This window comes from Crinia signifera, chromosome 1 (assembly GCF_055691185.1).
Source record: "Crinia signifera chromosome 1, ASM5569118v1, whole genome shotgun sequence".
Classification (NCBI taxonomy): Eukaryota; Metazoa; Chordata; class Amphibia; order Anura; family Myobatrachidae; genus Crinia; species Crinia signifera.
The window spans coordinates 135,460,473-135,604,651 of NC_139217.1; positions in this window are offsets into that span (position 1 = coordinate 135,460,473).

A 144,179-nucleotide genomic window follows, 5' to 3' on the forward strand; every position below is an offset into this window, starting at 1 on the left:
ATTGAAACTTCAGGCCTGGTATGGGAGCACAGGACATGCATGTAATGCAGTGGTTCTTAACCTCGGTCCCCCCAACAGTGCACGTTTTCCAGGTAATCTCACAGACTCACAGTTGACATAATTGGACCTGTGATCTTTTAAAATGTGATAGTGAATAGTGAGTGCACCTAAGTCCCTGCCAGGTGACCTGGAATATGTGCACTGTTGGGGGGTCCTGAGGAACGAGGTTGGGAACCAGTGATGTAAAGGGATTTGTAGACAAATTGTTATATATTGCAATTACAAAATAACTCACTGTATTACACTATTCACAGTAATGATAAATAGAAAGAACTATGTATTTGCCATCATCTGATTATATGAATATACTGTACAGACATTTCTACACTACAATTTTTTACACAATTGATATAGATAGCTTCTGACAACATCAACAGCATCATGTTGATGGGAGAATTTCAACATATCTGTATAGCTGTAATGTTATTCAAATCATTTTAAATGTGTTAGGGTTTTAAGTTTAAAGCTGAACATAGGCATTGTGTTTAAAATGATAAATACTAAAATGCTTTACTGTATAGAACATTAACACTTTGAGGGCCAAGTGAACTTGTCAAAATAGGTTTGGAAATTGCCAAGCAACTATTTTTATTCATCATAATCACTTGTAAAGTGTACCTTATATAGGAAATATAGGGTGAAATTTAACCCCTTGAGTGGTTGGTTTTGCTGGGGCAGATGAATCCTACCAGGGCAAAACCCACCACAGAGCTGTGGGCCACCCCCCCCCTCCTGTCGTTCCCTCTACCCCCTCATCTTTGCTCTGGCGATCATATGCCAGAGCTCCTGGGCCCTGCCACTGCCCCAGCCACCGATCATAACAGGTGCCAGGCTCAGGGATGTTCAGGGCTGCTCAGGAGGTCTCAGGCACCCGGAATCCCAAGTCCCCCGAGCCGCGATGAACATCCACAAGCCTGCTTACAAGAATGAATTGCGGTGGGGGCAAGGGAGCTCTGGCGTACAATCGCTGGAAGCGGAGAGGTGAGAGCAGAGTGGCCACTGAGGGGGTGCCCGGACAGGTGGTGCGCCAGTGGTGCACAGCTGCAGGCACCACTGGCATACACCTTCATACTAATGGTATGCCCGTAAATTTTCCAGGACAGGCCGCTGCGTCAGTGCAGCTGAGCCTGGAAAATTTCAGATCATACCACCCAAAATGTTAATAGGATGAGAGATTCAGAAAGTGAGAGATTTGGTAAGAAACCTCCAGGTTTTTAAAGCGGCAATCATTTACACTTTACACATTTCACCCATAATCTTTTTTTATACCATATTTTTTATATAACACATGTAACCGATGCTGGCATTTTAATCTGATATTTTGCACATCTCTCACAGACATGACACTCAAAGGGATAAAAAAGTGAGCAATTTCCCTTAACATAATACTGTTAACATTTTGAATGCCCATAACATTACTGTCAACACGCCATACACTGTATATCTTCTTTGTTGAAGAATGTACCGGTATTTACTTCTCTACAGTATTATTTCAAACCCTTGTAGAAACTAATCCAAGGCACATTTAAACTGTTTTGCCAGTGAAGAGCCTTGTAACATCACAATAGTAATGTTACATTTACTTTTTATTATATTTGTATCCCTCAATAAACAACAACTTCTCATAATGTTTGTCAGCTGATACACTTTTTTACAGACAACCTACTGGTTGATCTTGATTACTTTGTTGATGACATGGATCTTGTTGAATTAAACTTTGGTATCAACTACAGGACATTGAAAGTAACCTACAGTAACATTATAATAATAATAGCATTAACAACAATAGACAGCCCTCCCCTAGGTTACAAATTAAAAAAACTTCCTTAACAATTACAGCATCTAAAATAACATCTTATACAGCATAAATAAGATATACAACCTTGAGGGATGTCAAAATACAACTGTTTTTCATCTCTATTGAGAAAGGCAAAGATTTCTGATCCAATCAAGAAATTAAAGATGACAGTTCACAAACTGATAGTCATTCTTTGTTTTTTCATTTTACCATTGTCTAACAATTTATATGAAATGTAGCCAGAAGTCAGGCATTGTAGTTTTGTTCTGAAGCCTTCAGCAGTGTTTGATTTAATTAGAATAAATGAGGAAAATACTATTTTTATTAGTCCTGTTTCCAGCTTTATTTTTTTTTTGTGAAAACATGGTTGTACATCAATTGAATTAACCTACAAATAATGGCAATGCAAACATGTATATATTGTATGCTAGTGGTAATCATGAGGTTGAAAACATAGTGATAAGGATCACATACATTGGATGAAGATGAAATATTGTTCTTTATTTTGTAGCAGGTACACAGCTTGCTAGGTATTCAACATAAACAAGAAGGGTTACAGCATTGCAGCATACAGGTGTCAAAGCATAGTACAAACTCTTCAAAAAGCTCCAGTAGTCCCTACTGTAGCCCACACCAAGCAGCTATTTCGCTATCAAGAGCACACTCCACCCCCCTTAGCTTCAACCACCCTGGTGAAGATACTGTATCACATTTTCTGGTGAGCTCTCTGGCTCACCCACCTGTTGTTGTGGAAAGGGCATCTGCAGTGAGGTGCTGTTTCCCCAGACAATGCCACACCTCAAACTTAAACAGCTTAAAGGCCAAAAACAAATGGTTCACATGATCATCCACCTCTTTGTGTTAATCCTTTGCAAGGGAGCATGGTCCGTGACCAACAAAAATTCTTGTTCCAATAAATAATATTTTAAGGACTCAACTGCCCACTTTACAAACACTCCTGCTCTACAGTTGAATACTTGCACTCGCTGGGCAGTAATTTCACCTCCTAGCGCCAACTAATAAACGGGTAGCAGGTTCCACCAACCTGGCTTACCCATTTTCACTGCACCATGACCCAGGTACTTCTTGTGATCAAACTTGCCAGGTTGATTTCATGGTCACTAGACCAGGGTTAACACTTTACCACTGAGCTTCTCTAGGGCTATCACAACAAAAAACAGAGTTTATAGCGGCAGCGGAAACGGTGTAAATGAGATCATACATCTAGATTTTGGTTGTGGGTTGCTACATTTAAATAATGACAATATGTTTTTCTTGATACTTGATATCTGCCACAAATTAGTGCTCATTTACCATAATTGCATCAAATCAAACAATTGTTTTGTACTGTTTAACTTTCACTACTCTAGCTAAAGTGTATTAAAAGTAGAAAATGGATAAATACATTTGCTAATAAGTTGCTGTTGTTCAGTGCAAATTTTGTACCTACAGTAAATGCCATGTTAGGAAATGAGTATGATTAAATCACACGGTATGCACATTACACAGTCTGTTATTCTGAAGAATGACATTATTAATCTGTAATGATCAATTAGCAACTTGTTAATTTAAGAGTAACATTTACATTGACTGCTATTTTTAGTTGACTAGTAATATGATATTGTTAGAAAATGTATCACATAATCTTAATTTTTCATTAATTTGGGAACCTTCTAAAAGTAATTACTCCAATACCAGTTAGTGGTATAATGAAGGCATTAAAATTGCTGTACATGAGAGGAGCAAACTGATACTCTGCAATTTAATATGGGATTTTACCTGACACTCAGCTCAATTATTTTCCTATTGATTTATGCCTTATACTGATTAAACCTTGTATCCTTGGATCATCCAAACAAGAATATTTTTTTCACATTTTATTTAAAAAAGTTATGACAATTACAATACACTCTGAGTAGTTTTATATAGTTTATGAAACATATAAACTATATATGTATATAAACATTATATATATATATATATATATATATATATATATATATATATATATATATATATATATATATATATAATGGTCTGATAATTCTGCTGCTCTGTATAGGAAAGGGCAGAGCAGACTTTATCTGCTGAGGAGACTGAGGTCCTTTGGAGTGCAGGGAGCGCTCCTGAAGACCTTCTTTGACTGTGTAATGGCATCGGCCATATTCTATGACGTGGTCTGTGGGGCAACAGTGTTTCAACAGTCGACAATAAGAGACTAAACAGGCTACTAAGGAAGGCCAGTTCTGACCTAGGAATGCCTTTGGATTCAGTAGAGATAGTGGGTGAGAGGAGAATGATTAGCAAGATAACATCCTTATTGGATAATGCTTCACACCCGCTCAAAAAAAAAAATAACAGATGTGTAGCACTTTCAGTGATAGGTTGCTTCACCCTCGATGCTCAATGGAGAGAAATCGCAGATCTTTCCTTCCGGCTGCAATTAGAATGTACAACTGCCATGGTCTGTAGAAGACCTACATGTTCTTAGATTCTAGATTTATATTGTTTGGACTTCTTATCTTATCATGTGTGTTCTTATTATTATGCTATTACTCTTATATGTACTTGAACCTTGCTGTAACAATTGCAGCTTTCTCCAAGACGAATAAAGGAATTCTATCTATATCCTTATATTTGACTTGTTGGATGTCATTTTTACGTTAGACACATAATATAATACTTCTGTTTTACCAAAGTCTGTTATTATATTATAATTTGACTGACCTAAATACTCCTACCCTGACTTAATTACAAAACTGCTCTTTGTAGTTCTTAGTGGAGCTAGCAGAGAATAGCAAACAGTGGGAAAATCTGTGTCCAATATCTTTAGGTTAATCATTAGTGTGCTATAGTGATTCTATACTGTTAAGGCTATTAAGACCAGGCCGAGAAATCTTCCCAGTTTGGATGTGCTTGACATCCCCCTTTGGTCCGATGTATGGTTCGATGTGCATTGGACCAGAGTTGGAGGTCTGACCTGTTACCTGTCTGACCTCTGACTCAGCACCCCTCCTGGTGTCAGGGAATGGGGTTGCATGTGATACATCACATGTGAAAGGACTGCATGCAATGTATCTCACGCATTCTTGCCACCCAGGAAGGTCCTGGGCAGCTCCTGGAGGGTGGCGGTGATGGGGGGGGGGGGGGGGGGTGTTGGTTGGCTGTACACTGCTTTGATACATTGCAGTAATGTATGGCCAGCTTTACTGGTTAATATCTTGAAAAGCCACATCTGAACCAATGGTTAGGTCTACTAGGCAGTCAGAAGGTCAAAACCATATGGTGGACCAGCAATATATTGATATAGACAAATATCAGCACAAGAAAATAGTGGACACAGCAATGGTCGACACTTGAAATGTTAAAATGACTTTGGGGGGGATTTTTTCTTAATTTACCATCCACGTGGATTCCAATTGGGAACAGTAAAATGGGCTGAGCTCAGCGGTAGTAGAGAAATGTACCTTATCTGAAGCATGGTGAGTGAAGCAAGCCATGCAAGTCCACACAATGAAAAGACAACATGTTTGTTGAAATGCATTGGCAGAGAGATTCTGACTCATTTGTGTGTGTCCTTTTGAATTACACTGTCACAGAGGACTCTAGAGAGTGGCCACATCCCTGCTGATCAGGTGATATGCCTTGTACCATCATCAAGACAGCACTATCTATTGTAGTAGTCTTTTTTTTTTTTTTTTTAATAAATAGTTTTCATTTCACTGAGATGGCAATTCTTTATTTGCATTCCCAAATCCCCATCATTGAGGAAAGAGCAAAAACGGTGGCCTCTCAGTGTGAATTATCTATTGGCATCATAAAGAAACTGCTATGTGTCTGTTCCCATTGTTAGCTGTGTGAGTACAGTACAATTGATCCAATGAGATATCATACAGTGATAGCAATCTATCCCAGTTATTATGGGGGTTATTCTGGTTGATGCGGGAAGACCGCGTTCGCACGGTCCGGAGGTTTTTTCAACTGCGCATGCTTACCATTCGCTATGCGCATGTGTGGCGTCAGCACACCGTTAACAAATGGACTGTCCCGAGCAAAAAATCCTATCCGCAATCGCACGGTGACAGTGGACATGATGTGGGCATTTTTAGGGGAGAGGCCAGAAAAAACTGATCAAAACTGGGCGTATACCTGGGCATACACGGGGGTGTGCACTCAAACTGTACGGAGGAACAACCGCCTCGCTCGGCGAGCGCACCATGCATTTTTGTCCATAAACAGTAGGACGCCAAAGAGTGCTCAATACCACTCTTAGAATTTCCGCCTGAGTGCGGATGCCCTCGTCTGCTAATTAACGCCAATTACAATTAAATGGCATACACCTGACTGCAATATTAAGCAATGCTGCAGCCTATTATGTGAAATGCCTCATGTCAGTACCTGCAAGCCAGAGACAGTCCTGAAATACTTTGGAAAGTTCTCTTTCTACACTTCTCACCATTTAAAGGTTGGTTTATCTTTATGTAGTATTAATCCAATTAAACATGTTTCAATATGTACATGTATTTATTTTGTATACATCTACACCCTTAATGCAAGTGTGTTTCCCATATTTTGAAAACAGGATCCACAAACATGCAAGTCACATTACTTATTTTCACACATCTATCACATCTAACACCAACATTGTGTTTTTGGGTCACCTTTTCTACTTGCAATGTTTGCTCATGGACACGCTGAGTCTCTGAGCGAAAAAGGCTGAGATCCGTCATGGTGGCATACGCTCATATGTACGCCAGATGTCGGTGGAAAAGGCTAAGATCCGTCCGAGCATGGTGGTGTATGCTCATGGGAACGCCACTCCCCATTGTCGGTTGCTGACTCCGTCCATGCACGGCTGTGCTGTGGGCGGACTCATGCTCTCCCAAAAGAATGCGAACGTGGTCCTCCCACATCAACCAGAATAAGGCCCTTTGTCACATGGTGACATATTGGCTAGATAAGGAAACCTTTATATATACAGCAATACTATTCTGATTGTGAGTGGTGTACACACCATATTCCCGTTTGGAGAGGGCTTTGTCACCTTCCCTTAAAGCTCACCTACAGTACTGTATGTCCAGTATCTTTCATACCCTGCCTGTGGACACAAGCAGGAATTATCTTGAAAAAGTGTGCTTGACGCATGAAATGCGTTGATCCCTGTTGCCCGAGAGGAGAGACGATCCTGACTGCCTTACTCCGCTACCCAGATTAAGCCCAGCGACACTTTCATCCAGCAGCGCTGAGACGCGCCGCAGCAGTGAAAGTGATGGAGTGGAGATAGATGCAGCTTCTACAATCACCGCCGCCAGCTCCTAAACACTGCACGCAGAGCCTGGATAGAGGTAGGGATAGTGTCAGGACACCCCATGGACTTCTCAAATACTCCTATAAAGGAGCATAAACATACACTTAACAAGTTTTTTTTCTTACAGGTGCTTTTTGCCTTTTTTATCTCTTGCTTTCTTTTCTATTTAAAATCTTCTTTTCTCTGACATTTTTTCTTTTTAGCGCTCATTCTCCAAAATTGCATGTTACTATACCCATTGAGCTGCTCTTTCATAATTTAGCGTGAGTGAACCCTCCCAATTCCATTTCCATGTTGACCATTTGCTTGTGGCTTGTGTCATCATTTTGTTTTCTATTTCAATCTTGCACATTTCGACATACAGTATTGACTGTCGACCCTTTATACCAGGCATTCCCAACCACAGTCCTCAAGGCACACCAACAGTGCAGGTTTTAGTGATATCCAGGCTTCAGCACAGGTGGTTTAATCAGAATCACTGAGGTACCAATTAATTCACCTGTGCTCAAGCCTGGATATCACTAAAACCTGCACTGTTGGTGTGCCTTGAGGACCGTCGTTGGGAATGCCTGCTTTATACAATAACCTGATCCAATGGAAGCTACTGTCAGGGGCAAACACAGGATTTTCAGAAGGGGGTTTCCAGAGGGGCGGAGCAAAGCACCGAGATGGACACTTAGGTGACCCAGTATATGCCGGGGCAGTTAAAGTATTATAGATAGACCAAATGTATATAAATAATAATAATAAAAAATAATATATATATATATATATAGATATATATATACATACATACATACATACATACATACATACATACATACATACATAAATACATATACATACAGTGGCGTCAACAGCAATGTAGACCTCTGGGCATAGCAATGTATCGGGGCACCTACTGATCCACCAGCGGTAGGGGTGGGGGAAGCTTTGATGTCCCGCAGGTGGTAGGGGGTATTATATCAACCACTCAGCATGTAGGGCCTGGATCAGTAATTTCCACTAATTACCCCTTTACTGTAAAGATGGTGGGAGAAGGGGGCATTGGGCTGAATGAAGGGGCTCTGATACATAAATTCCAGGGTGGTAGAGGATGTTTAATATGCAGAGGAGGGGTGTATAGTGGAATGGGCTTATTATTCATATTTTCTGGTGGGAGGACAGCTTGCTTGACTGCAGATATCTCCAGTTCCCAGAAATAGATTTTAATGGAATTGAAAACTAGAGAATCCCACCTACCAAATGATATTGGGGACTAGGGGATCAGAGTTCAGGAGGCAGAACAATCTGCCAACAAGTATATAAAACTACATACCAGGTGTGTGGAGCTGGAGCAGTAACCAGCTGCTGGAAGGCTGATATCTCTGGTTCTGGGAATAGTAGAGACAAGCTACTAGTGTCTAAGTCCGACAGAACCTGAAATATCTGACTGGGAAGAGCAATTAATAGGCTTGGATGGGGACCACTGCTTTGAAATCAGATATCTCCGGTTCCCAAAGGCCGATTTTTAAAATTCTTGTACCCATGGAAAGAGGGGACCCTCAGCTTTCAGCCTAGGGCCATTTGACTCCTGGAGGTTTTCTGGGTACTCAGAAACCCCCCTGCGTGCCCTACTGACTGTACTTGTTGCTAAATGGATCCATGTCAAGTACTTATTGCAAATTATCATATACATATTAAGTATTTGAAACATAATTAACATTTACTTTAAATTCATACAATATTTGGGAGTTATGTATCATACTATAATACAGATGGAGCACCCCTGGTTCTTGGCCGGGGATCGCCAGCATGCTTGCACTGGTGATCGTCGGTGCAGAGGCGCTCCATCTGACTGGAACGCACGTGCGTCGTGTCTCCACTTCAGGAAGATAGGGGGGCGACGAGGGGCACCGGGGGAGGCGGCGGGCGGCAGTGGTGAAAGCACTGTAACCTCGGGGCACGTGCGAGTGTCTCGTGCGCGAGCGCCCCTGGCGAGAGTCGGCCGCTGCAAGAAAGAGGCCGGCTCCATCTGTAATTATATATATAGTATAACCCTATTTTGAGTAACTTGTGTGTTTGTGTGAGGATTTACATGCTCTATACTTAATCATGATTTTTAAATACTGTCTGTTTTGGGCAAGATAATATCCTCATGAGCATCAATGGTCTTTTACTTTTTTGGGGTTGGTCAAGCACTGAAAGGGATGGAGAAGTATCAAGTAGAGAAGTTGCCCACAGCAACCAATAAGCCTTATAGAAAATGTATCTACATACATGTAAGTATAAGTGAATGGTGTTTGTTTGTGTGTGTGTATGGATGTTCCACGATAACTCTCGAATGCTTTAACTAATCATCTTCAAACTTTGCACACTACCTTATCATCTTAAGGTGTCCTAAGTTCAAACATGGGTTTAATCAGACCCATTCTTAAGGTTGCTGTCATAAGGGTTCATGCTATTGCTGTGCTGCTGTGGCAGCTTCTGCTCTCTACTCCCGCTGCCCGGTCTCTGCAGCAGGGGAGTGGGAGCGAGAGAGACCCAGGCCCCTCCATCAGACCCGTGCCTAGGTAAAATGTATCTCGACACCACTGAATACAATACAATAAACAGACTCCTTAGAGTGGACCCTTAACCCCTTGAGTGGTGGGTTTTCCTGGTGCAGGACAAACCTACCAGGGCAGGGTTTTCCTGCCCCAGAAATACTTACTACTCATCCCTGAGGCTGCTGCTGCCATCTTTGGCTGTTTGCATCCTCTTGGGGGGCTCAGGCGCTCAACTGGTCATCTCTTCCTGTGTTTGGATGCCTTTACACACAAAAAAGCTGAGTGTGATCCTGATCACTTGCAAGCAGCCCTGATCCTCCCTGAGTGGCAACTGGTAGGATTTGGGATGGGGCGGTGACGGGAATGATCTACAATGGGGGTTGGGGGGGGGAATCAGTGACAGTCAGGATGGTGGTGTGCCAGTGGTTCACCACTGGAGGCACCACTGGTGCACCCTTTCTTTATAGTGTCATGCCCGGAAATTTCTCAGGAGAGCCTGAGAAATTTCCAGGCATACGACCAAAGGTTTTTAAGGGTCCATAAATGAAAAACATTTTCACTTAACAAAACTTTTGAGAATTGTGTAAGCATAAACTGGCCTTAAGACTTGTCAAGTATATTTTATAACAAGATAGTTACCTGTAGATGCTAATTGCTTGCTGTGTATAAATGGCCAGCTATTAACCATACTACACCAGCATATATCTCTTTACTTATCACAAAATATCTCCCATCTCGACCACTCCGCTCTGCACAAGATCTGTGTCTCTCTTCTGAACGGATCACTAGCTCCCATTCACTATTGCAAGACTTTCATCGGGCTGCTCCCATCCTATGGAATGCCCTTCCACGCACAATAAGACTCTCCAATAGCCTTCAAACTTTCAAGCGTTCCCTGAAAACTTACTTCTTCAGGCATGCCTATCATATTTAAGTTCTAAACGCATAACCCTCTGAGGCACTTATATATTATATAGCTTCCCTTCTGGACTTGTAACTTGTTGGGACTGCTATGCTTTTACTGGTGCCTGTTCTTGTGTTTCCCTCCTATATCCCTATAGATTGTAAGCTTGCAGCAGGGCCCTCCTACCACCAAGTCTGTCTGTTGTTATCCAGTTTGTTTTATCACTGTCTACTATTGTAAAGCGCAACGGAATCTGCTGCACTATATAAGAAACTGTAAATAAATAAATATTTCAGTTTGTACATGAGTTTGCTACTTTGGTAGTTTCACAGCGGCCGATATATCGGATGTGATATCGGCCAATATATCAGATGCAATATTGGCCGGTATATCGATGCGATCTGAAGCGATTTTTGACCTGTTCATTTCATATAGTGTGGCCAGCGTAGCGAGCCACCGAGCCCAAAGCGTGGCAAGCGTAGCCACATTATATAACATCAGCTCCATGCGTAGTGGATAGTGGGGTTATGAACAGGTCAAAAATCGGTTCGGAACGCATCGATATATCCGCTGATATCACATCGTATATCGGCCAATTTCGCATCCGATATATCGGGTGCCGTGAAACTACACAAGTACCGCTACTTTACATCCAGAGATACTTTAACCACCGAACCAAAGTTTGGTCATCTCGGGTTCTAGGTAAACTAAATTAAAATCCTTATTGGTCTTGTTAAATAACACACATATGAGTGCACACCTTAAACCTGTAGGACATGGATACTAATTTAATAAAGTACTGCATAGTTCCTTCTACATGTACATTATGAAGGACATGACTACACGATGATGTCAAACTATGGACCCAGATCGTAACCCAGAACATATATAACAGAGATCATTAGGCACATCTCTGTGAGAACATACTAACGCCATACAGTATATAATCAATTCAGAATATGGCAACCAATTAAAATGTTTCAATGCAATTGATCCACAATGGAAATAAAGTGCATAATTGTAAAAAAATAAAAAATACTATATAAACCAATTTTGCTTGTATTGTATTACAGATACTGTATGTTTTGTGAATACTAATATGTAATTGTAGGAATACTAATGTGTGAATGAGACTTTAGCTTCTCCACCACAAACTCTGACTCAGAGCATCACATTTCAGTTTAAATTAATGTAATTTCAGTGAGCGGCACACTTTTTTTTAAAGCTGTGAAACACAGTGCCAGATCCTAATATAAGAAATATGATATAAAGTCCTGGAAATGCAACATCTGTGATGGATAGTTGATGATTAATTAAAGATCGTATGTAGAGCCCTTATCTAATAGTATTGAATGATTCATTTTGAATTAAAAACTCTTTAAATAAAAGCTTAAATGTAATAACTGTAAGTGATATACTCAGTGACACAGACTCAGTGGCTCTCACACCAAACCACTGACATAATTCTTACTTTATTATAACAACAGGTAATAGCTCTAAGGTAGATCTTGCCAAAATTTCAGGAGAGAGTTAAATTTGGAATCAAACCATTTCATCAACTATGAGGTGTTCAAATATATAAACTATATATAAACTACTTGTATGTGTCAGTCACTGGGGAGATACAGGAGGCTGTGCACCTTTTGCAACTCTTGGTGCTGGATACAACAGATCCCAACCAACCTAATTGCTGCACTCCTGTGAAGGGTGCTGAATACTATACATCCTAATCTATTGTACATGTCGGCATTACTCTTGTGAATGTGCTGTGTTCCTATGACCTCTGTTTTTTCTGTTATAAACCGTACTCCTTCCTAAGTGCCTAACTCTAATCTTTCCCTGCAGCCTAACCCTAACTCCTCTGCTAGTGCCTAAACCTAATTATCCCCATGGCCTAGTGCTAACCCACTCTGCATTCATAGGGCTGTTTCACATGCTCCAGCTGACACCGGGTGGGGAAACCCTGAAAGGCAAAAAGCCGTGCCGTACACAGTAGTTAACAAGTTACAGTATTGTGTCCAATCATACGGGTCGGTCATCCAGGTAGCAGCAGGATGTTAGCACTGGAAAGGATGGCTGCCAGGCTGTGGCCATCCCAGTCATTGTGAATTTATGTGTACGGCATGGCTTCTTGGCCATGTGGAGTTTCACCGTCCAGCGTCAGCCGGAGCATGTAAAACACCCCTTATAATTGGGATGCTGGCATTGGCATCCCCATCAAGGCATGGCATCCAGCTGCAGTTGTCTTTCTGCAAGTCAGAATGCATCCCTTTTGAAGCACATCAGTCTCTTACAGACATAATTTTGGTAAAAGCTTTTATACAGAGCTCTGGATTCTAAACTTAAAAGCAGTGAGTGGTACACATGTTATACAAGTTCTTATACACAGTGTCAGGAAACGCAGTGAGCAACACACTTACTGGGACAATCTCTAACACAGAGCACCTGGATTTACTAATGTTACAGTGAGTGGTAATCTGTAGATAAAGATACTGACTGAGCGAACTAAATATTATTCCAGGTAAAAAATCCAATATAGAATGCATGACTCAAATGTTATGACAGTAAGCTACATAACTACATTAATAGCACTGACAATATAAGTATGTGCAGTCCTTAAAAAACAGAAATAAAAAAGAGAAAAGTACTGTACTGTCTCAAAATTCTATGTTTAAGTCTGGGGCCCAGACCTTCACCACTGCAACTACAGTGTCAATATTTTGAGAACATTTTGAGAAAGTTGCAAGGGAGGCTCTACACTTGTTATAGGCTGCTCAAGGAGACAATGTTGCAACTAATGGTGCATCAATGGTGGAGTGATCAGATCTACCAGTTCAGATGCTCAGAAACACAAAGTGGATGTCACAGGGTTAGCTTAGTCTGTCTGTACACAAGAGGAATGCTCAAGCTGACAAGTATGTACGGATGGTTTAAGCAACCGGACTCGCTACGAAGATTCTGGATCTGGAAATGGTGAGAATGTGTATAGTCAGAATGTTATGAATATTGACAAAGAATTTTAGCGTTAGGTTGCGGTTGTGGTTAGGTTAAGTTACAAGTCAATGGAAAAACGCATGGTCAACATGCCAACTGACAACATTCACAATGCATGCATTCTGGGGTCTACTTTATAGGGCGTTTGTATTATACTGTCGATAATCTTACCATTATAGTGTAATATGGAATTTATGGTAGTTATACCTAATACATGGTACTATGAATTATATGGAGACATTCAATTCATATGTTAATATATTATTCTGTAAAATACATTATTCATAACATGTAACAGTTTTCACAAAACATTGTTTACAAATAATATAAACATATACATTTTAAGATATGGTACTAATAATTGGTACTAGAGAAAGTGTGCTGTACAGTAGTAGTGATGTGCTATTAATTGGAGGAAAGAGCTATGTACAGGTGGTGGAGAATAGTAATTAGAACCATTGGAAGTGATTGAAATGCACAGAAATGACATATCTCATCACATTTTCTAGAAGTGTTTCATTTGTCTGAAAACTAATAGTCTATATTTATTTTCTTTGGCACTGCCATAATAAAGGATTCTTTTACTAGCGCAATGTGTCTATAGTGTTAAGTCATTCTAATTAACATAACTGCCACAAAGTGTTATTGGTATTTCTTTTATTCTAAAAACACAGCAAGAAGTTATTTATTTATCACTTCAATGTGAAATTACATAGTCAAAATATATCTATTTTCTTTAGAGTTTCAATGCATGACACAATGACAATATACAAAATATTAGTGACAAGAAGTAAATGAAAATACAGCCATTGTATTATTGTATTAAACGTGTGCATTTTACAGTTGCAGGGAAGACACAATCATAGGCACTTTTTGGCTAGCCACACCCCTAATTTCGGGTGTGCACCTTTGTCCCTCTTCACTCAGCCTGGAAGTTGGGAGGTACGATAATGTCATCATGTTCTGAATGTCCACAATCAGTATATGGGCATTAACAGAATGCTGATATGTCTATGTTGACATTCACAATGTTGACACAGCTACAGTATATGAAGTAGGCTTTTCCAGAATGTTGACATTGTACACGCAAACACTAACTCTATCTCTAACCCTAACTGTTGACATACCGGTGTTGACCTTCTGAATGTCAACAAATATTTTTATTTTTACCTATTTAAAAGCAAAAGCTCAGAAAGGCTATTCTGGCCATTTAGCTCAATTAAACCTTTTGAGTGATAAGGGGATTAGTCAAATTAGGTGTGAAAATTATTATTATTTATTAACCCTTTGAGTGCCAACGTTGGTGTGAGAGATCCTTAAAATATCCGTTAAAAATGCCAGCGCCGCTCACAGCGACATTTTGGGTGCACTACTTATCTAAGCTTCAATTAATTGACTTGGCTGTACTTGTATTTATACTAAAAGAACAGTCGCTGTGATCAATGCTGGCATTTTTAGCATAATATGTGTACGTGGGGTGGCGGGCTGGGGGACTCGCCCAGCATTTCATGGGCATTCCCATGAAAATTCCAGGCGTTCCCATGCAAATCACCTGGTGACGCGGGTGCATGGGACTTCTTTGTGTGCATTGTAGCGACACCCCGGCCGTTCAGCCGGCATGCCCCCAACTATTTGCAGATTTTCCCCGCAGCGCTGTGAATGGATGATTTGCATATACATTCATTTGCAGCATTGCGTGTTTGCTCGCTAATCTAAGTCACTCCCTGATTAGCGGTACCCTGCTCCGTGAACAGGGTGAGCAGCTGACATCCTGTGACATCAGCTGCCCGCCCACGGAAGGCTGGTAGCCTCAACCATTCGCATGGGGACGCCCAGCATTTTCCTGGGTGCACCCTGCATTTTCGTGGGCACTCCCAGACAAAGCAGGCCGTTCATAAGTGAACACCCCCTACCTGGCTCCTGAATGCCCCCCCCCCCTCATGCTGTGAGCGCCACGGAGACGATGCAAGTTTCCGAGGTTGCCCGCAGTAAAGGCCTACAAATGCGTATAAGCGATTATGTGCATGCGTAGGCAGAAAATATTGGTCATGCTGCGAATTCCCAATGTAGCGTACCGACCAGAATCCGAGCCTGTATGCTGATATATTTGTTCCTTTTGAACTGACATAGCCGAGTAATGTAGTTTTGTTTTATGAAGGGAAATGTCCTTATCTCAAAAAAATATATTTTTTACTACTGTAAATGAATCAGATGTTGAATACTCTTACAGAACTGGCAACAGGACAAATTGCAGGGGGGATACATGCTTTGCACCTGGACTTGAATCTTTCTTTTTGCAGGACATCACCTGTGTTGAATTGCCTTGTATAATTAGTTCACCACAGGGAACGACAAACATTAATTTAGAGGTTTGGCAAAATACACATAATTTAACATTTACTGGAATGTTTTTTTGTGCAGGATGCTCAGTAATGTGTAAGAATTTAGAAGACACATTTTAGTGAAGGTAAAAATCTAAGTATCTAATAGTTTGCAATCACTGATGTGCCAAGGTTTACATCAAATACCACCTCTTCATTGGTGGAATGACTATGATGATGATAGTCATATGATGTCTCTACTTCTGTATGCTACTATATGTTTTTTTTAGTAATATCCACTATTATTCTATGTTATGTCTAACCCTGAAATATACTATTGTGTATTTTCAATAGTAGGTTATATACGGTTGACAAAGGCAAGAGAGCTCACCACCATAGCTTAAGGTCATTGTATACTTTGCCCTGTTTAATTTTATTTTTATATTATTTGTTGTAATATCCGGTATTTGGGGAGGGGAGTTAGTTTATATATGGTTGGGTATGGGAAGAATATAATACAAGCTTCTCAATTTCTGGAATGTATGGTTTTCGGGAATAATTTGGATAACATATATTTGGATAAGGGATACTCAACCTGTATTTGCAAAAAAAACAATCTCAATAAACATGATTGAATTTAGAAAAAAAAAAACTTTCCAGTTTGGCAAGGCGCAATATCCTGCTGAAGAAGACTACATCCTTGAGAGAATACTATTACTATGAACATACCTGGACAGCAACAATTTTTAAGTACAGTACAGAACATCATCCAAATCATCACACCTACAGTACTTAACCAACTTGTTTTCAAGTAGGTCCAGCTGCCAGTTTTCACTATTGAAATTATGCAAACATACAGTATCTGGCTGTCTACATTGTGCAACAGAAAAATGTGCCAGGCAAACTTTTTCATTAATCAAAGATCCAGTCATAATGGTAATCTGACACTTTAGGCATTTTCAATGGTGGATAGACCAGCTTGCAGATACGCATGCCTATGCACATCAGTACTCAGTGCATTGTGTTGTGACACATTGCCCTATCACACAAAAAAATCAGTAAATTGTAGCCTTAATTGACCTTTCACATTGATAAGTCTTGGCTACACACCTTGTTGGAAGGTTGCATTTTTCCCTACTCAAACCATTTTCAGTAGATACATTCGATACAGGGGTGTGAAGGTGTAATGTACAATTATTAAAACAAACATATTATTGTAATAAATGTACTAACACCCGGCCACTGCGTCTTCGGCAGGCAGAGTATCTCCACTTTTGTGTGGTGATACCCTATAGACGCCTATGGGCTTCTTATCACCTCCCGCCACAACCCTCCGCTTCCCGCCACCTCCTGGACTCCCATCGCAGATGCCGACCCCCCTCCCCCTGGCTTACCTTCCTCCAGGTCCGTCTCCGCTCTAGGGAGACCAGCAGGGATCAGGGGATCTGAGGGCAGCTGGGGGTGGGGCTGCGGGCAGGGCAGCCGAGAGGAATGCGAGGAAAATTTGAGGGCGTGATCATCTTGAAAAAGGACCTTGATAGGTCCAAAATGCATCGGTGACTGTGGAGGTAAGTAAACCAGCATTGCAGACCCTCTCTGTCCTTTTTTTACATCCAGGGACACCCACATTTGCTCCAGACACGGGAGAGGTGGAGGTGGTGCAGAGGTGACATATTGCTTGGTTTGCCTTTTTTTTTACTTTTTTATTTTTTTTACTGCTTTGTATGCTAAAAGGACTGTTGTAGAATAAAAACCCATTGATCTTTACTGCCTGTGACTGGTTCTGGATATTCATCTACCAATCAGAACGTGGTGACGCAAAAGATACCTTTTGATGCACATAGGGCATTGCCCAAAGGTGAGCATACATTTAAGGGGACGGGGAGCCCTTGGTGACATATACCCATATAGAGCGTGATGAGATTGGTGATCCATAAAGATACCTTTACAGGCATATAGGGCCTGTTATACAGGTCAGTAAGATAGTGAACCAGTGTTTCTACATTGTGTCTGTTTATGAATCATCCACTCATCAGTGTATTTATTTATTTATTGCTTGAACAAGCAAAATCACCAGTGGAGAAAGATCACTACAAAGAAGATTGCGATACATCTTTATTATAGAGACAGCGCATCATTGTCCACCACTGTATTGTTCTATGTAGATTGGAGGTGGGGTTGGTATCCCAAGGTGGGACACATTGCTGCAGTCAGGTTGGCGCAGACATACCTTCACGGAAATTATTCCTGTTGCCTTTGCTAGAATTTACTATTTAAATATCTTGATTACATACATGATTAAAATTAGGGACATAAATGCAAATAGTATATAGAATCTAAGATATAAAAGTTTATCTATATACCCCTCCTTTTACAAAGTTCAAGGCTGCCAATAGATCCAAGAAGTGATAATAGACATTGATTACTAATGCAGTAGATAATATTCCTCCAGTTTATAATTAGAGTTGCCTCCTCAAATATTGTATATTAATTTTAATACTTCACATCTATTTTAAGTTCTATACGAAATGATTGAAATTCTTACATGATTCACTATACTATATGCATTGCTACCCAAGGTTTGAAAGAATGCATCTATTTACCCCCTTTCCCTACCCTTTCCACCATGTGTGAGTCTTAAGCCCCGTACACACGGGGGAGATATATTGCTCAGCAATATATTGCTAGCAATATATTGCTGAGCAATATATTGCTCAGTTTCTCCTTTTCATCAGCGACCAGAGATGGTCGCTGATGAAAGGAAACATCTGCCGGGGGAGCAGCAGAGGTAACCAGCGATCATAAGGGGTCTAAAACGAGGGCGCGCACCCGGCAATTTATCGCGGGTGCGCACTCCAATTGCTGGCAATATGGTCACCAGCGACCATATTTCCTGTGATTTCGGCCCCTATCGCCCCTGTGTGTACACAGCTTAAGTGTAGGTTTGTTTGTCTTAGTCTTTTTCCTACTATAATTGTATATCTGTTTAAATTGTAATATGTAAATATCTCCTACAAGTATCTAAAGCAATAATGTCTAATTCATAATACCACAACTTTTTGAGTGTCAGTTTCACGTATGAAAAAATTGTATTACACCATGTCTATACTTGTGTAAGACTGCATTGAAAATGAATAAAGTAAAAACCTGTAAGCTAGGTATTCGTTTTTCAATCTTATTACAGGTCGAGTATCCCGTATCCGAATATCCGTTATCCAAATTATTCCGAAATACGGACATTCCAGAAAGTGAAAATTTTTTTTTTTTTTTGCTAAAAACTCACTGGGGACATTTGTAACAGCATCACTGGGGACATGATATGTAACTGGCACTATATATGTGCAAGACAATGATTGATTGGCATTTAAATTCAGTGCTGAGATAGTACACACATTTTGTTTCACGTTTTGAAACCTTGTTTTTTGAACAATTAAAATATATTTGTGTGTATTTTATATAGTAATAAAATATATTTGTGTGTATATTATGTGTTTATACAGCATAAATGCAAGATACTTCAAAATACATCATTGATATATTAAAATATTCCAAAATACGGAATAATCCGTTATCCAAAATTCTCCTGGTCCTGAGCATTTTGGATAAGGGATACTCAACCTGTACTATGTATAATGCAGTTTTTCTTTAGATATGACTTCTCTGATTGGTCATTTTATATAGCCTTCTTTTATTATGAATATTGTCTGTATACAATTTTACTGCTAAAATCAGATTGCATATGAACATTCTAGAAAAAAATATGATGATTATCTGTAAGTAATGCTATCAGAACTATGAATGTGTAGCTATATGATCTGGCAAACCTAGTTAAAGGTATGTATCCTAGGGGATGTTAAACTTGATTTAGCAAGCAAATGTAAGATTTACACTACAGAATTGTTGTGTCCTTTCATAGGATGACACTAAATTTGTATTCAAGCCCTGTATATTAAATGTAGAAGTAATAATAAATGAAAGATGCAAAGACAATATATCCTAAATAAGATAATTTTCCTTATATTAGATCTTACACATTAATTAGCTTTATAGCCTGTGTTTCAAATTATTTCAAGGTCATCCTGTGTTATTTTCTGCAGCTTTCATTAAAATTGTCACATGGAAAATGATAGGCTCATACTTTGTATGCATATATTATCAATGGACAATGAAATGGATTATTTAATAAAATGAAATACTCTGAGTAATGAGAATTGGATTGTCGTTTTCCTGAAATGGAACAATGGTTATTTCAACAAGGATACACTGTATGTTTATTACCTTTATGATACATTTGCACTATGCATAGGAAGAATAGTTTCCCATAAGTTTCTTATAACACTATGTTCACATTTGGGTAATATAACAAAAGTGTGTTTATTATCAAGCCACGTTTTTTGGTTGTTTCATTTTCAGTTCATAAACTGTGAAATTTAAAAAATCTATAAATAAAGCTATGTAGTTATCAAATCAGCATGTCAAATTAACAACAATAGATCCAAAAATGTAGATTCTTTTTAGATAGATGATTGCACTAATTCTGCATTGTTGGTCACTATGCCATTTACTTTAATGATTGCCTGTAAATTACTTTTTTTTTATATATATATCCCATGACCATAATTCATTGCCCAAACCTTGGACCTCTCATCCTTATCTGACAGATTTTTTTTTTTCTTCATAGATATGTGTGTGTATGTGTGTGGCACACTTACATGTAAACAAGACTTTTATCTAGCTTTTTTATTGGGCCTATTTGTTATCTTAATTATATGAGGACACAAGGATCCTGATAAGTATGTATCTCACTGCTAGTCACCTAATATGGGGACCTAAATTCACCATGCAATATTGAATTGCTCTGGCACAGAGACAGCTGATCCAAAAATCCCCACAAACCTTTGCACAGCTACTTTAGCTACTGCAGAGTCTAACTTAGCTGTGCTACTTTGCATGCACGCAAATTCCATCAGAAAGAGCCTAGTGGTGGAGTAGAAATCCAAATGGATTCCTCTTCATGACTGTGACTGCTTTCCTATGGGAAATAGGTAAGCAGTGTACTGACACTTAATTTATACAAAAGTAAGTTAAAGTTACATTTTTATTAGGGATGTGCAGGTTCTGATTTACTCTGATTTAAAAGCAGGATCTTATTGGCTATCAACTATCAACAACTGTCATGTGATTTGGGATAGCCAATAATATCCTGCTTTGAAATCAGAGTAGATCAGAGTAAATCAGAACCTGCCCATCTCTAATTTTTATCTACTTTTGTGAATATTGAGTAATGATGAATGGACTACCAATTCTTCAAGTCTTCTCTGAACTCTTTATGCAATCTTAGCAAATTTATGAAGCTCCCGGTTTTCCTCTTTAGTACACAGCTGGTCTATTTTTAATTTGAATTTTATTCTTCAAATTCTTCAAATCTTTTTCCTAATATGTGGCTAAGGCTGTTTCTAACATTATTTTATTGCAAGATTGAAACTATATCATGTGAACAGATTCATTATTTCAAGAACGTACAAACAACTTGTAGGTGACAAACGCAGACATATGTCTTAGTGTGAAGTTTTAACTTTTAATTACATTTCTTACTTATTTGATGCATCATCAGGTTAAAAGTGAAACAGCATATGCTATGCACTACACAAGAGTTTCAATATATAAGAACCCTGATTCACACTTATTGCTATGTTGTAAAAGAGAAGTATCTTGTCAGTGTTAATGACTACTGAAAACTGTCTCCAAAAATCAGAGACATTATATTGTGGTATTCTATTTTGTAACTGTGATATATGCAGCAGTGTCACAGAAAAAAGCTTATAAAGTATTGCTGGACCATGAAAGTGGCACATTTGTAAGACTATTTATTGATTTTGCTTTAATTATTTTATTTATTTCATATTAATTTACTTTACTTTGTTATTTGTCATATTTGACAAATATATTTGGATACATATTGATACATAGGTACAGTACAAGGAACTGAAAGTTACTTACTAAAGGTCTAATTTAGAATTAGAAATAAATATAGCTAGAAGGTACAGTATTTATCCATGTTAGAATCATCTTGCACTGGAGGTGAACATTTTTGTGGTTTAGTGCAAGTGACATGTCATTACTGAACTGTAAGGGGGAAATTTACCAAGAATGTGAATTTTTGTATTCGTATTCTTAATACGGATGCATACTGACCCATCGGTCATGGGGTTCGGGTGTCCTTGGGTCCGGGTGTCCTGGTATCTGGGGTCCAGGGATCCTGGGGTCCAAAGAAATCCTTTTAGGGACCTGTGGAAGGAAAATATTCTTACCAAGGTCCTCCGGCGTAGATCGGTCCTCTTGGTTCCGCCGGAGACCAGGGATATAAACAAAAAATAATAACCCACAAAAGCCGATACCAGCTGACTGAATGGGAGAACTCCCCCGAATGATTCTATTGGCCCCCTAGTTGCCAATCAGAAGCCGAATTTCTATTTGCCACCTAGCCGACACCAGTGGCTCTCCCATTCAACCTGCTTTTGCGGGTTATTTTTTTCAAGATCCCTAGACTTCAGTGAAATCAAGAGGACCTATCTACGCCAGAGGACCTTGGTAAGAATAATTTCCTTCCACAGGTCCCCATAAGATTTTCTTTGGACCCCAGGACCCTAGACCCCGGACCCTAGGACAACAGGACCCCAGGACACCTGGACCACAGGAAACCCGGACTGATGGATGGGCACCTACCTACGGGCTCCAGATAGGAAAGTATCAGTATGTATGGGCTATGTATGTATTTTTTTTTTTTTTTATTTCTTTTTATTTTCCAATTGCGATTACAAAAATTACAAACTTACATTAAAATAACATACAAACATTCAACATTACACTACATATAGACATCTTGGTATGTAAGACAGCAAATCATACTGCCTAATATTGCTGGATTTTCAATCCATCGTACAATAGCATACTTCTTAACAAATGATAGCCTTTTTATGCACCGATGGTACCGTAATAATGCATATTCATTCAAGCAGCTTTCCCCCTCCCCCATTCTGATTGGAATTTATCACAATAACCCAAGGATTTATTTATAACCCATGTCTCCCATCAAAAGAGAAGCGGCACATCGCAATACTCCACTTTCAGGAGTCTCACCCGAGCTTAATACTAGCACTGGGGGATTATTGAAGGAAGATGAGTCTCATCCACCATGTAATACCTTAATAACCATTTAATCAAGTGGGTAAAAAGAAGAACGGGAGAAAAAAAAAAAAAGCAGTGGATGCACATCGACAATGGTTCTATACAAACACTGTCTCAACCAAGTGTTACATCTGTGATTAGTGATACTGTATGTGTACGTCCAAATAATTTTAATCCTCTTTTCCTCTCCTTTCCTATTACTATTAGTGACCATTTAAATTTAACAAGTGATATCAACCTAAGTCCTAATTTCCCAAAAAAAAATATATATATATATATAAACAAATAAATACACATCAACCGTGACTCAAGTGTTACTTATATGCTGTCTCAACCAACGGTTCCATATTTTTTCAAATTTATCTTGTGTGTTCCGAAAAATGTGAATACATTTTTCGTGCTCAACTGTGTAATCCACCAGTGCTAGCCATTCCATATATTCCGGACCTTTATCGGCCAACCAGGATCTGGCAATCAATACCTTGGCTGAGGCACATACATTATTAATAAAGATCTTATCTTCCTTATTCAAATCCCTCATACTTATTACATTTAACAGACATCCCCTATTCGAAAGGCAGTTCCTAGTAATTCCCAACTTCACCAGAAATTCTATAACCTTTTCCCAGAATTCTTTTACTTTGGGACAGTCCCATAATAAATGAAAAAATGAACCAATTGCCATCCGGCATTTAGGACAAGTATCCGTAGTTCTCGCCCCGAACTTCATCAATCTCGTCATGGATAAATATAATCTATGAAGGAGGAATAACTGAACCTGCTGGGTCCTAATTGAGTTAGTTGCTTTGGAGACTGATGAAATGGCTCTCACCCATTCATCAGGCTGTATTGGCCCTAAATTCTCCTCCCATTTTTCCCGCAAAGCCACAAGGTTGTCCCCCGTTGCTGCGGACAGATAGTTATAAAGTCTTGATATCATTTTACTGTTTTTATCAGATTTCAATATTTTTTTTATTGGGGACTCTCCGAATAGGGGTATATTTCCCTTAAAAAAGGAGTTTAGGGCATTTCGAAGCTGAATATATCTAAAAATGTACTTTGCCGGAATTGCATACTCGAGTTGCAGTTGCTCAAAGGACTTTAATCTGCCTCCCTCATAGAGCTGGCTTAGAGTATTTATTCCATAGGGCTCCCAGAACTTGACGGATTGTGTGTATTTAATCCCCTTTAGAATTCTTGGATCGTTCAGGGGGTGCTCCTCATCCAAAGTTTGAAAGCCAACCCTTTTATTTGATTTCACCCAAATTTTAACAGCCTGTTTTATTATATCGGGGTCACCCCTACTGGACTGTCCCCTCACTAACTTCTGCAGAGGCGTAATTCCATTTTCTCGTTCTAAAATAGTATTTTGTATCCTAATACTCTCTGCTGATGGTCTCACCCAATCAGCTAGGGAGGCCAATTGGCTTGCCAAATAATATAGCTGCAGGTTCGGTAATGCAAGACCACCCTCTTCTTTCTTTTTAAATAGAACCTGAAGTTGGATTTTAGCTCGCGAATTATGCCAGATAAAAGAGGCGATCATGCTGTTAATCTTCCTAAAAAATGAGTCAGGAATATATTTTGGGGCATGCTGAAGTTGATATAAAAATTTTGGTAGTACAATCATTTTTATGAGGTTCACTCTACCGGAAACTGATAAGGGTAACTTCCTCCATACTTTAAATTTGTCTGTCAAATAAATTAATAGGGGATCTAGATTCAGTTTTTTAAAGTCTCCTGGGTTGTGGGATATCCACACTCCCAAATACTTAAAGGTGTGAGCCCATTTCAACGGAGTGTCCACCAGCATAGAACCTGTATCCTGAGGCCTAATTGCGAATATAATTGACTTACTCCAGTTCACCCTGAACCCGGAGTAATCCCCAAATTTTGTGATCTCTTTCATAGCCAGGGGGGCAGCTTTTTGCCCATCTGCTAAAAAAATCAGGAGATCATCCGCGTACAGGGTGACTACATCAGAGACGGAACCCCTATTGAACCCCAATATCTCCGAGTGTTGACGCAATATGCAAGCCAGCGGCTCTATTGAAAGCGCAAACAAAGCCAGGGATAGGGGACACCCCTGTCTCGTCCCTCTATATAGGGGGAAGAATTGAGAGACATTCCCATTTATGGCCACCCTCGCCGTGGGCTTATTATACAGCAGTTTTACCCACTTAATGAATCTTGGCCCTATACCCATTGCAGCCAACACCTCCCAGAGGTAGTGCCACTCGACCGCGTCAAACGCCTTGACCGCGTCGAGGGACATCACCACCGGGAGGGGATGAGCCAAGTGCGAAGTCTGTACTTGCAAGAGCATCTTCCGAATATTTGATGAAGTTGATTTACCAGGCATGAAGCCTGTTTGATCGGGGTGAATTAATTTCCCAATATATTTATACAGTCTAGTTGCAAAGACTTTCGCAAGGATTTTAGCTTCCGTAGCTATAAGAGAAATGGGGTGATAGGAGTCTAACTGCACTGGATCTTTTTGTGCCTTCAAGAGAACCACTATTTTTGCTTCCATCATAGATAAAGGAAGTTTATCCTCATTAAAACTACTGTTAAATGTTTCCAGAAGTAGTGGGGCCAAAAATTCAGCGTGCTTTTTAAAGATCTCAGCAGGAATGCCATCGATCCCAGGAGCTTTCCCATTGGGTAACGAGGCAATTGCTGCTTTAATTTCCGTCAAGTTCAAAGGAGCCTCAAGCTCAAGCATGTCCTCTAAGGCCAGTTTCGGTATTGCGATTTTTTGCAAAAAGTCGCGGATGTCACTTTGATTATACCTAGCCCTAGACTCATATAGTTCAGCAAAATATTCTCTAAATATCTCTAACATCTCTTTATTATCACTAACCACGATCCCACTTTTATCAGTTATCCTTGCAATAACATTAGGGGGATTATCAGATTGGGCTATTTTAGCTAGTAATTTTCCCGCTCTATCAGGCGTAGCATACCTGATCTGGGAACTATGTAAGGACATCTTTGCATTCTCTTCCTTCACACAATTAATCCAATTCTCTTGTGCCTCTAACCATTTTTTTTTTAAGTCCTCACTACCCCTATCAAGATAGCACCTCTCAAGATTCTCACATTCCTGTTCAAGGGCCGCAACTTTTTCTCTACTAATTCTTCTAACTTCAGCCACACCTTTCTTAAGACTACCCCTCATGTAGGCTTTAAAACAATCCCACACCATCCCAGTTTGGGCCGTTCCTCTATTCATTTCCCAATACTCCTTCCACTGAGCCTCAAGGTTAGCTAGTCTATCCAGTTTATCCAACCATCTTGTATCAAATTTCCAAAATGAGTTTCCCCCCGTTCTCTGATCAGTTAACTCTAAGAGTACTGGAGAATGGTCGGAGATCCCCCTGTTTTTATAGGATACATTTACCACATTGGGAAGAAGAGTATCCGAGATTAACACCATGTCAATTCTAGAGAAGCTTTGGAAAGAGGCCGAGAAGCAAGAGAATTGCGTTTCAGTGGGGTTTCTGGCCCTCCAAGGATCCACCCATCCCAGATTTTTAATAAATTCCCCAAAACCTCTATTGTATCGATTACCCCCTGTAGCTGACCTATTCCACCTGTCAGCTTGCACATCAATAATATTGTTATAATCTCCAATACAGATCACAGGAATATCTGGGGAGTCGGCAGAGAATTCAATTGCTGTTTTCAAAATCTCATACGAGAAAGGTGGAGGAATATATATGGCCATTAACAATACATGATAAGAATGAATCCTGCAGTCTAAAAAAATATAACGCCCCTGAGGATCAATCTTCTTTCGGTTGCATTCAAATGGAAGAGATCTCCTAATTAAGATTGATACACCTCTAGAGCTGTTTGTAAAGGGGGCATGATATACCCAACCGGTCCAAGGTTTTTTAAGGCTCAATAGAGAGGAACCGGCAAGATGTGTTTCAATTAAGCAGGTAATGTCCGCATTATACTGTTTTACTTGTCGCATTACTAAGGACCTTTTTGTTTTATTATTCATACCCCTCACGTTCCAAGACATAATTACAACCATTCTTAATCGATTAATTTATAATTTCTCTCCGGATCGAATGCAACTTCTGGAAGAAACTTGTGATCCAACCAATATAAATACTTAGGCTTATAAAAAGGAAGGAACATTCTGGGAGCTAATTTAATATTACTGCAAGATCCAACACATATTACCATAAACGGCCACATTAAGCCAGCTAATGTTGATTTACACTCGAGACATTGTGGGCACGTATTGTCCCCATATAGATAGTTACCGTAGATCTGAACTGGGGTAAGGGGATAAGCTGCTGATCGACATACCAAGCATTTGACAATGAAAAAGACAAAACAACACAATACCAAAAACACAACCCCAATCCCACCCGCATCCCCTCCCCCCACCCTGTATACCTCTATTACCCTGGCATACTTCTGTCCCATCCCCCTATCCTCTGATAACCCCCAGGAGCTTCGAATTTTGGCACACCATCAGGCGGTGAGCTCCCTGAACTGCAATCAAAATCTAATGCTCACAAACATTTTAAACATTATTTTGACCCATTTGTTTAGGGCCTGGTGCCCATTTATCAAGCCAGTCCGCGGCTTCATTCGCTGACTGAAAAAAAAACTGTACCAGTGTCTGAAACAATTCTCAGTTTTGCCGGGAACACCATGGAGTATTTGACCCCTTTCTCCCGGAGTCTCTTTTTAATTTCTAAGAATTTAGCTCGCTCTTTCTGAACTTCCAAAGCAAAGTCCGGGAACAACGAAATTCTATTCCCATTATGCTCCAACGGGCCCTTTGTTCTTGCTAAGCGAAGCACCGCATCACGATCCTGGAAATGCAGAAATTTAATGATCACCGTCCGGGGGGGGGGGGGGGGGGCTCCGGGGGGGGAGGCTTAGCTGGTACTCTGTGGGCTCTCTCAATGGTAAAAAATCTAGAAAAAGATTCTAGGCCCAGTTTGTCCTTTAACCATTTCTCCAAGAATGGAACTGCCTCAACCCCCTCTTCCCTCTCCGGTAGCCCGACCAGGCGGACATTGTTCCTGCGGAGTCTCCCTTCCATATCGGATATTTTATCCTTTAAGAACTGCATTTGGGCTGATAATGCATTAACTTTCCCCAGTAATGACCTATTACAGTCCTCCACATTTGAAATGCGCTGCTCAGCCTCCTTAATTTGGCATTTGACTTCTTGTATATCTTTTTTGAGCCCGCCTATATCTTGCTGGATGCTGACAATTTTTTCCGAAAGCCTTTGCTCACAGCCATGGATGGCGTCTAGAAGTTGTTGGAGTGTGATTTCAGGGAGTTGCTGGGTAGGACCCTTTGTGGGGGAACTTTTGGGAGTTGATTGGGGAGTCTGCCCACTGGCATTGGTCTGGGAGCGTGCAAACCTCTCCAAGCGGGCCGCAGCTGCAGTGTTGCCACTTTTGCCCATGTCGACTAATATTACTGTCTCTGACTGATGACCCCCAGGAGATATTCAGACCGGGCAAGTTGGTGAATATAAATTCTCTTATGCTCAAGGCACACTGCACTGTGCGGTATATAACTTCGCAGCTATTCTGCCAGCAGGGTGAGGAAAAGAGAAAAGAGAAGGAGAGAGGGTCTTAGTTCATCAGCAATTGCTAAGCAGATATAATTCATCCAAACACAGGGCAATAGGATAGTCCAGACCTAACAGCGCCACTTGGTCCATCAATAGCCTCACTGCTGCCAGCACAGTCACATAGGGCACACGCCAGAGCCACACAGCATCAGATGGCGTACCATAGCACACTCAGCCCAAGTTTTAGACATAAGACGTATCTCTCACCACTCCGTAGCAATCTCTCCATGTACCTCTGCTCCACTTTCTCTTTTGCCTCAGTCCCGCGGGAGAGGCGATCAAAGGCCTTTCTTCCCCGCTCTCCTGCCACTCTCACCCGTCCGGACAGCTCAGCAGTGCAACGCCACCGCCACCTAGACACCGCTGAACACTCCAGCGTCACTTCGCGCCTCTTGATGACGCGCACACTCCAGACTCCCGCGAGATCACGCTCCTCCGCCAGGCATCCCCGCTCAGCCTGCAATCCCGGGCCGACCGCTGGACTGATCAAAGAGGCAGACGGGAGAGAGCGCCACCCAGGTACAAACTCCTGGAGCTCAAAAAAGGGACACAGGTCTCGACTTTCACCGGCCTCTAATGCTACACGGATGTTTCGCTCAGGGAGCTCTCCCCACACTCGCTCACTCCCGCCTTGCCGTGGCCACGCCCCCTGGGCTATGTATGTATTAAAGTTTTATTTTTCATTTGTGTGCCAGTGTGTTTATTTAACTATTTATATTACTGTGGAACTACAAGTTCCAGTAGGCCCTTTAATGCCCCAAATTCTTGGACTTGTAGTTCTCCAAGTCCCAGCATGCGGGGGAGGCTTACTTGGACTCATAGTTCCACAGTATTAGACAATAGTTTTAATTTCTACTTTTTACTACTTTCATCAGCCCGTTACCCAATGCCCAGGAGTACTGGAGACAGCCCCAGGCTTCAGCCTGGGCAGGGACATTCTGGAGGGGAGGACCCCTTCATGGGGGGGGTCCCCACTCCCCCAGGACCTGCCCAGGCTGACCAGTCATGGGGTAATGCTTTGGCTAGGGGGACTTGTATAAAAAGTCTCCCCCTGCTGCGGCATTACCCTGCTGTCTGGTTGGGCCTGGTGCTGGTTCTTAAATACGGAGGACCCTTAGTCATTTTGTCCACCATATTTTGAGAACCAGGACCAGCCCTTGAGCCTGGTGCTGGTTGTAAAAAATACAGGGAACCCCTACTCGGTTTGTTCCCTGATTTTTTGCATTCAGGACCGGCTCTGTGAGCCTCAGTCTGGTTACGGCCGCGAGGGGGGACCCTACGCCTTTTTTTTAATGTATTTATTTTTTAACCCTTTTTACACTGAAGGCTGTACTGATCTGACTGAACCGTGCAGGCTGCTGCCAAATACGCCAGGGAAATGAAGTGTATTTTCCTGGCCGGCAATTATCGGCCATTTATCGCTAATTAGCGGCCATATTTTAATACGGCCGCTTAGTAAATTAGGAATCACCAATCTTTTGTATGGTGATTCCTGTCTTATTCTATCGATGGTGTATCCATTCATATTTGTAAATACAAATACGAATATGCCATCAATACGAATACGAATGTGTAAAAAAGATAGGTGTATTTCTGGATATGAATACACCTATTTTTCCCAATTTCCTTTAGTAAATGTTCCCCTAAATATCTAGGAAAAAAATACGTCAGAGGTTATGCACCCTAGCCTATAGACTGTACCTACTTGTGGCAAAATAAAGGGGATCTATATTTGTATACCAAGAACCTCTTGTTGCACAGCAAAACCAAAACACTTGCTGAGGTGTGTCTGGATCCACTAGGGGCAGCATCAACACTACAGACACAGACATTTAGGATTGCAATATGGTAAGTTGATAGCAGCAGGAGCAGTAGAGCTAACTGGCTTGCCACTGTGTCAGACTTGGACAAGAAGTGCCAACCCTAGGAATTCAGTGGTATAGGCCCGTGATTAGGGGTTCGGCCAGTGTACAGAGGAATGTGACCAGCTACCACATAGCTTTGGCTAACCCTTAGTTATTACATGGGCTTTGCCCCTTGCTAAATATGTATATGGTAAACACAGCTGGTGAATACCTGATAATGTACCAGATTAATAACAGCAATGCACTGTAGAAAATCCACCATAGTCCCATGCGTCCCCTTCTGGTGGTTGGTGAGGGCTGTCAGTTGGCAATAGGACTGCCAGACCACCGCTGAATGACTGCGCTCCATCTGTATTCCAAGATTGGACAGAGAACATGTGTTAGATATTTGTATAAATCATACATTTAACAATGGTGTTGCTCATGTCATGATTTGCAATTCTTTAGGTGAGGAGATACTGGAAATGTAGTTTAAACAACTATGCAAAAGATCCCATAGCACAGTATTTTAGTACGTCACGCAATACTCAAAATATTTCAAAGGGGCTCTTCATGCAAAAAGATAACAACCTTAAATACACATCTAATCTGTATAAATTATTTGAAAATAAAAGCATAAAGTTACAAATAATGACACGACCTCCTCAATCCCAATGAGCAACTGTGGAATGAAGTAGACTTAAAAGTTTGTGTAATGGCTCCAACAAAATATGAAAACTACACAAGGCCTAGATAGGCTTAACCTTTGAAGCTGTAGAAAATTTCTTGTTTTGATTCTAATGCCTAAATTATGTGAGGCAGTGATATAGGGCAGTATTCAATGACAATTTTGACGATGTGCAGTGAATCCTGTTTAGGATTCGCTGCACATTCGCCACTGCCCGCCACGTTCCGGAGCCTCGCCGGCTCCAGTATTCAACGAGTCAGGGGCTCGCTGCCCCTGACCGGCGAATTTAACTCCTGCGGCGATGCCGCAGGGAGCCTGAGGACGGCGGCAGGCAGGGAGATGGAAGTCTCCCTGCCTGCCCCAGAACGTTTGTGGGGGGGAGGTGGGCTCCCCGGGAGCCAGGCAGCACAGGCTGCCCCCCCGGGATAGCCAACAGGGGACCGGGTATTCACTTTGATCATGCATATGTAATGATCGGGTGCAGTGAATATATGAATATCTAATGAGCGGCTCGGCTCCCGGCCCCCTGCTGGCTGCTGTGTAAAAAAAAAAATATATATATATTTTTTTTTTAAATTAAATATATATTCATGTGCTTACAGCACATGAATAAAAATAGCATGGCCCTCCTCAGAATAAAAATCCTGATTTTTTGACACCAAATGTAAAAAACAAAACACTTTATTTTAAAAGTTCACATTCCACTTCACCATAAAAAGATAGCGATTGCTACTCGGTGAATCATGGCGATAAAAACCTTGAAATGTATTCGCCATCTGGTCATTGAATAGGGTGATTCACCGTTTTAGTCAAAAAATTGCCGTACAGCACGAAAATAGCACAAAATCGCCATAAAACATGGCGAATCAGCCTTATTGAATATTGCCCATAGTATAGTATATGAGAGGACACACTGATGAAAGCCATCTGACATTTATGTTATACTATAACATTTAAAATATTTTTTTTATAATGTTCAGTTAAAATTTCATGTGAAATTTTATTATGCATAAATATTTTCATTATTTCACTACATTATGTATTTAATTTCCAATCATTTCCCTTGGCCAAAGATTTTTGCATGCAGTATGTGTCCTGATGTTTTATCAGTGGGCCACTGCTATTTCATTATTTATTTATATAAGTATTTTCTGTTATATACTATATTGTCATGTTGCTTTTGTGTTTTTTTAAAATAAATCTGACAGTAATTGTTAATTTCACAAAACTAAGAGATCATTTCCCTGCATGCACAATAAAACAGACAGACATATGCATTTCTTGTATAATATGGCTTATGAAAATATAAATGTTAATAATATTCTAACATTGCATTGACTGTATATTGAATCATTTTAATTTGTTCCACTGTAATTGCTGGAAGATACTGTTGGATTGACATCATAGCTATGTAGACTTACTATGTGCTGACAAAGCAAATGGTTATTGAATGCATCTTCCATCATTGCCACTGATTTTGGTGAACAATTATGAAAAATCTGAAAGACATTTTGGATTTTGTCTTACTTTTTTTTTTAAATGTTTCTATTGAGAAAAGAGAATGGTACATAAAACAAACATAGTCATTGAACATACGTTAGGCAAATGCATGGCAGGGCAGCAAAGTTACATAGGCAGCCAGAAACAATAAAATTAAATCTCTTGGTACAGCAGAGTATACAACACATATCATTATGAAAATATATATAGAGGCAACCCTAATATGAAAGCTTAAGTAGTCGCTGTAAGCAAGTGTTGCAGAGGCGTATTCAAAGTGGGGGGTGTCCCAGTTCTAGTGTAGTAATATTATACCAAGTAGAAAGCTTAACAAACCTGCTAAAACTGTCTTTTTCAAGATCAGTAAGGGAAAGAACATATGGCATCTAGACTTTAAAAAATACCGATACCTTTGATTCTATGTCAACTGGGCATTCAATCAATTCAAGTCCATCTGAAATAGAAACTGAATTTGTGGGAGAATAAGTTGCATAGGTAGTGTATCAGTATGAATCCATTTTGAAAGTATGGTTTTTTAGCAACTGCTGCAACCTTAGCTAATAGTTAGGGGGTAAATATTCCAAAATACCCAAGAATCTGTTACAGTGAAAGGAATGCGCAATTGTCTTACATTTTGATGTCTGTTTTTGTAAAAATGAAAGTACTCAAGCAAAAAAAGTTCTCCTGATTTCTAACATTTTGGACTTATGTTTAGCAGGGCACATGTGCAAGGAATATAGATACTGTAATATGTAGCCCAGAGCTATCTTCAATGTCAAAATTAGTTAAGTTATGTGTTGTATTTTGACCATTAGGTGGTACATATGGGTCATAAACTTTTGCCTTTCTGCATTCAATAAATCTACTAAGTGATATATACTTAATTAATATGTATATATCACCCAGTGTGTACTCAGCTTAACAGGAAATTTAACATAACTCCTAGCCATTCATCTATTATCCCAATTCTCCATTGCCTAGATTTCCTTCCAGGTAAGAATCACATCTGATTTTTCTGCATGGAGAGACATCTCCTCTCAGATAGACACCTATCCAACTTCAAGGCTGTATTGTATGAGATGACAAGGCTTGATCTCTCTTTTATACATCTTACCATGAAGTCTTCTGCTCCACATGATTCCCATGAAAGTGATACTGCTGAATTATCCTGTATTTGTGTGAGAATTAAGGAGAATACCTATACATGACTGTACGTATATTATTGTGTGCATTCTGCTACTACTGCACTGAGAGGAGTGGGCCTGGCTGAAGGTAGCTGCGTGCAGGCCTCCTCTCTTTAAACTCCCTGAGTAGTTGAGTAAAATTTATCCCAGCACTCTAGATAGATGCTGCAGAGGAAGTGCCAATAAGGGCATCTTTGTCCACATATGAAGCCATTAGTCTTATAACATGTTTACTCAATATCTCTGTTCCATACAACCCTAAATATTATCTACTACCTTTACATTTCCTTATGTCTGCTAGGTACCAAAATAAATTAATGTGTAATATAGCTACTGTCATGACTTGCTAAAGAATGGTAACAATCTGCTCCCCCATTAATGTAGTATTTTTTAACCCAAATATGGTATATTATCATATGAAGTACATGATCAGTATTATTAATCATTATTCTGAATGAGTTGTCAAAATTTGGTGCCCTTGGTTAGGCACTCAAAATTCCCCTTCCCCTTTTACCTTGCAAATGCCATCTATATAAAGTAATTTGGTTCTATACCTAGGACCAACCCTGAGGTTCTGATCTGTTCCTTCATTTTTCCTTATATCCTTATTTTCTATTCCTTTCCTTTCTCTTACCTTCTTCAGTTTCTCTCTCCTATATGACCTCACCATTTGTCGTATATATTTTGTTTTCTTTATATTGCAAGTAATAACTGGTACCTAGTTTATCTATGATTTGTATTGTGTTTTTTCAATTGCCTGATGTTTACTGTGATCTACTTAATAATTACGTTGTATGTTGTAGAAAAGGAAGGTTTCCAGAGATAGACTGTGGAAACATTTAGCTTGCTTAGGACCACTATTTTCTAAAGGAGAAAGAACCTGATAGTAAAGAGGGATTCCTTCAGATACTGTATCTCAGTTATAGCATTACAGTGTGCATGAATGCGGTTTTTCTTTTTCATGAACACAAACACTGCTGGTAGGGAATGGATTAATGACTTTGTATTGCCTTTAAATGTTGCTATTCACACATATTTCTAATTCACAGAATGATGGTCATTTTGTCTAAAATTCTGAATATGCAGATGTTAATGACAGTTGTTAGACTTTAGAATCTTGATACCTTAACTCTTTTTTTAAGGTAAGTTCCCAATTTCAACACCCCATTAACTACCACCCACCTTGGGAATACAAAGTATTTGGCAGCATGATATGACAGCCTTGATTGGACCATGAATGGCATCTAGGACCTATGATTTCAATCTGGATGTCTAATTCAAACATTTGAATTTGCTATAGAAATTTTTGGGTGGTGCTGAATACTAGGCGCTCCCCCTTGTTTGGGGAAAAAAAAATTGGTAATGAAACTTCAATCCAACTTCCCTTTTTATCTTGTTGTGAACTTGCCGATGTCGAATGTTCAGATTTCGCGGTACATGGAAAAAAGATATTGCAAAATGTGAAGAACAGTTTTAAATTTTGGGCAGAGCGGTACTTGGCGGTCAACTGTTCTTTATAAATAGTTTATGGCGTACCGAACTCACACATTCAAAAGATTATGGAACACACATCTAGGTTTCTTTAAGATATCTGACAATGGCGTACCAGTACTCACGATTGGTGAAGAAGTGTGACACTCATCAAGGTTTCTTTTTCCTTAGAATGCTTTTTATTAATGGGTAAAATAAAACTTTAAAATTGAATTGAGGCTTTGAAAGGCAGCAGGTGGAATGAGGTCCAAACGAAAATTACAGTGGGGTCAAATCCGGATATCGCCCAGAGCAAAGATCGCAGGATCAACACTGCACCCAATACCTCTCTCTCCAAAGTTTAAACACACTGGGTCTGCATCAACATGTTTCGGGAGGTGTACTCCCTTCCTCAGGATACCAGACCAGTGTGTGAAATAGCCTTTTTATTCTATGTTTAACTTCCGCTTCCGGGTGACTTGACCCGGAAGTCTAAGGTCCTTTTTTTTATTTTGTTAAAAAACCTTTAACCTCCTCTAAAAGTTATAATGGGGGATTCTTTATGTTCTTTTATTAGTCCCCACTGTCCCCGCTCTTCTGAGTAGTCTCCTTTATAAGTTACATTGGTGTTCAGCGATGTTCATATGCGCCGTATACCGGAAGTGTTCCTGCCGCTCCCGGAAGTCAGATTGACGAAAAAAACGGATGTTCAGGTTCACTGTTCTTTAATGTATTGAGCCTTGCGGCTTCAGTGGGGGCGGAAGTAGCCGCAAGCTCTTTCTATGGCCGGATGCATCTGCTGAAATCAGCGTTTATTCATCTTTGCTGTTTTTTATATAGAGACTTCTGTAGATTGATCTAAATGAAAGAAATGGGTGAAAGGACGTGGCAAATAATAAAATGAGAAAAGAAGAATAGATAGAATAAAATGATAAATAATAAATAATAATAAAAATAAAAATAAAAATAAAATAAAAATAAATAATAATAATAAAAATAAAATATAAAAATAAAATAAAAGAAAAAGAAAAATAAAGAATAAAAATAAAAAAATAATAAAAATAAAAATAAAAGATAAGAATAAACATAAATAAAAAAATAAAAAATATATAAACATAAATAAATAAAAAAATGAAATATAAAAATAAAATGAAAGCAATAATAAGAATAAAATAAACTATAAAAAATAACATAAAAATAGAAAAAACATATCAAAATTGGATGAGAAAAAAAATGAATATATATGGTGAGAAAAATGGAAACGTGATTTGGAGGGTTGACTAAGTTTTACAGCGTTTTTAGAGGAACCACTTGATTTCGAAGTCCTGGTTGAGGTCGGTTGGTGCTAACGTTTTTAATTTGTATATAAGTTTCATCTCTGTCTTTGCTAGATTTCTTTCCGTGTTTCGGTCTTTCCATGTGTTTGAGATCTTCTTTATTCCCACTAATCTTTTTATTTGATTGACAGAGCAATTATGTTTATTTCTGAAGTGATTGGACAGGTTATGTGTTGTAAGACCTTTCTTTACATTCCTAAGATGTTCTGCTATTCTAACTTTGAGGGCACGAGATGTTCTTCCAATGTAGCAGAGTCCACAATTACATTCTACCAGGTAGATAACATTAGTTGTCTCACATGTTATGAATTTGTCTATCTTCATCGTTGTCTGGTTCACTGTAATTTCTGTAGTTTTTAATATATCCGTTTGAATTTGTCTGCACCCTATGCACATTCCACATCTGTGGAAGCCCTTTGTTCGAATAGTGGTTCTTCTTTCCTCTGGTAGGGCACTTTTCACCAGGTGGTCTTTTAAGTTTTTTGACTTCCTGTACACGAATCTGGGTTTAGAAGGGTTTATGGTTTTCAAAAGAGGATCCTGCTGTAATAAATGCCAGTTTTTCCTGAAAATGTGTTCAACCTGTTTGTGATGTCGATCGAATTTAGTAAAAAATGCAAATTGGAAGTCGATATTGTTTTTTTCTTTTAGTGTTTTGAATGATCGTCCTTCTCTCTTGTTTGTTGATTTCTTCAATTATTAAATTGAGAGTTGCTTCTTTGTAGCCCTTCAACATGAAGTCTTCTTTCATTTTCTTTACTTGAATTTGGTACACATTATCATCGCTACAATTTCGTTTGAGTCGAAGGAACTGACTTTTTGGAACTCCTTTCAGCCAGGGGTCGTGATGTTGGCTGTCTGTAGGTATGAAGGTATTAACGTCGGTGGGTTTATCTATTTTGGGGCTCTTTTTGGGAGATCCTTTATGGTGCAGATCAGGCAGATCCTCCACAATAAGTGCCACGTTACTCTACTACCAATATATCCATAGTTGAATTTGCTGTCTATTATTGATAATCCTTAGCTGAGGATTTATTTTGCAAAATATTATATCTGTATAGCTAGTGCAGAAGTTTTATTTTTGATTGACAATGGGACACCCTGCCTCTCTTTCATTTTTAAGGTTGTACAATTGGGATGGATGAAGTACCCTATGGTTATAGTAATAGTTGTTCATTAATTGAATTAATGATATTGGAAAAGACAAATGGACAAACTATAAATTACTTCTCTTAATTTGTTTATCTGGGGAATATAGCCCAAATCATATCCTTAATTCCCTCTACATGTCTGTCATACATGCATTTGTATCAGATGCTTAGACTACTGCAATGGCCTCTAACTGTGTCTCTAGCTGCCAGGCTATTAACCAACCAGCCTCCTTCCAGCCAGCCACATGACACTCTTTTCCCCGGCAGCCTGTAAGATTGGCTTACTGACTTTCAAACCCCTACATGATCAGGGAACAAGGTACTTCTAGCAGCTTCTGATTCCTTTCTACACCACTAAATTAGTTGCAAATTTATCTGAGGGTTTAACATTCTGCTTTTTGGTTCTGACTATATTTAACACTCTTCCCCACACCATTTCAGAAGCCTCCACTTAAAAATACTTAGAAAAACTCTACCCCTCTCTAATCTACAGAGGTATCCCCACATAGACCAAAGTTACATTAAGCATCAATGCTATTCATAGATAGTACTTCCTATCCTAGAGATGACCTAACTACATATTTCTTACTAACTCAAAGCAAAATCTGGTCATATCTGTCTTATACCATGTATGTTCTTCAAATCATCCATATTGGCACTATTGGATTTCCATATTATCCATATTATCCTGGATATCACTAAAACCTGCACTGTTGGTGTGCCTTGAGGACTGTGGTTGGGAAAGCCTGTTGTACACTATATAAGACGATTTTGTTTGCTCTGATATGATGGTCTCACATATAGCCCAACAAAGTCTTGGCCCGGGCCTTTTCTTTTAATAAAAAGAAAACCATCTACACAGCTGATACTATGCTGTCCCTTCTATACCATACTAGTTTTGAACTCGATAAAATATCCTTATATCACGTTCTCGTGTCATTCAAGGATAACAGATTATTGAATATTATATTCTACAACACGAATTGTGAGACCAACCGACTCATTATCTGATTTTTCTCTCGATATATCAATGCTATATTATTGACATAATAACATCATGTCGCCAACAAGACAACCCAGTTTAAAATCTCCCCATGTAATTATACTTTACAATGTCTTTGCATCTTTTATTGTACATTAGCCTCCTCCCAAGGTGTATTAACCAATGTTTCATTCATCATTGTATGTTTCATATACTTTATTGAAATTCAATAAAAAGTTTGCAAAAATAATACTTCAAAAACAGACTGAAAGCAAACCTATTTACTAAAATTTCAAGCATTGCACTAATTTCCACTGTTAAGCTTGCTTTGTATTTTTTGTTGTAAATCACTTTTTGTCCTTAAAGCAGAAAAGTGCTATATAACTAAAAACAATATTATTATTATTATTATTATTATTATTATTATTATTATTATTATTACTATTATTATTATTGGTACTTATGTAATATCTGGGCTCCCGTTTTTCTTATGAGACCGCATCCCCTCGCCACGCTTCGGGCACGGTGGCTCGCTGCGCTCGCCACACTATATAAAATCATGCGTAGTTGGATAGTAGGGGTATGAAAAAATGAGGTGCATTTAACATGGGAGCCCAGATAATACATAAGTACCTTATTATTATAACTATTATTATCCTAATCATCATTATTACCAAAACCTAAGGACCTATAGAAAAAAGCACAGATATTTTAAAAAAAAATTCTGAATTTCTCCATCTCATACTTTTGCCCTAAGGGTGCTGTGAAAATAATTTCTGATATTCTAGGGAGCCATGACTCAAACATGTTGGTAGTCAAAATCTCCAGGGCACCCTAGAAAATGATCCTAATATATGTAAAAATATCAAGTGCCCCCCTCACAAATTATCTCCTAATACATTTTCAATTTTACCAAGCAGCAGGCTACAATATAAAAATGTGAATCTGATGTCTATGGTTTATGAACTTTAAGTTGTTCATGGGTACATTACAGTATTTTGAGTGAGGACAAATTTGTATTAAAAATGGGCAAAACCATGTGCACTGCATGTGAGGCAAATGTAATATGTGCAGAGAGAGTTAGAGAGCTAGATTTGGAAAAGAATGTACTGTTGCGGGTCACTACATATCAAACTAAAAATGTACTTTTATTAACTATATAATTATTTAATTATTAAATGTTCATTTTTTGTTTGATATGAGGTGCACCCCAAGAGGACATTCTTTTCTTCTTTAGTGCCTTTAATTATTTATTGTCCAGTGGTAGCACACCGCGAAGTGTTAACACCATCACCAATATATAATATATTAATAAAGGGGTTTACAGTATGTGACCATTACCTATGTGATTGACAGACTTAAACCAGTACATAGTTAGATTTGGGTGAGTTATTTTGTTTCTGTGCATGGTAAATTTTGCCAGCTTTATTTTTGCCCTGCAATTTAGATTTTAGATTCAACACAACCCAGCAATCAAACTCTCTCTGCTACATTAGGCCCACCTGTAGTGCACATTGTTTTGCCCATGTTGAGAACAAATTGTCCTGCCATCAAGTCTGAATTAGGCCCATTGTTGCTGAGCCCTTAACCAATTTGCTGGCACTCCCGAGAATTTTCTGGGATATGTGCCAGTGCCCAGTCTGACAAACCCAGAAAATCATCGGGAGTGCCACTGTCTGCGCTCCCTCTTGCCATGCAGCATCACTGATCTGAGCGCTGAGATGCTGCCTGTATCCTGCTACTCGGTCCTGACTCCTTCCCCCCGGCTGTATGCAGCATGACCTTGCTAAAGTCACACTGCACACAGCCTGGTTGCCAGGGACAAGGCAGTGGCAGTGGCAGTTTTTTTTTAGGGAGCGCTCCCCCAAAAAACTTGCCTGGTGGGGAGCCCTTCCTAAAAGAAATTAAACTGAAGGGGTTAAACAGCGTGTACCCACAGGTGAGTGCCAACTCTGGTTATTTGGAAATCTTGTGATTGTTAGATTTTTCTTATAATAATTTTCACAAAGTTTTTTAATATTCTTTTATTACTATATAGTATTTATATGACTTCCCAAAATTCGGGACACATAGAAAATAATGTATATTTTTGAATTGGAATATTAACAAATAACATTAAATATGATTTCATCTTTTGTCTAAGCCATATTTGATCTGTAAAATTAAATATAGTTAATGAGCTTTCCTATGTACAATAAAAATGGGAATGGTGCACCCAACTTAGCGCTCCCCTTGTGAGGACTCCACAGTGTTATAAATGAAGAGATAATACTTCCTTCTAAATCAATCTGGTATGGTTTTTCTTTTCCTCAAATTGATCCCTGCTGGCAATCTCAGTAGGTTGGTTCCCAGCGTATATGTGAGAAAAAACGAATAAAAACACAAATTGTATGTCTGCTGGTGCTTTTCCTTTGTATATTATGCTGTGAGGCAAATGGACGCGTACCTCTATTACATAAATTCTAGCTTAGTCATACACATAAAGGTATCTTTTTTAAGAATGGGTGGTGTACCCGTACTCACGGTGTGATGGTGGGTTCTACTCGCATCAAGGTATCTTTCCCAGTCTTGTGTCCAAAAAACGTATTTATTGATAAAAAACCATACAGTATAAAACCTAGTGCAGGAGCAGGGTTCTGAGGTGACTGACAACCAGGTTGTCAGCCACCTCAGAACCCTGCTCCTGAAAATATGCTCCTGTAAATTTATACAAAACTGTCAAATATTTTTTCTCAGTACCCACTTTTTGTTTCACAATGGGCACAGAGTATTTTTATTGTTTTCTGACCTTACTGCAGGCTGTTTTCAGTATGCTTGTTTTATATATTTTGTACATTGCAGGATTTCTGTTAACTCTCTGGTGGACTGGCTTTGCTCATATTTTGAAAGTCAGCAAAGAAAGTTTGTGTATACATAGAAGTGCAGAGAAAGTGCTGTTTCTGAATCAATATAGTTTTACTTTGTTTTCTACGAGTCATTCAGTTTTCTCCAGCACTGGCCTGAATCCTTTATATTTCTGAATGTTAAATGACAATTCATGTGCCCTAGAGTATACACAGACTTAGCAGAATGCGAAATTCTGCAAATGAACAAACAAATGAATTTGATGACATTTTTTTGGGTTATTTGATATTTACACGTGGAAACTAAACAGTGATATATTGTTTTAAATGATTTCAGACATAACTTTAACAAGTAACTTTGTTAAAATTAAGAATCTTTTTATTCTATATTAAAATAAGGATACTACATACAGTATAATATACTGTAATTGTAAGGGTTTTGTCTGTACATATATTTTTCTTTGATAAATAAACTTATATGGATTGTTTGTGAACTATGGATACAAAAAAGTTTTCTGAATTTTTAGGTTTTTGTTTGTCTCCAGCATCATGCAAAAATTATGGGATGAATTTGGATAGTGTTCTCACTATTGTAAAGTTAAGTGACATAGAAAGAAACGGAGATGAACTCAGGGCCGGTGCAAGCCTCCCTCTCGCCCCAGGCAAATACGCACATCATCCGCCCACCGCCCGATGCACCACCACACCCCCCCCCCCGAACGCGCTTCGCACTCCGGGGGGGGGGGGGCGTGTGTGCGGGCAATACTGCTGCCACAGCCCCAGCGTCGAGGGAGGGGAGGGCAGCGCTGATTCACAGGCAGGATGGGGGGGGGGGAGAGGGAAGCCCTCTGTCTTACCTGCTTCCGCTCCCAGCTTTCTATGGTACCTCTCCTCGGCGGCTCATTACCGCCCTCTAGTGGCCGGCGCCATAGGCAAATGCCTAGTTCTGCCTAGTGGTGGCGAAGGCCCTGGATGTATTATCTCAATGGGACATTAGAGAGAGAAAAGAAATCAAGAAAAATACAGACCATGTTAAAAGTCGCCATGTAGTGCTCCGGTGACACAGCTCGTGGTTGTTGCCTGGGGACCAGGATGCTGTGTCTCTTCCGGGTTCAGCAGCTGGGGGAATTCATCCAGCATCTGACAGGGTAGATGCTGCAGCATCGGGGAGCCGCTGATCGCTTAGCAATGAGAACGCTTTTTACTTTGGTTATACTGCACTCTGTCTTATTCTCATATTCATATATATATATATATATATATATATATATATATATATATATATGAGAATAGGATTGGAAGGCGCTTCATAGTACAATATTGCTTTTATTAAAAGGAATCAATCGCTTTAAGCATAAAAATTGCAACTCGTACCCTGCTTTTCAGCAGTGTGGGCTAGAATACCACATGATATTACAAATTACTGCATCCACCATCAGTGTCTCCGGGTGCGGTGCTCAGGTGCTGCTGCCACCTCTGTGTCTGACAGACACGCTGGAAAAGCTGGCAAGTGTTTCTCACTCTCCGCACTCCTGACAGGTGACCAGTCAAAGTATGCATCTGGTAAGGCGTATTTATAAGTAAAATAATAATAAATAGTGCCTGTTAATTTTGGACTGTGTCGGAGTACACATTAAGGACTGAAACCAAAGCTGCTGCAGGTTTCCATATGGTATGCTTTATGCTAGCGCACCTCTAATCCTTCTGGTTCATATATATATATATATATATATATATATATATATGTTTGTAAAAAAAATATATATATATATGCTTTATATATATGCTTTGCAGCAATGCCATTTGTACATGCTGACTTTTATATATACTTGTCTGGCAGTTTAGTGATTGCTGCCTCTTGCCTTATTTACATATGTTGTGATAGTCATTGTATTGTTGTCATTTAGGGTAAGCTTACATTGGCATCAGTGGCATAAGTTATGGTGTCATCTAAGTACCGGTAGGCATATTAAGCCTTATGAGAACATGGCTATTATAGGCATGAAGACCTGCTGGTGACCTCTGTAAGTATTACACCTGAGTGTAATGAGTCCACTGTCCAGAAGACGGTTGCCAAGTAACACATTTCCAAAACATCCAACCCTTCAAGCCTGCTTCACCTAGTTTAATCAGATACTCCCTCTCTGGATCATAGCAGACCCTTTTATCATCTTGTATTTATATAAAAATACTTCTATTTGACAACACCAAGCCTTATAAATTATTGAAAAACCTCCAAGTTCGTCTGGCATCTGGCACAGATACCGAACTTGGAGGCTATTATATGTGGCTGGTGATGTTTATAAGGTTAACTGGATTTCTTTATTGCTGAGAATCAGGTGAATTTTTTTGGGGGGGGGGGGGGGGGGGGGGGCAAGTGGAATGGGCCTAGATTTGGATAAATGTCAGCAGCTAATAGAAGTGGGAGAGAGAAAGGAATGTTTATTATGGTGATAGGTTGTCAATATCATTGTCAATGTATAAAGATAAAGACAAGTAAAAAGTTTTTAAGTGGAGTGGATAGTTGCAGTCGCAATTTGTAAAGAGGGGTGAGTTGCAAGAAGAGTGAATGATGGAATTGCTTTGCAGAGAAGCACTGAGCTCATGGGTTTGATTACCACCATGGCTCTAACTGTGCAGAGTTTCTATATTCTCCCAGTATTTGCGTGAGTTTAGTCTGGGTACTCCGGTTTCCTCCCACACTCCAAAAATATACTGGTAGGTTATTTGTCTCCCAACAAATAACCCTAGAATGTCTGTGTGTGTGTTTACTTGTGGTGGGGAATATAGATTGTAAGCTCCACTGGTTCAAATATTCTCTCTAAATTGCTGTGGAATATGTGTGCATTATATAAGAAACTGTTAATAAATAAATTAAATGCTATCAAGCAAAGCCATTTGTGACACATGATGCATTTGAAATTAAATTACTTTTATTTAGGCTTAGAGCGTAATGAATTTGCAATTGTTAAAGTTAAAAAATCAAACAGCTTTGTACCAATGTTGTATAGCTTTTCATATTCAAATTGTTGGTGTTATAAACAATTTGTGTATGTGACACATTCAATAGCACAGCTGAGCCTATATTGCATCTAAAGCAATACTATGGCTAAATAATACAGGATACCATTGAGGCAATTATTTAGCTGATAAAAGGTGATATACACAAACACCAGCCTTGAATTAACTATTCATTGCTGAATAAAAACACAAGAATTTACAATTGCAAGCAACAATTGTTTTTTCATATGCACAAATTGGATGCGTACTGTTCTCAGAATGTGTGAGAATTACAGGCTGAAAGATATCAACATACAGTACGCTTAAATAATCTGATAAATTTGCATGAGGGTGAAAGGCAGGTTGATACTTTGGTAGTTCCTTAACTGCGAAGTTGATTGGTTATATGTCTTTATCACGGTGCACTTGAATATTTCGATTTTTTTCGCAATAGGCTTTTGACACAGGAGCATTCAAAAATGTTTGTGGCCAATATAGTGTTTAGTACAACTTGGTTAGAACTAGGGATGTGCACCGGCCACTTTTCGCGTTTTTGGATTTGGGGTTTTGAGTTCTGATTACCTTCAGGTTTTGAGTTCTTATGGGTTTTGCCAAAACACCCCCTAAACATTTTGTGTTTTGGGTTCTGATTTTTTTAAACAGCATAAAAACTACTAAAATTGCAGAATTATTGTGTTTTTTTTATCCTAAGATATTATTAACCTCAATAACATTAATTTCCACTCATTACCAGTCTATTCTGAACACCTCACACCTCACATTATTGTTTTTAGGGCAAAAGGTTGCACTGAGGTAGCTGTATAACTACAGTATGCTAAGCCACACAAGTGTGCGGCACAAACATGTGGCTCATCCAGTGGTGTAGTTAGGTGCCACGGCGCCCAGAGCAAGGGCATGTTTTGCACCCCCCAATTTGTAGTAGGTGAGGCTCTTGTGCAGTGAAAAGTGGGCACGGACCAACATTATACCACACACCGTAATGCCCATTGCACAATTTAGTGAACTTTGTAATTCCAATTACACATAAGCCCACACATGATGCCCATTGCATACTATATAACACTCCGCAATGCCCATTACATACTATATAACACTCCGCAATGCCCATGACATACTATATAACACTCTGCAATGCCCATGACATACTATATAACACTCTGCAATGCCCATGACATACTATATAACACTCTGCAATGCCCATGACATACTATATAACACTCTGCAATGCCCATGACATACTATGTAACACTACGCAATGCCCATGACATACTATATAACACTCCGCAATGCCCATAACATACTATATAACAGTCTGCAATCCCCAATGACATACTTTATAACACTCTGCAATGCCCATTACATACTATATAACACACCATAATGCCCATTACACATTTGACACAAAAGTGCCACTTACCTACATGCTCAATGCCAGGGGCTTCATGCTCAATGCCAAGGGGCTTCAGACTCGATGCCAAGGGGCTTCAGGCTCGATGCCAAGGGGCTTCATGCTTGATGCCAAGGGGGACTGAATTTGCTTATTGCCAAAGGGGACAGAACTGTGCAGTGGCCCGCTCCCGGCTCCCCGCCGATATTTTCAATTCAATTCAATGCACTGCCAGTAGTGTGCAGCAGGGAGGGAGGGTGGGAGCGGTAGTGTGCAGCAGGGATGGAGGGTTCTAGCGGTAGTGTGCAGCAGGTAGTGTTCACATTTCACTCACAGCTCTCCTTTACTCCAACACTCAGTGACCATCTTCGTCTGCATACTCATCTCCATCATTGGCCTCAAGCCTCTAGTTGTATGTTGATTGAGTCCTCACTACTTACATTTAAGCTGAAATGTGTATTGAACTGTGGTGCTCTTTATTTGTACTGTATTTTTGTTATTTATTCAATGTTATGCCAAGTTTTGTCTCCCTGTATTGTTCCTTTGTACGGCGCTGTGAAACACTTGTGGCGCCTTATAAATAAAATTATAATAATAATAATAATAATAAAATAAAGTGGGTGCTGTAGGGTGCAGCAGGGTGGGTGGGTGCAGTAGGGTGCAGCAGGGTGATGGCAGTAGGGTGCAGGAGGGTGGGTGCAGTAGGGTGCAGCAGGGTGAGAAGGTGGGTGCAGTAGGGTGAAGCAGGGTGGGTACAGTAGTGTGCAGCAGGGTGGGTGCAGCATTGCAGTTGGGTGCAGCAGGGTGGATGGGTGCAGTAGTGTGCAGCAGGGTGGGGGCAGTAGGGTGCAGTAGGGTGCAGTAGGGTGCATCATGGTGGGAGGGTGATGGCAGTAGGGTGCGGGAGGGTGGGTGCAGCAGGGTGGGAGGGTGGGTGAAGTAGGGTGAAGCAGGGTGGGTGCAGTAGTGTGAAGCAGAGTGGGTGCAGCAGGGTGGGTGCAGCAGGATGGGCTGCAGTAGTGTGCAGTAGGGTGGGTTGCAGTAGTGTGCAGCTGGGTGGGTGCAGTAGGGTGGGAGGGTGGGTGCAGTAGGGAGGGAGTACACCTACTTAGCCAGCCAGCCGCCAGTTAGCTCACCTCCCACCTCCCCCCTGCCAGTGTGAATCCTGTCCTGTCCTGTTCCGTGCCCCCACCCCCCCCCCCCCCGCTCCCGGCTCCCTGCTTTGTCTGGGAGTGAGACTTGCTGCTATGTAAAATTCATATCTCCCTCTGGACCGCTAGCCAATAGACGCTCGTGGTCCGGCATCCACCAGTTGATTGGCTGCTGGACCGCAAGCACCCATTGGCTAGCGGTCCAGCGCGAGACGTGAATTTTACATAGCAGCACGTCTCTCTCCGGACCCGGACACAGTGGCAGGGGAGCAGGGGAATGTGTGAGCAGGGAGCGGGAGAGCGACCTGGCAGCTGGCGGTACTGGGGCCGGCACAGCTCCAGTGCCATGCTATCTTCAGGGGCCCAGAGCATGTGCTTCACTGGCTCCGCCCTCGCTACACCTCTGGGCTCATCTAGGAGTGGCACTGCAGTGGTAAACAGGGTGGCAGTTTGAAAGACTAGGCCCTAAAAAGACCCCTATCTGGCTTGATCGTGTTTACCACCAGCCGAGGATCAGTGGGCGATTGGTGCAGCCCTGAGTTGGTCTGCGAGTGTGCTGTGCTGTGTATCTGTCTTTATCAGTTTAATATCTAATAAGTTCACTATCTGGTAGATCGTGTTGTTTACCACCAGCTGAGGAGCATTGGGTGATACGGCAGCCTTCTGCAGGCAGTGGTAGAAACACTCCTGTCACTTAGGCCGTCTTCAGACGCCATCTGATTGTGTGATGCAGGGTGAGAGTGGCAGCCACAGACTCCTGGACTAATATAGGGAATATCCTTATCTGTATTACAGTGTCTATGAATGTGACACAGTCATGTATGTGTTATCTGTGCTTAAGGTACACCTGTAACACCCTATCTAAGGCATTAGATGCAGCAGAAGAGAGGTGTTATATGTACAGCAGTAGAACGGAATGGAACCCACTGACCAGAAATAACCAGGCGACGACCAGCAGAGGAGCAGTGGGCGATTGGAGCAGCAATGCAATAGCTGCAAAGTAGTGGAACCTTCTGACCACAGGTGGCAACCAGCCAAGGAGCAGAGGGCAGTTGGTGAAGCACTGAGTTGGTCTGTGAGTGTTCTGTGCTGTGTATCTGTTTTTTTCAGTTTAATATCTAATAATACCACTATCTGGCTTGATCATGTTGTTTACCACCAGCCGAGGAGCAGTGTTCAATTCAGAAGCATTCTGCAGGCAGTGGCAGAAACACTCCTGTCATTTAGGCCATCTTCGGACTGCATCTGGTTGTGTGATGCAGGGTGAGAATGGCATCGACGGACTCCCAGAATAATGCAGGATGAGAGCGGCAGTGGCAGACTCCTGGAATAATGGAGGGTAAGAGCGGCAATGGCAGACTCCCGAAATAATGCAGGGTGAGAACTGCAGTGACAGACTACCAGAATAATGCTGGGTGAGAGCTGCAGTGGCAGACTACCAGAATAATGCAGGGTGAGAGCGGCAGTGGCACACTCCCAGAATAATTCAGGGTGAGATCTGCAATGGCAGACTCCCAGAATAATGCAGGGTGAGAGCTGCAGTGGCAGACTCCCGGAATAATGCAGGGTTAGAGCGGCAGTGGTGGACTCCCGAAATAATGCAGGGTGAGAGCGGCAGTGGAAAACTCCCGAAAAAATGCAGGGTGAGAGCTGCGGTGGCAGACTACCAGAATAATGCATGGTGAGAGCAGGTATCGCCTGCCAAGTGAAGTGGTATCTAGATGGGATATTTTACCGGGGACACAATACCTCCATCAACCGTCTAACTCCCACTCCACTGATGGCGGACACCGGACGCACGTCTAACACCAACAAAGCTGTCAAGGCTATCCGCTTTGCCATAGGATAACTGCTGTCGTATTTCGTCCTCATGGCAAACGACTGTTGGACAGTCAATTGCTTAGTGAAAGACGTAGCGGTCTTACGACTTCCCCTCTGGGATGATGACCGACTCCCAGCAGCGGCAGTAGTAGGCGTAGCGCTGCAGGATCCTCCAGAGGAGTCAGTAATGCTGGCGCAATGGCCTGCAGGACTCCCCCCGATCTGGATCAAGGAGGAATTTGACGAGGAGGGAGTTGGTGGTGTGCTTTTCAGGCGCTTGGCTCCAACAGGAGGACCAATGGATTTAGGTGTCACTGGACTGATAGCCACAGTTCCTGAACTAAACACTGATTTATGAAGGGTCTTCACGTGACGTATTTAGGAGGATGTGCCTAGGTGGGCAAGATCCTTACCCCTGCTTATTGGAGGGGTAAGCTACATATGTTGTCCGGATTCAGATAAAAAAAATTCCAGACCGTAGAGGTGGATTTATTGGTCCTCTGCCCAGGCAGGACAATGGGCTTTTTCATCCCATAGACAACAACTCCCCCCCCCCTGGTGCCTCATTCCCCCCTGGTGCCTCATTTAAGCAAACCACATCAGCATCCTCCTTGTCAACTTCCTCCTCAGCACCAGCTACATCAATATCCTCCTCCTGGTGTACAACATTACCTTCATTATTTAAATCTGGAACTAAACTGTGGGTGGTCCTTCCAGCATATGCAGAGGTCATACTGCAAATGGTGGAAGGAGCCACATCTTCACGTACAATGATGGGAAGGTCCGGCATCACAACCACCGACACCCTTGGACTCTCCTTGGGGATTTGTGCTATGTCTTTAGAAGGCAGAGTTGTTTGCTGTGTTTTTGTCAGTGTCAGCTTAACACTCTTAAATTTACTATAGGGCAGGGGGGAGGAGGAGGACTTTGATCGTCATGTGAAGCTAAACCACTAGTCATGCACTTAGGCCATGGCCTTAGCCATTCCTTGCAACTCCGTATCATAAATGGCATATTGGCAAGTTTACGTTTCTCTTCCTAAAATTTACATTTACTTTTTCGAATCCTTATACCGAACTTTGTGTTCAATTTTACATGCCCTCTGCTTTGACACTGGGCATCGGCCTTGGCAGACGACATTGATGGCATTTCATCGTCTATGTCATCATGACAATTGGCAGCAACTTCAGAACTACGAGAAAGCGGCTCTTCATCACTCCCTATTTTTTTATCCTCCATATTTTGGATCTCCATTATTTTTGTGAAGTTATGCCACAGGACAGCACCACTAGTAGGTAGGCCCGAGCCGACTGGAATTAAATACTGCGATAGGTACTGGTAGCCAGTGACAACAGCAAACTGGAATTATACACTGCGATAGGTACGGGTAGCCAGTGACAACAGCCGACTGGAATGATAAAATACTGCGTTAGGTACTTGTCCCCAGGGGCAACAGCAAACTGGAATTATATACTGCTAGAGGTATGGGTAGCCAGTGACAACAGCCAACTGGAATTATAAAATACTGCGTTAGGTACTGGTAGCCACTAGCCAGTGGCAACAGCAGACTGAAATGATAAAATACTGCGTTAGGTACTGGTCGCCAGGGGCAACAGCACACTGGAATTATATACTGCAATAGGTACTGGTAGCCAGTGGCAACAGCAGAGAGCAGACTGGAATTATATATACTGCATGCAATAGGTATTAGGTACTGGTTAGCAGGTCACCAGCAGACTGGAAGTCTGCAGTAGGTAGTTAAGTAGGTAGGTGGTGCTGGCAGCAGCCACTAGGCAGTGCAGGGCAGGCACTAGCAGCACCAGTGGACTATACAGGAGTAGAGGCAGGCCCCAGCACAAAGGACTAGGAGAGACAGTACACAGCAGTTGTCCTTGTAATGGTTATAGAAGCAGCGCTAATTTCATCAAATATTGACACAATTACAAGGGATTGACACAAACAAAAGTGGCACATTTATTAAGAATTCATAAAAATTACAAATTTAGCATCAATTAAAAGGTAAACGTCCTCATTTAAATGGGCTTCCTCATTTAAGGAGTCCTCATTTAAATGGGCTTTGAAAATATGGCACCTTTGGTGCAAACGTCCTCACTATGATGCGGTTGTGCACTGATGGTAAAGGGCCGCTGGTGTTGACCTTTACAGATACCCTCTACTTGGTAATCCATCTCTGGCATGTACTCTGGCAACCACTGATACATGGAAAAACCTCTAAGGCGGCTAAAAACTGGCAAAATCTCATCTTGACTCAAGCAAATCCAAGGACGACATCTGCCCTTTCAGGAAGCCCCTCCAGTCCATTTCCCTCCAGTGGCCCTTTACCATCAGTGAACAACCGCATCCTAGTGAGGACGTCTGGACCAAAGGTGGAAAACCCGCTTCAAAAATCCTTGGTGAGATACAATAAACTCTGCAAAAGCATTTGCCATATTTTCAAAGCCCATTTAAATGAGGACTCCTACAGCCAGTGAGGCCAATTACAAATCCAGAGAGGGTATCAATTTTAATTGATATGTATTTACATGTTTAGCTTTTAATTGTTGCTCATTTTTCATTTTTATTCATTCTTAATAAATGTGCCACTTTTGTTTAGTCAATCCCTTGTAATTGTGTCAATATTTGATGAAATTAGCGCTGCTTCTATATTTGTGTTTTGTTGTATAAGTTCCAGTGGTCTACTATAGCCACAATTAAGCAGCTCCTTGTCATTAGAGAAGCAGCCCATAACACGCGCCTAGTTCACCACAACGTTGGTCATTTCTGTTTTTGCGTCCTTGCAATGGTGATGATGATCCCACTGAGCATAGAGGAGAGAGGCCCCAGCAGAGACAGTATACAGAAAAGCAGCAGCAGCAGAACACCCTTTCCTACCCTACTCCGAGACTGGAGTGAAGATGGCGGCGTGGGGTTGCAGAATTTAAAGGTTCCGTGATCTCGTGAGAATCTGATGACGGGCAATGATGTTTTGCCCGCGCCCGGATCTGAGTCAGACAGGAACTTCTGAGCGCCGCTTGGATCCGGGCTCAGATTCATACCATTCGTGCGGGCTCGGATCTGGGGAATCCGAGCCTGCACTTCTCTAGTTAGAACACTGCTTGATCCTAAGGGCAATCGTCTTTATCTCAGATCATTGCTGCTACTGTAATCATTTTGGCTATACAAGCATACCAGATTTTCTGTATATTCAATGTTACTATAAAATCATTTATACCCTGCACATAATGATTATAATATACTGAAAATGATCTCTTGTCAGTTTGGGGCTCCATTTTTCCAATTTATAATACATGTACCGTATCATTTTGGAGACATTACTGCTTACATAGTTTCACATTTCAATATGAATACATCCTAATATTAATACCTGCTTGTTTGTGATACTTTAGAACAGGTATGGGGAACCTTCGGTCCTCCAGCTGTTGTTGAACTACATATTCCAGCATGCACTGCAACATTTTAGCATGGACAAATAGCAAAACTGTAGCAAGGCATGCTGAGATATGTAGTTAAACAACAGATGAAGGTTCTTCTTTAGAAAGACTAGTTTGTGCACATGTTCTCTGGGAGACTTATATTGGAAAGAAGATATCTAGTGTAGCAATTTATGAAATTCATAATCAAGACTTATTTTTTTATTAAATAAGAAAGTAGGATCTGTGCAAATTAAGAAAATATACTAGAGATGTGCCGGTTTGGTTTTACCAGGACTTACTTGGATCTTAAAGCATGATCTTATTGGCTATCCAAAACAGATGACAGCCAATTGCCAGTCCAAAAAAAAAATCTTGCAATAATTTGGTGAAAAGAACCAAGTAAATCCGAACCTGCAGATATCCAGAATGTTTTTGTCTAATTGATACTTCCTGTCTGGTGGGGTATATAAAGTCACCATGTACACAGCTTTATCAATCACCTGTGATAAAGCTGCCAATAAGGCAGGAAAAAGCGTCAGGTGCCTTATTATCTGCCCAAAGATTGCACCTTGAACCAGCTCGGACATTCACAAAATTGTGGGAGGACATTTTATTTACAAGGTGGACATTCTCTTTTAGAGGAATTGTAATTTATCAGTAAACTGATTGCTGATAATCCACAAGGAATTGTGCTCCGGACTACATCATTTCAGTGGGATACACATCTTCTTCCAGCAATATGGCGACCAGTTTGGTAAATGTTTAAACCTCCAGAAACTATCCCCTTTTACTTCCATACTTACCACGAATATGTATGACATATTCACAATATACGGGCAATATATTTATTGTCTGTATCAATTGCCATTTGTTTTTATATTATTATATTATTAATTTATAATGTATTTATATGTTTTTAATAATACATTTCTTATAATTTATTCAATTTGATTAAGTGCTGCTTTGTACTGTATGTGTATTCCACATTTGCCTATTACAAATGTCTATAATATACCTTTAAAAAAATCTGCTAGTTTCATTAAGTACCATGCGATGGAAGAAAAACATTGGGTGAGCAATAGCTGCATTTGAATGGGAACTTTCCACTGTGTAACTTTCCAATACTGCAAATAACAGCAACTCTGGACTTCTTTGCCAAATAATCCCCCAACCAATCCATGCCAGTAGTATGGTTTCCTTTGCAGCTGCATCCAGTGCCAATACAAGTTTGTGACACCTGACAATTATTATTTGACCCAGTGGTATTCTTCTCACTATGGTACAGACTGAATCAAATGGTAAAAAAATGAACTATGTGATCCAGAGCAAATTTTCAGACTTGAAGCCAGATTCATGTAAGTAAAAGAAGGAAATAACGATACATTCAGGTAAAACGTTTTATTCTAGTTTAAAAAATGGCCCATTTTAGCCAATCGTACAAATTTAGTAAAATTGCAGAATAACTTTAATATGTTAGGTTGGGGGAATTATTCCCGGTTTGGATTGTTGCAATTGCATCTCATCGTACGGTACAAAAAGTATGTGCTGCACATACTTTTTGTACTAGCTGTTCATCACATCGCATCGCATTGCATGCACACTGCATGCACAAGGCATGCGATGCGATGTGTACTATTTAAGTCCCGAACGGATCCGTTAAACGGACCGTGTATGGGCAGCTTAACAGGAATAAACTGTGTGCTTAACCCTTTCTTGCATGACTTATAATAATCTAATTCAGGATTTTCAAAAAATGTTTTAAATTTGTCTACAAGGCATACAGTATAAAAACACAATAACTTTTTATTTAAACTATGAAACTAAAGTTATACAGATGTCTACCTGATTGGACATCACGCATCTGCAACATAAAAAAAAACTGATGACTCTTATTCTCATAGCTTTACAATTATACACATGTTTTTTAGAAGTGATTGAGTTTCCCTTTACCATACTGTAAAAGAGAAGAAAGACCCACAGAAACAACTGTGAAGACCATGACCTCTTTATGTAAATAAGTCATTGCAAGGTGCATAGTAAGGGCTGGCTTAAGGAAGGTCAGTTACAATATTAAAACAAATCTCATTTTGTATTTTCTAATCATTGAGCAAAGTTCTCACAATCCTTCAACTAGCCTACGTTCTCTGTGCATGGAACAGAAAAATGCCTTGCTTCTACATCTGATATATCTGATCCGGTGAGTAAAACTCACTTGTCTTTTTTTAAATAAATATTCTCATTAAAACGATCATATTGCTAATAATGTAACTGTAATGTGAAAGCCTCAATTGTACTTTGAAGTGTTTGTAGAGCAATGTAGTTTTTTGTTTGCAAAGAAGAAATAATTGATGCATGTGTAACTGGTTTCTGGATAAACATCATCATTTTCATTAGTAAAGAGTGCTGCCATTAAATTGGTAATGTTTTGAGACCATGATCTCATATCAAAAGATGCGGTACAATACATGCTAATATAGGTTATACGGATTTATGAAATTAGCATAAAAATATTACCATTGTTCATAGATCTGTAATTATGCTTTCATTCATTTTATTATTTGATGTTCTAGCTTGTTTTTTTAATAAAAAAAAAAATAACCATCACCTTTAAAATCACATAGGATAAAAAAGAGTGGAACAGAGCGACCACTGGTGTCCAAAACTATAAAAGTTAGCCAATACTTTGTGAATAAAATATTGACATCAATTCATTGAAAACCATATGGAATCCCCCAAAAATCTAAGAATCTAATATGGTATAAATATACTGTACTATAATAGCACAGATGATATATCTTTAAAAGAGGTACGTAGAGCAGTCTGAGAACTCACACATACACACTCACAGATTTTTTTCTTGCTTTCAATCATTATTAGAGATATTACCCACAGAATGTTTACCAACTTCGATTCTGTTATCCAAGTGACTATTTCATCCTTCCTACCAGCACAGCCTCAGTGTACAAGACATTATCTGACAGATTTTTTTTTCAAACAGCTTTTGATAATTGAAACAGGAAATCTGCTAATGGCCATTTGGATGGAACAATTTCACTTTTGGAAAGTTACAAAAAAACCTGTTAATCTCATCCTATTCGTCAGTGTCTTTAAATTGTTTGACAGTTTTCATAACCTATTATAACATAAAATTTCATTTCTGGTATATTTCAGCAGATACTGTATTGCAAACTTATGACAAAAAGTCAAATGCAATAGATCTTCTAGGCACTGTCTCTGTTTATAGATCATTATTTTTGTACTGATGATATAGATTTTTTATGATAATGTTGATTGTTGAAAGATACTTATTTTTTATTATTTTTTGTATTTAAATATATTTGAAGTAAGAACGATTAATGCTTTGAAAAATGTGAGTGTTACACTTGTGAAGAGTTTTATAGCACTCCATATTTTAATTTAATTGCTAAAGTTTTGTGCATGGCAACATTTTCATTGAACTTTATTTTCTTAACTGTAAATAACGTGTTATTTCTGCTTAACGGACAAGTGATTGATTTTTGATTTTGGCTGCTTTCAAACTTGCATTTCAGATTTCATCTCCTCAACATTATGTTTCCAGTTTCACTAAACTTTATTGTACAGTATTCTGACATCTGTTAGTGAAGTTTCTTCCAGAGATTTCCTGTATAACAAACATCAACAGTCTCAAACACTCTTTTTATTTCCCAGGGTTCTGGACTAGGTATCAACATGTATTATGTTGAAAGCCAATAGGTCAACCACTGTTGGTCAATGTGTATTAGTTCGACATGGACAATAGGTCAACATGGTAATGGTCAACACAAGAATGACATGAATTTTTTTAGTTTTTTCTTTTCATTTTGCAAACTTTTTCATACCTTAACATTCATGTGGACTACAATTGGGAATGGTAAAGTGTTCAGAGCACAGAAGTAGCAGAGAAAAGCACAGAAGAATGGCGAGCACAGTGGTATAGTAATTTGGGGTCTTCTTGCAAAATATGGTGCCCATACATGCTGGAATAATTGCATGCATTTTGGTCCCGATCGCATCACATGCAATTTGCGTGCAATATGAAGCGATCGGAACCTAGTTCAAAAAGTATGTGCAGCACATACTTCATGAACTGTGCAATAGGATGCCCACAGGAGCATGCATCCCATTGCACAGCAAAAACGGACTGTGTACCTTAAGAGTATAGATAAAAGAAAAAGCACACAGGGATGTACAGATCACATACAGAATGAAAAAACAAACTTTGAAACAAAGGACAATAGTAAATATGAAAAGAAAAATGTATTCAGAAATGCTACAGATAATAGTTAGGATACAGTACTGAAAAAAGGTATGTCATAAGTATGTTGTGTGGTGGTCATATGTTGTATATCAGGCCTACACATGAGTATTTTTAAAGAAAAAAAACTCACAACCATAGCTCCATAAATTGCAGCCCTTCAAAAATACATTCCAGAAATTCAAAAATGTTTGTTAAGTCCTCTATGTACAGATGCATGTGTATGAGTGGATGGAGCAAAGAGCAGGAAACAGAGGGGCAGGAGGAAGCTGCCAAGTATCTGTAAAGGTAGAGAAAGGCATTATTTGAGCCTATATAGGCTTTTAGCAGTCATCGCTACACACCGCCATTGGACCCTAATGGTTAGCTGTGGCACCAGCCGATACCAGCACCGGTCTATTTGAAGGACCCACTGGGATTATCCTTTTGAGAGAAGGGTAGCCCCCTTAACAGGATTGGAGAGCAGGTCTGTGCTCTGTAATTGCTTTGGAGGAGTACCCTCTATGGGCTGGTGGGGACTGTGTTGGGTGCCGGACGGGGTTCCGACAGTTGGGATCCCAACAGGCATTTACCCGATGTCGGGATGCTGACTGTCAAAACACTGACAGCCGGGTTCCCAACGGCCGTTGGCTATTTTCGACTCATAGGGGTAGTGAGCCACCGTGCCAGTCGGGATAATGACTGTCGGGATCCCGACTGTCGGACCCATGTACCACACCCACTGTGTTATATATGAGCAGGACTGCTTCAGTTCAAATGGATGACTAATAATGACCCATTATATTTAAATACAGCCTCAATCCACAACCATTGTAATGTTTTATTAGATTTAAATGCAGCCTCAATCTACAGCTATCTGGACATTTAAAGTATATCTTTTTTCATAATTATACAGCTTTGGACATTGAAGTGTTATTTTATCATTGCCCATTTATGTTCATATGGACATTAAATGATTTATTATACTGTATGCCTCAGGACAGCCTCATAGATAGAGGATATATTAGAAATAGTATGGGCAGTACGGATGGTGTAATGGTTAGCATTACTGCCTCACAGCACTGAGGTCATGGGTTCAATTTCCACCATGGCTCTAACTGTGCGGAGTTTGTATATTCTCCCCGTACTTGCGTGAGTTTCCTCCGGGTCCACCGGTTTCCTCCCACAATCCAAAAATATACTGGTAAGTTAATTGGCTCCTAACAATATTAACCCTAGAATGTCTGTGTGTACGTGTACATGTGGTAGGGAATATAGATTGTAAGCTCCACTGGGGCAGGGACTGATGTGAATGTTCAACTAGTCTCTATAAAGTCAGTATTTTCCCTGCACACAAACAAAATAACTCACCCAAATCTAACTCTCTCTGCACATATTACATTTGTCCCACCTGCAATGCAACATGGTTTTGCCCATTATGAGAACAAATTTGTCCTGCAAACAGGCCCATTGTATTATACTGTAGAATGCATATTTGAAAGTTATTCCATATAAACCAACAATATTGGATATGCTTTATATGTGTATTATGTTACATTCATACCTACTAACATCAACACTACATAATAGGGGTAATTTGATTCACTTGCAAAGGCAAATTCCTTCTCAAATGGACAAAACCATGTGCACTGCAGGTGGGGTAGATGGTACTTGAGCAGAGAGAATTAGATTTGGGTAGGGTTTTACTTCAAAGTGAGATCTATATTGCAGTGTAAAAATAAAGCAGTCAATATTTTCCCTGCACAGAAACAAAATAACTCACCCAAATCGAATTCTCTCTGCACATGTTACATCTGCCCCCCTGCAGTGCACATGGCTTTGTTCATTTGTGAAGGAATTTACCTTTGCTAGTGGATCAGAATAAGAGCCAATGTACAGTACATGATTGCATCAGTCTCTACAGAAATGCTGTTATACATATTACTATTGTATGCCTTATTGGGATAACTCCATAGAGTTTCCATGATAGATAAAACTATTCAGTAAACAAAAAATTCTCTGTCATCTCTATAAGCACAACATTACAAAAAAAATATACAATATTGTATGTATTTACAAAATCCAATATTAGTTTCATCTTCTCTCTTAAAAATGCAAGATTTTTTGAGCGAAGAAATTAATCATTATCGTGACTTTAAATGCAGATTTGGCAAAAGACAAATTATATTATGGGTTTCCAACTTTATCGTTTACTTTCATTATTCTTACATACCGTGAAAGATTCAGAACTACAATAATATTTATTTTCACCAGGATACGGTAGTGACTTTATAATGCAGCTTCACAAACCACTAGTTTACTGGAGGCTTCCATGTCATTTCCTGTTTGTAACACTTGTGGCCTTTCTATCATGTCTTGGTATCAGATAAATCTACACAGTTTATTCATGAATTTAGGGCAGCAGTCAACAATCTTTCTCCAGGCAATTGACAGAGGTGATGTGAGTGTTGATAATAATTTACAGCTACATATGTTTTCCAAGTCAGCATTCAGAGTGGCATCAGTTCAAACTGGCATTCTTTTACAGCCTGCAGTGCTGTCTGCCATCCTAGGAACCAGCATCAATTCCAGAGAAAATGTCAATCTTCTATAGTGTAACTCTACAGTGATAAAACTTTGTGTTCGACAAATTGAATACTGTTTAAACAGTACTACACTATACATTGGATATCCTGACTATATTGCTAGAGTACTTGTGTGTGGTTATTTATAGAGTAAACATGTATATAGAATGTGCAAATTATGCTTTTGATGTCTTGTTGTGTATTTCTACTAGACTATAAAAGCCATTATATTTGAAAATAAAATTTTAATGAGCAAATACGAGTAAATGTGAAGTAATTTAAAGGATTTGTAAACATTAAAAGCACATTGAGAAAACTTACACAATTTCGCAAATGTATTTTTTGACCTTACCACAAATGGGATCATACTGTACTTGTTTCATGTAGCATAAAATCAGCAAATGGAATGTAGACATTAGATCATTGAAACCCAACTAAATAGGCAACTTTAAGTCCTTTTATATATTGATTTTCTTTCTTTTACATTTATTTAACTTTATTTCTGGCAGCTTTAGAAATTCAGAGAAATATTTTTATTATGGAAATCATGTCATTTTCTACAGCACATTATTGTTATTAATCTGGCACATTATTATGCATGTACTAAGAGTATTCCAGTATTATTTTTTCAATGGTCTCAGTCTATGCAATCTCTAATTGTTAGACAAACCAATGTTGAGGGTGATCACACCCCTTCTAAAGACTGGGCACACCCCTAAACATGTGCACCTACCATTGCACTCCCCCGGTGTGTCTGTTATACCCCTGTTCAACACTGATTTGCTATATACTCTGCATACAATTTTATATTGCAGCTCAAAGCTGTTTCTTACATGTTATATGTGTAAGTTAATGTGGCTTCTGATTGGAATCTTTTAAGCATGTCTTCTAAAAGGTAACGCTTTGCTCTTGCACATACAGTGCCTCATAGCTTAATCTATTCCAGTCACCCAAGTGCTACATTTTAAAACTAGCACAGTTCTAAATGCATGAAAGATGAACATTATTATGTGTGCCTATATTATTATTTGACATCGGCAGTCAGAGAAACTATAAGTAAGGAAGGTTGCAGTTTAAGAGAAAATTGTTTTTTTTATATGTAGTTAAACACAATATAAATACTCGCAGAGCAGTGCAAATCTTTATTTTGTGTTAAAAAAGTTGAAGTTTTTAACTATTTTTGAATGCACCAAATTATTCTTTATTTTTTATTTGAAATTACTGTATTTTAATTGTAATTTAGAAGAACTCTCGATTTGATATTTATAGACAGCATTAATTATACAGTAGAAAGATATAGATTAGTACGTGCACTAGATATATGAGTGCAGAAATAGTTTGTGTTCTGTATTCAAATTAAAAAAAGGTACTTATATGTTAGTTGGGCACCCATTAAACTATTTGCTTAGTTTTCCGCGTCACGGGCGCTCTTCACACCATCATAAGGGGCTGCGCCCCCTTAATTTATAAATGTTTGTATTGTGAGAAATATGGTTAGAATTGTATGAAAGATATTGCAACTTGAGTTATAGGGGAAATGTGTTAAATAGAGAGCATATGATTTGGAAGGGGGTGTGTATTCTTCTGTTTAATTAAAAAGCGGTTACAGAGTAAGATGTACATTGATAGTGTGGATGGTACAATGACATTTGTGGGTGTGGGGGGGTGTTTGTGTGCATGTTGTTTAGGTGTGTGTGTGCAATAGTATAGTAGGGTGTTTTTGAGTCAGCGGCTCCCCACTGGCGGAGGTCACGACACAGGAAAACAGGAGGCTGGGTAGTTATAGGGGTGTCTGGGCATAAGGGGGACTAAAGAGGAGGGTGGGGGACACTGTGCAGCTTCTGCCAGTGGGTGAGGGTCCAGCGTAGCAGCACAAGAGTACAGGACGGTGGCCCTGGGTCAGTGTCCCCTACTACTGGGTGGGAGTTAGGGAGCATGAGAGCAGGAGGCTGAGATATGAGGCATGATCGGGGTATGTGGGCAACACAGTGTCATTGACTCCCCAGTGGTGGAAGTTACGGTTCAGGAGAGCAGGAAGCTGGGTAGTGATAGGGGTGCGTGGGCATATGGAGGACTAAAGAGGAGGGTGGGGGACACTGTGCAGCTTCTGCCAGTTGGTGAGGGTCCAGCGTGGCAGCACAGGAGTACAGGCTGGTGCCCCTGAGTCAGTATCTCCTCCTACTGGGTGGGAGTTAGGGTGCATGAGAGCAGGAGGCTGGGTGGTAAATCATGATAGGGGAATGTGGGCAACACAGGGTGAGCGGGTCCCCACTGGCAGAAAGTTACGGGGCAGGAGAACAGGAGGCAGGGCAGTGATAGAGGTGTGTGGGCATGAGTGGTAGTAAAGGTTTTTGGCTGTTGCAGAGTAGGGTTGGGCATTGGTGCAGACAATGGTTGGCATTGATGGTGATTTTGCACCCTGCCATCGATAGTAGTAACATATTACTTGGATAACCATCGATTGTTGTAGCTATCAATGGTCACCAATTATATCTGACTGAATGGGCCGTTGGTCAATCAGAACTCAGTGGCGGGACTTCCGGCTATGGGGGGGCGGAGCTATGCTCCCTGTCCCGGCACCTTAAAAATTTTTGAAACTTGATCGGTTCTCCTTTGCCATTGATGTAGGAAAACCATCTGGTCCTCCCACATCGATGGCAAAAGTATTCAACATTGGCCATAAACCATTGATGATTTAAAATCGTTGATGGTCAATGAGCATCCCTAGAATTGGAGGAGGGTGGGGGACAGAATTCGGCTCCCGGCAGTGGGTGAGCATCTCCTCCCACTGGGAGGGGGTGAGGGTGTATAATAGTGGTATGTGGGCATTATAATACATTGATAAAAGTTGTGGCGCTGGTGGAGAGGACCATGGGGACACTTCTGGCAGTGGGGGAACCTGCAGCGTGGCAGCCAGGGACGGATTTCCCACCTAGGGGTGGCACCTGCTTGTGGCAGTACAGGATACCCCATTCTCACTGGGGTATGGGAAATGCGGGAGCAGGGTCGCGGGGGTCCGCTGGGGGATTGCCGGAAGGGGGTCATGGGGGTCTGCAAATTGCGGGAGGGGGGATGTGCGGGGATCCGCGATTAGCAGGAGGGGGCGGGGCTCTGAAAATCCCGGGAGGGGGCGTGGGGGGCTTAAATTGCGGAGAGGGGGGTCCGCAAATTGCGGGAGGGGGTTTGTGGGGGGCAGTGAATTGTGGGAGGGGGGTCGCAGGGGTCCACGAATTGGGGGGGGTAGAATCGTGGGAGGGGGGTCGCGGGGGCGCAAATTGCAGGAGGGGTTGTGCTGTAAATCGTGGGAGGGCGTCCGCAAATAGCGGGAGGGGGGCGCGACCAATTGCGGGAGGGGCGAATTGTGGGAGGCCCACGAATCGTGGGAGAGGGGTCCCGGGGGTCCGCAAATCGCGGGAGGGGGGCCGCGAATCACGAGAGGGGGGTGCGGGGTTGCCTTGAATCACGGGGGGCCCGTGATTCACGGGAGGGGTGGTCACAGGGGCTGCAAATCGTGGGGGGGTCACAAGGGGGTGCCATAAATCACGGGAGGGGGGGTCGCGAATTGCAGGAGGGTGTCTGCAAATTGCGGGAGGGGGGTGCCACGAATCGCAGGAGGGGGGGTCACGGGGGATACCACGAATCGCGGGAGATGGGGTCGTGGAGGGCCCGTGAATCGTGGGTGGGGGGTTCACGGGGGTCCCGCGAATTGCGGGAGGGGGGGTCTCGTGGGTCCGGGGGGGTGTTTGCTGGCAGAGTGGGGGGGGCTGCGGGCAGACCTGCCACTCACCTGGTGGCTGTGGAGTAATGGTGGATGGTGGGTGTGTACTGTAGCCCTGGCTGGGTGGGGGAGGTGATGTCAAGGGGGTGGGGTATTGTAGAACACTGGTCTTTTCCTTAGGGGGGGCAGGTTTGTGTATCCCGCTGGGCGGGAACGTTATATACACAGGGGATGAGTGACAGATCTGGCTAAATATATAAGAGATGACTACACACTGCCATTGGCAAAATAGTTAAATGCATACTCTGGTTGTTAAATGCCAGTTTACAAACTTCAGATGAATAAGTGTACTGCATACATTTAAGTAAACACGTTTCCTGGCTTAATGTTAACTTTGCAGGGCCAAAGTAAATAATAGCATGCAAATCTTACTCTGCATAACTGGTTTACAAACAAAAACTACTCACACAGTCTTTTTTATCTTAAATCCTTCCAGTATGCTCCAGTGGTTTGTAGACCTTTGTGACATTTGGACTATGGTTTGCCATATCTTGCATGGCAACTGTTGATAGCCTGGGAATTAGATCTTGCCAGCAATCAAAGGGACAACAAACCTACACATCAGTAATCATATTTACAATGTTTAGCATCTGGTAAACTCATTTAATCTCCTCTGGCTTTGCCAGTCTACGGATTTATCTCTGGCCAAAAACACAACAGGATAATGAAGTAAGTAACAAAACAGGGAGCAGAGAGTGAGAATATAAAGTTATAAAGGTATAATATAATGATTGAGAATAAATAATACTAAAGTATATGTACAGGTACAGAAGCAGTGTTTATTTTTCAAATAAACTAGTTATTTTACGTACAGTATACTTTATATATTATTTACTAAAAATTGCAGTTTTTTTAAAACATATTGTTCAAACAAAAAGAAAACAATTTTTTCCATGCTGTAAATACTGATTCTGAGATGGATGATTGTTTTTCTTACTGCGTGTGCTTCCAATTGTGTCCATACAGAGTCACAGTTGTCAGGTGCACAATTGTTATGTTTGATAATGTTGTATCAGTAAAGCCCCGTACACACGGGGGAGATATATTGCTCAGCCATATATTGCTAGCAATATATGGCTGAGAAATATATTGCTCAGTTTCTCCTTTTCATCAGCAACCAGAGATGGTCGCTGATGAAAGGGAACCTCTGCTGGCGGTGCCGCAGAATGGGGCTTAAAACGGGAGCGCGCACCTGGCGATTTATCGCCGGGGCACACTCCCATCACTGGCAATATGGTCGCCAGCGACCATATTCCCAGTGAATTCAGCCCCTATTGTCCCCGTGTGTACACAGCTTTACTCTATGAAGGTGCTCTCCAAAGAGTGGGGAGTACCCCCCTATAGTTGCCAATACATAGTGAGGAGAAAGGAAAATACTGTCATGTTTTTGTGGGGGCCACTCTTAAGTAGAAAAAGTAAAGCTTAATGTTTATTATATTATGTAAAAATATATATATTAAATGGTTGATCAATCCCTAGGACAAACCAGACATACATACAACATAACATATAAAATATTGTGGTATGCCTTATGGCAGATATTTATGCAAATCATTTTGGTATATCTAGCAAATCTGTTTAAAGACGAGCCTGTGAAATATTATGCTCAAAGATATTTTCAAATCAATTATTTTCAATGTTTAAAAAAGCGATCCACTGTAATAAGTCCCTATATGATCACAGCTGCTATTGTATCTTTATATATAGTATGCACCAGCTGTTGTCTAGGGGGAGCAATCATAAGCTACCAATATTTTAGTACATAGGTGTCACTCATGGTAAGTATGAATACACTAGTGAGTTTACAGATTCAAAATAATAGGTGGACGTAAAAAAAGAGTAGGTAGCAATATTGAAATAATTCTAGTCTGCCTGATTAACAGGTATATCACAATTATATTATTAGTTTCAGCCACCCTAGGAAGTGTTGTAGGTAGAGCCCACAGCTACGTAACCTGCAACCTGCAGCTGCTTGCTGTTTGGCTCTCCGGCAGCTGATCCAGCAAGTGAGCAGAAATATATAGGTTAGCTGTACTATGGGAATGAAATGACAAAATAGGTATCTGCTGACTCCGCTGTTAAAGGGGAAAATCCTGTTAGCACAATGGCCAGTTTAGGATATCAGCCTCTGGCCACGGGGTCGAGTGTATCATTAATGAGAAAACATAACGGCCTTAATACTGCTTTCTCCTATGTGCTTGTGGTATTGATAGGAAATGAGTGGGAGGGTTTGCAGGCAGATGTTGAGAATGAGTATAGTTAGGAGGTATGGGCTTGGGATGCCATATAATATACCCCCAAAAAATAGAAATACCATAAGGGATGTATGCCACTGTACCTGAAGTATTGTGCAAATGGATGTCCAGGGTCATGCTGCCACAGTATAGGTCTGGTTGCTCATGAGTACACCGCCTAGTGATGGATGTTTCCCCACTGTGCACAGCAAAGAGTCAGATGGCCATTCCAGTGAAGGCTTCTTCAGTGTACTGACAGGGGTTTCTAGATCTGCCAGTAAATATAAGGAGACAGCTAATCATAGGTGGCCATGCTGGAGGTGTGTGTTCGGCCATTCAGTGAGGATTTCACAAATGTAACTAATGAATAATTTATCACTGATAGGTTGCAAGTGGTCATGTGGTGGTTGCCCGGATGTCATAGGTTGAAAAGGGTCATGTGATGGACGTATGGTATCACTTATGTATATGGTTGTACAGAAGGCAATTATGTGTGCCAATTTTGTTATTTGACAGCGGCAGTCAGAAAAAATATTAGTAAGGAAGGTTGCAGTAGGAAAGAACATTATTTTTTATATGTAGTTATTTATTTATTTATTTACAGATTCTTGTATAGTGCAGCATATTCCTTTGCGCTTTACAATTGGAAATAAAGTTAAACACAATATAAATACTCACACTGCAGAGCAGTGCGAATCTTTGTATTGTGTTAACCCTTTGAATGCCAACTAATTAAAAAATAGGTGTGAAATTTGGCAAGCAAAATTTTTTATTCATTGTAATGACCTGTAATGTTTAACATATTTTTTTAATTCAACATTCTTTTTTCAAATGTATTTAACAAATGTGAGCGATGCCGGGGTTTTTAACGGCTGTTTTTGAACATCTCTCACAGAGAGGTTGGCACTCAAAGAGTTAAACTACATATAAAAAATAAGTCACACATAATATGGCCCCCTTGCATCATGGTGAATTTTGGCAGGCAATTTAACCTGATAGTCAAATTCACCTAGAAGGTTAGCCAAAATTGCATGGTTTTAAACATGCAACCAATCCTGATATGCAGCCCCGCTAAGTCAGACTCGCCTAGCAAAATAGACTGTGCAGGCAAGGCAATTTTGACTAGATCACAGACTATCCTAAAGAATATAGACAAAATTGCAAGTGCATCTAGAGAATTCTCAAGAGTGCCACTGAAATGGTTAAATGCCGCCCGTCGCTCGCACAGCCACCTGACCCCCCCTCATTTGGTGAGTTCCCTGCAAGGCTGCGAATGGATGTTTTGCATAAACATCCATTTGCAGTCTTGGGTGTGGGGGCCAAATCATTTGATGGTCGCCAACCATTGAATGATTTGGAAGGTACACACAAAACTAAGCTGGTGTCTTAGCTTGTGTTTCCTGTACGGGAAGAGGGTGGGCAGCTGACATCTGGTGATGTCAGCTGCCCTCCCCTGGCAGCCGCGTCAATGCCTACTTTCCAAGTAAAACCCTGGGCATTCCCATGAGCACAGCACATCGCCGCCCCACAACTCCCTACCCGCACAGGTGGGTAAGCACAAGATGGCGAACTAGCTTTTTTCCATGCCCGCTCACATCCAGCAAATGCACATGTGCAGAAATGTGCTCCCCGTGTGAACGTGTGGGGGAGCATAGCAACCAGAATAATCTCCTATTTTAAATAGACTTTATACAAAAAGTGTTTAGTATCACAAAAAATATGATTCTGTTGAGATCACATGATTTTTTTAACTGTGCATCCACATATGTGGATAAATCTTATGTTATAGACCCTATGCCTGATATAATTGGACATGAAGGCAGACAGATTTTAAAAACATGTGTGCACTTTTGGTAAATGTTAATAACTTGGTGTCACAGGGTACTGGTTAAAAACAATTCCATTGTCTCTGGATAGAACAGTGAATTTAAGAGCTTGCTAAGGGGGAAATTTACTAAGATGTGTATTCTACTTCACATGTGATGTTGCCAATCAGATCCTGTCTACTATCTTCTATAGGGTGCTAAATAAATAACAAGTATATTCTGATTGGTTTCCCATAGCAACATCACATGTGAAGTACAATACACATCTTATACCCCTTTCAGACAGAAAAGTCTGAAAATCCCGGCAAATACACGGCATTTCAAATGCCGTGTCAATTTGCCGGGAGCAGCCTGATCCCCCTTCACACAGAAGAACAAATTACCGGGTTGAAAATTTCTACCTGGTAATTTGCTGAATAACACGGGTATTTCTTCTGTGTGAAAGGGTCAACACGGGTCATAAATCCCGTGTCCTCGACCCTGGTCAATTCCCGGGTCGGAGACACGGGATTTACGACACGGGTGTGCCCTTTCACACAGAAAAAGGACCCGTGTATTTAATAAAATTCCCGGGTGGAACTGCTTCACCCGGGTATTTCATTTTCTATGTGAAAGGGGTATGAAAGGGGTATTAGTAAATTTTCCCATAAGTTCCTTGTAAAAGGATGCTCTGTGGTTGGAGGACTACTTCATAAAGAATGTATTATCATTTAATTGCCTCTAGCCCACAACAAGGTAATATTGTGTCTATTAGAGCTAATCTATGTTTGTTGGATAGATTGTCACCATTATTTATCTAAGTTTACTTTAGGATATATAATGGCTCTGTACAATGGGGCAGCCACTCTCGAGGAAATAGGTATTGGCTTGTGATAGGAAGAGCAATGCATCAGGACCACACCCCTTACTGAAAAGATAAATGGCAAACAGTGCTTCTGCTATACTGAGGTATTATTAGCAGAACTCTCCTAAATAATGCAAGGAGTCCACAAGGCAGGTATAGGTGGAAGCAACTCCCTTGCTGAGTTGGGGTGAAGGTACCTGGAAAAAGTCCCTTATATTGTGCCAGTCCGGGAAATGAAGAACAAAGTTCCTTGGTGTCAAAGTCTCAGTGGTAAAAATAGGCTCACAAAGTGGTGAAGCTCAACGCGTTTCTATGTGGAAGGGCCCAAATTTTCATCAGGAGCAAAAAGCAGAGAGAATTACTAGTGTCATGGGGCCTCTATAAATACCCCTAACTTAATTTCATGATAAGTTACAGGTGTACCTAGCCATGTGTATTTTATCTTGAAATATAGAGAATTCAGCACAGAATACTTATTAACATTGATCAGTTATGTATGTTTATAATTATAGAAACAATCACAAATATGCAGATATAAAGATTACAAAAACAGTATTTACATAATCAAATGTTTGGTCACGTGATCAGAACAGATCAAGTGATCCGCTGAATCTCTCTTTTTCTCTGGAGATCAGTGACATTTTAAAGCTTTATTGATAGGGAGAAACCATACTTGTTGATGGGTTTCATTCTCTGATATCTTCTGCAGTAGTGTAGTTTGACCAGAGTCTCCTTCCCGCAATGATTCCTGCTGTGTTCGCCATATAGGGCAGAAGTACGCCGCGATGGTTGGCAGCACGTTTGGCAAGCGGTGGTTGGCAGAATTTTACTGGATGCCATTTTGGTCAGGAGTATGCGAATAGACTGTGGTTGACAAGACACACAGCAGAAAGCAAACTAGATGCCATTTTACCAAGAATGATTATGAAGACATATGTATTTGTGGTTGGCTGAAATATATATATATATATAACATATTATACTGAGACAGCAGCGAGGCGAGCGCAGCGAGGCGAGCGCAGCGAGCCCCGTGAGGGGCCGCGGATTACTTAAAATGTTTTACGCGTCCGCTCGCCACGCTTCGGGCTCGGTGGCTCGCTGCGCTCACCACGGTATATAAAATCAACTCTATGCCCACTTGGATAGTGGGGAAATGAACAGGACTATGTTAACATTGAATCCTATAGAAAATCGCATCGGATCGCATGCGATATCGCATGCGATTCAATGCGATTTTTCCGACCCGATTTTAAAATCGGGCGCCCAGATACTACATAAGTACCGAAATTTTTATAAAATATAACTTTTATTCTTTATTTTTAAGAACTGCGACATATAAAAACACACATGTAAGCTTAAGACAAGGTAAGTATTAAAAAAGGGTAATTAACCCCAACATAGTGGATCCCACGTATCCCTAAATCGTATGTTGTGATATTTGTATACTCTTTGTATCAGATTGGGTCAGCGCGTTTTAATCAGTGAGTATTCTTTTATTAATTGTAGGGCAAGTAGGTGACTTTGTGTTTGAGTATTTCTATGTAATTCTCAATTTACAATTGTCTGTGTCGCACAGTAAGGTAGATTAGTGACTGCTGGTGCTGTGCACCCATGAGTAATCGGCTATATATTATGCCGGGGGTGTTCACTAGCATTCACTTCTGCTCACACAAGTATAGAAATTATTTTTGGATCTGTGCCACTGTGTATAGGTATAGCACAGGGGGCAGATTAGTGATTATTGTGGTATAAACTTCTCAAGTGCCCGGCTGTCAATTACGCCGGGGCTGTCCACCAATATTCACTTATGCTCTCACAGTGTATATAATACTGAGTGATCTGTGCCTCTATGTATAGGTGTTGCACAGGGGGATCTCCTGATCAGTGCTAAAACCGATAGAGTCGTGCCTCCCACTGGCGTCTCCCTAGATGGTGGGAGAAAGCCGCATTGGACGTTGTGTACACTGGCGCTGCTGTACTTGTGTAGTACCGTCCGCCGGCTTCTCCCTGAACAGCAGGAGAGAGCCGCGCTGGACGCTAACTCCACGTGCGCTGGTACAGTAGTCTGGTGTCGGGTCTCTGTGGTATCGCTAGCAGTGAGTGCTACCGCGATCCACACCCGGTCACCTGTTGCTCGCCTCAATCTCTTGGAGCGCTGCCAATCTAATAACACAATTCAAAATGCATTCAATGGGGAAGGGAGTAGGGGGATTTAGACACACTACGTGTGTTTGGTCGACGGGCGTGTCGCCACCAGCTTCATCAGGACCAGATGAAGCTGGTGGCGACATGAATTGTGTTATTAGATTGGCAGCACCCCAAGAGATTGAGGCGAGCAACAGTCCCCTACAAAGGTGTTTTCATGTCTTTTCTCTCTCCCCCCTGCAGCATACATCTACCCCACCATGTGTGATTCCTGTAATGTGAACCTCTGCAGATTGCACACCCTGCCATTGCTGACCTATGCAGTGCACCCAGATGTTGCCTCAGATGGTTTCTCTGTGGGCAGGATGTGCTTCTCGTGGATGTTTCTGTGCGGAGTGTATTATACTACTACATAAGTATTTGCTTTCCAATATCTGCATTGGGCCTTTGTATGGTTTACCTCATACAGTGTAACCTTTGTTGTGCGCACACCATGGCTGCCTCATCTAATGCACTTGTGGATGGGATGCAAAATACATGGACATGAGTCTACACTGAAATCACCCATTTTGTGTATTTTCCTCTAGGGGTAATCTATTCCACTTAGGGTGATCCTTCGCAGTGTGCCTAAAATGACTGCCTCACCTGGTACAGTACCTTGTCAGGGTGGAGTACACAACCCATGGAAGTTATTATACAAAATGCCTTAGGCTCAAGGGTTTATTTTGTCTGTGACTTGTCTGTTACTGTACTACCAACATCCTATGTATTATGTGCATTGTTTTCAAGGTCTATAAAGCACCTTGAGTCCTGTTGGAGAAAGTGCGCTATATAAATAAAACTTACTAACTTATTTCTGTGCGGGCGCCTTTGGAGACTTGCATACCTATCAAAACACTGGTGGGTATGCAAATACAGGGGGGATACCCACCAAAACACTGGGTGCACCCAGAAAAATGCTGGGCATCCCCATGGGAAAGCAGGTGGACGCCTGACTGCTGGGGGGTGGATGGCTGACATCACAGAACGTCAGCTGCCTGCTCAGTTCTCAAACCGGACACCACAACTCTGTCAGCTCACACTGACTTAGATTTGAAAAGAAGGTAAAAATCATTTGATGGTCAGTGACCATTGAATGATTTCAGGCCCGCACGCTACCCTGCTAATGGATGATTATGCAAATGATCCTTTCACAGTGCGGTGGGGATATATGCTGGGTGGCAGGGGTGGGCATTAGCACGCCTGGCTGGCAGCATTACAAGGCTCGCTAAGCACCAGACTACCACTGCTTAGCCAGCCAACCAGAATGACCCCAGTGTCCCTAGAGCAATTGATTGTAAACCCAATCAGACCCTCGGGTGTGACACATAAGAGACTAATGCCGTTGAAGTTGCCATGCGGAGAGTTGGAGCTGGAAAAGCATTACCCAGTAATCTGGGTAAATACAGTGTCGGCTACTATGCCACTTTGAGCAGGACATACTAATATAATCACATACTTGCACTGTGATACAGCTCCTTTAAGAATTTGCCAAAACTATTCCCACTATTTATATTCAGAAGGGAGCGGGGAGATAAGTAACTCATGATTAATTAACTGTGCAAACTCCTTTTATAAAAAATGGCAGTTAACCGCATGAATGACAATGACTAATTTTCATAAAATAGCAATATCTGTTTATTCATTAACACCATAAGGTGAACACTAATCAACCCCTTTAACAAGTGTCAGATGCTTTGCTACTTTTGTTACTTCAGATAAGGAGTGCTACTAACTGCATGTTACTAATCCGTCCATTAGAAGGAGCTGTTGTGCATAATTCAAAAGTTGTTTACATTTTAAATGTAACCTGATCTTAACTGTGCCTTTTTAGTGTTTTAATGTTATTTTAACATTGTGTATATGTATTTTGCCTATGGAAGGCTGATAGTGCTGGAAATGTAATACCGTGTTTCCCCGATAATAAGACACTGTCTTATTTTTTTCAGCCAACAAAAAACACCATAGGCCTTATTTTCAGGGGAGGTCTTATTTTAATATGGTACACATTGACAGCAATCCTCCTTTAAAACATGCCCCAGTGCTCCTTGTAAACATGCCCCCAGTCCTCCGTAAAAGAGAGGGAACGTACCGTAACAGCCTCCATTACACACCTCTCCTCCTCTCTCATTCTCAGCAATGCCAGCGCTCCGTGCTCTGTTATAGCCGCGTGATGTGCACGGCGACGTCACGCCGCCTCCCGCAATGCATCCCTGGGACCAGGAGCAAAGCGGCATCTGTAGAAGCCGGTGGTCTCTAAATACCTCAGAGGTGACCGAAGATCACCTGGAGGTTAGCGGAGGTTAGCGGGGGCTAGTATTTATTGTTTGGAATCCATTGCTTTGAAAATTTAATCGGCCTTATTTTCGGGGGAGGTCTTATTTTGGACACATGTCCAAAATCTGGGGTAGGTCTTATTTTCGGGGGAGGTCTAATTATCAGGGAAACACGGTATGTTTATTTATATAGACAGTCATCCTTGTCTGTTTTTGGTTTCAAATAAATACAGACAAGAGGAGAATACAATAAAATGCACAAAGAACAAAAAACTAAAAAAATAATAACTCTCCTCTCCAATTACAGAGCAAACTCCTTTAAACGCAAATGCCCACAATGCAAGTGTTTGATTGGTTTGGGGCATGTTTAATAAAGCCTGGACAAATAGGAATCATTTTGAAAATATGCATTATGATTTGGATTGATTTAATCAAGTTCAGGGGGAAACTACATCTGCAAGTTAAATAGATGAAGAGTCAATACAGTACAATATACTGTAGTACTCTCTCCTCCTCTCTTGGAACAATTGATACGAAGATAATTCGGTGAGATGCACGATTATAATTATTATTATTGTTATTATTTCAATTACCTTTACAGTACAAGCTGATGCATATAAGTGAGTTTATTTTATTTTGGCAGTTGTTTAGCAATTTTACACTTCCAAATATTTAATTTTCTTAGCATTTCAGATATTTTGGTTAGTAAATGTTAGCTTATGGAAATCACAAATGTATTTGATACATGTCATGCAAATCTTTTTTTGGTCAAGTGCAATGACATAACACAAATATGTTCTAAATTCCTTGCAATTCATATTTTTAATTCAAATACACTTTGAGATGTCAATATGTGAAAAAAGAAGCTATTTTTTGACTGTGGAATATATTAAGGAACAGTGCCTTGAGTTTTGTATTATATGCTGGCAATGTTCCCATATATTTACAATTATATGCTTAAGGAGGTGCCAGATGTATGCCCAACAGCTCCTGTATGCTTGTTCATTAGCTGTCCAGGAGCGCTCATGGAATTAAATAATGACAGCTGTTTTCTATCGATTGGCATCTTGCCATAGTTAAATGGCCCAGATATTTTTTTACCTTAATTAAAATATGAGTAGTGTTATCTGGTATATGTACCTTAGTCTAAATTATTTTAAAATACAAAATGGCTTTCAATGTTCTAAATAGAGATGTGTGCTGACCTCCTTGTTTTGTATTTGTATTTAATGTATCACTGTGGGTTGTTTTTTTTTTTGGGGGGGGGGGGGGGGGGGGGTTAGATTCAGTTTATTATATGGTTAAAAAAAATAATAAAAATAAAAAACATTAATAATCAATAAAAGGTTCTGAGCTTGCTGGGGTCTCCCCATTCTGATTGATCAATCATGTCAGGACTGACCATGACTTTCAAAATCCTGAAGTTAAAAGTGGAGGACAAACGTACTGTACATCTATCCTCGGAGTGCTGCAAGTCACATTACACTTACTGTGTGAGCTCCGTGTTACTTGGTAGAGACAAGCAACTTTGTGTGCAAATTTTCTGTTATAATGCATCTTATTCACAAAGTGAATTGAATGTTATACTGTATACAAGCATGCTTCTGCTGATTAAGATATGTGTTACAATATGTCTATATTTTGTGTGTGACTGTGGGTCACCAAGCTCTCTGACCATCTGTTACTCTCACACATATGTAGAGATCTGTATAATTTCACCAGGATCTTTTAAACCAGCTATAGGGCTGGTGAAATGCCCATTTCATTGACTATTGCCACCCTTGCACCACTGCACTTTACTGGATCCAGACTAGCCACCCACCATTGTGGACCTTTTTCCAGCTGTATACTTCACACAGTGGGACTCCATCTCTGTACCTTCACCATTAAAGAGGATATCGCTGCCATACACCCTTTCCCTATTTGTACATCCAAGTACAGTGGTACACATAGGAACAGATTCCATTACCATCTATATATGTGTGGCAATCAAATGTGTAGTTTTTAATTTGCCCTATTATTTGACTGATGTATGTTCATGTGCACCATTTAAAGCATACATTAAGTTTTAACTCCTCATTGGTATATTAGCACTATCTTTTTCTCTTTCTTGTTGTATATGTTTTCAGGGATTTACTCCATCCCTTAAGTAGCTGCTCGATGGGCCACCCCCTGCCAGCACCCAATCTGCTACCTCAGTAGCACATTGTCTTGTTTTTCCCTGGGCTGGTACAAGTGCCTGCTGATAATGGCCATGCATACAACCTTGTATATGGACAGGGCTGTATTAACCAATGGCTGGGCTCTACCAATGGCTGGGCTCTAGGCTTTCAGGCACTCCTGGCACCCTCCGGCACTTCATTCTTTTACCTCATTATTTTACAGCTGACATTTGTAAAGCAGAGGTTATGCCACCATTAACATTTTCAGTATTCTATAGTGCTAGAACAAACTGCCTTTAACCACTGGAGCCCTAGGTTGCAGGTAGCAGTGCCTCAGCAGACAAATTGATGGGACCCTAGTCCATGTGGGACACCTAAGCTTCAGTTTAGTCAGCCATATGGCTAATAAGCTCAATAATGGACAATAATGGAAAAATAAAGAACCTGTGAAGTTGAGTTGCATAGGCAAACGCAAGGGGGGGTTCTGGTTGCCTGGGAACCCCCCCCCTCTTGGCAAGTGCCTTAAAATATGACAACAATAGCACTGGTATATAATATGATCATGTTAGGAAGGACTGAGTGCGAGGACCCAATTGCAGTGATCCAATGGTCCTGCTGGCCTCTTGGGGACTAAGGCTTTGCCTATAACAGCCACGTTTGTGGGGCCAGATGAGTTCCCAGACCAGTGCCGCCAGGTCTTTAGAGGGACAAAGCTGCCCATAGGAGGTTGGAAACACTGAAAGTTGGGGGTAACTACATGGACACAATCAGTCTACCAATATGGGGTGACAGACCCCATGGGTGCAACACTGCACAGATGTTACCTTTGAAATCAAATCTGAACTCAGAACATGCAGAAATGCAACAATGCATGAAGATGTTATTTAAAGAATATATACACCTGTGCGGCACTTACCAATACAATCACATAGGAAGCTGCTAATGCAGGAATAAATGCATCTGTGCAGCGCTTCCAAATGTAACAATGCATGAAGTTGTAAACCAAAATAAATACACTAATGGTATGCTTGTAAATGCCAAAATATGAAGACACCGTACCTCTTGGAGACCCGTTGACCTGTAGGAGAGATAGTAAAAACTCCACACAAATATACTGAGAAGCTCCAGAGGAATGAATGGTACTTATCTAAATCTTGACAGGCAAGGATGAACAAGGGGCAGGGTTATAAGGGTTTACACAGGACCCAGGAACCCCAGGAGCTGGATGACAAGGTACGAGACATAACACGGAATAACAGGAGAAAACAAACCAGTGACACCAGGGGCTAGCTGAATAGCTTCCAAACTGCTATAACCGGCATCTTGGTGAAAGGCAGCATGGGAGGTAAAGGGACCATTCCCAATCAGAATAGCTATGGCTGAAAAACTCCCTTATCGAAGAGACTTACGAGGTGAGCAGCCTGACACACAAGGCCAAGAGCTAGTGGTCTAATTATACAGAAGCTGCACTGCACATTGAGGACACAGGAGTCAGACTGAAGCTCAAGAGTGCCAAAACCATATACCAGAAAACATGGTATGCAAACAGACAGAAATACGTAACAGGAATGAGCTACTGCTAGCTCATGACAGATCAATAGAGCTGCCACTACATCATGCAGTGTGAGGGACAGAGCAGAGCTGCTGCACATGCCCAGCATACCAGCTTCTTCTTCCACATTTACTGTATGTGTGGATTTGAGCCCTAAAACATTGCAATGGACCAGAGAGTAGCTACCAGAAAGAAGAGACAGGAGCATTACGATGAAGTGGGAGATTGTGAGCTTAGAATGTGCAGTGCTGGTTCTATTATGTTTGTGTATTTATTCAATATGATTTTCCTGACTACTTATCTTATTTAAATGTTTGAAACAGCCTATACTATAGACTACCTGTACTGTTAAATATTAATACTGTATTCCATACAGTATCTAGTTTATAAAAAGACCAATGTTTAGGGCTTTTACCATTCCCCAGATTCCTGTTCCTACTCCAATGCTCTGCAGAGTGGGAGATTTTGGATTTCATTTGAAAACCCCATCTAAAAATCCTGCGTTTGCCACTGAGCTGTGATAAGTGTTGGTTACTTACTGGAGACTGCAGCGCAGATTACAATTAGCAGAGAGATAAAACATAAAAACTAATTGTATCTGTAATTTTTTTTTCTAATATTGACAAGTATCTGTCAGAATGGAAGATGCCCAAAGAGCCGCACCACATGTTGAACAAGCTAATGGGAGAATATGGGGCTGACAGATACAGGAAGGAGCTGCTTATTTCTCTGTCTCCACTGCAGTGTTTCTGATACTGAACATGTCCCAGCTGCAATCCCCAGTGAACAATGGCCACTGGCAGTAATGGAAGTTATATTAAAGAGGTAATGTTGCCCATAGCAACCAATCAGAATCTACCACTTATTTACTTAGCACCTTCTAGAAGATATAAGATAAAATCTGTTAGCCCATAACAATACCCCAATTTAAAAGAACTGTCCTTTTAGTAATAAACCCATCATTGTCTCATATTTCCAAAAATTTGCTTAAATTCAACACAATCACTGCCCAGAACAAAACTCAGAATTAATTAATGGATGTAGCAGGTTAAACAAGTTCAAGCAATTATCTAAAACATATTTAGCAATGCATAATTGTTAAATGGAGTTATGTGTATCTAGAATCAGGAACATGAGATTTCACAGTATTTCATCAGAACTAATATAGTATTTTTTTTAAACTTAAAACAGAATGCATTCAGCTCAAACTGTTTTTAACAGTGTGAAACAGCATATTATGTATGAAGGAGTTTACTGAAACATTCAACTCACCTTTAACTCACTATACAATCACCACACAGTGTAAGCCATATATTTATTTCCCTGTGGTACTGTAATAAGCGTGTCTGTTCAATGCAGTGGCCAAGATTAGCCATGATGCAAACTACAGCTGAAGATGATACAAAGGCTCTTTAGACTGCATCCCAGCTAAGCAGCATGCTTCTGTGTTTCACAGTATGGAATCATGAGACTGAAATTAAATGCAGTGCCGAATATTGATATCTTATGTAGCCAAGATATCTTACTTTAAACTTGTATTAACCAAATAATGTAAAAACACAAACATTGATGTGGATACAATTTTTGTGTGGTTCAGAAGTGCAGAAACTGCTATTCAATGATTTCCACACTTCTGTGCATGGGCACACCATGGAGCACCTGCGAAATCCCTGAAACTGCATTCATAGCCAATTGCAGAGTAATTGCAGCACCGACGGGGTGGTAAAGGGGTGTATAAGAGGCATTGCGGGGGGGGGGGGGGGAGTTGCATTGTTTTTTTAGTTAGTGGCCCAGACAATGTAGGTGTGCTCAGACTGCTCGGAGGTCTGTGGCAGCTGTAAGATGTCACACACAGGGCCGGCGCCACCACTAGGCAGATCTAGGCATTTGCCTAGGGCGTCGGCCACTGGAGGGCGGTAATGAGCTGTCTGGAGGAGCAGCAGCAGCAGCAGGAAGGGTCCCGACTCCCACCAGCGCCGAGGAGAGCAGGAGGAAAGCACCGTCATGGGAGCAGGTGAGTGAGCCTACCCCTGCCCCAGGAGCCCGCACTGACCCTCCTGGAGCTGCGCCCATCGCCATATCTCTAACCGGCACCGGTCACACACAGCTGCTGTGACCCAGGAACAGCTAGTCTGCGCAGCCAGGGAGCAGCCAATCATCAGCAAGCACTTTGCTATGTAGAGAAGTTACAAACTCTGATTGATTTCCTCAATATGTTAAATTAGTACTGATTGAAATAAAAATCATATCTAAACAGAGTCTGATTCAGATAAGTACACTGGTTGGTTGTTTATCACTCTCCATTTTATCACTTTTGAAGCTTAGTGCATCTGGCCACATGTGAGTTAACCTGTGCTCAAGCAGAATGGACACAGGAACTGATACACTGTGACCATATTTTCTGTATAGATGTAGGCTCATACACTCCCCGAAAATGGTTGCGACATGCCAACCATCCCAGTAAGCAAAAAAAAAAAAAAAAAATGGTCTCTGCTTATCAATGAATTTGTGAATAAATTCTCACTCTAGCAAACTGTGCATATGCCAAGGTACTTTAGTGAAGGTGCTTAGGGCCAGATGTATCAAGCTTCAAAAAGTGATAAAGTGGAGAGTGATAAAGAGCTACCCAATCACCTCCAACCTGTCATTTTTCAAACCCAGACTGTAACATGGCAGGTAGGAGCTGAGTGGCTGGCTGTTTATCACTCTCCCTTTTATCACTCTCCATTTTATTTGAAGCTACTAAAGTACCTTGGCACAGGGGTGGATTGGTAACTACATCCAGTCTGGGAAAAATATTGAAGCAGCCCAGGGGGGTGGGGTGGGGTGGTGGTAGTAGCGCTAGTGACCCGGGTGGATATAGACGCTACTGACCTGGGGGGGCTGCTACTGCCACTTAACTGGCTTCGGTACCACAGTCACCGCACCATTCACCGCCATGCTGAAACAGTCATGGGTGACATTATGATGTCTGTGGGCAGTACAGCTAGGCCCAGGGTTGGAAGTGGCGGCCCGGCCAGGGGAAAAAGCGGCCAAATCTAGACCGGCCCACCGGGAAATGGCCTGGTTTCCAGGTGGGCCAATCCATCCCTGCCTTGGCATGTGCACAATATAGAATCGAATAGAATAGAATAGAATCAACTTTATTGGCCATGTGTGCTTGCGCACACTAGGAATTTTTTGTATATTACAGTGCAGCATCAAGCAGGGATGAACTGGGGGGGGGGGGTGACACATTACATGCATACCATTGAGACATTTTACACATTCCATTGAGACATTAAACGCATTACATTGAGAGCATTAAGACATCACTTGCGGGGATCACATGCCTGCCAAGCTGCACAGCGCCTAGGCAGCCATCAGCAGCGCCACTGGTCGTTGCAGCAGCCAGGTAGGTAGCAATATAAGCAGGAAAGTACATTTATCACATAAGGGACATGAACCCGCCGAGCTGTACAGTGCCTAGGCAGCCATCGGCGGCGCCACTGGTCGTTGCGGCAGCCGGGTAGGTAGCAATATAAGCAGGGACAGTACATTTATCACACAGGGAACACATACCCACAATGCTACAGCGTTTGGCTGATAATTTCTCAACTGTGTTAATTACTGGCCTTCCCTACATCTCTCAATCAGGCCTAGAGAGCTTTGGGAACATTTTGGTGTAAGCAGATGATGAAGATAAAATAAAACAAGTTAAATATTTAAATATTTACCTTCATTACATTTAAAATGTAAAAAAAAACACACAAATATATGTAAATTGAAAAACTAAGCTATTAATGTGAAAAATGTAGCACAAAATCACTTTGCGTTCCAAGTTAGTTACATTTACTGGCAATTAATGTAGGAGTTATTGATCACTAGTCAGCAAGAAAAGGAAAATTAAACATAAAAGGCAAAATAGTTATTTTTGTTTTAACCACTAGCTAAATTTATAGAAACATGCATAAAAGTTAGAAATCATTTAAGACAGCATCACCTAATTTAATTTGCTTAGCAATTATGTGAAATAAATAGGCAGTTCCAGAAATTAGGTAGACTAACAATTTGTAAAAATGACAAAATGTTTATACACTGATCAGCCACAGAATTACTAATGACATTGTAAAAAGGTATTGGAAAGCAGACAATGTGAAATCACTGAATAAAATAATTAGCTTGCAATGTGGTGGTAGAAAAAAACAACAGAAATATTAAATCCTAGCAAATTTCTTAGCAGTCTAAAATTGTACTTATATACTGGTACAATTATATACACTGCTCAAAAAAATAAAGGGAACACTAACATAACTCATCCTAGATCTGAATGAATGAAATATTCTTATTAAATACTTTGTTCTTTAAACATCCTAGCATCTGATGTGTGTGACCTCTAGCATGTATATACATCACATTTCAAAACTTACAAACTAAACCTGAAATAAAGACTCGGAGACTTAGGTTTGGCAGAAATTGTTAGCTGATTTATTTTAGCACTTTTAAGCTAGATTCATTTATTAATAATTAATTAATTAATGGTGGCCCAGAAAGAACGGCTAATTAACTAAGCTCCACCCACACAATCTGCATACGTAATCAAGCCTACCCTAACAAGCGGTATCCGCTCGACCTACTGCATTGACTACCCACCCATCTGATGGGTTCGCTGCCCCCCGAGCGGGAGATCGAGCGAAGGCCTAAGCCAATGAGAGGCGAGCGCACCGAAAAGCAAATATATACGTAGCCTCATCATTTGAATAAGAACTAATTCTATTCACCTGCCGTTCTTTCCCGCCTATCAGCCAACGCGATTAACACCCACCCAACCATAATAACACAAGGGAGGGAGGGCGGGAAAACTTTCAGGAAAGAGAGAAATACTCCTCCCTTTCCTGCCCTGATATCCCAGCTAACACTGCCCTTCCCTAAGTCCTTATTGGACCACTGAGTCACATGCTTCCCTAGGTCACAAAACAGTCTTGGATGTTTAATCCACTCCATGCCTATTGCAGACATTACGTTATTCTACATAGTTGTATGTGCCGACAACAAAATCACACAAACATTATCAATGGAAATATACTTTATTAACCCATGGAGGTCTGGATTTGAAGTCACACTCAAAATTAAAGTGGAAAAACAAAATACAGGCTGATCCAAATTTGATGTGATGTCCTTAAACAAGTCAAAATGGGGCTCAGTAGTATGTGTGGCCTCCACGTGGCTGTATAACCTCCCTACAATGCCTGGGCATGGTCCTGATGAGGTGACGAGTGGTCTCCTGAGGACCTGGACTAAAGCATCTGCCAACTCCTGGACATTATGTGGTCCTGCGTCTGGCCTGGTATGGATCTGTGCTCCAAATCTTGGGTCAGATCTGGGAATTCAGATATAAGTTTGGAGGCTGGAAACTCAAGAAACAACCAAAGTGTAAAGATTAAAACTTTCAATCTGTGTGAGGATTTCAAAAGCCACATGTACATTTAAAAACACTGTTGGTTTTCACCTTGAACTTAATCGTCCTTGAAACATGATATCTTGATATCTTATATATCTATATAACTTGATATCCAGTGAAGATATGAGCTGGATATCAAAACGCATTGCATTGTGAATTTAGATAATTTATACTAACCTTGGAACTTACACATTACTAGAGGCCAGAAGAGAGAGGGATTGTACAGCCTGGTGGCACAGTGGTTAGTTTTGCCTCATGAAACCATACTTTGCTGTATTCCTCACCATGTTGTGTGAGAATGTTCTAGCTTACTGCACATACCCAAGACATATTGGTAAGAAAATAAACCCTATTTTGTTTGTGCCTTAACGAATTCACATCATAACTTTGAGAAAGTCATAAGGTTACGACGAAACATGTTAGGCAGCACTTGCTATTTTTAACAGATTGGACTCTGAAGGCATCTCTGGACACTGCCACTTGTCACTCTCTGCCCACCCTTGGACCACCCGTTTGCCAGTCATCCAGATTGTTCTATCATTCTATGGGACATTGCCCCTAACCCACTGTGGATCACCAATTCCGCATCAATAGTGAGGACTTCTCCAACATCTGAGAACAAGATCATCCTCCAGTGTGAATAAACCCACTGTGGATTACAAATTTCGCACCAATCATGAGGACCCCATAAACATTTGGGAACAAGATCATCCTCCAGCGCAATTTTCCTATCCAGCACGGTACGTGATTCTCCCACAGTACCAAGTGGCATAAAACCCAGTGGATCAAGGAGCATATTATCTCCACGGGAGTAAGATGAACAGTAGTTTTCCAGATATCTATAAGTATAAGCCTTCACTGTCTATATCATAAATTGATACACATGCTACAATTTTACCCCAATATTGTCATTGATGTGTTTTTTACTTTTCTTTTTAATAAATTAATATTGTAATATTCAATTGATCCGCTTAACGCTCCACATTATTTTCCTGTTTTTCATACCTATCATAAGGCGGTGACACCCTTTAAGTTGGAGAAGCTTGACACAGCACCCCACTAGGCACCCATTTCTACTCTGAGTTACCTAATCTCGAGTACATCTATTTTTTTTTTACACTGCAAGTTCCATGAGGGAATAGACCAGCGTCAGCTCCTACCAGACCATTCCGCTGCTCATGCTGGCAGGTCTCTCTCACTGTGTACCCATCTCTCACCAGGGTCCAGTATAATGCAATTGACAGGCACTGTGCCTGGTGCATGTGAAGTATTAGCAATAGCAGTGCGCATGCACGTACACCCGGGTTCTATGGGCTGAATCAGCCAATAGAAGCTGGCTATGAATCCAAGGTAAGGCAGGGAGGGGTTTCAGATAAGAGGCCAGCTCTCTGCCTATCGCAGCAAGGACTGGTAACCCCAGAGGGAGGAACCACCTCCCAATGGGACTGCCTTTACTTCGGCTGACTGGCAGATAAGACTTCCAATAGGAAATCACTGCCAGTCGCATTGAAGCCAGTGTAGTCTCACACTGACTCTGGCTTCATTCCACCACTGGAAGGGACGTGATAATAATTAAAAAGCTCAGTGTAAACCACTTTATAATATACTGTATAGTCCCTATTTAATTAATAAAAAGAGAAACTAGTAGTTTCTTGGGAACTATAACGGTTTCTGATAAATTTATTATGGTTATCTTTTTTTTTGTTATGTTTTCTGTTTGTTAATGATATACAGGCTTGTCCTCTTATATCTAGCATCCATAATCCACATAACACACCTTGCAACTCATGCTCAGTCACGTTGGTTCTCTCCATGTACTGTAAGTCACATAATGCTTTTATTAAGTTGCATTGTAATGTAACCTAACACTAGAAAATCTAGAGTATAATAACATGTTCTACATATACATCAGATATCTTTTTTCCTAAACTGCACTATGCATGTGCCAAGTTGCAAAGGAAGTCTGTTGCAGCTCCTGCTGATTGCCTGAGAGAACCTGCACTCTAATTTGGTAGTTGTAATAGTAATGAACAATTGCATCTTTATAAAGTAAAGTACACTATGGCTTTCCTTGTCTTTTTATGTGATTTTTATTATTATTATGAATATTATGACTGTTTATTATGTGTGATGTTAAAAAAATAACAAAACTGTTAATAATTCAATAGTGTCACATGTGCGCTCTCTTAAACAATGCATTGTTTAAAAGTGTATATTTTAGGTACACGACAAGGTCGATATCGGTGTAGCATTTAATGCAGCTGAGTGGCAAAGCAAAGAGAGGAAAGTTTGATGGGAGGTGCCTAGCTATGGAGTGAGATCAGCAGATTACATGAACATTAGTGAAAATGAATAGAGCGCACTCTGTCTAAACTGTCCAAGCATTTTTTTCACACCAAACTTAAGTGTGCCAGGTTGCAAAAGTAATCTAACAAAAAAAACAAAAAACATTTTAATGTTAAAATAATAAAGTCTAAATAATAATCTTGAGCAGTAAATGAACTGTGCATGGGATGCTGTTGCCTTATCTACTGGGGCACACTTCCTGCTGTAACAGAAGCCTGTCAGGTCAGTCACCCCTGATGTCTGCAGCAGCTCATCATTGCTATTGAACATCAATAGAGCACACTCTAGTATTTGCCCATGGAGTGTTTGCCACCCAGCAGTTAAACTGTGAATGGCATAGTGTGGATTTCTCATGAGGTGGCATACCTACTGAAATGCTGTGATTGAAATGCCACACCATGACATGCTGCCTCTGGGAGGCTTGAATTTTGCGTTTTAACGATATATGTAAGAGGACGCATCTAGTAGTGTGGTTTTGTGAGTGGATAGGGTTACATGTTTTTTTTTTTTTCTCACCAAGAGAAGGTATAGACAGTGGAAGGAGAATGCTTCTGTCAGTGAGATTAGGCCAAGAGGTGGCAGAAAAGATGCAATAGGTAAAGGTGGAGGCAGTGACCATAATAGAAGCCTCACAAATGTTTCCATTTATGTGAACATCATGGCAACATTCTGCATAAATAGTTTAACAGACAAATTTGGAAATAACCATTGCAAGATATAGTAAAAGAGAGAGAGAGAGATACACCATTGCTACTCTTCCTGTCATCCCATGCACACAAATTGGCATGATGAGTTCACGTTGTTTCATGTTTGGCTTAATTAAATGTGATAAACAGCCAGCCAATCAGCTCTTACCTGCCATGTCACAGGCTGGGTTTGAAAAATGACAAGAAGGAGATAATTGGCTGGTGTTTTATCACTCTTTAAGCTTAGTTCATCTGGCCCACTAAGAGTATGAAATTGCCTGTAGAATAGAAACATATTTATTATTAATACAGTACCTGCATAAAGTAACATTTTCCTGGTGATTGTTCATGCACCCACTCCTAGCTACAAATAGATCTCTCCATCAACAACACTTGTTTCCATCTGAGTAGAACAATTTATGTTTCTTTTATACACCGATTATAATGTATTCCTTTATTTTAGAACACATATGCATCTTAGACATGCAGTGTATAGTATTAATGCACTCAAGATTTAATATTAATAATTTTCTATTTGGGACCAAGGATTGATGGGAGATATTCACAAAAAAAGGGGTCTCTATTACAGTTGAAGTTACAGTATACCACAAAGGGATCTGTGCACACATTTTCAAACTAAAGCCCTGTACACATGCATCGATTTTTCCCGATTTTCAATTCGATTTTGATTATAGAAGCAAAATCGAATCGAATACTAAACAAAATCGAATGGTTCAATGCGCGCTCCCGTTTTCACAAAATCGAACAGAAAAGTCTACTGTGCAGCCAAGGAAATATCGAAATCGATCTAGTAAATCGAATGTGTACCATGAATGTATATCGAATTTGATATTGAATTTGATATCTAATGCAAAAGTACAGATCTAATGCCAAATCGAATGGAAAGATCTAATGCCAGATCTAATAGAAAATCTAATCTAACATCGAATCAAAAGCAAATCTATGTGTGTGTACAGGGCTTTAGCAGCTTTATCAGGCACTAGGCATGATCTGGTCAATCCGTGGCTGTTTGAACATGAAAATGTGGCTCACAATTGTAGGTGCTCTTGACACCAGGTACTGCTGTTTATTATCTGACTTGAACTGGATACAAACCTATATATGTATTTGTCCAATCTGTTTGGTGGGAACAAAATCTGGCAATGTCTGAGAACAAATGACAATCAATCATTCACTCCCAAATGCTGGGAAAATTGATAAAAAGATTTTTGGGATACATTTGTTAAATCAAACAGCTTAAACCAATTTGTCTCAATGACCACTGTCTCCTTTTAGGCATATGAGAGCGAATGGTTGATTGGCCGTTGTTCCCACACAGTGGACAGATTTTTGTTACTACCAGATAGATTGGACAGATACATCTTTAGGTGTGTATCCAGTATAAGTCTCTACTTTATTATAAAGACACAGGGAGGTCTTGCAGCATACCTTTGTCAGCTTGTGTGGAGAGTATGATGGCTTGTATGAGGATATGGGGAGGTAGTAAAGAATTTTGGAGAGTATGCCTGGCATATAAAGAGCACATGGAGGTGTAAACATTTATGACAGAAATAATTTAAATTATCACGGTTGCATAGCAAGAGCAAGGCCTTTTTTCTTGGAAGGGCCTACGATATTGTGTGAACCATTTCTTTTTGGAATTCAGCCTCATATTGAACAGGCTGGATTGAGGCTCTGTAAGAAAGGCATTGTATTGAAAACTTGAAATAATAAAAAAAAAAGAGAAATTATGAGTCTCACATTTTATGAGTATGTTCAGGCTTCAAATTGTGATTAACTCTAGAAAATAATGTATTTTTCTTGTTTTGTTTAAATTATTATTATTATTATTATTATTATTATTAATATTATTATGTTCTAGTCATGTACTTTACTTGTTTTCTAGAGCCTGTGCCCTTAGCTGTCATTCACCTATTGCTAAATACTAATTAGATCTAGTCAGGTCTAAAGGTACTGTACTGTATCTGTGATATGTGCAAGTTTGTCATCTCACCCTGTCTTGTTATATGACTTTTACTGTCTTTTAACATCACCATGAGCTGCCATTCACAATGATTTCTTGTCATAATTTATCCTCAGACTTTTACATACTTCCCAACATTAAAATTGCACAAATACTCTTGAATTTATATAAAAAGAAAAACACACTTGCCTGTGAATATGGATGTGTTAGAACCCTTTTAATGCTGGCTCCTGTGGTCTAACCTAAAGGTAATGACTGTGGTAGTGTGTGGGTTATTGTGAGTGTGTGTGTGATATTTTTTCAGTGTGTGTGCGTGTGTGTGCCTCAGTGTCTGTGTGTCATTGTGTGTGTGTGTGTGTGTCAGTGGGAACCTGCTAATACAGTCATAGGGATCATTTGGATCCAGTTCCTGTATTGCTATATTGCAGCAGTTCACTGCACACATACTGTGTAACTAGAGGCCTGCATTTGGTGACCACATAAGCAGATTTAGGGAAGAAGGTTACCAGAAGGGTTACCCCACCCCTGCCATTTAGGAGGATGGTTTTTTTTGTCATTTAGAATTCAGCAACAGGTGGGCTGGACAAGGGGGCAGGGTGTCATATATCCTCCCAGCATGCTCAATCACTTATGTCCTGAGTCACCTCATCTATGAGGAGTGTCCAGGTGGTCCAATGGCTTATATGGCTTCAGCTGCAATCCGACTATGACTGGCGGTATAGTAGGATGTATGCACCGCCTGTGCTTGGGGAAGGGGGGAGTAGGAGGTACACCGCATTTGTATTGGGTGGGGGAAGGATGTACACAGTGATGTCTGTCACAACTCTTTAAATATCACACCCTCTCTCTCCCCTGCCCTCCCATTTCTTCTCCTCCCGGCTCTCTCTACCCCTCTTGCTCTTTTTTCTTTTTCTCCCTCCCTTGTCCTCTCTCTCCTTTTCTCTATACTTCAGCCCCCTCTTATTATTCCTAGTCTGCCCTATCTCCATTATCTCACTATAACCACCCCTCTTCTTTTTCTCACTCCCTTGCTCCTTCTCTTTCCCACTGCCCTCTCTCTTTGGGCTGTTTCACACACTCTGGCTGATGCCGGGCAGTGAAACCCCGCATGGCCAAGAAGATGTGTAGTACACACAATGGTCTTGATGGCCACAGCCCAGCAGACATCCTTACTGTTGGTGACATCTGGCTGCAACCGGGCGGCCAGGCCATGACCGTCCCGTGCGAATGGACACACTAATGTCCATTATCAACTACTGTGTACCACACAGCTTTTTTCCGTGTGGTGTTTCGCGCCCGGTGTCAGCCGCATTGTGTGAAACAGCCCTTTCTCTCCACTTCTGTATCACCTTTCATTATCTCTACATTAGTATTTCCTTGTTCTCTCTCCTACCCACTAATTTCCCCATGCTTCCCCTTTCTCTTTCCTTCCTCTCCCTCTGACAGTATTTCTACCTACCTTCTCTCCCAGACACTTTCTCTCTACCCATCTCTCCCTGACACCCTCTATCTCTGACCCCCTGTCTCTCCCTGACCCCCTTTCTGTTTATTATTCTTAGCCTCTCTCTCCAAAATATATTAAATGGGTGCAGGCTGAGTGGTGAGTCCCTTGGACCTAGGGGCCAATATGCACACTCTGCTCCCATTATAGACATGCCAATTAAGCCCCAGCAGTCAGTACATGTATCAAAAAATTAAAACCCTTATTGCACCATGAATAGTTGTTAATTATGGAGTTGTAAAATGAGTCAGATACAGTGCAGGTCAGATACAGTACAAGTTACAGTGCAGGTTGGATACAGTACAGATCAGACACAGTGCAGATTGGAAACAGTGCAGGTAGGATACAATAAAGGTTACACTGCAGGTTAGATACAGTGCAGGTCAGATACAGTGGGGGAAATTGACTAAGAAGTTAAGAATATGATATTTGTATTCTTAATACGAATCAATACTACTGGCTACAGCTGTATATTTAAAGAAATACGATTTATAAATAGAGCAGATTTACTTAGATACCCTATTTTCGATGGCATAGCCAGTCGGATTTTGCAAGTATGAATTCATATTTAGTGGCCGTATATATGGCCGCTAAATACAAATATGAGTCGGCAGTCTGCATGAATCAGTCAGAACCATTCCAAGGCAATTCTGAGGTTAGTAAGGAATACTGGGCAGGATTCATCTGGAGTTGTACTTTTGTGAAGATTCCTGGCAAGGCTGACCCACATGCCAGGTCCCTCCCCACAATGTGAGTGCAAAAACTTTTAAACACATCACTATTATGCATATTAAGGGTATCCCCAAGCTGTGAAGCCAGTTGACAGGTTGCCATATTTTGGGATGCAGTGGCTGCATGTTATGCCACTCAGTTGCCGTGGCCTGCCCCACAAACCTTTGGGATGACACAGGCCCTGCAATGCAGGCCCCAGTGTTGCACCGGCCCTGAGACTGTGGTCACATTTTTCTGAATGCCACCACAGTTTGCTAGATCACGCATACACGACATGCGCCAATTGCACAGATTAATAAAAATCACATAATAGCGTTTTTTTTTTTTTTGTAATCTGTAAGGCTAGTATAATCATGCCCACTGTCTATTAATGCAGGTTTAAACTACTTGTATCACATACTGTAGTTTACAGTGTACTGACAATGTGTATTATACATAGTAAAATTAGCCAACTGTCAATTTCTATTTAATTTTTGTTGTCACTAACCATAACAGAAAATGCACTATAAAAGGAAATTAAGGCCAAGATATATGTTACAAGACCTGATGTTGCCTATGTTTAATTTCAAAAGTTTGAAAAGAGAGCTGCTTTTATCTGCAAACCACCTTGAAATAGAAGGTCAGATATCATCAGATTCATTACAAGAATGGGAAAAATACTTTTGTCCATGTCAAACATATTATCGGTTCTCTTCTCTTTAACAAAATAAGGATGTTCAAGGAAGTGATAAGATACAATACAGTTGAACTAAAATGAAGGAATTATTTGGGTAAAGATATAAAGAATGATAGTCGCCCTAAACACATTATTTATTCTAACACACAAAATATGAATGTGTGCAACTGAAAAATATAGCTTAACCCTTCGTGTTCCAACATTGCTGTGAGCGATCCTCAAAATTTCTGCTACAAAATGCCAACTATGCTCACAATGATTGTTCTTTTGGTATAAATAAATACAAATACAGCCAACTCAATTAATTGAAGTTCAGTTAAATATTGCTCCCAAAAAAAAAACAGTCGCTGTGAGCAACGCTGGCATTTTTAATGGATACAGTATTTCGAGGATCTCTCACAGCAACATTGACACTCAAAGGAATAATAATACGGTTTGCTTGGCAATTTTCACACCTATTTTGACAAATTCTCTTGGCACTTAATGGAGCTACTTTCATTGATCGTTAAATAGAGAATTGTGTGTTTGAAAAATTGTATTTTTGCATTATTTGCATTTTTGGGGTGGGTCTCTGACATCAGCACCGACCACCTCAGTCTCAGTTGCAAATTAGTGGTAGCCTCTGACTTACTCACAATTTGCACAGGTTACAGGAACCCTTCCATGTTCCGGGAATTGCACATGGATTTGCAAACATGTGGTGATAAGCCATGCATTTACAAGTCATTTACAATTCTGCAAGGGAATTGTATTCTTTGCTTCTGGGCGGCAGCTTTTTGCCTTCAGTCCACGGTGTTTTCTATATAAAGCAATCCCACTTGAATTAGCCTAATATAAATAATATATTGTAATTTATGTTTTAATTGAAATGTTTAATAGTAAAAGCAAGTTAACAAGATGAGCCTTATCTGCGGAATTTAAAAGTGACTAATCAGTCTGTAAAATATACAAAAGCAAACAAAACCGTAACCATGTTTACTTTCCACTCTGCATATAATGGAGAAGTAAATAAGAAAATGTTCTATAATGGAAAAGTTGGAATAAAAAAAAATGTTCTTCAGTTGCTATTTTAGTTTCATAAGCCAGAAAAGCTCATTTGTATTTTAGCCACTATTGGTGCAGGGACCAAAAAGTGCAAATACCCATACTTCCTAAGTCAGTGCATTTGGTTTTTCTAAGCAGAGGCCGGTTTTCTCAAGGGTAGCCATCTCATCAGATGAGGGACATCTCCTTTGTATAAATGATATACCATATAGCAGTATTTCCAACAATAAGAACAGAAATGCCTTATTGTACACTAAGGGTCTGATTTTGGTTGGCTCGGCAAGCTGCAAAGATTTCAGCTTACTGAGTACCAGAAAGGCCACCCCTCCACCCTGACGAATACCCACCCACCAACCCCTGTTTCCCCTCACATCCATGCAAGGGAATGTTTATGAAATACACATCCCCTTGGTGCCTCTGCAGGAGAAATTCTCCTACCTTTGCAAATAAAACTCAGTCTCAACTTTTGTTTGCCACACCGTGACAAAGACAGATTGGGCGGCTGACATCATGTGACAACAGCCGTCTGCCCCTGGCAGGCATTGGCCTGCCCTTGTACCCTTGGGTGTTCCCATGGCCCAGTGCCACCCTGGTCCACCTCCATCTCTACCTCCCCGCTGTGAACGGCCCGGCCCCCCATCGGGGCAGGGGCCGAATTTGGATCAAGAAAGAAGAACTGTTGAAGAAAGAAGAACTATTGTATCTTAGAAACCGTCTAAGAGTCTTCAGGTATTGTCCCCATCCAACTGTATCTAAATAAAGTACAATTATATGCATCTTAGAAGCATGTCTGCCCACACAATTCACACAAGAGAGTGGATAAACAGGACCCTCCTACCTAATTATTTTCCATTGTAAAGTGCTTTGGATTTTTCTGGTGCAATGTATAAAAAGTGGTAGGGATAACAAGTAAAGCAGTTTTGCCTTTTAAATGATTGATACTTTAAGACATTTGGCTCAAGAGACATGTTAAGATTTGGCTTTAGGCACTTAAAAGATGAAAATTACTTTGTCACTTCATGACATACTACTTCACCATACACCACATGCCTTCACCATACACCACATGCATTCACCATACACCACATGCCTTCACCATACACCACATGCCTTGACCACACACCATATGCCTTCACCATACACACATGCCTTCACCATACACCACATGCCTTCACCATACACCACATGCCTTCACCACACACCACATGCCTTCACCACACACCACATACCTTCACCACATACCACATGCCTTCACCATACACCACATGCCTTCAAACAGCTGAGTTTAGTGAAGGAGATTTACAGTACACTTGCACAAATAAAACAGATGTACTTACTCACAATGTATGAATAAATATATCATTTAAATGTCAATATACAGTATTTTAAAACCTTTATTTTACGAACACAGCATTATACGAACTTCAGTTTATTCCAGAACATTTTTCCAGACTGATTCCGATTTGCTCTTTGAGGGTGCTTGATGCATTTCAAAATAAATATTGATTAGCACCTGTATTCAGAGCATCCATGCAACCACACTACCCATGTTCATTCACTAGTGAAAGCTGTAGTCACCATCATCATCATCATCATCATCATCATTAGCACACATTTACACCAGTCCTATCCTTGGTGCAAAAGATTCATCTGTAGTCAGGCAAACTTCTGCATATGTTCACCTGTACATAACACAATTCCATCAGCACAACCACAACACCACCCTAGAATTGCAAATAACCCAATTCCAGCCAGTTTCATCCATTCATATGTAGCCCCAATGCAGGCACAAGCTGATAAATATAACAAGTTTTATTTACAAACAGAAAAGCCACTATTGCTGCTTTCCCACTGCAGACCAGTTTAAAGTACTGGTAATCTTAAATAATATTTAAAACGGTATTAGCATTCCCACTGCAGCAGATTACCGTTTTAAATACCATTTAAGTACCATTCCCATTGCAGTGAACCGTGTAAAATGTAGAGTGCCTAACCCCCCCCCCAGTCTAAAGAGTGCCTAATCCCCCCCCCCCAAGTGTAAAGAGTGCCTAACCCCGTACCTGCCCTGTGCCATCACCTCCCCTCCCCTTGTACTTACCTGCACGGGGATGCAGGGCAGTGGGGAGGCAGCGGGGGTCCATGCAGGGTCCATGCAGGGTACAGGCAGTCCCAGTGCCTGATGAGAACTAGTAGTTCTCACTTTGCGCATATGTAATGAGTGCACATGCATAATAATGATCAGCTCATTAAATATGTGCATATGTAATGAGCTGCTCTTTATTATGCACGTGCACTCATTACACATGCACAAAGTGAGAACTACTAGGTCTCATCAGGCACTGGGACTGCCTGGAGGCTAAATAACGTTTAAGAGGCATTCCCACTGCCTCTTAAACGTTATTTTAACGTGTAGGACTCTGCTTTAAAAACGGGTTGAAATACCATTTAGCTTTAAATGGTATTTCAACTCTGGCAATTTCCCACTGCAGCCTTAAAACGGTAAATTGCGCTGAAAATCGGCAATTTACCGTTTTTTAGCTGCAGTGGGAAAGGGGCATAAATCAGGCCGGGGTCATTTCTGCTGTCATGTTGCTGTACATTAATGTGCTTTTGCATGCATGTTCTGTATAAAACAAAAGTGCATGTTTTTAAAATCAAAAGTTACGAAATGTGCATTTACATGCAGTAAAAAGAGCCGGCCTATTTTGGTTAGGTATGTTCTAGTTTTTTTATTAAGTTAACTTTTTATTTTAGTGCACTGACTTTTGGTATCCGTGCACTATAATTTTTCTCCAAAATGCAAAATCCAAAAATTGCTTTCGACTTTTAGAGTTACAACCAGTTTATTAAGAATAACTTTAAGCCAAATTAAAATAAAATGGCAATATTATGGTTATGGTTCTATATATTAATAGCAGAACTCAGCCTGATGTTCTAAAAGGACATTTGAAAAGGACATTAATGCTAGGCACAGAGTCAATTTACATTATTATGGCTGAGCATGTTCTAATATTGGAAAGCTAACATTGATGAGTAAGCCTTTTCAGTACAAGGACACATCTTAAATACCTGGAACAGCAGATGCTGAGCTGTCATTAAATGAAACATAATAAAATAATCAGTGCATATGCAATGCACTGTATTGTATTTATATGGCAAACGTGTATATTTAACATGTATTGTGTTTATTAATGAAGTACTACTTTATGCTTATACTGATTTAACTATTATTTTACTTGGAGGCAGTAAGAGCCTGTGGGATGTAGACCCAGGTGCAAAAAAAATTATTTAAACCCCCTTTTTCCACCTCAACCCAAGTTCACAATATGCATCATGGCAGTGGGTGACAGGGAGAGGGAAAGGGTGACAGTGTAAGGCAGGAGGAGTCAGAGTGTGACAAGAAGAAAGAGTGGGAGACAGGTAAAGAGTGATGGGGAAGACAGTGGGTGTTGGTTACAAGCACAGTATTCTGTGCAGTGCAGATAAAATGAGCAGGTACCTTGGTGGAAGCAGGAACACAGTGGCCCCTGCTCTGTCTTTGACTGGCCCTCCACCCCTTGGCTTTTCCTAGTTTGACACTTCATCAGACTTACTCTGACAGTGCCAGTTACACCAATTGTGAGCTGCCAGGTAAAGGCCAGGTGCCTTGGGCAGTGGGACCCACCCTGCTATCTTCACTGGGCTAATTATTCAACATTGCTTTAAATGGTCTGTAGGAGGGCCATGGGATAACTCATTGCTGGTTTAAGCAGCAGAAGGCCCCTTAGTCCTCAAGGGCCCGGTGCAATGCACCTGCTGCACCAATGGTAGTTTCACCTCTGCTTGTATTGTATAGATCACCAGATTTATAGATTAGCTCATAGGAATATCAATGTGTAGGCATTGGTTTTCCATTTTTAACCATGTATTTATTTGTTATGCCTACATACTGTAGATCAAATTATGATACTTGATATTACTGATAGATTAAATACATGTACAGTATGTATTTTATTTGGGAAGTCGAGGAATAAGAATGATCAACAAAGAGATGCCAATTGGGCATCTAAGACTGACCTTTTGAGGAAAACTCAATTAGCCGTGGTAATTTACAGATAATTGTAGCAGTGGGATAATGGATTAGTCCTGTACGATTTTTTTTTCTTGGAAAGAAATAACGCCTAAGTAGTCTATTTTAGGGTGCAGCAGCCATGCTATCTTTTTGGTTAACCCAATGATTCTATGAGTTAATACCCATTAACACAGTAATATGGATGAGAAAAAGGGCTTTAATTGAAAAGTCCTGGGCATTAAAGCTAGAGGCTATCACACTTTTCACCTGTGGCAAATTACCACTTCTAATGAGTTCCTCCTATGTCTGCAATGCTTATTTCATCTATAGTCTTCAGTAAAGCAGCTGAAAATGATGCTGTACTCTAAAAAATGAAGATACTGGAAAATGATAATCTTCATGAATATAGATCTTACGACTCCAATAATATGACAGAAAATACATTTGACAAACTTAATACTGCAAATACATTACTGTGACAAACACAGTATACCTGTAGTATTAAAACCAACATCATTATTATGTGTGTGCATGTTTGTGTGTGTGTGAGAGATGGAATTACCGGTTGATTCGGAACATAAAAGGGGAAACGTTCATATTACCCCTTCAGTCATTATTAGAGTATTCACACGCTCCTGATAAAATGGATGCCAACGGCCAGAAAAACGACAGTGGAATTTCAATGGTCAAGATCCTAACACCTTTTAGTTTATTATGTTTAACTCTTTCCCCCTCCCCTAACCCTCTTTGCTTACTCTCCCTACCTGCAATCTATTCCTAACCCCTACCCCTGCGCCCAACCTAATGCTCCTGCTTAGTGCCTAACCCTCCTATCTTAATGACTAACTCTAACCTGCCCACCACCCACACACAGCCTAACCTTCCCTCATTTTGCGGCCTAACATAAGGAGAGGAACATCATGACCACTGTTTGAGGTCCTCCTGCGACAGCAGCCTGAGTAAGTCTAATCTGGACTAACAATGGACCACCATAGTTATGCTTCCCCATTGTGTCTCTATAAGTGCCTTCTACAAAACGTAAGAGTTATTGGTGGTATGTTTTAAAACATTCACTAAAATACCGTACAGAATGTTGTATTGCATTACAAGAGAAAAGCTGCTGGTACTACATTACACAATCCTGTTAAAAAAAAATGTATTTAGAAAAAAATGCTTCTCTATAAATACATATCTCCCAACATGAAGCTGGACTCCCAAGCATGCTTTGACCACGCGCTCCCAAAAAGAGGACATGGCTTCTTCAAAAGTGATCGTGGCCTTATGAGAATGCAATAGTCTCTGGCCACACCTTGTTTTCATCAATGTTGAAAAAAGCCAAGCTTTCTGGGAGCTGCTGGCCATGCCTCCAGTCTCTCTGTCTCTAATGAAAAGATGCTGGGCGCATGCACATCACTGCTGCTCTGAAGCAAAGCAGCTGAGTAATATGGGGTCTCCCAAAAGCCCAACCCACCCTTTCCCATCACCACCAACCCGGTACACTGCTGCAAAAATATGGGACTGCCCAATGAAAACAGTTGGGAGGCATCCAAATATATAACAACTGTCATCTTAATGCTATGAAACCTGTGTCTCATATTAGCAATAAATTATGAAGCATTTATAATGGGACTACATTTAGAAAAAATATGTTATAACTGTTATTATAGAATATTAGAATATGTAAAGATGGATTGCTCATTAGATGAACATCAAACTCTGGAGCAGGGTTAATGGGATTAAATGTTCCTGCATAGGGTGTGCCATGTGTTCCTTTGCAGGCACATTAATCACACATTAGAAATGAAGATGCCCAGAGGGCTACTGCATACACAATCTGCACCCAAAGTTACTATTCATTGAGATAAAATGTACACTGAAATATATAAAAAAGTGTTAATTAACTTTGTTAAGTTTAACTCTAATGCTTTCTGTCTGCATGCATAGCTGGGTGTTAATGGAATATATGCTACTTTAAGTACAGTACAGTGATTTAATGTGTCATTCAACACTTCCTGTTCACTGTACTGTAGGTTTTATTTGGCCTATATTGCCTAAGTAAAATAAAGTTTTCAATGGCATTGGAAATATTGTAAACGTGGTCTCATTTTGTAGGTTGGAGCACATTTCTAGTAAATAGGGAGCCAGGTGTGAGATGGATGTTAGTAGGGACACTGATGTGGGGGAAGAATAATGGCATTCTTGAAGTGATAAACCTCTCTTCCACTGCCACTAAAACCTGGGTCATTGCCATGATAATCTGGGTCACATGGCTCAGTGGAAAAAGGGTCTGGGACCAGTGACCTATAAATATAGCAAGGCTGCCATGCAGGGTTGACCCAGGAAAGAAATGGGTTAAGGAGCAGTGTAAATATGAAAGCTGGTTCATGTGACCTAGCTCTCACCTATTGCATGGAAAGATTTGTTGCTTCTGCTTTCTGGTTCCTGCAGTACTGAAACTGATTTGGTAGCAGGGTCAGTGGAGTCAGGAGGGAAAGCTAAAGTCTCTACTGGGGCAAATGCTGCATCAACGGCTTCAACCAAGTTATATTCCAGGTCAAAGCCATGATGGAAAGGGGTCAGTATAGGTCTGACCCAGTTTGGAACTGTGTTCCAAGAAGGAAAAGGAGTATTAGAAATTCAGTGTGTGGCCTTAGTTGTATTGATTAGTCCTGTAGGATTTTTATTCCTGGAAAGAAATAACGCCTAAATAGTCTATTTTACGGTGCAGCAGCCATGTTATCTTTTTGGTTAACCCAATGATTTTATGAGTTAATTCCCATTAACACAGTAATATGGGTGAGAAAAAGGGCTTTAATTGAAAAGCCACCAGCCACCTATCTGCTACAGATAATTTTTCCAATAATTGTAAATTGAAAATTCATGGATAAATTGAATGGGTAGCATTGGTTGTTAGGTGAGCCTTATGCACAGCTGCCTGATTACCCTTTAGATAACTAAGCCAGTGATCCAAGGATTCTGAAGTGACATATAATTTAACTGATTCCTCTGTATCACTGGCTAAGAGATTAGAGTCATTATCTGACGGTCAGCAACATGGGGTCATGACCCCATACTGAGTTGGTGTTACACTTCTTTTGAAAGACAATGCTACACTGCCCTTAACACTTAAGCCAGTGGTTCCCAAACTTTTTTGAATCACGGCACCCTTGAACATCAAAAAAATTTTTAAAGCACCCCTAGGCCAAATGCTTCTTATCGAGAAATCCAAAGAAAAAAATATTAAATTAAGTGCATTGTGTTTATATGTCACAGTTATCTGGTGATGGACAGGATTTGCTTCTGTTTGTCCACATATATTATGATTGGCAGCAACAAGCTCTGGTTTTGTCTGGTACATTGACCATAAATAATATGAATTGATCTTGGTCCACCAACCCAAGGCACCCCTGAAAGTGTCCTGAGGCACCCCAGGGTGCCTAGACACATAGTTTGGGAACCACTGACTTAAGCAATGGCTTACATATAACAAGTGCAATGGCCTACAATAGTCTCTATTCACCCAATATACTGTATGCTTCATATGTGGTTGTGTATGCCAAGCCTCAGAACATGCAGTGATAAAACATGCAAGATACCTTCATGTGAAGAAAAGCATCATTGTTTGGAAATAACCAGTGTAGAGTGGGCCCTGGATTCTTGTTAACCCGATAAGGTAACAGTCCAATGGCTCATATATGTTTATGAGGAGAAAAACAAAACAAAAATACAGCAATCAATATATGGTCTGTATATATGTTTGTTTTACACAAGAGAATGAAGGGACCAGTTTAACAAAAAAGGTTCCCAAGAGGATATCGTACCCTCACTCACACGGAATAGTGCGTGTACAGACACATCAAGGTATCTTTGGACTTGAGAAAACACCTCTGTGCAAGGGAAGTAGTGTAAATGAGTCCGTACCGTACTCACATGTACGAACACAATGGTACTCCTATAGGTACAGGTGATATAGATGCCTTGAAAAAAACAGTTTATCTGTCGAAACGCATTGGTGGAGAGGAGCTGTTCATCTGTATCACCTGTACCTTTGGGACTGCCTGGCTAGCGGTGGATGGCCATACAATGCCTGTTCAGGACATCTTGGATGTACCTGCCGAAATCCCACTGATCATATTGGGACCTAAAGATACCGCTATAGGAGTACCATTGTGTTCGTACATGTGAGTACAGTACATACTCATTTACGCTACTCCCCTTGCACGGAGGTGTTTTCTCAAGTCCAAAGATACCTTGATGTGTCTGTACACGCACTATTCCGTGTGAGTGAGGGTACGATATCCACTTGGGAACCTTTTTTGTTAAACTGGTCCCTTCATTCTCTTTTGTAAAACAAACATATATACAGACCATATATTGATTGCTGTCTTTTTGTTTTGTTTTTCTCCTCATAAACATATATGAACCATTGGACAGTTCCTAATCGGGTTTACAAGAATCCAGCACCCACTCTACACTGGTTATTTCCAAACATTCCGACTACTAGAGGTCTCTGGTGACCCTCTTCTTCCATTGTAAGGCTGCAGGATTCCGGCTTTGCGCCTTAAGACTATTTCACTTTCGTTCTATTAAAAAGCATCATTGTCTTTCATTCTCTAATTGTTTATAAACATTAAGGGCCTCATTTAGAGTTGGAAAAAATACAGCTTAGGATGTGCTGCTAGGGAAGTCACATTTAATGTGCAGACCAATTAACAAGTGGGAGATTAGTGCATAAATTCTGAATCCGAATGTAAAATAAAAGTGCCCAGTACATGCTCAGGCAACATTTTCACTCCAGGCAAAAACATTAAAAAAATTTCCTCCACTGCCTTGTAATATGGTTTGTTCCAGATCATGCTGTAATAGTTGGCTTGATTTGCTCATAAGTCCAAATAAGGCACATAAGGGCTGATGTAGAGTTGTCACCATATTTTTTGAGTTGACTGTAAGCATATCTTTGCACAGATTTCACCAGTGGTGGGATTGCAATGGTTCTACAGAACTGATACCTAATCGGTTATGCAGAACCGTTTGCTACTGTGTGCCATCGGCCAGGTAGAGACAGTCCCACGGTCCCATTTTGCTGACGGGGGATCTGTATATTTGAAGGAATAGGGATAAGATCACAGCAGCAGCGCCAGTGCCGGAGTAGGTATCTCGGTACCCAAAATTGCTTAGTTCAAAGTAAGTGTCTGTGTTGTAGGTTGCATCAACGCATTTTATCCCTTCTTTGTGGGGACGTTTACAAGTGATGAAATGCATTGACGCAACCTCTTACACAGGTGCTTACTTTGAAGTAAGCCACTTCTGGTACCGAGATATCTACTCCTATCTGCATACCAATATGGACTTCAGTGACCTTTCTGCTATTGGGATGCTATTTCCTACCCAGGTGCTACAACAAACTCAGCACATTGACCAGCACCATACCATACTTCACAAGGATGTGTCACCAGGAGCCTGAGACAGTTCTTCCTCTCCGGCGACTATTCTTGCAAGCTACAATGAAGCCTGCCATGAGTACACTATACTGGGACATTCATTTATTTATTCATTTATTTTTTTGACACACTAGAAGCAGTGATATAACCTTTTGGTCTGCGAGTGTTCGGAGCCAACCGAGCAGGTAACTGCCGCCCCCTGCCATGTGAAATCATGCATTCCAAATGGGTTTGGAGGGCTTAAAACTGATGTGTATGGCTACACATCCGATTGCATGTGGCCACTCAGAGGAAAAATAATTAAATTTTTACTTCCTATCAAATTATTTTACCTCTTCTCCCTGGTGCTCACAGCCACCAGGCACCAGGGAGAAGAGCCCAGGACTCACTCGGCAGCTGCCAGCAAAACAGCCATTTCCAGGCGGGCACTGCATTTGGCCAGACACTCTGGGCGTTCCCTTAGGTGCACTAACTGTTTTTGCAGGCAGACCCATGAAACCCCAACACACCACCCCCTGTCATTCAGGTTGCGAGCACCTTGCGAGTAGAAAAATTTGCTGAAGCGACTCCTACCCTATCCGAGTGCATAAACATTGCAGGCAATGTGCATGCGCAGTACACAAACATTTAGACAGCGGACAGTTCTGAAACAACCCCTATAACATGCTCTGTAACCAACACTGTATCTGACCCACCCTGCATCCCGCACTGTATCTATTGTGCAGTATCAGACCAACACAGTATGTGACCTGCAATGTTACCCACATTGTATCCAATGCACACTTTATCCTGTGCTGTATCTGATATGCACTGTATCAGACCTGCACTTTAACCTGAATTGTATATCCTAGGTGCATTGTAACCCTTTGTGTGTGCTGCTGCAGTGTGGTGCAACTCTGTGTCTGTGCTGTTGCAGTGCAGTGTAACCTTGTATGTATGCTGTTGCAGTGCAGTGTAACCCTGTGCGTGTTCTGTTGCATTGCAGTGAAGGAAAGGAGGAATGATGATGACAAGAACTACTGAGGAATGAGGATGGAGCCTACCATGGTATAATGCTCTAGTGTGTAGTGTAACATGTATACTTGTAAAAATGTGTGGTGCCTTTGGCCAATATTGGTGAAGAATAGGGAAACAACATTGTGAGATGTGAGGTTGATTGGAAGTGGAAATTGAGTGGAACTGAGTAGAAATGAATGTTATTGAGGTTAATAATACTCGAGGAACATAAAAAGGCGCAAACTGTGTGATTTTAGCTTTTTGGTCAATTTTGGAAAATATGTATGGACTTTATTCATATAACATCATTCTGAAATGGTGTTATATAAAGTAAACTTTTATCAAAAAGTTTAATGTGTTTATGCCTGCTGAATAGGATAAAATGTCAAAGCACCATAGACAGTAATGGCTATTGTGTGATACTTAACTAGAAAGGTATTTACGGATAATATTATTGTGTTATTCTCTCCAATATCCCTATGCTTAATAGCAGGGTTACAGTAAAAATGCCTGTTTCCGAAAAAAAAGCCATCCTAAATAGAGCTCTTCCAACCAAAACAAAGGGATCCACAAACATCTCTACGTAAAACGAATCAAATCACTAGTACAGTAGGATAGGAAGTGATAATAATATCCAGCTTTACAGTACTTTACCGTATTGTTACTCCATTCAGGAAATGGTTGAAAAATTAGTTAGTCTATATAATATAAGGCTACTGCTTCTTACCACTATAGGGGAATCAGCGTTTCAGCAGCCACTAGATGGCACCCAACTGAGCTACTCAAGTGTTTCTATGTTCGGCCCATGCATAGCTACCGGTGCTAAAATGACTGTTATATTGGGCCGTCATTTTAACAGGCTACTAACTAGTTATAGAATTGTCACCTCCTCTCTAATCTGGGGTTACATTTGATAGGAATGTACAATGAACGTAATTACCGAGGACATATTTTATAGGAAAGAAATATAAAATACATAAAAATAGTTATAAAATCTACAAAGTATATATGAAAATATAATATTTTTATATTCTGCAAAATCTTCTCTGGGACTAATTTTTAGAAATAGACACAAGTATATGCTCTATTAACACAACACTGCATAAAAAGACAATTACTGATTCAAAGGAGAAGTAGATTCTATTTCGTTGCAATCCATCCAACTGTTAGAACTTCACACGCTTGCTGTTTTAATTGAACGGCTCATTAAACAACATGGTAGGAAAAATGTGCTTCATAGTACTGTTGAATATCTTAAAACAGTTGCTATCACATACTGCATATCATATTTTCATCTGGTCAATTAAGTTGCCTAGGGATTTTGACTAATATGTCTGATATTCTTTCCCAACAGGTCTAGACACAAACATTTATTTTAAGAAGGTAATATGGAAAATAATCAAGATTTTTACAGATTATAAATCATGATACTCAGTACTGATTGTAATTATTCCATAATGCATTATGCATAAGTATGAAAAAAATGAACAAGCCCCAAAAATATAAAGTAATACAAATGTTCAATCAGTCTAAGTATATAATACAATGCAATAATGTCTCAAAGTATTTTGCAATCACTGAACGGTTACATCCTGTGGTGTACCACTTGCTTTAATTATTTATAGAAAGATAATGGTTTATTTAGAAAAGAATGTATTTATGCCATCACACTTTAATCATAATCAATATGCCATACTAGAACGTTAATGCAATAGAAAGAAAACTATTTTCTCATGACTTATATTTAAATTTGCAAGACCACGGGATAATTTTGTGTATTACAAAATAACTCAGCTATGTATTTGATATAGATTACATTATAAAGAAGGACAGACATTTTCCAGATTTCCTTTAGATGATTGGGACTAGAAAGTCTGATTTAGAGCTTTTGCAAATGCATTTGCAGCTGCAAATTTTTAACTGTAACAGTGTAAAAATATGCAACTTGGTGCAGCCTCTTGGATTTGGATTGAGATGCCCCAATAGCAACTTTACAAATCCCTGCAAAGACAAAGCATTGGTCATAGATCAGCTGATTATCAACGTTCTAAGTAGCATAGGCGTGCGCAGCCCATTTTATTAGTGGGTGCACAATTGGAGGGGCATGTCTATCACCGCCTACTGGGCGTATCTATCACCGCCTACTGGGCGTGTCTATCACCGCCTACTGGGCGTGTCTATCATGCTTGGAATAGAAAAGAAATACACATAATTTCTAAGTGTGTAACAGTAATGCTAACCCACACCCAGAGTACCCTCCTTGCTGTGCTGAAGCATATGGGAAATGGGTTGTACAGACAGTAATAAATTTAATGGCCTCTAACGATAGTGCAGCAGTAGCAGGGAAAAAAAAATATTGCCTAGTGTGTACACTGTACATCATTCACGACCATCTTCATCATCTAAACATGCTCGGACAAGGGAGTCCTCATTAATGACGGTCATGCTACAGCACAACCGTTGCTTCCACCTGCCATCGGCTCCCTTGCAACCAGCATCACCAATTGTGTATATGACTATACACTTGCCGATGTTGACCTCCTCCCTCTCCCAAAATATCGGCGTCGGCAGGGATCAGCAAACATGAATAAGGCTTTAAAGTACCAACCAATTAAGCGTTAAGGTGCCCACTGCGCACCTTAACGGCGGCGGTGGCTTCCTAATATCTGTGGTGGGTTTTGCTGGGGCAGGACAAACCTGCCCTAGTAGGTTTGTCCTGCCCCAGCAAAACCCACCACTCAAGGGGTTAATTGCTATTGCTAATTTTTTTTCTATGAATAAATACCTAACCTAGTTTTCTAGAGGAACACTGCAGGTAGCTAGGTCATGACTCACGCTGGCTCCTGGTCAGTGTGGATATCATTCACTGCCTCTGCCAGGGCGCGTGCTGGTGGGCTGGCTCTCTGAGGCAGCAGGAGGAGGAGAGCGTGGGCAGGAGGACAGGAGCGCAGGAGCGCGGCCAGGAGAACAGGAGTGCGGCCAGGAGGACGGGTGTGCGCTGTGACGTCACCACGTCACGCTAGCATGTGATATCTATAGAGTCGGGGCCGGGGGCTAACTTGAATGGAGCCCACAGGCCAGCCAGCGCTTCCTAGTCACCCGGCTGCTGTATTATTTTTGCACTGCGGGCTGGAGATCGGCGGCGGTGGCAGGCAAGTAAGGCTGTCCTGACTGCCGCCGGCTAACGGTGCTGCTGTACATTTTGCGTGCAATCGCATGGGGGGTGCCAGCGGGCATTAGGAGGTGCCTATGCACCCCCGGCACCCCCCATGCCCACGCCTATGCTAAGTAGTCCTACAGCCGAACTGTAAGCAGGAGGAGGTGATAGGATGGACAGAGAGGAAAGTTACGTTCCTGACTGGTGCTAGAGATGCTGTAGTTTTCTTTCTTCTTCTCCTTATTCTTGTAGTGTGAGTTCTCTTAGTTTTGGATGGAGGTTAAGGCGACAAATATGTGGATAGAAAGTTACAGCAGGGAATGTGTAGTATTGTCATAAGTATATAGGTGTATTGACAAGGAGGTGTGAAAAGCACATAAGGGATTCTTTGCAAAAGAGGAATGCGTACCCCTACTTAGAAAGTCAGGTGGTGATATACACCAATAAAGGTATCTTTCATGCAGAATCACAAAATATTCATACTCATTTATCACTGGTAAAGGCTTGGTGTGAATCACATCTGGGTATCTTTAGACATTCTTAAGGTTTTGATATATTTCCAAACAGTAGTGGATTAGGGTAAAAAAAAATATTGGAATATAAACATATATACAGAATGAATAAAACAAAAGTGCTAGACAGAGAGAATCAACAGAACAGTTAAAGCCCACCTCACTTCTTGTGGATTTTAGGCACTGGGATGCAACAGGAAAAAGCGATTTTGGAGTCACTGGACTGCTTACACTCTTATACAAAGTTTCTGAACTTGACAATTACTTATGATAAATAAGCTGTAGGTGACATATTAAGAGAAGATGTTGCTAGGCTTCCTCCTCAGCACCAGCTACACCAATATCCTCATCTGTACTTCTACAGTGACATCCTCAATGTCAATATTAGCTACTGGACTGGCGGTGCTCCTCCCAGCACTTGCGAGGGTATGAAAGCTGAACCACTAGTCTTGAACATAGGCCAAGGCCTTAGCCTTTCCACTTCATGTTGTGAATGGCATAATGCCAATTTTAGGTTTCTCATAAGATAAACATTTTTTGTTATTATTTTTATCTTTTTGGATTTTACATGCACTCTCTGACATTGATCCATGGCTTGAGCATATGATGTTGATGGAATTAGATCATCAATGTTATGACTAGTGGCAGCAGCTTCAGCGCTAGGAAGTAGTTATTGATCTTTCACTATTTTTCCCTCCAAATCTTTATCCTCCATTTCACTCAGAAAGTGATAGTGCAAATATATATAGAGCAGAAAGTGGCAGCACCCAATTATAGAGCAGACAGTGGTTTCACCCAATTATAGGGAAGACAGTGACAGCACCCAATTATAGAGCAGAAAATGGCAGCACAAAAATTATTTGGCTGACAGTGACAGCATCCAATTAAAGCGCTTACAGTCTCAGCACGCAATTATTTGGCAGACAGAGAACACTTAATTATTTGACAGACAAGGAGTACCCAAATATTTGGCAGACAGACTGCACCCAAATATTTGGCAGACAAGGAACACACAATTTTTGGCAGAGAGGCAGCACCCAATTATAGAACAGACAATGTCAGCAGCCAATTATAGAGCAGAGAGTGGCAGCAGCCAATTATAGAGCAGACAGTGGCACCAGCAAATTATTTGGTAGACAGAGAACCCCCAATTATTTGGAACACAGGGAGCACCCAAAAATTTGGCAGACAGGGAGCACCCAATTATAGTGCAGAAAGGCAGCACCTCATTATATAGCAGACAGGCAGCACCTCATTATAGGACAGAAAGGCAGCACACAATTTAGGTGAGACAGGGCCACCCTGTACTATTAAAGCAGAGAAGACAGGGCATCCTGAAATAAGACAGCAGACACAGCAAGGACCTATCTGATGCTACCACCCACAGGCAGACATACAGAGGTCTGTCCTGCACATGCTGGAGTGAAGATGGCACTAATCGTCTGGGATTAATATAGGATCCAAATCACACAAGAATCTGACAGCGGTATGATGATGTTTTGCCTCCTTCTGGGATACAGGTCTGGCAGGAAAACCCGAGCCAGGTTCTGATCCCACCTCGGATTGTGAGATGGGGAGGGGGGATTGGATCTCAGAGACCTGCTTATAATAGAGACAACACATTGCAAACACTTGGTTTTCTTGCTTTAGGATACCCTCAACATGGAAAATGTTACTTGTTGCATTATGACCATGAAAAAACAATGTAAAGCTGTCTAGGATTAAGTACCAGAGATGGTAGATACTTGCCAACAAAGTCTAAAGTTGAATCATGACTCTCATTTATGGTCAAAGGACACAGCTTTTACTGTAATGATAGTGGGAGCTCTTGGTCATTTAGCGGTTTAGTTACTAAGATGGGAGTTCTATTGAAGATTGGATATTGCTATGGACAACCAATTAGATTCTATCTATTATCTTCTAGAAGGTGCTAAATAAATAAGAAATAGGCGTTGCTAAAATCAACATCCCATCTACAATAGAACTCTCATCTTAGTAATAAACCCCTTAGTGTCAGTATGTTTTTAGGGACAACAGGCATTTGAAGATGATGTAGGGACTTGACAGTGTATCAACCTTGACATCATTTACTTGAAAACAAAAGTAAAATTACAAAGGGCTCATTTATGGTCAAGACTTTGTAGTACAATATCAACTGCTTCAACGTTTAGATTAATATTATGATGTAGCATTCCTCCAGGATTAAAATTGTTCAAAATCTCACTGTCCTATAGAATTGAAATATTTATTCTTCTCACTTTGATATCTCAAAATAATATTTTGTATGGAGTATTGGAGTCAAAAATATATTTATTTGAAATACTGCGTGCCATGTGGGGTGTAATTATTTGGTAATAAAGCATTAACAATTAATTACTGTATTTTAAAAGTTGGAAGCAAAGCAGGGTACTTATGTAGTATCTGGGCGCCCGATTTTAAAATCGGGTCAGAAAAATCGCATCGAATCGCATCAAATCGCATCGAATCGCATGCGATATCGCATGCAATCTGATGCGATTTTCTATAGGATTCAATGTTAACATAGTCCTGTTCATTTCCCCACTATCCAAGTGGGCATAGAGTTGATTTTATAAAGCGTGGCGAGCGCAGCGAGCCCAGCGAGGGGCCGCGGATTACGTAAAATGTTTTTCGCGTCCCCACGCGGGGTTTTGCTGCACTCGCCACGCTTCGGGCTCGGTGGCTCGTTGCGCTCGCCGCGCTTTATAAAATCAGCTCTATGCCCACTTGGATAGTGGGGAAATGAACAGGACCTTGTTAACATTAAATCCTATGCAAAATCGCATCAAATCGCATCGCATGCGATATCTCATACGATATCGGATGCGATGTGATTTTGCCGAAATTCGCGTCGAATCGCATCTGATTGTATGCCTTAAGGTAAGGCATACAATCAGGAAATCGGCAGCCCAGATACTACATAAGTACCCAAAGCAGTACTACATGAAAGTCCATGCTTACTTAGTTGGCCACTTTGACAAAGAACTCAAAGCATCCATAAAACATTTAAATATTAGTGTAAAGCTGTTATTGATTCAGTGCCTCAGTATATCGTGTTTTGTATTGACATTTTGCTTCAGATACCCTTTTGGGTAATTCCTGTTTCTTGTGTACCCAGGCTTTTAAAGTATTTTTTTCCATTTTGTTCATAAGGTAAGCGGGAAAAACCTCCAAAGCAATATTAAAAACAACAGTGTCACAAGCATAACTGGCAATTATATACAGTATTGTTAAACATGAAATTAGGGATGCAAATATTTACTGATTAAATCCGTTTAGTTCCTGTGTAGCAAGTGACATTTCAATATAACAGCTCAAATATCCAATATTTTGTATATTTGTTCAAGTCAACGTCATATTGTTATGCTTGTTTGTTTAAACTCAATGCATATCGCTATGAGTAATATTATAGGTGCACAATAAAGTTTTGAACGCAAAAAAATCAGTATTCCGTTCTAAAAAAAACTCGTTTTTGTCTTAAAGTAAATATTTAATTGTTGCAAATGCATTAAGCTGGTTACTCAACCAGTAGGAAAACACCAGTGACTTTACATGTCAACTGTGATCGCATTTGACAATTTGGGAATTGCAATGTGGAACAAACACTTATACCTGTGCCCAGCGGGGATGACAATGGAGCACACTCAGTGCATGTGAATAAATAGAGCATATAGCATCCAAAATATACTTCTGTGCTATCAGCTTTACTAACTGCATACTCAAGCAGGTGCAGTATGGGCCATTGGCTTTTATAGTTGTGTATGTTTTTATTAGCCTTGACAAAATATAATAAAAGAATGGTAATGGGTAGCTGACCTTTAAAGTGTGGATATCAAATTCACATAAAACACTGGATACTAACAGTCATTCCTGTTCTCCTGTAGGCAAATTAACTTTTTATGTGTGCTAGCGATTATACTCAAATACAAATCTTAATAATAATAATAATAATAATAATAATTATAATAATAATAATAATAATAATAACAATAATAATTATTAATATTATTATTATTATCATTATGCTATTTTGGCTTTTATTTTTATTTTGCAAAGCACTATTATACAGTACACTATTAAGCACTATTATACAGTACACTATTAAGCACTATTATACAGTACACTATTAAGCACTATTATACAGTACACTATTAAGCACTATTATACAGTACACTATTAAGCACTATTATACAGTACACTATTAAGCACTATTATACAGTACACTATTAAGCACTATTATACTGTACGTGAACCTTCAAAAATAGAAATTGAACCAGGTACCACTAAATAAATAGTAAAAAGCCTGAAATGGCAATATTTAGTTTTCATGGATGAATTTAAAACATTCAACATACATTTGCCCTTTTTAGTGTGATGGCTATCATTAGAAAATATCCCTGGAATGTAGTCAGCATTGGATAACAGGGAATTGTATGCAAAGCCAATGGATTGCATTTTAATCCAATGGTGGGGGAACTGTGCAAGTGCAAAAATGGTCCAGCATGATTGCTTGCAGTCTTTCCTTAGTTGATGTATGATTAAAATGCCTCAGCATTTAAGGGGTGGACTGGGGGTAGCATTTGGGATGATCTAACAAATGGGGGTCATGTTACCCCAGATTTGCATACATGCCAAGCATAAGGTCTATATCATTGGACCTGGTAAAGCGGTTCCTACAGCAAACTGGGGGCTATGGCCATCATGATCTGCTGCTGCTGTTGCTGCATATACAGATGAAGCAATAGGATGACAGATGCTGTCAAGAGGCATCATTTTCCTAAAGACAGCTTCTTCAGCAATAGAATACTTATTGTGGGCCTAATTCAGCATGGATCACTAAAGAATGAACACCCATTGCATCGCAGATTCATTTGCAAAAACCAGAACATCGAAGAGTAAGTCTAAGGTTTCCACCAATCTGCAAAAGAAACAGGCTGGAAGTGGTCACCACTGATTTCAGAGACCCACCATAAAACGCCTTGGCAACCCTGCATTCTCCCAAACACATTCAGACAATGCCATGCTTCCGCTTTCTGTCAATCAAACTGTGGCTGTTTTGCGTTCACATATGCATATGCCATGCATACACGGCACACACGCAGTCGTTCCCTAATTGCAATTTCTCAATTAGCAATCCATGCTGAATTAGGCCCAGTGTACGGTATTAAACAGATTCTTCCCTACGGCTGTGCAATACCAACCATATCAGAATAATGCCCAAAGATGAAATTAAATCCATCAAAGTATCCCTGGTTAAAAGAAAATAAACACCAGCAAAAAAGATTATTTAAAAAATTCCAAATCTAACCTTTTTACTGAATGTTGTATCTAAAATATCATTAGTTGCAGCCATCAAAATCCTGTAGGCATTAGTCCAGTTGCAGATAGAAAATATAGAGAAACACACCAGAAGTCACCAGTCATCATCCAATTAGAGATGTGCACCGGCCACTTTTCGGGTTTTGGGTTTTGGGTTCTGATTACCTTGAGGTTTCGGGTTCTAATGGGTTTTGGCAAAACACCTCCTAAGTGTTTTGTGTTTGGATTTTTTTGGGTTTTGGGTTCTGATTTTTTTGTTAAAAAAGCATAAAAACAGCTAAAATCGCAGAATTTGGTGGGGTTTTTTTTGCTCCTACGCTATATTGACCTCAATAACATTCATTTACACTCATTTCCAGTGTATTCTGAACACCTGACACCTCACAATATTGTTTTTATTGCCAAAGTTTGCACTGAGGTAGCTGGATAACTATGCTAAGCCACACAAGTGTGCGGCACAAACATGTGGCTCATGTAAGAGTGGCACTGCAGCGGCAGACATGATGGCAGTTTAAAAAAATAGGCCCATAAAAGATACCTATCTGGCTTGATCATGCACTGTTTACCATGTGCAGCCAAGGAGTGGTGGGCATTTTGTGCAGCACAGAGTTTGTCTGCAAGTGTGTAACTGTTTTGATCACTTTAACATCCAACAAGACCCCTATCTGGCTTGATTGTGTGATAATGTAATCTGATTGTTTAATTTTGTGATTATTATTCATTTATTATTACCAGTCGTCTCTTAAATCATTGCCTAATGGGTGTAGGGGAGTGGGCTAATCAATTTTAAGGTGGCAGATGGAAGATGTAATGTAATGTAAACCATCACTAGCATTGGTTGCAGCAGTGGCAGTAACTGATGGACCCGGCTGTGCAGATAAGGAGGATGCTGACAGCGATGATGTCAAAGGGAGAGCCAGCGAACTGTTGCTCCATGCAGCGCTGGAAAACTTTGCTGCCCGTGGTGATGCCATAGGGCATGCGTAACCATCACTAGCATTGGTTGCAGCAGTGGCAGTAACTGATGGACCCGGCTGTGCAGATAAGGAGGATGCTGACAGCGATGATGTCAAAGGGAGAGCCAGCGAACTGTTGCTCCATGCAGCGCTGGAAAACTTTGCTGCCCGTGGTGATGCCATAGGGCATGCGTAACCATCACTAGCATTGGTTGCAGCAGTGGCAGTAACTGATGGACCCGGCTGTGCAGATAAGGAGGATGCTGACAGCGATGATGTCAAAGGGAGAGCCAGCGAACTGTTGCTCCATGCAGCGCTGGAAAACTTCACTGCCCGTGCGTAGGAAGACGTAGCACCCAATAGGGGTCATGAAGGCAGTAAGCATGGAAGAGGCTCTGTCCAGAGGGATCTGCCAAAACCCACACTTGGCATTCAGGGTGCTAAAGACCGTTGCACCTGGCATGTCAGTGATCACCTGCTCGATGGTGCGTGTGTGTATCTGTTTTGGTCAGTTTAATATTTCATAAGACCCCTATCTGTCTTGATTGTGATTATGATTATTTATAATTAATTTCATCTGATTTTTAATTTGGTGATTAGTAATTATTCATTTATTATTTATTATTACTATTCGTCTCGTCAATCATTGCCTAATGGGTGGAGGGGAGGGGGCTAATCAATGACTAGGTGGCAGCTGGAAGAGTTCTATCTGGCTGCGACTTCTGTAACTCTATTGATCGCTAGGGTGGATTCAGGTGATCTGGCTCGCTAGGCGGGTGTTCCCTTTGCTCACTGCTTCACATGCGTCCCTCGTGAAGCTGCGCGCTCTGTCGAGGAGGATGTCCTTTGCCGGTAGAGAAGTACTGATCTTCTCTCAAGGTGTTACGACTCGTAGCTGCACTCTCCTGCTACAACCTCAAAACAAGCACCAAGACCCCTATCTGGCTTGATTGTGCACTGTTTACACAGTGCAGCCGAGGAGCAGTGGGTGATTGGTGCAGCAATCAGTGGAATGCAAAGAGTTATATGCATTTCAAAGACAAGTCCCTCATACAAATGACTCTCAGCAGTGGGCACCAGACCAGACAGGTAAAAAAAAATTTAGCCGCCCAAAAAGAAGTGTAATTGCAGCCGCCCCCAAAGAAGTGTAATTGCAGCCGCCCGCAAAGAAGTGTAATTGCAGCCGCCCAAAAAGAAGTGTAATTGCAGCCGCCCACAAAGAAGTTTAATTGCAGCCGCCCACAAAAAAGTTTAGCCGCCCCAAAAAGAAGTTTCATTGCAGCCACCCCCAAAGAAGTGTAATTGCAGGCACCCCCAAAGAAGTTTAATTGCAGCCACCCACAAAAAAGTTTAGCCGCCCAAAAAGAAGTTTCATTGCAGCCACCCCCAAAGAAGTGTAATTGCAGCCACCCCCAAAGAAGTTTAATTGCAGCCGCCCAAAAAGAAGTGTAATTGCAGCCACCCACAAAGAAGTTTAATTGCAGCCGCCCAAAAAGAAGTGTAATTGCAGCTGTCCCCAAAGAAGTTTAATTGCAGCCGCCCTCAAAAAAGTTTAGCCGCCCCCAAAGAAGTTTAATTGCAGCTGCACAAAAAGAATTTTCATTGCAGCCTCCCTCAAAAAAGTTTAGCCGCCCCCAAAGAAGTTTAATTGCAGCCGCTCAAAAAGAAGTGTAATTGCAGCCATCCCCAAAGAAGTTTAATTGCAGCCGCCCGCAAAAAAGTTTAGCCGCCCCCAAAGAAGTTTAATTGCAGCCGCACAAAAATAAGTTTCATTGCAGCCGCCCACAAAAAAGTTTAGCCGCCCAAAAAGAAGTGTAATTGCAGCCTTCCTGCACCAGCCCTGACTCCCCCAGGTCAGGGAGATCACATTCTCACCCATGAAGATGGTGATGGTGACACAAATCCAAAAGAGGACAGAGAACAATCTCTTGCACACGAGACCACTGTGCTGGATACAAGACAGACCAGAGTCCACCTAAAGGTGTCGGCTATTACAGCATCCCTAATAGTTTCAAGGCTCCAAAAAAAAGACTGCAGTGGCAGACTCCCAAATTAATGCAGGGTGAGAGCTGCAACCAGCAGTGGGCGATTGGTGCAGCAATCAAGTGGAATGCAAACAGTTGTATGCATTTAAAAGACAAGTCCCTCATACGACTGACTCCCAGCAGTGGGCACCAGACCAGACAGGTAAAGAAAAGTTTAGCCACCCAAAAAGAAGTGTAATTGCAGCCGCCCCCAAAGAAGTGTAATTGCAGCCGCCCCCAAAGAAGTTTAATTGCCTCTCAGCAGTGGGCACCAGACCAGACAGGTAGATGAGGCAGTACTAGTTGTGTGTGTATCTGTTTTGGTCAGTTTAATATTTAACAAGACCCCTATCTGGCTTGATTCTGGTTATGATTGATTGATTGATTGATTGATTGATTGATTATTAATTAATTTTATGATGTGATTGATTCATGGTCGAAACCCCGTTTAACAACCTGGCTGATCCTGACCCTGATGTGCAGTTGGTCTCTGTGATAAAAGATCCCAATCTTAAATGGCAGGCTGAACAATCTGTGGATAGCCATATTTAAAAAAATGTGTGGCAGCCCAATACAGGATACCCCCTGTGCCCCTGGAGTGCCCCTGTGCCCCCAAAGAAGTGTAATTGCAGCCGCCCCCAAAGAAGTGTAATTGCAGTCGCCCAAAAAGAAGTGTAATTGCAGTCGCCCAAAAAGAAGTGTAATTGCAGCCGCCCTCAAAAAAGTTTAGCCACCCCCAAAGAAGTGTAATTGCAGCCGCCCAAAAAGAAGTGTAATTGCAGCCGCCCAAAAAGAAGTGTAATTGAGCCTTCCTGCCCCAGCCCTGACTCCCCCAGGTCAGGGAGATCACATTCTCACCCATGAAGGTGCAGCAATCAAGTGGAATGCAAACAGTTGTATGCATTAAAAAGACAAGTCCCACATATGAATGATTTTCAGCAGTAGGAATAATGAATGGTGATGCAAGATGGAATTGTCCTTGGGCCCTCCCATCCACCCTTATGTTGCGAAAATAGGACATGCACACTTTAACAAACCAAACATTTCAGCGACAGGGCCTAAAAAACTGTGGCTGAAATGATTGGTTTGTTTGGGCCCCCACAAAAAATAAACCAATTCATAATATCTCCCTGTATAAACTGGCTCTACAGCAACAAGATGTCATAGTCACTCATCATCCTCCTCCTCCTCCTCCTCCTCCTCTGATTCCTCGCCCCCTTCAGTGTGTACTTCCTCATTCTCAGAGATTATCAATTCGTCCCCGCTGGACTCCACAATCACAGGTCCAGTTATAATCTCTGGAGGCAATTCCTGGTCTTCATTGAATAAGTGATAATTCATTTTTATAAACATCATTTTCTCAACATTTTTCGGGAGCAACCTCCTTCCCCGCTCACTGACCAGGTTCCCCGCTGCACTGAATACTCTTTCGGAGTACACACTGGAGGGGGGACAACTCAGGTAAAATAGAGCAAGTTTGTACAGGGGTTTACAAACTTCCTTTTTTTCCTGCCAGTACAGGTAAGGACTGTCTGACATGTCTACTTGGATTCTGTCACCAAAGTACTCATCCATCATTTTTTCAATGTTGACAGCATCCAATGCACCGACAGTAGACATGTCAGCAATCGTTGGCAGGTCCTTGAGTCCGGACCAGATGTCCAAACTCCCTCCTGCCTGCCCTGCATCCCTGCCAGCGGGTTGTGTGGGAAATCGCAGCTGTTTCCTCACAGGCACAGGTGTGGGAGAAAATGAAGGAGGAGCTGGGGCCATGTCACGGTCCCCTTCAGATGACAATCTCCTGACCAGCAGGTCTTTGCACCTTTGTAGACTTGTGTCTGCCGGAAACAGAGACACAACATACGCTTTAAACCGAGGATCGGGCACTGTGGCCAAAATTCCTCTGACTTTAACAGACTGACCACCCTCGTATCCTGGCAAAGCGTATGGAGGGCTTCATCCACAATAGCGACATGCTTTGCGGAATCGCTCCGCTTTAGCTCCTCCTTCACTTTCTCCAGCTGCTTTTGTAACAGCCTGATCAGGGGAATCACCTGACTAATGCAGGCAGTGTCGGAACTGACTTCACGTGTGGCTACTTCAAACGGCTGGAGAACCTTGCACAACACGGAAATCAGCCTCCACTGCGCTTGAGTCAGGTGCAGCCCCGATCCTCTGCCTATGTCATAGGTGGCTATGTAGGCTTGAATGGCCTTTTGCTGCTCCTCCATCCTCTGCAGCATATAGAGGGTGGAGTTCCAGCGCGTCACCACCTCTTGTTTCAGCTGATGGCAGGGCAGGTTTTGGAGTTTTTGCTCCCGCTCCAGCCTTCGGCAGGCTGTGGCAGAATGCCGAAAGTGTCCGCAAAGCATCTCCTGCACACTCCTGTCATTTTTTATGAAATGCTGCACCACCAAATTTATTGTGTGGGCAAAACATGGCACGTGCTGGAAATTGCCCATGTTTAATGCCCGCACAATGTTACTGGTGTTGTCCGACACCACAAATCCCCAGGAGAGTCTAAGGGGGGTAAGCCACAGGGAGATGATTTCCCTCAGTTTCTCTAAGAGGTTGTCGGCGTTGTGCCTCTTCTTGAAACCGGTGATACACAGCGTAGCCTGCCTAAGAAGGAGCTGGCATGCAGGAGATGCTGCTGCTGCTGCGGAAGGCGATGCATCTACCCAGTGGGCTGTCACAGTCATATTGTCCTTATTTTGCCCTGATCCACTTGTCCACATGTCTGTAGTTAAGTGTACAGTGGGTACAGCCGCATTTTTCAGGGCACTGAGGACACTTTTTCTGACCTCCCTGTACATCGCGGGTATCGCCTGCCTAGTGAAGTGGAATCTAGACGGGATTTGGTACCGGGGACACAATACCTGCATCAACCGTTTAAATCCCACTCCATTGATGGCGGACACCGGACGCACGTCTAACACCAACATAGCTGTCAAGGCCGCAGTTATCCGCTTTGCCATAGGATGACTGCTGTTGTATTTCATCCTCATGGAAAATGACTGTTGGACGGTCAATTGCTTAGTGAAAGACGTAGCGGTCTTACGACTTCCCCTCTGGGATGATGACTGACTTCCCCTCTGGGATGATGACTGACTTCCAGTAGCAGCAGCAGCGGCAGTAGTAGTAGTAGTAGGCGTAGTGCTGCAGGATCCTCCGGAGGAATCTATGGAGTCATTCATGCAGGTGAGATGGACTGCAGGACTCCCCCCTATCCGGATCGAGGAGGATTTTGTCGAGGAGGGAGTTGGTGGTGTGCCAAAAGGAGGACCAAGTGATTTAGGTGTCGCTGGACTGCTAGCCGCACTTTCTGGACTAAACACTGAACCATGACGCGTCTTTAGGTGACGTTGAAGGGAGGTTGTCCCTAGGTGGGCAAGATCCTTACCCCTGCTTATTGGAGTTTTACATAAGCTACAAATGGCAATACTTTTGTTGTCCGGATGCGGATAAAAAAAATTCCAGACCGCAGAGGTAGATTTATTGGTCCTTTGTCCAGGCATGACGATGGGCTTTTTCATCCCATGGACAACAACTTTTTCCCCCACAGGTGCCTCATTTCCCCCTGGTGCATCATTTAAGCAAACCAAGTCTCCATCCTGTGGGTGATCCTTCCAGCATATGCAGAGGGCGTACTGCAAATGGTGGAAGGAGCCACCTCTTCACGTACAGTGATGGGAAGGTCCGGCATCACAACCACCACCACCACCCTCGGACTCTCCGTGGGGATTTGGGATATGTCTTTAGAAGGATGAGTTTTTTCCAGATTTATTTTCTGAATTTTTTTCTGTTTTTTTTTTCTGAAATTTTTTCAGACTTTTTTGAGTCGGTGTCAGCCTAACTCTCTTTAATTTCCTATTGGGCGGGGAGAGAGGAGGAGGAGGACTTTCCTTGTCATCTGAAGCTGCACCACTAGTCATGAAGTTAGGCCATGGCCTTAGCCGTTCCTTGCCACTCCGTGTCTTAAATGGCATATTGCCAAGTTTAAGTTTCTCTTCCAACGATTTACATTTCATATTTTTATTCCTTTTACGGAAGTTTGGTTTCAATTGTACATGCCCTCTGCTTTCACACTGGGCATCGGCCGTGGCAGACGACGTTGTTGGCATTTCATCATCTATGTCATGACTAGTGGCAGCAGCTTCAGAACTATGAGGAAGGGCATCTTCATCTTTCCTTTGTTTGTTAACCTCCATATTTTGGATCTCCATTATTATTGTGGAGTTATGTCACAGAACAGCGCCACTGGAGTGCAATTATATATGTCAGTGAGTATGCACCAGCAGGCAGTTATACAGATACAGAAGTATTAGGCAGTGAGCCACACACCAGACAGGTACGGCAGTATTAGGCAGAGAGCCCCAGAGCAGACAGGTAGATAATGATATACAGCAGTATTTAGGCAGTGAGCCCCAGACCAGAGGGTAGATACGGCAGTATTGGGCAGTGAGCCACAGACCAGACAGGTACGGCAGTATTAGGCAGAGAGCCCCAGACCAGACAGGTACGGCAGTATTAGGCAGTGAGCCCCAGACCACAAAGGTAGAGATTTACGGCAGTATTTATTTATTAGGCAGTGAGCCCCAGACCAGACGGTACATACGGCAGTATAGCCAGTGAGCCCCAGACCACAAAGGTAGAGATATAAGGCAGTATTTAATTATTTATTAGCCAGTGAGCCCCAGACCACAAAGGTAGAGATATACGGCAGTATTTATTTATTAGGCAGTGAGCCCCAGACCAGACGGTACATACGGCAGTATAGGCAGTGAGCCCCAGACCACAAATGTAGAGATATACGGCAGTATTTAATTATTTATTAGGCAGGCAGTATTTAATTATTTATAAGCCAGTGAGCCCCAGACCACAAAGGTAGATATATACGGCAGTATTTAATTATTTATTAGCCAGTGAGCCCCAGACCAGACGGTACATACGGCAGTATAGCCAGTGAGCCCCAGACCACAAAGGTAGAGATATACGGCAGTATTTAATTATTTATTAGCCAGTGAGCCCCAGACCAGATGGTACATACGGCAGTATAGCCAGTGAGCCCCAGACCACAAAGGTAGAGATATACGGCAGTATTTAATTATTTATTAGGCAGGCAGTATTTAATTATTTATTAGCCAGTGAGCCCCAGACCAGACGGTATATACGGCAGTATAGCCAGTGAGCCCCAGACCACAAAGGTAGAGATTTACGGCAGTATTTAATTATTTATTAGCTTGTGAGCCCCAGACCAGACGGTACATACGGCAGTATAGCCAGTGAGCCCCAGACCACAAAGGTAGAGATATACGGCAGTATTTAATTATTTATTAGGCAGACAGTATTTAATTATTTATTAGCCAGTGACAAAGCAGTCTGAGAACTGCGAAACGCGTTGGTGACACCCCTTGCCTGGACCCTCATCACCTCTAAGATCTCCACCTGCACTAAGGATTGCTCCACCTGCTAAAAATTTCTGATCCAAAGCCCACCATTCTGAGAGTCTCAAGCCAAGATTCCTTGTCTGGATACCTGACCATCTACATTAGCGGGACTCCCGATCAGGCTAATTCCACTCTTGCCATCGGTTGTAGTCCATAATAACATCTTCGCTTCAGGACACCATTCAAGTGGCCGTAAAGGACTCCCTCCAATTCCTCTGGATCAGAGCAGGTCCCACCACCCTCCACCATTGGTGACTATAATATTGGGTCCAGTCTTTACATATATTTGTCAATTTTTGCACCATCTGGTTCATTTTAATGTATTTTATTCTTGTTTTTATTGTGAAATAAATTTGCTACATTGTAGTATCAGCACTGCTTCACTTTTTATTTAAACCTTTTTCCTATCTGGGAGCTGACTACTCCCTTAAGCAGCTGCTGTATTTGATTAAACCACCCCTGGCAAGCGCTCCACACCAACCTTGGTTGGTCCCTCTTTTTAATTATTTATTAGCCAGTGAGCCCCAGACCACAAAGGTAGAGATATACGGCAGTATTTAATTATTTATTAGCCAGTGAGCCCCAGACCAGACGGTACATACGGCAGTATAGCCAGTGAGCCCCAGACCACAAAGGTAGAGATATACGGCAGTATTTAATTATTTATTAGGCAGACAGTATTTAATTATTTATTAGCCAGTGAGCCCCAGACCACAAAGGTAGAGATATCCGGCAGTATTTAATTATTTATTAGGCAGGCAGTATTTTATTATTTATTAGCCAGTGAGCCCCAGACCACAAAGGTAGAGATATACAGCAGTATTTAATTATTTATTAGGCAGTGAGCCCCAGACCACAAAGGTAGAGATATACGGCAGTATTTAATTATTTATTAGGCAGGCAGTATTTCATTATTTATTAGCCAGTGAGCCCCAGACCACAAAGGTAGAGATATACGGCAGTATTTAATTATTTATTAGCCAGTGAGCCCCAGACCACAAAGGTAGAGATATACGGCAGTATTTATTTATTAGGCAGTGAGCCCCAGACCAGACGGTACATACGGCAGTATAGACAGTGAGCCCCAGACCACAAAGGTAGAGTTATACGGCAGTATTTAATAATTTATTAGGAAGGCAGTATTTAATTATTTATTAGCCAGTGAGCCCCAGACCACAAAGGTAGAGATATACGGCAGTATTTAATTATTTATTAGCCAGTGAGCCCCAGACCAGACGGTACATACGGCAGTATAGCCAGTGAGCCCCAGACCACAAAGGTAGAGATATACGGCAGTATTTAATTATTTATTAGGCAGACAGTATTTAATTATTTATTAGCCAGTGAGCCCCAGACCACAAAGGTAGAGATATACGGCAGTATTTAATTATTTATTAGGCAGGCAGTATTTAATTATTTATTAGTCAGTGAGCCCCAGACCACAAAGGTAGAGATATACGGCAGTATTTAATTATTTATTAGCCAGTGAGCCCCAGACCAGACGGTACATACGGCAGTATAGCCAGTGAGCCCCAGACCACAAAGGTAGAGATATACGACAGTATTTAATTATTTATTAGGCAGACAGTATTTAATTATTTATTAGCCAGTGAGCCCCAGACCACAAAGGTAGAGATACACGGCAGTATTTAATTATTTATTAGGCAGGCAGCATTTAATTATTTATTAGCCAGTGAGCCCCAGACCACACAGGTAACTAGATAAGATATACGGCATTATTATTTATTAGGCTGTGTGCCCCAGACCACAGACTGCCAGATTGGCAATTTCAGTGCAGGCAGCAGTGCAGTACCAGTGGACTATATATATTTATTTAATATAATTAATTAATTAATTAGTAATATATATAATAAATGGCACAGCACAGCACCAGAGGTATGCCCCAGCACAGAGGAGACAGTAGTACTACAGGCAGGTACACAGTTAGACTGTTCTCCTAAGCAGAGGAGAACATAGTACACAGCAGCACTGAGGGAGACAGCCCTAGCAAATAAAATAATTAATTACAGCACAGCTCACCAGAGGTAGACCGCACAGAGGAGACAGTAGTACTACAAGTACACAGTTAGACTGCTGTCCTAAGCTGAGAACAGAGTACACAGCAGCACTGAGGGAGACAGCCCCAGCAAATAAAATAATCAATTACAGGCAGCACAGCACACCAGAGGTAGACCGCACAGAGGAGACAGTAGTTTTACAAGTACACAGTTAGACTACTACACAGCAGCACTGAGAGACAGCACCAGCGATTGCAAAAGCTCAAGGTCAAGCTCAAGTTTAAGCCCCAGCAGCAGCACCAACACACCCTCTCCCAACCCACTACTTGACTGGAGTGAAGATGGCGGGCACGGCAGCCGCTTATAAAGCCTCGCAAAATCCGACGCCGGGAGATGACGTTCTAATCACGCGGACGGACCGAGTCAGGCGGAAATCTCGGAATCGGGCTCGGAATGATGACGTCCGTGGGGGCTCGGATCTCTGAAATCTGAGCCCGCACATCTCTACATCCAATTCCAAAACATTGGACTGCACAAAACTCAAAGTTGATATTATTAGATGGTCAATGAAAGTAGGAAGTGCTTGCATAGAACTTTCAAATGTAAAGTATAAGAATACACAATCCCTCACAAACATACTGTAACAGTTTCCACTTAACAAAAACTACAGTATTCATGAACTAGTCTAATATTGTATATAATACAATCATTTCTAAGCATTACCCAGAGTCCACTGGGAATCATCCTGATGTGGTGCATATTAAAGGGGAACAATGTACAGTCCTTTTTATATGGTGGCACCCAAGAGGGCACAGTCAGGCTGGATTTGTGTTTGAGTTAGATTTTTTTTGTATAGTATAGTTATATTTGTATTTGTATTCATTTCAGTAGCATGGGCCTTTAATTTTTAGTTATCATGTTTGATACCTGTTTCAGGATTGTGCAATCTGCCAAGTGATAAAATAAACCTGCGGCAAGAATGGATGGAGTTTGTGACTGTGAAGAAATTATTGCTTTAGTTTTGCAACTCGTTTATTTTACTTGCTACGTAAATATGAAGGGGAGAGGTTTTAGCTGTTGAATGGAGAGATCAATGGCTGGCATTTAGAAAGTTTGTTACAAGATTCATCTTTCATTGTATTGTAACAAAGTCTAGAGCTCATATGCAAATAAATTATTGTCAAATGTATTATTATAAAATATAAATATAAATATTATATTTATGACATTAAAAACTCAAACCCCATGCAGTTGTAATATTAAGGGGTGCTCAACCCCCAACACAAAACTCAAAATACAATACGCAATTAAACTGCACAAGGTACTAAGTAGGTAATTATTTACTTAATAGTATTTACTATAAACAAGCTGTCTGCCAACCCTCTTAGACAATATGATTTTTCACAGTAACATTAAATACAAAATGAGCAGATAAATTCATAAACAAAATAATGCACAAATAAAAACAATTAATTTCACCAGTGTGTCCTTTTTCTACTTGGTTAATTTTTGTAAGACAGTCCTGTTACATTCCGTATGCAATCATTTCTATTAGAACCCATTAAGCATATCAGGCCTTATTAGTAGTAGTTGTTAGCTGGTAATTAGTATCAATGCATGTGCATAAAATGTTAAATATTGAGGTTGGCTATACAGTTATTAAATACCTCACATGGGGCCAGATGCACTAAGCTTCCAAATGTGATAAAATGGAGACTGATAACCAGCGAGCTAATCAGCTCCTGTCTGACATGTTTTAAACTTAGTCTATGACATGGCAGGCAGGAGCTGATTTGCTGGTTATCACTCTCCATTTTATCACTTTTGAAGCTTAGTGCATCTGGCCCATGGTCTCACAGCCCCTTCTGGAACAACATTGATTCTGTGCCTCCCAGCTGCTGGTTCTTGATAACCTGTTGTGCATCTTTCTCAGGATTTCACACTAGAAAGTACAGTAGCTGTGTCTGCGGCAAATAAAATGTGAAAATCGATTCCTCAATGCATAAATGAGCATTCAGTCAATTAGCCTCTAACACATTTCCCCGCCTGTTATAAGCTTCAGCTAATTGACTGACTTGAGAACCTTGTGAACTACACATCCCAACATGCCCAGCTATAGTTTTGCTATTTGGCCATGCTAAATCTGTTACAGGGCATGCATGAATGTGTAGTTCAACAACAGCTGGTGGGCCAAAGGTTCCCCATTCCTGTTCTAGAAAATAATAGAATCAGATTGGTTGCTACGGGCAACATTCCATCTTTAATAGAACTCCCATATTAGTACATTTACCCCTATGACTCCAATTTACAACAGGAACCCACATTATTTGTACAGTATTATGCTGCCTCCAGTGATGGTTGTAACAACTGTAAGTGAATTTAGGGTGAGATTTAATAGGATGAAAGATTCAGAAAGTGAGAGATTTGGGAAGAATTCTCAAGGTTTTTTAAAGAGGCAATCATTCACACTGCATAATCAAACTGGTTTAGCAATGTAAATGATTGCCACTTTTAGAAAAATGGAGATTTCTTACCAAATCTCTCACTTTCTGAATCTCTCATCCTATTAAATCTCACACTAAGTGTTACCCTTTTGTTCCTTTACAAAGCATGAAATAAAACCATTGGACAATATTAGAATGATATACTGTGTTTTATTTGCTAAATATTAATTGATTGCTTTTCTGGGAACTATCATCACAATAAATGTGTCACAATAAATCCTTATATACAGTATGTTCCTGACCTAAAGGTTATTTTTTAGTAAAATCCTGTAAATATACAAACACTAATGCTTTTAAGTGCTCGAACAGGGGATAATAAATAGATTTTTCTGCTCTCACTGCAATATTTGTGGGAAAATAATATTAATAACAGCAATTTCCATATAAAATATTATAAATTCCATTATAAATTATGCTTTCTTTTTTTAGTGGTAAAGGCTGTGTGTCCTTCAGGACCATTTAGATCTTCTGGGTATTGTTGTCATAATGGTTTTTTAGCTCATTGGTTCAGATTTATAATTCAAAACTAACAATTCATTCTACAGCACATGCTTAATGTAATGACCTTGTATTTTGGAAAGGCATATATTCCAACTGAGGTAAAGAAATACTGTATGTTCACAATGACACAAATGCAACAGACTCAGGAGTACCGATTTTATTTTCACAATGTGAATATTATGCAAGTTGTTATAGTTAGTTAAATTTTCTACATTTACACCAATGTGACCAGGGAGTTGAACATTGCTGAAATGGGCATATTTACTGTAAGTAAACCATGAAGCATATTAATAATATACTTGTTTAAAATCCCATGTTAAGAATATTATTCACTGTAGCGGCTGTTTTTCATTTTATTGTACCGCAGAAGGGAATTCTATTATATTTTGACAATGATCATAATAAACCCTGTTTATTCAGGTATAAATATCAGGTTAGTTAGCAAAAAAAAAAAATGTAACTTTATGGATTCCGTGACTTATACTATAGTTGGTTGCTCAGACCGCTGAGATGGTGTTAACTAAAATTTAAAAAATTACAGTACAGCTCAATTTACAAAGAAAGTTGTCATGTATTTCCAACTTGTTGACCTTTCCAAAGTCAAATTTTGATATTTATATTTGTTATTCTATTTCATGTACAATTTAAAACAGTGATGTACATACCGTAACATGGCCTGTACAAGCAGGGCTGCCATCAGACATTACAGGGCCCAGGACTGGAAAAATTGGCAGGGCCTCCAATGACAAATGCAGGAAATACTATAGGGTTGTTTTCAAATGTAGTCCATAATCTCCCACTCTGCAAAACACAAGTGTGAGAGTCTGGGATAGCAGTAGAAGAAACTAGTAATGATTATTTTTATTCAAGGTTAAACATTCCATAATAAATAAATACACAAACATAATTGAACCAGGATGGTCCTTTTTGAGCACACATTCTTCCACCTCATCGCAAGGCTCTTGTCTCTTGCTCGTGGTAGCTGTCTCTGGTCCAGTGCACTAATTGAAGACTTAACTCCACACACACATCAAACTTAGTATAAAAGGCTGCTATACTGGGCATGTGCAGTAGCTCTGCTCTGTCCCTTAAACTGCATTATGTGTCTAGTAATCATATCAAATACTATTGCTTTTGTTGCATTGGGCCACCTGACAAGAGGACACCTAGACAACAAGACACCCCTATGTTTATCTATGGCACGCACATGCACATACACACATTGTCCCATAGACAGACTCACACTGCCCCATAACCAGACACACACTGCACCACAGAAACAACTTTAACATGTAAAACAGCAAGAAGCAGTGGGTTCCTAAGTTTACTTAAAGACCAGTTTATCACACAAACGGTAGAAGCTCCAACTCGTAATAAGGCATTATTGGATTTGGTATTAACAAACAACATAGATCTAGTCTCAAACACAAAAATAATTGAACATCTAGGGAACAGTGACCACAATATGGTTTCACTGGAAATCAACTTCAGTAAATTACATTATAAAGGATCGGCAAAAATACTAAACTTCAGAAAAGCTAACTTTGAAATATTCAGAGAAGCCCTAAAAAGAATTGTGTGGGAAACTGTTTTTGAGGGGAAAAATGCTCAGGAAATATGGGATACTCTAAAAAATTTACTTGAATCATTAACTATTACATACATTTCTAAAGTAAATAAGAGTAAAGGTTGGACAAAAAAAGTTAGGTCAGCAATCAACAATAAAACAAGAGCATTTAAATTCTATAAAAATAACTTAAATGAGGAGGCATTCACCAATTACAAAGAATCAAACAATATTTGCAAAGGGGCAATCAAAGTAGCTAAAAGGCATTATGAAGAGCGCATAGCCACTAAAAGCAAAACTAACACCAAGAAGTTTTTCAAATACATAAATAGTAAACGTATAATTAAGGACAACATAGGCCCACTAACCGATATCACTGGAAAAAGTTTTACGGAGGATAAAGGAAAAGCAGAACTGTTAAATGAGTTCTTCTCATCAGTGTTTACTAAGGGAGAGCAGACAGTGGAACGCACACAAATGGGATGAACAAGCCAGACCTCAATATTGATTTCTCTACCGAGGAAATAAAATTGAGGCTCAGCAAAATCAAAACAAATACAGAGAACATCAGGACTACCCCTCATGGTGAGCATGGAGCTGTGAGGGGAAGCCCCAGGGCCAGCCAATGTAGCTATACTGGACTTCCCCCATACCTGAATGTGCCCCCACTTTCTCACAACCACCTGCACTGCTCTCATGAGATCAGGACATTGATTCTATGAAAATGATTTCTCGATATCTCCCTTTCATTAGTCTGCTGCAAAGATGTGTTTGTGACTTTTCTCTCCCCCCCCCCCAGAATATATGTACCCCACCATGTGCTATTCCTGAAATGTGTACCTCCGCAGGTTGCACACCCTGTTAGCTCTGACCTATGCAGTGCACCAAGCTGGTTGCCTCAGATGGTATCTCTGTGGGCAGGATGTGGGTCACGTGGATGTTTCTGTGCAGGGTTTATCATACTACTGCACAAGTATTTGCTTTCCAGTATATGCATTGGGTCCTTGTATAGCTCGCCTAATACACTGTAACCTTCGTAGTGTGCCCACCATGGCTGCCTCATCTGATGCACTTGTAGATGGGATGAAAAATACATGGACCTGAGTATTCACTGAAATCAGACACTTTGGCTAATTTATTTTAGGGGTGATCTATTCCACCCAGGGTAATCCTACGCAGAGTGCCTAAAATGGCTGCTGCACCTGGTACCTTGTCAGGGTGGAGTACACAACCCATGGAAGTTATTATCCAAAATGCTACACCAATCCTGCATTCTACTTAAGGGTTTATTTTGTCTGTTACTGTACTACCAATATCCTCTGTATAATGTGCATTGATTTTTAATGTCTGCAAAGCGCCTTGAGTCCTGTTGGAGAAAGTGCGCTACATAAATTATACTTACTTACTATATATACAAACGTGTGATGGTCGGCACTCCAAGAACAATGTTAAATCTGGGTGCCCTCCCAGGTGAGATGAGTCCTCGCTCCCCGTGTATATAGGCAGGAAGGAAAAGTCTGCCAACTACCTGCCTCTATATATACATATATATATATATATATATATATATATATATATATATATATATAGAGAGAGAGAGAGGGGGAGGTGATCCGGCACTCGGTACAAACAGAAAGCAATTGCTCCAGGTGACCCTGCCCAGGGAAATACACAGATGGGTGTTTACAGGTGTTTACAGGGGAGCGATGGCCGGCACTCTCTTCAAAAGAGCTGTCTGTCGTGATGCCGGTGAGTGGCGCGCCTCTGTGACGTCATCGCGACTCCCCGTCGGGTGCAGCGTGCAGGAGCATCATGTGGGTCATTTGGTAAGCTATTTATATGTTGTATATTGTTATTATGATTGTTGTCCTGACGAAAGAGGTATAATAAAACCTCAGAAATGTTGACATAACACTGCTGTGTTGCCGATTGATTTTTTGAAGAGACTCCGTGAGTGCCGGCCATCGCTCCCCTGTGAGCACCCATCTGTATATATATATATATATATATTGGAGAAGCAGGCACTCACCATAGGCAGCTTTAGAAGTTGAAATAGATTTTATTCAGACATAGCTGTGGTCGACGTTTCGGTCTCGACAGGGACCTTTGTCAAGACAGAAGTATCCAAAGGACTGGAGGCACCAGGCAGTGTAACCATGCAGTACCACTGCTGGCCATTAATTAGCACACACCCACTTCCTGTCAAAGACTCAAGCAGGAAGTAGGCTAAACTAGCCTTAATGGGAACAGAAACAACTCACAATAAACCTGTATCGCAAGTAATAGTGGCGATTAGCATAGCATTTAAATTGTAGCGCTGTGTGACAAACCAAATGTGTACAAACACACTAAATGGTGAATGGCGCGAAACCGGAAGTGAAGCACATAGAAGGCGCTTCTATAAGTGTTAATAGGCAATCAATGGACCAGAAGTGCTATGCGTTCCAGAGCCCTGGAACGCATGCACCTACCGGTAATAGGACACAGAGATGTCCTAACATATTTAAGAATAAAGGACAGAAAAGGGGGAGGTGCCAAACAACGGGGATGCGTTCCAACTAAATGAAACGCAAGCTGCTATGTTCAAATAAATTCTAGAACAAAATGCAACTATAAAGTTGCAAATAAACGCAGCGCCACAATAAATGCTAGTTTATATAAAGATTAGGGACAAGCACACTATATCATTAAAAAGAAATAGCATTATACCGCAAATGGCCAACAGGTACCGCATCATCATACATCGTATACACATAACAAGTAATTCAACTTTTATACTGCATATAAAAACAGTGTGGGGAAGACCATAAGTATATACACAACATTGTGCATATCCTCAGTCTCATCCCACAAGATGATATAAGCAAGAAAAAATAATCAAAAAATGGGAAAAATAGTGAAAAATTTATAAAAAGAGAAAAAATGGGAAAAAAAAAGAAAAATATAGTTATGCTGCACTGTAATTTTTTTTTTATGTGTATAGAAACACATTATAACTGATGTGCTCATTGAGGCCCCGTGGGGCAACCGTCCCAAGGTCATAAATCCAACGGGCTTCTTTCTGATGTAATTTTCAAGTCCGATCTCCACCACGGAGTAAAGGGGGGACATAGTCAATGAGCATACACCTCAAACTAGCAACAGAATGGCCCAATGCCATAAAATGCTTTGCCACCAGTTTGTCCGACTTTTTCTGTTCAAGTGCCTGTCGGATCGATAAACTATGGTTTGCCATCCTTTCCCTGAAGCCTCGAGTAGTGAGTCCAACATAATAAACATAATAAACATAATAAAGTCTGCACGGACAAATGAGAATATAGATAACATATGACGCCATGCATGAGAGTCTATGGCGAATCTTTATCTTTCTCCCTGTGTGCGGATGGGGAAACGTCTGGCCCACCAGCATAGATCTGCACGTAGTGCAGTCAGCACAACGGACACAGTCCAGGCGCTGTGGAGGTAGCCATGTAAGGTTACTCCGTGGTGGAGATCGGACTAGAAAATTACATCAGAAAGAAGCCCGTTGGATTTATGACCTTGGGACGGTTGCCCCACGGGGCCACAATGAACACATCAGTTATAATGTGTTTCTATAAACATAAAAAAAAAATTGACAGTGCAGCATAACTATATTTTTCAATTTTTTTACATTCTTTCTCTTTTTATAAATTTTTCAAATTTTTTCAAATTTTTTAATTATTTTTTCTTGCTTATGATATTCTATTGTCGTCTTGTGGGATAAGACTGAGGATATGCACAATATTGTGTATATACTTATGGTCTTCCCCACACTGTTTTTATATGCAGTATACAGTATAAGTTGAATTACTTGTTATGTGTATACGATGTATGATGATGCGGAACCCTGTTGGCCATTTGCGGTATAATGCTATTTCTTTTTAATGATATAGTGTGCTTGTCCCTAATCTTTATATAAACTAGCATTTATTGTGGCGCTGCGTTTATTTGCAACTTAATAGTTGCATTTTGTTCTAGAATTTATTTGAACATAGCAGCTTGCGTTTCATTTAGTTGGAACGCATCCCCGTTGTTTGGCCCCTCCCCCTTTTCTGTCCTTTATTCTTAAATATGTTAGGACGTCTCTTTGTCCTATTTCCGGTAGGTGCATGCGATCCAGGGCTCTAGAACGCATAGCACTTCCGGTCCATTGATTGCCTATTAACACTTATAGAAGCACCTTCTATGCGCTTCACTTCTGGGATTCGCATGCGTTCCAGGGCTCTGGAACGCACGGCACTTCCGGTTTCGCGCCATTCACCATTTAGTGTGTTTGTACACATTTGGTTTGTCACACAGCGCTACAATTTAAATGCTATGCTAATCGCCACTATTACTTGCGATACAGGTTTATTGTGAGTTGTTTCTGTCCCCATTAAGGCTAGTTTAGCCTACTTCCTGCTTGAGTCTTTGACAGGAAGTGGGTGTGTGCTAATTAATGGCCAGCAGTGGTACTGCATGGTTACACTGCCTGGTGCCTCCAGTCCTTTGGATACTTCTGTCTTGACAAAGGTCCCTGTCGAGGACCGAAACGTCGACCACAGCTATGTCTGAATAAAATCTGTTTCAACTTCTTAAAGCTGCCTATGGTGAGTGCCTGCTTCTCCAAAATATTATTATATATGGGACTTTGTTGCCTTTAAAAGTGGAGCACCACCGAGTTGAACTATGAATTTATTGAGTGCGGTATCTCACGTCGATTATATATATATATCAGGGGCGTAGCACCAATTTTTGCGCCCCCCCCCGCTGGATAATTTCGGCGCCCCCCCTCCCTAAATTTAGCGCTGCCTCCCCGTTCTTACCCTGCGTCACCCACCGCGTCTGCATTCTGCTGGGAGTCGGGACCGCATATCTACTAATCTGCGTCCCGGCACCTGGCTCCTTGAGTCAAATGTCCATTACAAAATGGCTGCCTCCTTACAGCAGACCGTTTGTAAGGATGCTAGAGGAGGCCGTCGCTGCCTCCTCTAGCATCTTAAAAAACGGTCTGCTCTAAGGAGGTGGCCATTTTGTGATGGACATTTGACTCATAAGGAGCCAGGCGCCGGGATGCAGATTAGTAGATATGCGGTCCCGACTCCCAGCGGAATACAGACGCGGCGGGGGAGGCAGGGGCCGTGGCACAGTAAGGACAGGGGTGGAGGGCAGTGGCCGGTGCCAGCATCCGGCGCCCACGCAGCCCCCGCTCCCCCAAGCAGCAGCGGGGGCTGCCTTACGCTATCTACGCCACTGATATATATATATATATATATATATATATATATATATATATATATATATAAAAGGAGACAGAAAACATTGATATTTGATGGCATAGATACCTGGCCCATGGGTAGGGCCACAAATCTTGCTTTCTCCTTTTCAATGTTAATATACTAAAGTATTCTCTGTAGATCAGTAAATAGTCCCTAATGCTGAGCCTTACTTATAATAACAATAAGAAACTGAATTTCATTAGTCTACAACTTTGGCCTCTAAAAGTTTAACTGTAAATGCTGACCAGAGTTCCAGAAAACATGATTAGTACTCTGTAATGTTCCCAAAAGCAAGTCAAGCATTATTTTATAGATTTGTATCAGGTACAGACTGAAATAAAATAAAGCAGTAAAAGAGAAATCTAAATAAATTCATGTATAAATTTAATGGACATTGTATTAAGGGAAAACTATTAACCTTTGGAACATTAACCCTGTGAAGTTGAACACTAAATCTCGCAAACTCCTGCAATTCTCATTAACATGCAAACTGCTGGTCGGATTGCCATTCAAAGCAATACAAAAATGTATGACATTGCAAAGCAGACCAATTTCTAAAGTAAATATTGGGCAAGAACAATGCTGACTGTAATCCACTACATGCTAATTCCAGCAAATATTGATATACATCCACGTTCCCATCTTGAATGAAGATTTTCATACAAAACCATTTTCTGTGTTTGCTGATCCACTAAAACATTACAAATTGCTTAAGCTTATACCCAGTGGAAAAAGCTGAAAATAACTGGGTCACGGTCTTGCATATTATTCTTCATAATTATGCTTTTTATTAATTTTCAAACTGTAATAAGAACACATTTTGTTCCAATACAAAAAGTTCCTAATGTTAATGTTTTAGATTTGTACCTTTTTTGGATTTCCATTGTAGAAGTTAAGTGGATAGAAAAATAAGAGAACATTTATAACACAAAAAAAGAACTCCTAAATGGACTCTTTTGTCTGACTTTATAAGCATGGCAAAAGTTATGCTTGCTTATACAGTATAATACATTACATATATAGAGAAGTGAGCATGTGTCATTAAAATGCTATATGGTCCTAAGAACTTAAACACAAAAGCCAATCAAGTTCAACATTACTATTAGTATATCTACCTGCATACCTGTCATGGGATTACCATTGGGGAGTGAACTACATAACTCCACCATACAGTATAATGATATGCTGTTTACTTTGTCTTTTATATGTTTTGTATTTGATTTTTTTCTGTTTATATTATTTAATTTGCACTGTCTTGCAAATTCAGGGAGACAGCACAAAACAACAATTGTGAGCTGATCGAAGACCAGACCCCAAAGATTATACTACATTCAATATTAATATCATAATTATAGTTCGCTAAATATAATGCATGAACGATTTGTACAAAAATGATTACACCATTAGGCACTTGTCTCATCTCCAGATTTACCAAGATTTCTACACCAATTCTTCCATTGGTCCACTGAGCGACGTAGCTGCCACCCATTAAGAAGTTACAGGTATTTGGCCTAATAAGCCCACTTCTGTTAATTTTTTCATTATTATCTCTCTTTTCTTTTATATGGCTGTATATATCTTCACCTACCCCCTCCCCCAGACTGAATTCTGCATTGTAAGTGCTTGTTTTGCTTTTTTTCACACCTCATTCTCTCTATTGGACTAAAGAATCTTTCATTAAATGTTAATGGCCTTAATTCTCCCAACAGACGCAATTTAGGGACTTGTAGATTGGAAAAATACATACGGTAATGCTGCTTGAAGAAACACATTTGACTAGAGATCTTCCCCAGTTACAAAGTAAACATTTCTCGCAAACACATTTGATCATCCTACAGTAGTTAATCTATATGCATCTAACACTGGCCAATTCATTTTTTCCTGACCTTTTTAAGCACAAAGACTTTCCCTATGTCATCTCATTATTGTTGGGGATTTTAATGTTCTGGATACTACCTTAGATAAAAATGTGCCGGACTCTTTTAAACACTCCCCAGATGTGTTTTGCATCTACAAATTTCTTAACAATGGATTTAACAGATTGTGCTTATTAGAGTCATGGCTACTTGAAAACTCCACAGCCAGAGATTATATACATTTTTCTGGTCCTCACCAAATTTACTCATACAGTGACCTGCTGTTCGTTTCTCAATCCCTTGCCCCTGCGATTACAAGTGCAGACATTATTCTTTTCTCATAGACAAATCGTGCAAAACTATTTTACCTGATTTATGTTACTCCTCCCACAGTATTTGATCCTGGCACCTTGATGACACTTTACTTGACCCATCCATTTTACATGATATTAAAGCTGCAATAATTTAATATTTTAGGTTTAATTCACCTGATGAATTTGCTAAAGATGTTTGGGGAGCCAATAACATCAGAGGCAGAATTATAGGTGAGGCAACTAGCTCAGAAGAAGATTTTGTTATTAGAAACTGAAATCGCTCAGCACAAAAAACAATTGACATCTGCTTTACTTTCCCAAATAAACTCAATACTAAAAACTTCAACACAAATATTATGATAAGGCAAACTAAGCAGACTTAGTATCAAGTAAACCCGGCCAAAAAGAGCATCTGGTCTGATTAATAAAATTTGGATAAAAGCAATCAGGGGCAACTACTTACGATCCTAAGAGGATAGTATTAGAGTTTATAATTTAGTATAAAAATGTGTAGAATTTGTCCAGTATCTCAACTCTTTGGGCCTTCCAGAAACCCCTTCTTTGTACGCTTTGCTTTATGATAACCTGCTTCCTTGTCTTACCAAACAGAAATTGTTGAATCTGAATGCAGACATCACGGAAGATTACATTTTTTTGGCCCTTAAGGGTCTTATGGCATCGATATCCCCAAGCCCTGATGGGTTTAGGCCCCAATATTATAAAAAAAAATCACCCGTTTTAACCCCCTTTTTAAGAATATTCTTCTTTGTGAGAAGGGGCATCTTTCAACCCATTTTCTGAAATAAAATATTTCTGAAAGTGGTGCCAAATACCAATTCTATGGGCATTAAAAATTGTAAGATACAGTGAGGCAGGTACTGATGTGTATGCAAAAATATTCTCTGTAAAGTTCTGAAAAATATAAATGCACCCCTGGACTAATAGAGCAGGCAGGGCACCCTGGAGTATGAGAGCAGACCCAAATTGCGCCACCACCCACAGACAGACAGAGGTCCAAAATGTGCGAGAATCCTACAGCGGGATGTTGCAGTTTTGTCTCATTCTGGAATCCAAGTCTGGTGGGGAAAAACGGATCCCGCCTCGAAGTGTGTGTGTGTGTGGGGGGAGGTCAGTTCTTGGAGTTCTGGACCCACTCATCCCTAATTTGTAATAATCCTCATTTACTGTGCTTCTCTAGCACTGACAAAGATCAATACAATTGGATTACTTACTAATAAAACGCAGATGCACAATTGCACAGTATCCTGTGATGCATTTTCCCAATTTGTTGCAGAGAAGACAAAGCACTTGTCATTATTTGGCAGTGATTTCTTCAAGTTTGCTCTATTGCACTTTGTTGGTATCCCACTGAAACCTGACTACATTGTCGAAATAGAGTTACTTAAATGTGGAAAATGACCAAATATAAATCTCTGTATTCAGTATGGTATTTATAAAAGTGTTACTGTATATATTTATACTTTTTTGAAAAATGTTTCAGGGGACATTACAAAATCCAGATTATGTGCTTTTAGTACTTGATTAGGGCTCTCACCAGTCCTAATGTATGTTCTATTTACAGGTACTTTCGCTCTATACACACTAACCAAGAAAGTACAACATATTGCTCAGAAAGGCCCTTCTGAGCAATGGGTATAATTCAGACTTGATCGCAGGAAAAATTTGTTCTCAATGTGCTCCTCAGGTGGTGCAAATATAGCATGTGCAGAGAGAGTTATATTTGGGTGGGGTGTGTTCAAACTGAAATCTAATTTGAAGTGTAAAAATAAAGCAGCCAGTATGTACAATGCACAGAAACAAAAAAAAATCTAACTCTCTGCCATGTTACATCCACCCCCGTGCCCCCCTCCCCACCTTGCAGTGCACATGGTTTGCCTATTTTAAGAACAAATTTGTCCTGCGATCAGATCGGAATTAAGCACACTGGAGCAAATGTATTAAGCCTGATGAAGATACAAAGTGGAGATAAAGTGGTAGGTGATAGCACACCAGCCAATCATCTGTGTTTGAAATACAGTGGAGTTGATTGGCTGGTGCGTTATCACCTACCACATAATCTCCACTTTATCTCTTCACCAGGCTTAATACATCTTCCCCAATATCTTTTACTTTTTTGTCTAGTGTGTACACTCAACATCGTTAATGATGTTAACAACCCCCTACCTCGTCTGTTCAGTAGAGACGAGGGAGGTTAATAAGGGCCATGGCTCCCCCCTGCATCACTCTCCCCGCCAGCATTAGCGGCAGGTCCCGAATACTGCCAATATTGCCAGGTAAACACATTGCCTAGTGTGTACCCTGCATTACTGCATTATATACCAGGATTTTGATCTAGTGGAGGATTGTCTAAAGGAACACTTCTTTTCTCACCCATACCTTTTATTAGATAATGGGAATAGTGCTAGCCCAACCTTACTAGACCTGTAAATAACAAACTGGGGTCAATGTTGTGTTAATTCAGCATTTAGGAATTCCTTTAAAGGAAGTGTTCAAGGGGAAATATGTTATTCTTCTTATATTACAAATATGTAAAGAAAACTACATGTGGCAATATTTAAGGTGGGGTACTGTATATAGTTTCCCAAAAATGAAAAAAATACAGATGTACCCATACTCATGTTGCCGCACCAATCGCCATGTGTGACATACATCATGCACAAGTGTCTATTTGGCTACCACGGCTCATTGAGCAGCGAGGTCCCAGTGTGGTGATTCCGCACCTTGGGTATGATTTTGGTGCACCAAACATGCACAAGTGGTTGTGTTGAAGTACATCTTTTTGTTTTAAATTCATAAGGTAAAAATATTTGTCCTTAATATTTGCATTAACTATATACAGTAATAGTAAATGTAGGCAAGGGAGTATTTGAAATTAGAGTTACAATAGTAATAATCTGAGAAAAAATTCGCTGTCATCAAATCAAGGTATTATATTTGCCATGTAGTGGGCATTAACTTTGCAAAGGGTTTTATGTCCTTGGATCCGATTATCGTGTATTTACATATCCTAAAAGCATTTGCAATAGCACATATAATTAAAAAGTGAAGAATTCTAAGGATCACAGACATTCTACTGAAATATAACCTAATATTTCAAACACTGAAAAGCCTGAACTTGTGATTAAAAAGACTTCAACGGCAATTTTTGACAAGATAAAAGTTACAGTACATTCAGAGAACACAAAGGTTTTAATTGGCTTTTTTTTTTTTTTTAATAAAGTTTTTATTTTATTTGTTTTTCATTTTGCACCCAGTGCCCGATAAAAACGGTAAACATTGTACAGGTATAAATAAGATACATTTTCACAATCCAAATACAACATTTTTCATCAAAAAACCAGTATCTCCCTGCTTTAGTTCTAAACAATTCCACTACATATACTACCTTTCAACATTATTTACCGACCCCCCCCTCCCGCCATCCCCCCCCCCCCCCAAGTGGATTAATCACGACCTATCGTTCTTCTCTCTATCTTTGTGTTTTCTACTCTGTCTCTTGTGCTCACTATTATTTGTTGTGCAGTATTCCTTCTCCTAAGTGCGCTTGGTTTTTTTATCTATACGTGATTCATTTATTTGTGTGTAAGGGAGAGCAGTCTCATATTTTTCTTTTTTAATTCTATCTACTCTCTATTTTATCTATGAGGTGTATGTGCTTCCTACTTTTCTGTGTGCTTCTCTCTCTAATTTGTTTCCCTTTCATACAGGTCCCTCTTCTAACCCTACTTTACTGGGGATTTCATGGGGCCTTACACTTCGTGCCTCTCTTGCTATATACGTGACTCTTTTGTGCTTTTAAGTGCTACCTCCAATCTTATAGTACTTTGAGGTCACCCACCTATCCCATATTAGATGAAATTTTCTTATATTGTTCCGTTTGGAGTACATATATCTTTCATGATTTATTATTTTGTTTACTAGATTCACCCACTGTTTAAAACTCGGGCTCTCCTTTGCCATCCATCTTTGGGCTATTAACACTTTCACTACCGTCATTAGTTTTTCAACAAAAACCTGTTCATCTTTACTTATTCTGTATTGGGGTATTATATTCAATAAGCCACTTTTCCCATTTATTTCAAAGTTCGTCACCCCCAGTTGTTGTACCACTTGTCCCACCTTCCCCCATAATTGTTGAACCCTGGGGCATAACCATATCATATGTATGAATGTACCGGTTGCACCCCTGCACTTCGGGCACACATCACTTTTATTTACATTGTACTGTTTTAATTTAACCGGGGTCACATATACCCTATACAGTATAAACAATTGTATTTGTTGATACCTTATAGATGCCGTTGCCCTGGATGGTGCTGACAGTGCTCTAGACCATTCTTCTTCCGATAGCTCCCCTATGTCTAGCCCCCAGTCCTGCTTACTTTTTCCTACTTGACTATTCTCCAGTTGGTTTACTAATACCTTATATATTGTTGATACCCTTACTTCTCTTTCTTTACCCAGTAATTGTTTAAGTGGGGAGTCCTGTATGTTAATTTCCTCCTTCCCATATGTCACATTTAGGCTATGTCTTAGCTGGAGGTATCGAAAGAAGAATTTGTTGTCTATCTGGTATTCTGCTGTGAGTTGTTCAAATGGTTTAATAATTCCCCGTTCGTACATCTGCCCTATATTTGTTATACCAAATTTTCCCCAGCATGCCCTAATCTCGGTATTTCTTAAGCCATCTTCCCTCCTATTTTTACATGCCCAAATTGGGATTTCCGGATCCACGCCCTTGTAGTCCATTAATTTATTGCCAAAATCCCAGCACTTCTTAGCTTGTTTTACCAGGGGGGTCTTAAACCTACTACCTCCTGGTTCTATTAGAATTTGTTTGGGGGTATACCCTTTCTTCTCTTGGTCCACCATACTTTTAATATTCTCCTCACAGTCCTCCTTTATCCATCCCCTTATTTGCCATAGCTGTGCGGCCATATAGTATAATTTGAAATGGGGAAGTCCCAATCCACCTTGTCTCTTACTCCTTATTAGGGTCCCCACTCCTATCCTAGCCCTCTTTTTACCCCATATAAATGAGGATGTAATACTATCCATGATTTTAAACACCCGGTTGGGTATATATACGGGGGACTGTAGTAAAATATACAAAATCTTGGGGAGGACAACCATCTTAATCAGGTTTACTCTTCCTGTTATTGTTAATGGCAGTTTTCCCCAGGATATTGTCTTACTTTGGTACCATTTTATCCATGGTTCCAGGTTCAGTTTCTCAAATTCCACTGGCTTGTTTGAAACGTAAATCCCCAAGTATTTCATACTATCCCGCCATTTTACTGTTGTTGGCTCTTCTCTATCGCCTGGGCTCTCCCCCCTGTGGGGTATAATGTTTGATTTGGACCAATTTATTTTTATGCCTGATGGTTTCCCAAATTGTTCTAACTTTCTCAAGACTATTGGGATTTCAATTTGGTAATTCGCCAGATACACCAGCATGTCATCCGCATATAGGGATATTAGATATTTATTCCCCGTTACCCCTTCACACATACCCTTCAATTCTGGGGTTTGTCTCAGGTCCCATGCCAGGGGTTCCATTGCCAGGTTAAAGAGAACCGGTGACAATGGACACCCCTGTCTTGTCCCTCTTTTTAAATCAAATACTTCTGTAATATATCCATTGGCCTGAACCCTTGCTCTAGGGGCTTGATATAGTAACTTTATACAATCTATGAATTTGCTCCCTATGCCAAATTTTTTAAGGACCTGCCATAAGTAATCCCACTCCAAGCTATCATACGCTTTGGCTGCGTCCAGAGATAGAATAGCCGCTCTCTCCCCCTGCTGTTGTTCGGTTTGAACGTTTACCTGGAACCGCCTGATGTTAAGTGCTGTACTACTGTTTTTCCGAAACCCAGTTTGGTCCCTATGGATGATACTCTGAGATACTTTTTCTAGCCTATTGGCGAGTATTCGGGCCAGGATTTTGGCATCCGTATTCATAAGCGATATTGGCCTATATGAGTCTGGCATGCTGGGGTCCTTACCCTCCTTCGGGATTACCACTATAATTGCCTCATTCATTGAGTCAGGAAGTCTCCCTTCCTGTATGCTCCTGTTAAAGGTTTCTGTCAGACTAGGGGCAATCATGTCAATGAATTTTTTATACAATTCGAGTGGTAATCCATCACCTCCCGGTGCTTTTCCATTTGGGGACGCTTTTATAACTTGCTTTACTTCTTCCAGTTCTATACATGTTTCCAAACTATCTTTTTGTGCTTTCGTTAATGTTGGCATATCAATATCCTTCAGATATTCATTTATTTCTGTATTTTCAATACCTACTGTGGATGCATATAGATTTTTAAAGTACTGTAAAAATACCTGTGCAATCTCTGGCGTTGTCCCCATCATATTTCCCTGTTCATCTTTTATTTGTATTATGTTATGTGATGCTCTATCCCCTCTGGCTAGGTTTGCAAGAAAACTGCCCGGTCTATCATATAATATGTACTTATTGTGGGACATAAATTCTTCTTGTCTAATGGCCCTTTTCTGCAACTCATCCACCCATGCTTCATTACTTTTTAGCCACTCTGCTCTGGTCTGTTCAGTCCTATCTTGCCAATACTTCAATTCTAAGTTCTTATTTTCTCGTTCTAGCTCCACCTTTTTCTTTCTGGAATACATTTTTATTTGGGCGATTCTTTTAATTAACAACCCCCTGATGTTTGCTTTTCCCGCATCCCACACCACATTCTGCGGGGCAGACCCCCTGTTTTTGCTGAAATACATCTCCCACTCGTTTTGTACATCTAGGCCATCCCCCATCTGTTCCAGCCATGATGGGTGGCACTTCCACATTCTACATCCCTTCTCTGCTTCCTCTTTGATGTTAACCATTATGGGGGCATGGTCTGAAATTCCTCTTGGGAGATACTCCACCCCTTCCACTTGCGGTACTAGCTTTTCGTCCATTAGTGCCATGTCTATCCGTGACAGAGAATGGTAGGAGTGGGAGTAACACGAGTAAGTTTGCATCCCCGGATGGGTTTCCCTCCACCAGTCCTTCCATCCTATGTCACGAACAAATTTATCAAATCCTCTGTTTCCCACTATTTTAGTACTCCCACCTCTGGACCATCTGTCTATCATGGGGTCAAGAACGTTGTTGAAGTCACCCATACACAACACTGCCATTCCATTAGATCCGGCGACGAACTCAACCGCCTTTTGCAAGATCTCATACTGGAAGGGGGGGGGGATGTACACCGCCATAAGAACTACCTGGATGTTTTGTATTTGACATTGTAGAAAGATGTACCTACCCCTATCGTCTATTTCCTGCCGGTTACAAGTAAATGTTAAGTTCTTATGTATCAGGATTGACACCCCTCTGGATGAGTTTGTAAAACTAGTATGGAACATTTGCCCAACCCACGCCCGTTTCAAGGCATTCACTCTCTCCCCTACCAAGTGGGTTTCCCCCAAACATACCACCTGTGCCCCATAGTGCTTTATTTGATTCATTACGGTGGCCCTTTTAATTTTGTCATTTAGACCACGTGTGTTCCAATATAATATTTTTACCATGTGATTATTTATTTAATTTTACTCTGAGCACTCACTTCCTCCTTTCTACACAGATTAAGTCCCCCTACCATTTTGGACGGTATCCACTTGTTCCCATCCCTCCCCCTCCCTGTATACCACCCCCATTGCAGCATACCTTGTTCCCCTAAAAATTAAATTACCCCCCTCTTCCCTTCACCTTGATACCCACTATTCTTCCCCTCCTTTTCTAGGGGCGATAAGACAACAAAGCCAAAAAAAAAGACTTTGTAAAGATCACCTCTCGCATGTGATCTCCCTGACATATTCATACATTTGTATATTTTTCTTTACCACGTGCATTACATTTATATAAAAAAAAAAAAAAAAAAAAAAAGGGAAGGGGGAGGGGGGTGGAGGACCACCACCCAACCCCGTCTCTCCGCTCTCACCCCCCAGTTCTTACTACAGATTGCTTAACCACTTCCTTACAATCCTTAGTTACTTATGTTATACTTAGGTGTGGGATTATTGCCCGGAAGAGGGTGAGGGGGAAAAAAAAAAAAAAAAAAAAAAAAAAAGACAGAAAAAGTATATTTTATAGTTCAGCGGTATTGTTCATTCTGAGGGCTGCGCCTTCATGTCCCTGGATCTCTATATCCGTCTAACCATACAGATGCTTCCTCGGGGTTAGTGAAGAATTTCGTTTGTCCATTAGCAACAATTCTTAATTTAGCTGGGAACATCATTGAGTACTGTAGATTTTTCTCCCTTAACCTTCTTTTCACGTTGACATACTTCAGTCTCTCTTTTTGAACTTCCCTGGCATAATCTGGGAAGATCATTATATTTACACCATCAATCATCATTTGATTCTGGCTTCTGGAAGCTCGTATTATAGTGTCCCGGTCCCTAAAATTTAGAATTTTAGCTATCATAGTTCTTGGTGGGGTACCTGGGGCCTGGGGTCTGGCTGGTATTCTGTGGGCTCTCTCAACACTAAATTGTGTTGTCAGTGACTCCTTTCCGACCTGAGTCACTAACCATTTTTCCAACCATTTTTCGGGGTACTCGCCCTCTGTCTTTTCGGGTACACCTATTAGCCTGATGTTGTTTCGGCGAAGGCGCCCTTCCATTTCTGCCAGTTGGTTTTTGACATTTGTAACAGCTTCAGTTAGATCTTTAACTTGTTTTGCCATTGGTACTTGCTGATCCTCTAGTCGCGAGATTCTAGTCTCCGCTTCTGTAACTCGTTCTTGTATTTTCTCAACTGCATTACGCATTAGCACAATCTCGTTTTGGGTCTGCTCGATTTTCTCCCCCAGCCTGGCTTCACTGCCACTAATTGCTTCTAGTAGTTTTTGGAGCGTGGCCTCTGGCACTGGTTCAGATGGGACAGGTTTTATACTAATTGATTTGTTGGGTGATACTGAGTCCCGGGGCTCATTACTTGCAGACCTTGTCTGACCGGTTGTCCTTGAAAATTTTTCAAGCTTTGCAGCCGTGGCTGTTTGCCCTGTTTTCCCCATTCTGTTTGTACCTTGCTTTTACCCAGCACCTTGTCACACCCACTGTCTCCCTCTGGGTTTTTATAAGTAAAGAGTGGACGGGTCAGAGATACTTAGTATATGATATTTAGTAACGACTACCCACTTCACCTTGCCCCAGACCCCCGTACCTTTTATCCACACTGCTTGTTCAACGGCTTCTGGTATCTTGTCTTTGGGGAACCACAAGTTTGCCAGTCTGCCTCCTCGGATTGAGGTCACGTTGTGTTAGCTTTTCCCAGGGTCTGTTGTTTTGTGGACAGACTCTTCCACCTGGCAGTTCTTGGGATACCCCCACAGTTCCTGCGAGGTTATCTGGTTTACAGGTACCCCTGCTGTTGCCGGATTGCTACGGGAGTACCGCAGCCAACTACAGCCTCTCACGCTGTAACAGTCTGTGTCCCCCAAATGTCTCAGGAAATAATTTGGGCCACTGCTTGGGTTCACAGTTTAGGTACAGCCGGGACGCAGCCTCTCACTCTGCGTCTCCGGCTTCCCCGCTGTGTCTCGAGACAGGGCAGTGCTTCCCCCGTCTAATAGGGTGGGGGTTGAAACGCCGCCGGGCACAGCCTCTCACGCTGTGCCTCTGGCTTCCCACGTCTCCTCCGGCTGCGTCTGCTGTGACGTCGGGGTTCCCGCACACACCTCTAGTCCGCACCGCCCGGCCACCACTCTCAGCCCCGCTCTGCTTCCTCCTGCTGCCGGAGTGGGGGTTGAAGCGTCTCGGGACTCAGCCTCTCACGCTGTGCCTCTGGCTTCCCCCGTCCCCTTCGGCTGCTTCTCCTGTGACGCCGGGGTTCCTGCACACGTCACCAGTCCGCGTCACTGGTCTCAGCCCCGCTCTGCTACTCCTGTGTCGGAGGGGGGCACCCCTACGTATCGGCACCTCGTCCTTTCAGCTCCCGGACTCAGCCCCGTGCGACATCCACAGTCTGGTTTGAGGTATGGCTTGTTACTTTGCACCGCACCTCAGCGTGTCTCCCGGGGGGTATTGCAAATCTGTACCACCGCCTCTCCTTTACACGCAGCGTTCTCTGGGCACCCACATGTCAGGGAGATCTCAGACTCCCGCCCTACGTGGAGACGTCCGTGATCCCGCCCCTCGGAAGCAGACTGACTTTTTAATTGGCTTTAATCACTTTTCTCATTCTCATCACTCAACATAAAGGAAATTGGTACATTGTATGTTCTTAGACTCAATACAGCACTCTTAATATGAATGTTAAAATAATCAGGAGTCTCCACTTTTTCTTTGTATTAAATCTTTATCATTTCATAATAGTACTTCACATATTTAAATACATACTTATTCATACCTATTTCAATTGATTGTATTTATTAAATTATATGGTGTAGAATACTAACAGTTACACTTTTGCATATTATAAAAAAAGGGTACTCTTTACCTATCACGGCGCCCATCGCGGGCATCGCGGGTACATTTATGTCTGGCCGCGACGCGACCGACGCGATGCCCGCGATTTCCCATTGAAAACCATGTTAAACATGGAAATCGCGTCGGTCGCGTCGCGGCCGGCCATAAATGTGCACACGATGACCGCGACGCGATGCCCACGATTTGCCATAGGAATCAATGTTAAAAGGCCCGATGGACACGATTTTCATGTTAAATGGCTGAATGGACCCGATTTTACCATAGCAAACAATGTTAAATGGGCCTTAGAGCCCAAATACTTACCCTGAACTCTGAAATGCCCCCCCCCCAATTGTTTACGCCACCCCATGATCAACGTCAACCCGAAGCGTGGCGAGCGCAGCGAGCCCGCGAGGGGCGGCGGTACGCGTCCTCCGACCTTTTCATACCCCCACTATCCACGTCGGCGTGGAGTTGAGAATAGAATAGTGTGGCGAGCGCAGCGAGCCACCGAGCCCGAAGCGTGGCGAGCGCAGCGAGCCCCACGAGGGGACGCGGATACCTTCACAGGTAAGCTCGCCACGCTTCGGGTTGACGTTGATCGTGGGGTGGCGTAAACAATTGGGGTGGCCATTTCAGAGTTCAGGGTAAGTATTTGGGCTCTAAGGCCCATTTAACATTGTTTCCTATGCTAAAATCGGGTCCATTCAGCCATTTAACATGAAAATCGTGTCCATCGGGCCTTTTAACATTGATTCCTATGGCAAATCGTGGGCATCGCGTCGCGGCCATCGTGTGCACATTTATGGCCGGCCGCGACGCGACCGACACGATGTCCATGTTTAACATGGTTTTCAATGGGAAATCGTGGACATCGCGTCGCGTCCGGGCATCTTTAGCCCGCATACGACGCGACCGACGCGATTTTTTACCTCACGATGCCCACGATCAAGATCGTGGGCGCCGTGCTAGGTAAAGAGTACCAAAAAAAGTAATAATAATGGGGGGGGGGGCACTTCAGAGTGATATAAACGTTTATTTTAACCATGTTACCAAAAAAAAGAAAACACAAGCAAAAAAATATTTTCAGTGCTTATTTTTTTTTTTTTGATCTTCTAAAGCTGG